We start from the raw sequence: 121896 nt of genomic DNA on the forward strand, positions 1-121896 counted from the left end.
AAGGCTGGCTCCTCTGGGGCCAATGTGCCTTGTGGGTTTTTCATTTCTCACCACTTGGGCAGAAAGCCTCTCCACCTGCTACACTGAGGTCTTGTCTTTAAGAACTGTGACTTGTTTGGAGTGTCCACCAGAGAAGACTGCTCAGACATGGGTTTCAGCCAATAGGAAGTCTTTATTAGCCAGCAGGTGACTGGGATCCTAACATAGCCCCCAAGCCTTTCTCAAGGTGAGCTTTTAAGCACAAAAATCATATCCTGAGACACACAGAATAAATAAAAAGAGAGCAAGAAAAGAAAGAAGAAAAAAAACATATCCTGAGTTGATATACTTCAGTTAACAAAAACAATTAACCAGAAGCAAAACTACAAAAGTCAAAAATCAAGGTTAGTACTTCTAGAGACTGTGGTAGTTTGAATGTAATTGGCCCCCATGATCTCATAAGGAGTGGCACTATTAGGAGCATGGTTTTGTTGGAGTGGGTATGGCCTTGTTAGAGGGAGTATATCCCTGTGGGGGTGGGCTCTAAGGTTTCCTCTGCTCAGGATACCATGCAGTGAGTCAGTCAACTTCCTGTTGCCTACAAGATGTAGAACTCTCAGCTACTCCTCCAGCACCAGGTCTGCCTGCATGCCACCATGGTCCCCACCGTGATAATAATGGACTGGACCTCTGAAACTATAAGCGAGCCACCCCAACTAAATGTTTTCATTTATAAGAGTTGCCATGACCATGGCAGTAGAAATCCTAAGACAGAGACTTCCCAGAACTACAGACTTTGACAGATTAGGCCTTTGTTTTTGTTTTTGGTGGATGATGCTGTTTATGTGCTGAGATTTATGGCCTGAGTGGTACTTCCATCATGGAGTCAGTTGTGCTAAGGTCTGGAGGCCTCTTATAGGCCAGGGAGAAACTCCTCCATGTGTGGCTTTGGGGGGGGCTCCCTATGCAGGATGCTAAATCAAGACACTGAATCAGAGCTCCAGGGAAGGCAGGGAGCCACACTGAGGGGTCAGGGGTGGGAGGGAGCTGGTCTTCTCACTTAGTTTTTGTGAAATACTTATTTCTTCCAGTGGGGCCTCTGGATGAGAAGGATCTAGACATACAGAGGCAGGCCAGGAACTCTCCCTGTAGACTATGAGACCGAGCTCACTGCCCAGGTGTCCACAGTAACACACACTTCAAAATCAGCCCAAGGTCCCTGCCCTAGCCAGCAAATCTCCCACCCACTCACTAAGACTTGGACCAGAATCCAAAGGTGGGAAATGGTTTGCAGAGCTGGATGAATACAGAGCTGCCTGGCCAAAACCAGATCCGTTGCTCAGAGCTGAGAGTCCCAGGCGGTGGCCACATTGGTGTCGTTCCTTTTGCTGTTCTTTCAATTAGTTATTATTTGCTGAGGAAAGTGTTTTGTGAGAATCGGTCCTACAGCCTGGGCTCAAGCCAGCCTGTCGTCAAAAGTTTTCTTCTGTCCTGCCAGGCCCCGTGGTCCCACAGCTGCTTATAAAATAATCAGTCAGAGGCTTATATCAATTACCAATTGCGTGGCAGGCTTCTTGCTAGCTAGCTCTTATAACTTAAATTAACCCATTTCTATTAATTGATGTTTTGCCACATGTTCCACGGCTTCACCAGTCTGCTGCCATCTTGCTCCTTGGGTGGCTGGCTGGTGTCTCTTCCCTTCTTCCTTTCTTCTTCCTGTCCATCTGCTTGTATTTCCTGCCTGCCTCTCATCTGCCTTGCCATAGGCCAAAGCAGTTTATTTATCAGCCAATGGGAACAACACATATTCACAGGGTACAGAAAGACATCCCCCAGCACCAGCCTCTTAGATGCATAATCTCATAAAAGCCCAAATTCCATCTTCTTCTTCTTCTTCTATAATATGGAGTAGTTGTGTGTGTGTGTGTGTGTGTGTGTGTGTGTGTGTGTGTACATGCACCTTTGTGTGCGCACATGTAGAGGACAGAGGACAACCCCAGGTACCAGTCCTCGGGCATCATATCTCCTCCCATTCTTTTCTCTCTTCCTCCTCCTTCTCCTCCTCCCTCCTCCCCTCCCCCTGTCAGATCTGTCATTGGTCTGGAGCTCACCAAGTAGACTAGGCTGGCTGGTCAGTGAGCCTTAGGGACCTGCCTGTCTCTACCTCCCCGCACCGCGATTACAAGCACACACCACCATGCCTGGCCCTTTCTGTGCAGCTTCCAGGAATCAAACTCAGGTCCTCACACTGAGCATTTCACCAACTGAGCCATCCTTATTACCTGACAACACACGAGCCCTTTATTCTATAAACCCTGAGGCACCCACAGACAGATGCCATCTTCCTGTTCAGAAGTGGGGAGTTGCAGGTGTGTCTAGTGACCCCTGGAACCCGAGTCTGATCTGAATGTATCTCAGTGAAGCTGCATTTTTCCATCTCTGCCTCTACTGAGTGACCTTACAGGGCCCTGGGGTGCTGGCCACATGCAGTGCACTCCTGCAGCATGAAACATTCACCCCACTGGGGTTTCCACAAATGGCTGAAAGCTCAATGTGGTCTATGCCTGTGAAGAGCTGACCGTCCACCCAGCTCCACATAGGACCCATGCCTACACCGCACCCCCATCTCCAGCCCCCTCAGCCTAAAGCCGCCCCTTCCAGGAGCACCCACCTCACCTGACATCACTTCTTGTAACAAGGCTGGGAACTCCCAGCAACTCAGTTGAGCTGTGTCACTGGCTAAGGCAGAGAGACGCCCTTGCGGGTCTCTCAGGGAAGGATATCCAAACTATGAATGGTTTGGAGCTCTTCTTCCCAGTCACCCTCCAGCGAAACATAGAAGGGTTCACTGCCCTCAAGGCAGTCTGTCAGTCTCTAGACAGCCCGCACCTCCTTGCTTTCTCTTTGTGGGCTTCTTCCGGGTTTTGTTTTGTTTTCAGACTTTGAACTCCAGATGAAAAGCTCTCTGGCAGCATTTGAAGATTTGCAGGAGCTAGGACAACAAAGGAAGACCTCAGGAAAGAGCCCTCTGTGCCCAGGCACAGCTCTTCCTTGCTGTCTTTGAGAATGGTCGCCTGTGTGTGTGTGTCTTCCTCATGACATAGATATTCCAGAAATAGACACTCGGGGACTAGAAAGCCAGCCACGTCCTTTTGCTTCTATTCCTTCACAATGAAGCAAGTGCTCTGCCTTCCACAATATCCGATGCCTAATCCGCTAAGGTAGCTTGAGTTCTCTTTTCTTAGATTTGGGAGCAGGTCTCAGTGGGGGCCGTAGGAGGCTGACTTCTTCCTCAAGCCCTCTTCCCAAGGGCATGTTCTCTCAACGCTTGTATCACTACCATGTGCGTGTACACACACAGGTGCACTTCCCGTGTGTGTGCCTGCATTTGGAGGCCGGAGGTCCACCACAGGTGCCTTGCTTAGTTGCTCATGATACTCATTTCTTCAGACAGAAGCACTTTTACTTTTTTTTTTTAGTTTTTTTTTAAATTAATTAATTTATTTATTTTTCTATTATCAGCTTGATACAGTATAAATTCTTATCCTAATAGTGAAATGTTTCATTGAGGCTTGCCCAGTAATTGAGTAAAACCAAAACTTATTATAAGCCACAGTCATCCTAGGGTCCCCCCTGCTGTGTAGCCTCCCTGGTTCTGTGGGTTGCAGTCTGATTGTTCTTTGCTTTATATCTAGAATCCACTTATGAGTGAGTACATACCATGTTTGTCCTTCTGGGTTTGAGTTACCTCACTCAGGATGATTTTTTCTAGTTCTATCCATTTGCCTGACAAATTTCATGTTGTCATTGTTTTTCTCTGCTGAGTAGTACTCCATTGTGTATATGTACCACATTTTCTAAATCCATTCTTCAGTTGACGGGCATCTAGGTTGTTTCCAGGTTCTGGCTATTACAAATAGTGCTGCTATGAACATAGTTGAGCATGTATCTTTGTGGTATGATTGAGCATTCCTTGGGTATATGCCCAAGAGTGATATGGCTGGGTCTTGAGGTAGATCGATTCCCAATTTTCTGAGAAACCACCATACTGATTTCCACAGTGGTTGTACAAGTTTGCATTCCCACCAACAGTGAAGGAGTGTTCCCTTTGCTCCACATCCTCTCCAACATTGACTGTCATTAGTGTTTTTGATCACAGCCATTCTGACAGGTGTAAGGTGGTATCTCAGAGTCGAATCACCATCCCTGACCTCAAGTTCTACTATAGAGCTATAATATATATATATATATATATATATATATATATATATATATATATATATATACCAGCCTGGTACTGTATAAAAACCAACATATGGACCAATGGAATCCAATTGAAGACCCTAACATTAATCCATGCACATATGAACACCTGATTTTTGAAAAAGAAGCCAAAACTATACAATGGAAAAAAGAAAGTATCTTCAACAAATGGTGCTGGCATAACTGGATGTCAATATGCAAAAGATTACAAATAGATCCATATCTGTCACCCTGCACAAAACTCAAGTCCAAGTGGATCAAAGACCTCAATATAAATCCAGTTACACTAAACTTAATAGAAGAGAAAGTAGGAAGTACTCTTGAACTCATTGGCACCAGAGATCACTTACTAAATATAACACTAGCAGCACAGACACTGAGCACAACAATTAATAAATGGGACCTCTTGAAACTGAGAAGCTTTTGCAGGGCAAAAGACATGGTCAATAAGACAAAAAGACAGCCTACAGAATGGGAAAAGATCTTCACCACCCCCACATCTGACAGAGGACTGATCTCCAAAGTATATAAAGAACTCAAGAAACTAGACATCAAAATACTGAACAATCCAATTAAAAAATGGGCTACAGAGCTAAACAGAGAATTCCCAAAAGAAGAATCACAAATGGCTGAAAGACATTTAAAGAAATGCTCAACATCCTTAATCATCGGAGAAATGCACTTTTACTTCTAACTCCCCAGTTCAGTGACGCCGGCCAGGTGGCAGGCTGACCTCAGAAATCTCATGTCTTTTCCTCCCTGGAACTGGGATGGCAAACATGAGCTCCCACCCCAGGCTACTTCACACGGCTTTTGGCTGAGACATGGCCTCGCGGTGTGCACAGGACACTCTGACACCCTTACTGTTCACACCCAGCTGAGGCTTTCTCACATCACCGGCAAGCCTCAGTCCATGGTCCTTGGTCTGTGGTCCCCAGGAAAAGTGGTGGATGTGATCTCACACATTCTGATCAGAGCAGCCCCCAAGCCAGGAAGTGTCATCTGAGGCCCTAGATGTCCTGCTTCCGGGGATGAGAAAGGTCCTATAGTATGCAGTGATGATGCAGGCTGCCTTCCTATCCTAGCTACACGTGATGCAGCATTTAACACTTGCATGTTTGAAAGAGCTTTATCAGCTCTCATCTTCCAGGTCAGAAGTCTCTTCCTTGGAGGCTTCCCACATTCCCTGCCCAGTCACCTTGTTCTCCTCATTGCCCACTCCCGACATCTCTTATTGTCCCTCACTCTAATATGTCTACCATCTTAAATGTCTGTATATGGATTTTCCTTGCATGTCAGTTTGGGTGTGAACCCCTCCAGGGATAGGACCAGAGCCTCCCAGTTGTCTCCACCCTTCTGGGGACAGAGGCCTTCTGTTTACCCACACCCACCAGTTCTCTGCACCATCCAGAATCCCACAGTTAGAGATCTCGGTACTGCATCATGATGACCAGCTTGGGTCTAGGTCTCGGAGAAGTGAAACTAGGCAGTGGGGCTCCTTAGGGTTGCCCTGTGTGCTGCCTTGGTCCATGGGGTCTGTTCAACTGTGCCCATGGCCATCTAGGTAGGCTTCCTGGGAACTGAAGCCTCATTCATCACTAGGACTTGTAAGCAGTTACAGGACCGCTAGAGGACCAGTTGTACTGTATCCACCGTGATGGACTCAGCATCTCCACCTCTGCCCCTCGGTCTGCCCACACTGCTCTTTCTGCCTCCTCCCCTCCTTCTCCTTCAAAGTATCTGCCTGCTGCTCCTATGGTTCTCCATTTGGCTCACATTTGGACTGCTGGGGAAGGGTCTGACTAGGTGACCCAGCACCAGTCACACAGAAATCTTCTATTGGCTAAAACTCCACATCTGGCCATCTCAAATGATGCCAGTATTCTTCACAAGTCCATTTAGGGTCAGCAGTCCATCTCTGAGCTAAACATCTATGACCAAAGTAGCAGGGCCACTTGGAGTAAACAGGAGCCTTTAATCCTGGGTGGGAGAATTCCTCTAAAGGGGGACTTCAGGCAATGTGTCCAAGGTCCCAGGAAAACACAGAACATACACCTGCCATCCAGTGTTTCTCCACTTCCCATTGTGTGAAAGACAGGGCTTTGAGGTTGTGGGATTTTAAATAGACTCTTACTTAAACAGCCGTTTTTCCCGTGTTCCCTGAAGATTGATTTAGATTGGTAAAGGAAGAGATCTTAGTACATTCTAGGAGTTTCTATATTGGCCATTTTTAACTGTTCCTAATGCTCCCTTTGAACTGAACACACTCTGTTTACAGGGTGGAAATGCCATTCTATCCTCATTTATTCATTCATTCACCAAGGTTGCAAGAAGGAATTAGAAAACGCCAAGCACTCCACAAACGCCGATGACACAGACCTTAACCAAAGGCCGTGTTACGAGGTGAATGGGTAATACGGCGGGAGGGACAGCTCAGGAGCCAAGGCACTTGTCACACGAGTGTGAGAAGTTGAGCTCAGATCTCCAGAACAGGTGCAAAGCCAGACACAGCAGCCCACGTCTCTGATCCCAGTGTTCTCACAGTGAGCTGGGAAACAGACAGGAGAGTCCCTAAGCTCTCAGCCAGCTCATCTGGATTGCAAAACACAGAAACAAGAGCTCCTGCCTCAAACAAGGAGAAAGGAAGGACCAATACCTCAGATGGCCTCTGGCCTCTACATGAATGTACCTGCCCTTGTGTGCATTCTCTCTCTCTCTCTCTCTCTCTTTCTTTCTCTCTCTCTCTCTCTCTCTCTCTCTCTCTCTCTCTCTCTCTCTCTCTCGTGGAGGACTTCAGGACACTTTATGATACACTCACTGTTCTGCAGCAGTTCCCCTTCTGGTGAGGATTTGCAGGGAAATCTTTTCAAAGAAGTTACAACCAGCAACTAACTGTGAGTGCCCAGTTCCAGAACTGCTCTTTAGTCAGTAACCTCCTGTGCCTCCCTCAAAACCACTACATTTGGAGAGATCCCGCCATTGGAACTGGAGCACCCCTGCACAGTGGGATGCCTGCCAGCCCTGGCCCACCAGAACCGCTCAGCAAGATATCGCTCTCACTTCTCTTCGCACTCAGCAAGTGCAAACAGGATCCAAACACAGGAGTGTCCCGCCTTTGCACCATGATCCCAGGGCGCTCCTAAGTGTTAGTGTGAAAATGGGCACACAATAATAACAGGAAGCCTCCCACTTCTGTCCAGATCTCCTAGGGCCCAACAGGACCACAGGGAGAAGAAGGAACAAGCCTGAGCTCTTAGCAATTCTGCAGGGAGCACCTCGCATGAATTACTAACAAAATGTCCAGTGGTGCAGGACAAGCCACACTGCAGTCCCATGGTGAATTACTTCAGGCTTAAAGAACACCAAGGAGAGATCAGACAATTAGCGACTCCTAGTGAGCTAGAAGGCAATGTTGCTGCATTCTTCTGTGTGTGAGAACTGCTGTCTCCAGCTACTGCTTGAATTTGCTTCAGGTAGCACCCTCCAGAAAAGCTCCTCCTCCAAGCTTACAAGGACATTCTCTCCCTCATCTCACTGGCTTCATTAAAGAGTCCTCATTTAAAAAACAAAACAAAACAAAGCAAAAAAAAAACAGAAACAAACAATTCTCTCATTTCAGAGCTTTGTGGTTAATTTTGTAAATTCCCTTAACTCTAAACATATAACAAGGGCTTCTTTTCAATATGTAAAAAGACAGCAGTATTAGGCAGGCTTCCATTCTTTATGTTTTTAACATTTATTTTTATATTGTGTGTAGGAGTGTTTTGCCTATATGGATGTATGTGTACTGTGTGTGTGCAGTACCTGTGCAGGCCAGAAGAGGGCATCAGAACCTATGGAACTAAAGTTATAGATGGGTATGAGCCACCATATGGGTGCTGGGAACCAAACCGAAGTCCCCTGTGCTCTTAACCGCTGAGCCATCTCTCCATACCCCAGTTTTCCATTCTTACCAAGTTTTAGTTCCTAATAAAAGCATTGCCTTCATGAGGCTTTATACTCTGCTGCCAAAAGAAACAAAGTTTTAAAAATATGCAAATACAAATGTTCTCTTCCATAGATGAAGGTCCAGACCTGTGATTGGTTAGCCTAGTTACGGACTCTCCTAAGACACCGTGGTGCCAGGCACACAAGGCAAGCACAATTAGCACCCATTGACAGTGCCATCACTCTGACACCGTCTCCAAAAGTTCTGTGTCAGCTTTCATTCCACACTACCTCTGGAGATCACTCCCTTGAAGCAGGCTGGTGGAGGTCCTTCTGTCAACTTAAAATAACAGAAGGGCCTTCTCCAAAGAGAATGAGTTTTGAGAGTCAAACTGCAAGGGCCACAGTAAATCCTGTGTATTTTCAAATGGGTTCAGGGAGGCAATGTCCTAAAAGTGAAGTGAAGAGGGCCACAAAGATCCTTCAAAACCATGTCTTCAGCTAGGATCAGTGGCAAAGCTGATGACAGGTTCGTATGACCAATGTCCTGTGTAGAGTGTCCTTTTTTAACCTATGATTACTTTTCCTTTTCCTGATGGGTTTGTAATGGTTAATCTCAGCTATGAACTTGACAAGATCTGGAACCGCCCGGGAAACCTCTCTCAGCAGATCTGTGGGGGATTATCTTGATTAGGTTAATTCTGGAGAAAGAGCTGCCCATGGTGGGAAGCACCATTCCCTAGGCATTCATTATTCCCTGCTTCTGGTTGTGAGTGTGATGTGACTGCCCTACTTCCCCATGATGATAGACTGTAATCTTGAACTCTGGGCCACATGAATTCTTTCTTCTTCAGGTTGCTTTTGCCAGGGTGTTGTATCACAGTAACAGAAAAAAGAACCAAGACAGGGTGTCACACAAGCAACTCTGTTTGATTCATATGGCTTTCCCACTTGAGACTGGGGTTCAAATTTCAACATCTTTCTAATTCAATCCTTTCAACTAATAAACTAGAAATTACTTGGGATCATGACATCTCTAAATCCAAATTTCCTCATTCCTCATTGAAGTTCTTAAAACATAAAACTACATGGTGCTTACACAGGAAGCCTGTTTACACTGGGGGTGTAAACCCTCTTGGAAAATGGTCACAGTGCTGATATATACCCTTAGTCTTCATGCCACAGATTATCCTGAGGTCCTGACTGGTGTCATAGTTTCCTCTCCCACAGGTTAATGGATAGCCCTTTGGAATCCTTGGCAAGGCACCATCCTGCCCACTGGTAAAAGGTACTTCTTCAGGCTATGTTGGCACTTGCCCTGTCTTCCCTGGGCATATTTTTTTCCACTCAACCACTTCCCAAGTAAGTCTGGCCGTGGCTCTGCCTCATACACAAACCCAGTCACTTCAATGTCATGCTACTGCATACTCCAGTTCTTCTCTCTCTTTCTCGAGAAAAGATGCTTCCACAGCCAGCTAGGAAGAAGTGGCATTCCTGCTGATATTACTCTCCCTTCCTCTTGCCACTCACCTAAATTAGTGTCCAGCTATGTACAGAAACACACACACACACACACACACACACACACACACACACACACACGCGCGCGCGCATGTGCTGTCCCTCAATAGCCATAAGAGATTGGTTCCAGAACCCATGGGGAATGCAAAAATCCAGATGTCCTAGGATTTACTGTAGATGACATAGATAAGTAATATGTGATATAGAGCTAGATATATAATGTTATTTGCATATTACTTATGGATGTGAAAGCCATTTGAAGGCACAAGAGCATGAGTACATGAAGTTCACTCTATATCCACAAAGTCACTGAGCCCTTCATCTTCCTTCATACACTCATTGTCTGCAGATTACATATATACATTACAAGCATTAATAATAGCTATTATTAAATCTACCATTTAAGGGAACACTTTTCAGTATTTTTAAGTTGTGGTTGATTGAATCTATAGACACAAGAAACTAACATGTTTGTATATATGCATGTGTATATATATGTGTGTGTGTGTGTGTGTGTGTGTGTGTGTGTGTGTGTGTGTGTGTATGGGTGGTTAAACTCGTCTTCTCACAACTGATTGTCCTTTACACAGTAAAGTATAACAATGCAGAGATGACCTTGGGATGCCTTATGTTCTTTCCGAAGCTTTGTCCCTACACACCTCCCCTGTGACCACAGCTTGGAGATTCAAGTCTTTGGTGGGTGCCTCAGTGAGAGAACTTGGAGTCTATTAGTCTGCTTTGTGTATTTACAAAGCAAGTGTGAATTCATGTCATAAATAAAAAATAAATAAACTTCAGGTTCCTGAAACAATTTTCTAACTTTCCAAGCTTGCTGGGGATTAAGAATCCATGAGAAAAGAAGGCCCCAGGCTCACACTGGAAGAACACGGACCTTTGAAACATGATGCTTCCACCTGGCCCTGTTACCTGCATTACCAATATACTTAATTTTGCCATGTTCCCACTGACCTGGACTAAATGAAAAACACTGCTGAGACTCAGCAATGGATAACCAGTATCTGGCTCTTAAAGTCTCTCCAACACCCGCGAAACCCTCGAGCCCAGTCTCCCCTTTCTGTCCACCCACTCCCTCCCTGAGAAAAACAGAACTGGAAATGGGGTTCTTTGTGCACTTGTTCTGACAAGTGCAATTTTGTAGCAATTAGCATTTCTTTTAGGAAAACTTCAATGATCATAGCAGCTGGGAACCCACTCACCATCCACAGGTGTAAAATCCGTCACAACCCTTAATTGTCCCAGATCCAATTAACTGGCTCTGAGCACCTGCTGTCCAGGTTTGGGGAGTTGTTTTACATCAGCCACTACTGAGAGACACCCTCTCTCCTTCAGGTTGGACCAATGGCCCAAGTGGCTCACTCCACTCCATAGATTGTAGGAAGAGGCTTCTAGACATGGTCTTCCCTCCTAAGTCTACACAATCCATTTGAATGCACTAGACGGTGGATACTTGTTCCCTCCTCTGCACCCACAGAAGCCACTGAGACCTTCACCACATCTCCCAAGGTCTCAACCCTGTGACCTTTCCTCAAGGAATCCCTGTAACACTTTATGCCAATGCCCTAATGCTGGTAGAATAAGTTACATAAACTCAGCAAATAACACAATGTCATCTAGCTATTCTGTAGATTTAACTCTAGCCCAGGTATCACCAGGCTAACTCTGAGCTTTCAGCAGGACTGTGTTACCTCTGCAGGGTTCCAGGTCATAACTGACTTCCTAGTTGTAGAGAAGTTCCCCCCACCATTGTCTCAGCATTTGAGCACTTGGTCCCTAATTTATTACATGGTTGGGGAGGCTCAGGAGGTATGCCCTTGTTGAGGACATACGTCACTGAGGGCTGGCTTCGAGAATTTAAAGACTCTCACACTGTGTCAAGTTTACTCTCTCTGCTTTTTGCTTGCAATTAGAAGCCCTCAGCTCCCTGCTTCTGAAGCCAAGCCTTCATTCTGCTATCATGGACCCTTAGCCTTCTGGAACTGTAAGCCAAATAGACCCTTCTTTGTCTGAGGTACCTTGGTCATGGTGTTTTATCTCAGTGATGTGTAGCTGGAGTTTTCCTGGTCCTGCCTGGCCCACAGTCAGGACAAATCTCTCTCACCCGCCAGTCCTGCAGCTGCTCAGACCCAACCGAGTAAGCACACAGAGACTTCTATTACTTATAAACTGTATGGCCATGGCAGGCTTCTTGCTAACTGTTCTTTTATCTTAAATCAACCCATTTCTATTAACCTATAAGTTGCCATGTGGCTCATGGCTTACCGGTATCTTAACATCTGTTTCTCATCATGGCGGCTGGCAGCATCTCTCTGCCTCAGCCTTCCACTTCCCAGAATTCTCCTCTCTCCTTGTCCCGTCTATACTTCCTGCCTGGCTACTGGCCAATCAGCATTTTATTTATACAGAGTGATATCCACAGCAGTGATAGGAAAGGAATTAAGACACCAGTGTGACCCATCTTTCAGAGAGTACCCACATCCTCATCTCACAGCTCTGAAGTCTTTCTCCCTCTGCCTTTTCTCCCCATTTCCCTCACTCCTTCATCTGTCTCTGTACTCTGCTTATCAGTATTCTTGTGATGATGCTGGGCACCCAATGACCCAGAATCTTCCTGACTGGCAGCCTTGGTGTCACTTGCGATCTCTATTGCCCTTTGTACAGTGTCACATAGCTACAGATTTCAGGGGGTAGGAAATGGGCACCAGTATTAGTCATATTTTTTGTCACTGTAACAAACTATCTAATAAAACAGCTTAAAGGAAGAGGAGTCCATTTTTGTTTACAGCAGTGGTTCTCAACCTGTGGGTCACAACCCCTTTGGGGGTTGAACAACCCTTTCACAGGTATCATATATATCCTGCATATCAGATGTTTACATTATGATTCATAACAGTGGCAAAATTACAGTTATGAAGTGGTAATGAAAATAATTGTATGGCTGGAGGTCACCACAAGATGAGGAACTGAATTAAAGGGCTGCAGCATTGGGAAGGCTGAGAACCACTGGTTTACTGTCTTAGAGGTTTCAGCCGATGGCCAACCATCTGATTTATTTCTGGACAAAACATCCCATGAAGGTGGGAGATAAAGAAAAGAAGAGAGGGGTGGGTGAGGAGAAGAAGATCAAAGAAAAGGAGGAGGGACAGGAAGAAGGCTCATCTTCCCAGGGCGTACCCTACTAAACTTAATTTCTTTGGTCCCATGTCCTACTTTTGACCACTTCCCAACAGTGCTGTCAAGTTTTGAGCCCCTCAGGGGATTAATCCACGGGTGAAGCCAGAACCCTAGTGATCCAATTGCTTTCCCCAAAGCCCCAGCTCTACACACTGCCCCCACTGGGATCCAAGCCTCCAACACAGGAGCCTCTCAGGGTATACAGCCTTTCAGCCAGTCCAAAAGTAATTGATGTCATTATTAGAGGAATCGGGTTAGCTCTCCTAAGATGAGTGTAAACAAGTAGACCTCCCCCACCGGCTGTGGCTTTCTGTCTTGCCATGTATCCCCACCACGTTTTCATCTGCTATGAAGTCCTCACCAGAGCCACAGTGATGCTGGTACCACGCCCTTGGATCCCATAACTGGGATGAGAAAGCCTCTTTCCTTTTTAAGCATTCAGCTTTAGATACTCTATTACAGTAATAACTTATACAGTTGGGTTTTTGTTTTTCATTTGTCTCCACAACCCAAACGGTTCGGTTAAAGAGGCCACAAGGGAAAAGCGTTTAGGAGAAGAAAGCCATGAGAGTGAGCGTATTCACAGTGAAGATGCTGTTGGCTTCTGAGCCGATGCCACCCACAGTCATGCAGAGGGACATGCAAAGTATAAGAGCCTGGACTCAGAGCTTTGCAGACACAGAGAGAAATAGAGGGTGATTAGAAAAGAGATTCTCTGGCAGTGTGAGTAAGGCCAAGGGAGAGCAGCCAGGGACAGCATGCTGGGTAGTTTTTGTCAACTTGACACAAGATGGAATCCTTTGGGAAGAGTGAGCCTCAACTGAGGAATTCCCCCCATCAGAGTAAGCTGTAGGCAAGTCCGTGGGACATTTTCCTGATTGTTGTGAGGAAGCCCAAGCTACCATGGGCATGGAAGTCATAGGCAGGTGGTCCTAGGTTGTATAAGAAGGAAAACTGAGCGACCTAGGAAGAACAGTCCAGTAAGCAGCATCTCTCCATGCCTCCTGCTTGAGTTCCTGTACTGGCTTCCTTGATGATGGGCTGTAAGCTGTAAGAAGAAGTAAATAAACCCTTCCCTCCACAAGTTACCTTTGACTGTAGCGTTCATCACAGAAACAGAAAGCAGTCTAGGACTTACAGACTGGTACCCTGTGGCTGCCACAGCTGGACCCATCACAGCTCTGAGCCAAAAGGAACCAGAGGAGGAAATAGAACTATACAAAGGAGTATCCAGATGGGACCTGGTCATGGGGAGAAGAACTGAGCCCATTTCAATTCAGCTGAAGTCCTAAGAGGACTCATTCTCCTCCTGCTCCACAGTTCCCTACCTGTACCTCCCATGAGCCAAACCCAATAGGAAGACAGAAGAGGAGCCGATGTCCCCATGAAGGTCATTCCCAGGAGGGGCAGAGACTGTGTAAAGGATGCTGGGAGGCACAGACAGCATGGCAATAATGAGAGTCATCTTAAAGTTTTGAGGTTCTTCCTGGAAAGCCAGGTGGCAGTAAAGAAATCAGAAGAAAATACCAAAGTTCCAGGGCTGGATGTGGGAATCACCGCATGTACAATGAGAAGAGACATGGGTTTGGGAGAAACCTGAGAGACAGCAGCATCCAAGGCAGCAGCAGGTAGCACAGAGGAAGGGAAGTCACTGAGAGTTAGTTACATGTCCTGAGAGGAACAGCCAGAGCAGCTATTGAGGTCTTGTATCCTCTACAATTGGGGGCTAGAACGTTCCCCTCAAGAGGCTGTGTGTTCAGTGTTCAGTCCCCAGCTTGGCTCTGTTAAAAAGTGAGGCCTAGGACAGGCCGTAGGTCTTCAGGAGCATGTCCTTGAAGAGGACTGTGGGAGTCTGGGTTTTCCTCTTGCTCTTCTACTGGGCTACGAGGTAGCCAGCTTCCTGTAGCACATGTGCTTACCTTGACATTCTGTGCTCACGTTCTGTGCTGGCTCAGCCCCCAAGCAACAGGGCTGAGCTAACCACGGACGGGCTGAAGACAATATAAAGTGAAACTTTCCCTTTTAAGTTGGTTTTATTTATTTATTATTATCATTACACATGTGTGTGTGTGTGTGTGTGTGTGTGTGTAAAGATGTGTGTGAATGTAGACATGTAAGTGCAACAACACACATGTGGAGGTCACAACTTTCGGGAGTCAGTTCTCTCCTTCCACCTCGTTGTGACAAGGTCCCTCTTGTTTCCGCCATGCTGTGTTCTCCAGGCTAGCTAGCCAATGATCTTGCAGCCCGCACTCATGTCCCGGCCTCCTATCTCACCATAGGAGTGCTGGCTGGGGTTGTAGATGGCCTCCCCACTTCTGGCTTCTTGTGTGGGTCCTGGGACTTGAACTCAGGTCACCAGATTTACACAGCAAGTGCATTTGCCTGCTCGGCTGTCTCGCCAGACTCTCACTTCATTTCAGAGCAAAGAGGGTGGGGTGCTGACAGATGACACTATGTGAGGCCTGACGTTTTGGATTAGATTGGAAAAAAAAGACTAAAATCAAATTCACGGTTCAGAGATTCACGGGTAGGAGATGAGAGGAGAAAGTCATTGTTTGAAATGTACTGTTCACATTTACATGGTTTTTCTTCCAATAGAAGAAACTTGATCCCCATTTGCATCCATTCTGTCTCCAAAACACCAGCAGTGGACCTGACCGAATCCTGGTGGCCTATCAGAACCCCGGTGCTCAGACATGAGGTCAGCCTCACGTGTATCAAATTCTCTAGTATGCATACCTAGAGGGATTGAATGTGGGCTGGAGAGATGGCATGGGGATTAAGAGCACATACTGCTCTCGCAGAGGACCTGAGTTTGATCCTCAGCAGCTTGTACCCTCCTGTCTCTCCTGCCCTGAGGTATCCAACATATCTGCCTCCTCCAAGGACACCAGTACACACATGCACAAGCCCACTCTCAGAAATGCGCAACACAGACACACACACACACACACACACACACACACACACACACACACACACACATTTGTGCACACAATTTAAACTTTTTTAAATCTCTAAAAAGATATTAAATATGAAAACAGCACATGGTGTATTGTCTAACAAGATAAAGCCAGAGCATCATTTGTTCAAACATGTAATCATGTATCACTCTTGAATCCCATGTCCAAGACCCATGTGTAAAATGAATTTTAAAACAGTCTTAATAATAGAAAACCCAGAGCCAGATATTGGGGTGAATGCTAAAAGATCAGAGAAACACAACATGCCATAGCCAACCTCACCTTGCCAACTCCTTAGCCAATCTTGTTTCCTCAAATTGAAAGCCTCTGAGTCCTCATCCAAAAATGTCTCTGCTGAACTGCTGCATAAAAGCCTTTTGTTCCTGGTCCTCATGCCTTATATACCTTTCTGCTTCCTGCCATCACTTCCTGGGATTAAAGGCGTGTGTCCTTCCCAAGCAAAGACATGAGATCTCAAGTGCTGGGATTAAAGATGTGTGCCACCATGCCTGGCTCTGTTCCCAGTGTGGCCTTGAACTCACAGAGATCCGGATGGATCTCTGCCTCCCAAGTGATAGGATTAAAGGCATGTGTACCACCATTTTCTGGCCTCTACATCTAATCTAGTGGCTGTTGTTTTCTGATTCCCCAGATAAGTTTTATTTATTAGAGCACAAATAAAATCTCACCACACTCATGCATGGTGAGGCTGGCTACACCTCTCAATCAAGACCAGACTCATTTCAGGTGCTCAGGAGACACTCATGGCTGGTGGCTGCCATTCTGGTGAGTTCACAAGATGGCAGAACACACTTCCCCTGCTGCCCTCTGGTGACTTCCACAGAGTTCTGTCCACCACCGCTGACCTTTTTCCTCCCAGACAACCTTTACCTGTAGATGCAACCAACCTTCTTATCAAATAAGAAACACAGAACCAATGCAAAGAAGAAAGCCAAAGAGGTCAGAGCTAAGAGCCAAAACCTTACCCTTCCTCCTGCAGTGGTCCTACCTCTCCGAACTCACTACCCCTGTGTTAATGTCTTTATATAGTGTTCCTGTTCTGCCTTCTCATTGGTTGTAAACCCAACCACATGACCGCCTCGTCACGGCCTGTCTGTATAGGCCTCCAGGTTTTCCTTGCTTGGTATTGAGATTAAAGGCATGTGTGTCCAATAATGGCTGTATCCCTGAACACACAGAGACTTACCCAGCTCTGCATACCAAGTGCTGGGATTACAAGTATACACCACCACTGCCCTGCTTTCCTATGGCTTGCTAATAGCTCTGACCCCCGGGCAACTTTATTTATTAACATACAAATAACATTTTAATACAAATAAAATATTACCATATTTACCTTCAGCCCCTCTGTGGAAGAATTTTGCAGATAAAGAGAAGTTTGTGCTTTGGATGCATCAAGAAGCTATTGGAGTCCATGCTGAAGAGCTAGCCGGCTCTTACTCCAGCACACTTTTCCAAGTGTTCAACAGCACCAAGTCAGAGCAGGGCCCATTAAACACCTGCACACAGACAAACCTCTCCTGACCCAGGAGAGAACTTACCTGAAGAGCATTTCTTCAACGTGTCTTTGAGAAGTGTGGAAATAAGGATGTCACAATTCAGGCTGTAATCACCCACATTTCTAAATTTATGTTACAGATCAGAGGTTTAGCAAGCTGAGAGTGACATTTCAAGCGTGTATCTGTGACAGATGTCAAGTCCACGGCCCAGGCAGAGTGCAGACAGGAGCACAGTAGCCTTCCTTCCAAAAGAGCATGTGTGATGGCCCTGGTGTGTGTACTTGTGTTGGGAACTCTATCAAGAAACTTTAAAGAAATCAAACAAGCCTCTGCTGGAGAGCCACGTGGGAGGTGTGATTAAGTGGGAAGCTAGGAGCCGCACACAAGACATGCCAGGGTCCCTGGGGGAGGAGGGCAGAATCGAGGAGAAATGGGATTTTAGGAGTGATCTTATCCCAGCACATGAAGGCCAGACTGCATTGCAGCAAGCCTACCTCCGCAGGGACCCAGAGCTGCTTGCCACCCACAGGCTAGTCACATCAGCCTCCGGAGACAGAAAGCCAAGCAGGCGTGAGAGTCACACCAGGGCTTCTCCAGGAGCAGAGACTCGGAACTACCCACAGCCTCCCTGATTAAAAGGGGCAAGATACGAATACTGAATGGGCACATCCCTTGAAAGAACCTGAAACAACAGCCCTGGAATGATTTCTCCTCCCACGTCTCTGGGAGGGCTGAGCTGGTCCAACACACCCTCCTAGGGGAAGCTCCTTACACTGGAGCCCAGCTCAGCCTTCTCCCACAGTGTCTGCCCTGAGAAGGACATCTCAGCCACAGACCCTTGCAGTTGGCTTAAAATGTTAAATTTGAAGACACGGGACCAGATGGTTCTGGGTACCCAGACAGGACCACTGGAGCCACAAAGCAGGGGTTTTTTGTTTTCGTTTGTTTGGGGAGTTTTTTGCTTTGTTTTTGTTCTTCATTTTCCTGTGAAGAGGCAGGGTGCATAGCTTGATGGCTAAAGAACCAGGTGCTCTTAGTTTTTCAAGGGGAACACCTTGTACCCTGGGAGAAAAAGAAACACACACATCTTCCAGTGTCAGACCAGAGTAGGAGCCACCTCCAGGAGCAAACAAATAACAGGCACCAATCTGGTTCACTGAGGGCCATTCTGAGTGCAAGTGAGAGAGGAAACGGAACGGGGCTCTGGTGACAACGGGTGCTGCACAGCAAGACCTGCGGGGAAGGAACAAGCTGATCTGTCCAAGGAAACTGCAGCTCCCCACGGCCGGTGCAGCAGTCAGCACAGGGAAGGAACACAGCCGTGGTGGGAAAAAAGTCATCGGTATGGAGACTAATCTCCGAGGAACAGTGTCACCTGCCAAGGGCAGCAGCCTCGTGTGGCAACTTAACCGTGCCTCCGGACGGGTGACCGTGAAGTGCCAGGGGCCCTTGGAACTCAGAGGTGTTTATCCACATCTCCTGTTGTTGATGTCACACTAGCTGTGCTGGCCTAGCCTCATGCATGGGCCACAGAGGTGAACAGGGCAGTATCCAGGCTGAGATGGAGGTCACCCTTCCACCTCCCATACAGGAGTGGCCCTGGGCAAGCAACCAACATGCTTTACCTCCCAGCTGCCTGAGCCCACTGTTTGGATCCTCAGGCACAGGCAGGAGGGAAAGCATGGCATTCCAGAGATGCTGAATTTCTAGACACACATCAACCAATGCAATATTTTTATGTGTATAGGCATGCGCCTGTGTGAGTTTATGCACACCACATGGGTGCAAGTGCCTTGGAGGTACCAAAAGAGGGTGTTGGATCTCCTGCAACAGGAAAGTGTGATCTTTCCAGCACGGGTGCTGGGAACCAAGCTAAGGTGCTCTGCAAGAGAGGCAAGACTGTTAGCTCTTGAGCCAGCTCTTCAACCCCCAAAGCTATATTTTAAGGAAAATTTGCACACCACCAAAGGAGCTGTTCTGAAGTCCATATTTCAATGGCATTAGATACTCTGACTGTGTATCTGTGTACTGTGTGACCATCACCATTTCAGGTTCTGGAGCATTCTCTTCACCCTGAAAAGAAATCACACGTGTGTGGAACTACCACTTCCTAACCCAAAACAGCTTTCAAAACAGTACCTCAACCAGCCTCCCATACCCACCGCATGCCACCTCTGATCTCAAATCAGGCCCTAGCCATGAAAACACATGTTCCCTTAGTGTCTGTGCGTTCAAGACCAATCACAGGGCCTGGAAAATGGTAGCTGCCTGTAGAAGTTATGGAGCCAAAATGGTACAGGCAGAGCTCCACACCAACTCATCTATTTTGAGATAACCCCTTATGCTGCACTTTACCATAGACCCTACGTGGTGCTCCTCGTGATTTACTGGTGAATGTGGAGGCAGCTAGGAGGTCATCCTCTAGACCCAATGTGCTTCCAAGAGGGTTCACCCCATAGAAATAACTCCATCACAATCTCTAGCTCCTTTAGAAAACCCAAACGGTAAAATGAATGGATGGCCCATTTGTGCCACTGTCACAAAATTCCTGAGCTGATTTCCTGGTGAAGAGAAGAAATTTGTTTTTCATAGCAATGAAAAGCTGAGGCTCCATGATCAGAGTACCACATTCAGTATCTGGTGAGGGCCCAGACTCTACTTCCAAGACTGTTCCATGCTACATCCCTCGGGGAGCATGTTTGCACGGCAGAAGGGTCAGCTGGGATGAGAAGAGAGAAAGGTAAGGGAAGTGAAATCCTTCACCAAACCCGTTAGTGACGGTATGAATCCCGCCATGAGGCAGAGCTCTCGGCCTGAACAACTCCCAAAGGCCCCACTTCCCATCTCCACTGCACTGGGCATGTAGTTTGCCGGAGACGTGGTCAGGCTGCAATAGACAGGGATCCCCACAACTGGAGACATCCAGGTCCTTCCTGACTGAACCCAGCTCCAGCCCCAGCAGCCCCCACTGCTTTAGAAGTGGGCTAACGTGGGCCTCACTCACAGCAGGTTCCCTCTGTTTTCCCTCAGCTCTGGTGTTCACCAAAATCACAGGTTCTGAGCACCTCTCCCAGCCCACCCATATTGCTCTCTAGAGAGAGTCCGGGACTTGCATCCACCATGAACAGGGGCCAGGCTGGCTCTGCAATCATAATCCCTCACTGAGGAACCATGGCTCACTCAAACCAAGACACTCAGGGAGAAGGAAGGTGATGGATCAAAGCTCTGAAAGGGTCAAGGCCAGGAATGCTGACTTGGGGGTTCCTGCTGCCCTGGAGGCAGCCCCAGCTCACACACAGAACTGTGCCATTTTCAAGCTGGGAGGAGTTGCCAAAAGGGAAGGAGGTAAAAGTACCAAGAGTCTGTGGGAGATCCCAGCCTTGGGCGGCCTTGAGTCTCCTTCTGAGTCTATTTTGGAGTCTGCTTTGTCCTCCCCTCGGAGCCTAACAAAGTCTACCAACCTCCCATTTGTGTCAGAGAATCTCCCACTATTTGGATAATATGCCACTCTTACTTTTGTTCGTTGCTGGTTGACTGAGTCACGTCTCCTCTGCTGAGATGAGGCAAGGGGAGGAAGGGGGGGGGGGTCAGGGTGCACCGAGGAAAAGCGGGGAGCACTGCAGGGAGGCACAGGCTGACAGCTTCGGGCTGTGTCAGAGGGAGAAGAGCGCAGGCTGGACTGGCACTTCACAGTGACGGAGACCAAATAAGGATGCTGACCACCCCCAGCTCCCCATCACTCGCGTCGAGATCCATCAAACCCAAAGACACAGGTTTTCCTACGCTCCAAAGAGCTTGGGGGAGGCTGGGGAGACAAACCGAGCATCCTACATACACAGGATTTCTCAGCACACCTCTTACACTGACATGTTTTAGAACTCTGCAAACAGGGAGGCAGAGCAGGCAGCATTTCCTAACCCCTGATCCCTGTTTCCCTTCTCCTTCACTCCCTACACCCCAGCAGTGCTCAGATAAACAGGCTCCCTCCACCCCTGCTGCTAGGATTTGATCTAGTGCAGTGCAGGAATGAGTGCGGCCAAGCCTGTGACAGCAGACTGTTAAATGTGGAATTTGGAGAGCTGAGAGCCTGAACCATCCCCAGTGGGGCCTTCCCCCGGGCCATTCACCAGCCCTGCCCTCTATCTAGTTCACTTTCTGGAGTGGGCAAGGTTTCCATGGCATCTGAGGATCCCTCCCGTCTCGCCTGCTCCTCTATAGAACTCTTGGAGCAGGCTCCATCCTACGTTCCCTTCTAAGGCCACACAGCTTCCCACTCCCACAGACCCACAGAGGCCTCGGTTCACTCCAGTGGGACCTCTCAAACCACCCCAAAGAGGGCCTCTCACCACTTCCTATTATGTGTGTGTATGTGTTGGGGTGGGGGGTAGCACCTGTGCATGTGTTTGTGGATGGCTGATGCACATGTGTGTGGGGTGCACAGCACAGTAACTCAGGGAATGATGCACATGTAAGAGGCCATTGAGGATGAGACTGGGAGATTAAATATCCTCTGACCCTGTTGGCTCCGGGCAGACTATAGGCCGAGAAAGAGAACAGAGACAGTCCTGCTAGGATTTACAGCATTACCCAGTGGACTGAGGCAGCAAATGAATGAAGGACCCTGTGGAAGCCCTACCCTTGGAGGGCAAGAGCCTCTCCTCTGTGACACACAGGCCCCACAAGACACCATTAGATGGTTCCCAGCACTGCTGAGGACATCACTCAAGACATTGCATTTGCTTTATAGAGAAAATAAAACGCAAGCCATGCCTGGTAACTCAGGCCTGTAATTCAGCTCCTCAGGAAGATGTATAGCAAGAGGTCCAGAAGTGCGAGGTCAGCCTGGGGCTACAGAATGAGTTCAAGAACAGTCCGGGCAGCTTAGCAACACCCTGCCTCAAATTTTCCAAAGTGAAAGAAAGGGCTAGAGGTGAGGCCGAGTGGAGAGAGCCTGTGTAGGGCACGTGAAGCTTAACTCCCATTCCCAATACCAAACACAGGAAGCCTTAACTTAGACCCTCCAGAAATGCATCAAATATCCACTGCAGAGAATCTTATTTAAAGTAGAAGCCACTTGGGTAGGCCACCCTTTAACAGTCACTGGAAGAGGGATACTAGATGCAGAGAAGTTAGACCAAGATCAGTACCCGGTGACAATGTAAAAGTTGGGTTCTCAGCCCCAAGGTGTTCCATCCACATATTTCATCTCTGCTCACCCCAGGCAGAGGATGTGACGGTTCCTGAGAGTTCAAACAAACATGTATGGATTGCTGCGGACATCTTTCACTTGGAGAGACCCTGGCACACCCACAGCAGAGACTTCCAGAGCAACAGGGATTTAATGGAGTGTAAAACGCTAGGCCTTTTGCATTCCAAGCAACTGTCCTCTGGAATTCAAACCACATCGAAGCAAAAGTAATTCTGCTTCACTGATGTAGGGATTCATGTGAGTGTAGAAATCCGTTCAGGGGATTCAGTCCCCCACAGAGGAGGAGGTCAACTTGAATCTGTTCAAAAGTGTGGACACTTGATCTGGGCACCGTACAGTGATAGGGGACACGCTGGGACAGGATGAATTTCTTGTAAAATTAAGCACATTTCATTAGAACAGAGAAGCTACCCCTGAACTGTGTGCCTGGCTCTCTTTTCTGGGCTGTCACAGGCAGAGCCAGGTGCTCAGTCCTGGGCACAGCTTTCTAGAATCCTCCATTACACAGTGGCTGCTCTGAGTGAGTGGCCCAGGGCCCTTTCTTCCCTCTCTGAAACCCAGGTCCCGTCATTAGCAGAAGGCGAACAGCCGAGGAGATGAAATCCAATTTTCCACTTGCTCAGCTGAGTAACTGACAGGGTTCTGTGGGAAGTGGGGCCTTGTCTGAAATGGAATTCTGTCTAACTGCTGTGGTTAGTCTCTGAGTTGAGAATCCAAGGTTTGGTGTGACTGGGCCAAGCCTAAACCAGTCTTGCTGCCAAAACTGCCGAGGTAGCGCCACATACCCGCCTCAGCCATGGAGAGACAAGGTGTCCTGCAATCATCTCCCCACCCTCCGGCCCTGCTTGGAAGGGTTAGCGTCCCACGATTCTAGAGCCTGGGTTAGGGAGTAGCGGCTCCCAGGGAGCATTTCTCCACTCTCATTGCCCTCCTGAAGCTTCTCTTGCCACTGTGACCAAACCGCTGAGAAGTAGGAAGGGCAGTGGTGGCCCTCGGTAGAGGAGACGCAGTCCATCAGGGAAGGAGTGTATGGCAGTGGGTGTATGGAGCAGCTGCGCACGGCACGTGAGTATCACATAAGTAGTCTGGAAGCAGAGCAGACAGGAAGTAACGCCAGACTCAAGGCCTGTCCCCAGAAAATCACTTCCTCCGGTGAGGGCTCCACGGCCCAAAGGTTCCACAACCTTCCAGAAAAGCATCATCAGCAGGGATGGATCCAAGTGTTCCCACACGTGAGTGAGCCTGTGGTAAACGGTTCACATTCGTGCCAGAGCATCCCATCACACTGTGTCTGTGCAGAGTGCAAGGCCTCGGCCCACCAATGGAAAGACACAGGATGGACCAGCTGTCTCCATCTTGGTAAGGGGCTGCGGCACCTTTCTGCAGACAGGGAGGGGCTGCGTGGTGGAAACGCTCCATCGCCGTCATCACTCCATCATTTGGAAAACCAGCTCAGGGTTCACTGTCCGCCACCCCGCCAGCTTCCTCTACTTATACCAAAAAGTCTCCTGAAGCGTCAAGGCACGCTGTCCTTCCCTGACCGTCCTGTGCAGGCCTTCAGGGTTTTCCTGGGTCAGATGCAACCCCGACTCTGTCCTGGACCCGACAGCCAACAGAACCCCATCCTTCTCAGGACCAGTCCTCCTCCTCCACCCCCTCTTGCTCACCCTGAGCCTCTGTGCGGCTCCTCAGCCCCGCACGACCCTTCCCATTCATCTCCGGACAGTCCGTTGTCCCTCTCCACATGCGGGTCCTTCACGTTTCTCTAAGCACACCTGCACTTCGGCTAGGCTAGTTCCTGCTGTGCGCCCCGAGCTGGGCACCAGACAGACCTACCTCAAATTCATGGCGCCACCCTCCACACAGACATATCAAGGATTAGAATAAAATCCAAGAAACTCATAAAGCTGCCAAGTTCAGGGTCCCTCACTTCATGATATAGAAAAAAATCAAGATTCTTCTCATTGTACAGACACATGAGTATGTATGTATGCACACACTTACACTCACAAATACATATATTAATATACATAGGCACATATATGTACATATACACATACATGCACATATGTACACTCACATAATTCTAGCATTCTCAGACATATATACATTCATGCACATATATATATGCCTATATACATGCACATACATATACTCACATATGCTAACATTTATATACATAAACCCTCACATAAACATACATTCTCAAACACACACACACACACACATATATATATATACTCAGGTATGCACACATTCTTGTACATGCAAACACATACACTCAGACATGCACACATTCTCACACATACACTCAGACATGCACACATTCTCACACATACACTCAGATATGCATACATTCTCACACATACACTCAGATATGGACACATTCTCACACATACACCCAGATATGCGCACATTCTCACACATACACCCAGATACGCACACATACACTCACATACACTCAGATATGCACACATTCTCACACATACACACACATACACTCAGATATACACACATTCTCACACATACACTCAGATATGCACACATTCTCACACATACACACTCACATGCACACATGTACAAATGCACTTCCTCTCACCTATCTTCAGTGTCAGAGGGGAAAGAATTTGCACTGTAGAACGAGGCTACATGACCTCAGATCTGCCTCTCGTCCCCACCAGACTTCTGCGTCAGCTCAAGCAAACACCGGACCTCTCCATGCCTCCCTCCTCACATGTAAGGTGCTTTATCACTTCCTGGGCCCATCCGGTACCTGACGTGGATCAGACACGTGGTCAAGGTCGGCTTTCTCTTTCCCTCCTCAAGGCTGGTCACTTCCCACGTCTTTTGTGAAGCCTTCACCAACGCCTTGAGCCATGTGCTAGAACATTCGTGGGCTCTCATCCACGTGTGGAACGCGACCACACAGGACTCTGCCCAAGTTCTGTGTCACCAGGCCCCACTCCGAGCTTCCAGATGGGTCCTTCCCATCTGTGTCTTAGACTGTTTCTGGATTTCACACAATTTCCAGGGCAATGTTGAATTTATAAAAATAGTGACTATTCTACTTACAAACGGTGTCCCTCCTGGGACACAGATTCAGGAGCAATTACCACCACGTACTCAAGTCTGTATTTGCTGGTCCGTTCACGGTCACTCCTCAGTGTAGGACTTTTGTTTTGTTTTGTTTTTTTGAGACAGGGTCTTACATACAACCCACACTGGCCTGGAACTCACTATGTACCCAGATGCCCCTAACGGAAGTCTAATCTACCTCCACCCCCGGGTGCCGGCACTGCAGGAGTGAGCCCGAGAAAGTCCCATGTCAGAGATTCAGAGGTAGAAGTGGTCTGATCAGATATACATGGCTGATGGTTGGTGAACAGGATTCCCTGCAGGTCAGCCTGGCATGCTAGCCTGTGCCTACACACACACACACACACACACACACACACACACACACATCCACAGAAGGAGAGAGACAGACAGACAGACAGGGACAGAGAGGGACAGAGAGGTCAATTCAGCTAGGCTGGCCTTCTTCCTCGGGGAGGAAAGCTACCAACACCACAGTCCCCAGGGAGAGAACAAGCCTGCAGCAGCCACCACTTCTGAAAGCACAGGAAGGTGGCCATGACACACTGGATCCCAGGAAGCTCCACCTCCTGGTTGCCTGGGGCCTCACTTTCTGCGTGCTGGATGGCAGAGAAAGAAGGGAAAGTTAACTGAGGCCCATCTCCCCATCTCATTAGAAAGGCTGCTGGTGCTTCCCCAGCCATGATGAAAATGACCAAAGATGTCCTTCCTCTGAGCGGATCAGGGCCTGTGACCCCCTGACGGGGCCAATAGCTTGACTGGCAAGGTAAACACTGGGTTGGGTCTTCTGGTTCCCCTCCTCCATGACAACTTGAGCAACTGCACATATGATCCCATGAGGCTCCCAGTGGTCCTTAATGAAGTCTGATTTCTGAGGTGACATTCAGAGAGAAATCACCGGGTGTCCATCTCCTGTACCCAAGATGAGGGGTCATTTATCTCCTCCAGGCAATGACACTATGAATTTTGCAAATCCAACATGAGTATTTTAACCTTACAACAGGGTACCAGGCATTCTAAATTTACATTTGCATCCCGGGACCCCCAAGCTGTTTCTAACAAGCTCCTTTGTCCCTTGGTGGCTGTCACAAGTCCCCGCCGCAGGGACAGGACTTCTTTCCTCACACACACCTGTGACTTTAAACTCAGTGTCTGTCTAGACTTCTGATTACAATCGTCTGCAGAGGTCACCCCAGCTCAAGGCGCAGAACACTCTTGAAAGCCATTTCACCTTCACACATCAGACATAAAGGACAAGGGACAAGCATTGTCACCAGACCCTGCAGGGTGAGATCCCAGATAAGGACGCCAAGGGGAGAGCAGCATCGGAGAAGGAGCTGATGACCGCTCAGGCGGTGCCTGCAAACACAGCTCAGAGCAGCCACCTTTCCTGGGTGTCTGGGTCAAGGAGGGGGCGGTCTCTCTCCCTCTCTCCACATGACCCTCTCTGCATCTCCTTTACACTATGAACATTTACTCTCTGCCCAGGAAGATCAGGACCTGGTTAGAAATCAGAAAGTGCAGAGAAGAGTGTAAAGGGAACAAGTCTCCCTTTACCCTCTTTGGTATCACGGTTTTTTACAATCCTTCCCTGGAGTGAGACAGAAACACACCTCCCCAGCGATGCTTGTTTTCTCTATTTGTTTTTGTTTGTTTGTTTGTTTGTTTTGTTTTGTTTCGTTAGCACAGCTTCCCTTGTACAATACAAAACTTACCGCCATGACCATTTTTGTGCATGAGCCTGTTCCTGTGTGTACTTGTGTGTGCAGGTGTGCATGCAATGTGTCCACAGGCCACGTGGACACCAAAGGGCACAGCCAGGTGTGTGCAGGTGTGCATACAATGTGTCCACAGGCCACGTGGACACCAAAGGGCACAGCCAGGTATGTGCAAGTGTGCATACAATGTGTCCACAGGCCACGTGGACACCAAAGGGCACAGCCAGGTGTGTGCAGGTATGCATACAATGTGTCCACAGGCCACGTGGACACCAAAGGGCACAGCCAGGTGTGTGCAAGTGTGCATACAATGTGTCCACAGGCCACGTGGACACCAAAGGGCACAGCCAGGTGTGTGCAGGTGTGCATGCAATGTGTCCACAGTCCATGTGGACACCAAAGGGCACAGCCAGGTGTGTGCAGGTGTGCATGCAATGTGTCCACAGGCCACGTGGACACCAAAGGGCACAGCCAGGTATCCTCCTGATTGCTTTCCACCTTACAACCTGAGGCTCAGTGAACCTGGAGATCACTGACTCAGCTAGGCCACTGGCCAAAGGGATCACTGCCTCCCCAGTGCTGAGAGCTGGGCTTACGGGCAGGCACCACCACGCCCAGTTTTGTTTGGTTTTTCAAAGGGGTGTCAGGGATCTGACCATGGGGTCCTGAACTTCCATGCAAACTCTTTAAGGCTGAGCCATCTCTCCAGCCCCACGTTCACCATTCCTCAGGGAGCCGCTCAAGGTCATTCACACTCTCTATGCCGCCTTCTCCTGAACTTTTCCATTTTCCCAGACAGAACCTCTGTACTCATTGAGACAACAGCTCCCTATCCCCCACCCAACATCTGCCATGCTGCTCTCTGCCTCTGAAGTGAATGTCGCTAGGGACTGTGTCTGGTGTGATGGACTCATTCGTATTTGTTCTCTTCTAACTAACTTCCCTCAGTTTGCATACTATCCGGAAGGCTCGTCCGTGCGTCAGAATGTCCCTCCTCCTGAAGACTGAACGGCACTCTACTGTGTGCTGAACCACACTTGCTAGGTCCGCTCGTCTGTAGATAAACTCCACCTTGGGTTACTGTGATCAGACAATGCTGCTGTGACCCAGTGTGTGGCTAGGCAGGCCATGAAATTCACTCTCTAAACAGAGCCAACATGAGGTTCCTCTAGGATACAAAGCCTGAGGGAAATATTTCCAATGTCCCATTGTCCCACATCTCTGGCCATTGCTGCCTGTCTGGCAGACACTCACTCCTCACTCCTGCTTTCCTGTGTGCTGTGCACTGTTTGATTTTAATATCTATCAATCACCTCTTCTACCAACCAACCCCCTCCCGAATGCCAGCTCTCCCCTTAGGCTCTGTCTCAGCTGGCAAATATACCCAGGCATCTCCTATTCCTAACACTCAGGGCACAAGCTCATGCTTACACACACAAGTCCCTCCTCTGACCAGCTCCCCGTCAGCCTTCTCTGCCTCTCATTACGCCATCTTCTCTGCCCCTCCTTGCCTCAAACTCTCCACTCTGTCACCCACTACAGCCTGGCTCAGACCTCCCACTCCATAGATACCTCCTTGTGTTGGCTTTCTGGGAAGACCACAACAAAAGTGACATGAACTGAGACATCTAAAGACAGAAACCCAGAGTCCTGGGGGCCAGAGTTCAAAGTCAAGGTATAAGCAGAGCCTTTTCTGTCTGCAGGCTGAAAGGAGGAGTCGGATGTTCTTAGTACTGGCTTGTAGTAACATCAGTCTGATTGCTCTCTACCTTCTCATCAAGAAACCAGCTCTGTCCGTCTGGTGTGCTCCATCCCTCATGAGGTGTCTAATCGGGTGTAGGTTCTGACCTCACCCAATACAACCTCAGCTTGTCCCTTGAGCTAATTAATTCCCCAAAGACCCTTTACTGAGCAAGATCACATTTCCAGGCGTAGAGTGGGCATAAATGTGGGGAAGACACTGTTCAACCCACACCAGTGAGTCCCAATTGCCAAATCCAATGAGTTGTCTTGGTATCTTATACAAGACATGTTTGAGACAATAAAATCAGAGCAAACATGATGTTTCCCACTGATATTTTTAAGTGAAACATATTAAGGGAAAGATTTAAATATAGAAAAATTGAAAGAGAAAGTAAAAACACCCACACAAACTTACAGCTCAGAAATGGATCAAAATTCATATTTTGGAGAGCGGTTTTTCTATGTACATACAACACACATTCACAAACACACACGAGCTATTGTAAGCAGGCAACACATGCAAAGTGGGCGCACGTTTTGGGTTCTGCTTTTCGCTCAGCGCTGCGGCATGGACCGTTGGCTAAGCCAATGAACACACGCCCCTCATTCAGGCACAGTGCTGCAGGCCTGCGGCACGAGCCAGGTCCTCCTGCCGAGGCCGAAGGGTCATGTCTCCTGCGCTGGAAGTGGAGAGAACCATGGAAAAGCAAGACTAAGGAACAGTGACAGCATTCTGGGAGGCCGCGGTAGGGACTTTAAATATCGGCCACCTTGGAAAGATGACCAGTCGCAGACCCTAGAAGCCTGCAACGTATGAGTGATATTAGATACAGCCACATAACACTCTGTTGGTGCTGTTGGGAACAGTGCATCTAGTGAGCACTGGTGGCACATTGGGTTGACATACTTACTTACTGTTGATCTTGGTTTGTTTGCTTTTTTTACATTCATTCATTTTTTATGTACTTTGGGGTTTTGCCTGCATATATGTCTGTGTGAGGATGCCAGATCCCCTGGAACTGGAGCTACAGACAGTTGTGAACTGTCGTGCGGGTGCTGGGAATTGAACCCGGGTCCTCTGGAAGAGCAGCCAGTGCTCTTAACCTCTGAGCCATCTCTCCAGCCCTGTGTTTGCTTTTTTAAATGTTATTTCATTTGCATTGCTTTTGCTTCACTGTGGTTGACCAGCACGCCCCGCACTTTCTGACTCTGTATTTCTTCTCTCAGAAACACCTCATCCACCTTTCTGGCAGACTGTCTGTGCCTTCATAGGTGGGAGCATGCATACTGCACTTTGTAGATGTTTTTCTGGATTTGTCCTCTTATATTTTTTAACAGACATTTAAATTTTTATGTTGCCAAAAATATCCGTCTTTTAATGAAGCTCCTGGATTCCTAGCATGGCTTTAAAGGGGCCTTCTCAGCTCCTGGTGCTACTTGGGAAAATAACATATTCTGCACTCACGGCTGTAGTTTTCTATTTTTCATTTGAATCGATCTGTCTAGAACTCACTGTGACATACAAGGGAGGAAGAATCTCTTCTCAGTTCATGTGGGCCATTGCTGTCCCCAGCATGTGCTGGATGAAACTCCTGAACGCTGTTTGCTGGGCAGCACCCGTATGGCAGTACCTACCCTGCTTCCTGCCGAGGCTCTTCTGCCTCTAGCCCTCACCAGCCCGGACTCAGCCACTCCTCTGCGGAGCCATCTCTCCAGCTCCATTGTGTTTATCTTTTTGAGCAACTGACACACTGTCATCCATGATGGCTGCATGCTCTTCCTACCCTATCAGCAATGTATCCAGGCTCATAAATACTCGTATTTTTCCATTTTCTTCCTTTTTTTATGATGGCCTTTGTAGTGTGTATGAATTGGCATCTAATTATGGTTTTGATTTGCATTTTCCTAATGCCTAGCAATGCTGAGTGTAGTTCATGGGCCTGCTGGCCACTGGTGCACTTTCCTTAGGAAACCCTCTCCAGAGTCTGCCTGTCTCTGCTGAGAAGTTCCTCACATCTCCTAGTTACCAATGCCCTGTGGAGCTCGTGGTTGGGACATATCGTCTCCCGTTCTGTGAGGCGTCTATCTTTTCATCTCGCAAGGCATGCTCAACAGAAAAGGAGCCCACATGTCAACAGGCTGAGGTCACTGTCTGAACTTCTGAAACTGGGTCAACTGGATGGGAACAGTGTGCCTGTCCTCTCCCGACACTCACTGTAAGATCCACAGATACACACACACACACACACACACACACACACACACACACACACACACACGCAATCACAGGCACAGCAAGTTCCTGCAGGCCCACCCCTCGGCAGCAGACACTGAGGCTGGCGGTCAGGAAGCAGGTGATCATATTTCATCCACACATAGGAAGCCTAGAGAGAAAAGATGAAGTGAACCAGACTACCCAAACTCCAACTCCACCCTATCCCCAGTCATGTACTTCCTCCAGCAAAACCACGTGTCCTAAAGGCCCCAGCACCTTTGAACTCACAGAGATCCAGACAAATCCCTGCCTCCTGGGTGATAGGATTAAAGGTGTGTGCTACCACTGCCTGACTTCTATGTTTAATATAGTGGCTGGCTTCTTCCTCTGATCCTCAGATAAACTTTATTGGGGGACACAGATAAAATATCACCACAGGCAGGTCCCCACACTGTTTGGGACCCAGGTTCCTTCACCTCTTGACTTCTGTATTACCCCACCCCCCACATAGAAGAGGCAAAGATCTAAGAGGGGGCTTTGCCTACTGTTTAAACCTTGATCCTGAGACTCTAGATGGGGCATGACTCCATCACTGAGGCCACCTTGACAGAATGGCAGGACTCTGTAGTACAGAAATAGAAATGAAGCCAAGCCTCATATGACCAACAAGGCAGAGTGTCTTTATTGGGACCGCAGCGGGAACTGTCTGACTCAAGCCAGAAGGAGGCAGCACTGAGCAGCAGTGACCGGACTGTCCCCACAGGAAGCCTTCCTTGACCTGGGCACGAGGCACCCAATGTTCGTCCTTATCAATGAACTATGGACATGATTTAAACAGTTTTTTTTTTCTCTGACACACAAACATCTTAGCCTTGTTCTTGGTGGGCCTTGAGTTATAGCCTCCGCGAGGACATTTCTCAAATGATGAGCACATCTGTGCACAGGGCACAGTAGAGTCTGGTCAGAGCACACAGAATGATGTCATAGAGAACTCAAGCCTTCTGTCCCACTTCAGTTATCCATTGGGTATCTGCAGCATCTAATGCGGCTTTGAAAGTTCCTGAGAAGACACCCCGGTGACTCTCACCATCATCTAATCACTGAGGTGCTATCAAATGAATGGGGCTAAGTGAAACCTCCCAAGTGAATGGGTTTTAATTTAACCACAAACAACTGAATCTACTGGATGGATTTAGGTCTTCAGTAGCTGTGGCTCCTTATCTTTGCTGGTCATGGTGTTTGTTTGTTAGCTCTCTCAAATCCCATGTGTTTGAGCTTGGTCTAGTCATCAGGGTTCTCACTCTGTAAACACTCTAGTCTATGGTCTAGTGTTTATGACAAAGGTGTTGAGAACACAGTGAGGGGATCGGAAGAAAATGCACACTGAGCTTTCAGTAGGAGTGATCCTTTCAACTTGACAGAATCTAGGACCAGTCAGAAGACAAACCTCTGGGATTTCTGGACTTGGTTAACAAAACACCCATCCTAAATCTAGACAACACCATCTCATGGGCTTGAGTCATAAAAGCAAGAAAGCAGCTAACGTGAGACTCCACGAAAGGGAGAAAGGAACTAACATAATCACTCACCTCTCTGCTTCCTGATGACAGTGCCATCAGTGGCCACGGGCTCCTGCCGCCATGCCTTCCTCCGAGCCAAAACAAAACAAAACAAAACAAAACAAAACCTTCCTCTCTTGAGCTGCTTTTGTGGGGTGTTTTGTCACAGTGATGAGAAAAATGACTAAAACAAAAGGTAAAATCTGAGGACCAGAGTTTGTCTGTCATTGGTCACCTTACTGTGATCTCTATCCTTCTGAGCCTGGGATGCAAAGAGGATGGGAATGTGGTCCTCACCCCAAGGAGTCAGCCGACAACCTCAGAGCATCATCAACTCCCCAGCCTCTCAGAGAGGCCCCTCAGTTCACGATGAGCACCTGGTGCTGGAGCAGAGCCGCCAAATCAAAAACTAGGGGAAAGAGCTTCCAACGGGGGACTCATTCCCTTCATTGTATCAAAGTAGAAATACCCAGAAGGCTGCTGAGAGGTAGCTAACATACAAGCCCTCTCCTTCCACTTCAGGACTCAGAGAAATAGAGGTTCAGAGTGGCCATGCACCACACAGCCTGCCAGAGGTCCAGACTTCAGTATGCTTCCGGCCTGCTGGGGGCCCTCTGAGCTTGCAAAGCCTTCCCTGACTGCCACAGTTTGATCTCAGTAGTCAACCAGATGGAATCCTATTTAGAGGCCACTGAGGAAAGCCGAGCAAAAAGAGCTGAGGGGAACCACCCAGGACCAAAAGCATCCTCCTATATAAAGGCTGTGGCAGGGGACAGGGGCGGGGCCCTCCACCCACATATCTCTCCCACCTGCGGTCCCTCCCTACTTCTCCATTCCAGCCCCTGCATCAATTCTGATGGTGGTCGGGGGAGTAAATTTTCTTGCTTACAAATTGAAGGCTCATTGAGGCCAATGATCTATAGGACAAGGCTCTCAAATCACACAGTACGCTCTATAGATTGCATGCTTCCTTGGGTAGAAACCGAAAAACAGATCCATGCAATCAATTTTAAAGGCGACTCACCAACCACAAGCAAGACTGATTCATAAGTTAAGAGAGTACCTTGAAAGTCCCAGCCCTGTTTTCTTATTTAAATAAGTGATGGTTTCTCCCTAGACCTCACTTCTCCTTGAACCAAGAGGAAAACTCAGCCACCACTGAGCAAATGCCTAGCTCAACTGAAGGACCAGAGTGAAAGCCTGGGGGAAGAAACTGCTCATAAAACTTTCAGCAGCTCTGAAATCACTGGCTAAACAAGTCATTGCAGACAGCGGTTTCTATGCATTTAATAGCAGAGCCCGTTCTAAAATTCCCTTTGCACTCAGCAACTAAGAGAGCTTTCCTAATGCGTTGCTAACTGGTGCATTCTTCACAAAGGCCATCAGAAAGAAATAACTCCACATGCCAAGGTACAGATGCTCAAAGCTGAAGCAGAAAGCAAACCAAATGTGTGAATACACAGAGAGAGAACATTTCTCCACGCTTCTTTTTTAACCTTGGCATTGAATCAACCATTAAAGTATAAGGCATGCACCCTTCTTAGGAAAGTGTTTAAGCCCTGAAACTTGAGCAGTACTTTAAAGAACTTGTTCAAAATTCTTACCCTAAATATAAAGAGTAATAAAGAAGCAGTTTATTACAACGAGGCATTTAATGACATAGCATGTTGGCCGATGTCACCTGTGAGGTTTCATTTTCCCTTGTAATGACCCCACGAGTTGGTCCAATGGGCATTTTGCAAACAGAGAAATTAAAGATGTGAATAGTGTATTTGTCAGTTCAAGTTGGTGTAACAGACAGTAGATATTCATTGTCTTACCATTCTGTTTTGGAGGCTGGAAGTTCAAGCAGGGCTGGTTTTTGGAAATCTCTCTCTCTCCCTCTCTCTCTCTCCCGCCCTCCCTCCCTCCCTCCCTCCTTCTCTCTCTGAGATGGTGTCTTTCACTCTATGTGACCTTCCACTGGTTCCCGTGCGTTCCCGTGTCTCATCTTCTAAAGACATGGGTTGTATTAGATTCGGCCCCGCTCAACCTGTAACCATCTCCTCGAAGGCTTGTATTTGTAACTTTTCTCTCTGCTGTGACACACCAGCTGAGAAAGGCAACATCAGGATGGAAGGGTTTTTTGGCTCAAAGTTTGGAGGCACGGTGGCAGGAATGTGAGGTGGCTGGTGACGTTGACTCCCCCTCAGAAAACAGGGAACAAACGCTGATGCTTGCTTGCTTGCTTGTCCTTTCTCCTTTTCGTTCAGTGTGGGTCTCAGTCCCTGAGAATGGTGCCCACATTCAGGGCAGATCTCTGCTTCTCAGTTGAATCTTTCTGGAAACATTCTTAAAGACATACTCAGAGATGCGTTTCCACGGTAATTAACTAACTACCAGGAGCTTCAGTCCCTAAAGACAGTCATCCTGAAGGTTCAGGCTTCACCTGTGTGTCTGGGAACATCACTGTTTAGTTCATAAAAGCATGTGACATTCATACTGGTGAGTGACAGAGCCAGTATGTCTGAATCCCAAGATGCCTTCTATAAGGAGCCTGCTGACTCTCTCTCTCCCGTGCTTTAACATCTCAGATAGAGTCAGGAGACATCCGGCCATGGGAGCAGGGGCAGTGGAAGCTCCTGGCAGCACTGAGCTTCATCCTGGTGTGCTGGGTGACAAAGGACTTGTGCATGCTAGTTCTCAGCCCACAGCAGTGCAAGTCAACTGAGGACCTGTCCAGATGGAGCTGAGTAAAAATGGTTCTGTCAACCTAGTTCATAAGTGCAAAAGTGGTATTTGAGTTTCCTGCCATAGATTAAGTGTGTGATTTCATTAGCTTTTAAAAAAAAAAAAAAACAGCATTTCATTTGGACTCTCTTTTCTTTTCTTCAAACTGCCAGCAAATGTCCTGGAAGGCGATTCCATGGACCAGGATGTGGAAAGCCCAGTGGCCATTCACCAGCCAAAGTTGCCTAAGCAAGCCAGGGATGACCTGCCAAGGCACATTAGCCGAGACAGGACCAAAAGGAAAATCCAGAGGTATGTGAGGAAGGATGGGAAGTGCAACGTCCACCACGGCAACGTGAGGGAGACCTACCGATACCTGACGGATATCTTCACCACCCTCGTGGACCTAAAGTGGAGATTCAACCTGTTAATCTTTGTCATGGTCTACACAGTGACGTGGCTCTTCTTTGGGATGATCTGGTGGCTAATTGCATACATCCGGGGAGATATGGACCACATGGAGGACCCCTCCTGGACTCCCTGTGTTACCAACCTCAATGGGTTTGTCTCTGCTTTTTTATTCTCAATAGAGACAGAAACCACCATTGGTTATGGCTACCGGGTCATCACGGACAAGTGCCCCGAGGGAATTATTCTCCTCTTAATCCAATCTGTGTTGGGGTCCATCGTCAACGCATTCATGGTAGGATGTATGTTTGTGAAAATATCCCAACCCAAGAAGAGGGCAGAGACCCTGGTCTTCTCCACCCACGCGGTGATCTCCATGCGGGACGGGAAACTCTGCCTGATGTTCCGGGTAGGTGACCTGAGGAATTCCCACATCGTGGAGGCTTCCATCAGAGCCAAGTTGATCAAGTCCAAACAGACTTCAGAGGGGGAGTTCATCCCCCTCAACCAGACAGACATCAACGTAGGGTACTACACTGGGGATGACCGACTCTTTCTAGTGTCACCACTGATCATTAGCCATGAAATTAACCAACAGAGTCCCTTCTGGGAGATCTCCAAAGCCCAGCTACCTAAAGAGGAACTGGAGATTGTGGTCATCCTGGAAGGAATGGTGGAAGCCACAGGTAAGACCAGTTCCATCCTGTTAGAAATGCATTCAGTTGAAATTCTCTGATGTGAAATGCTATGCCTATGTGTCCTATAACCTTAAGTACATGCTCTGAGACCTCTAGCCATTTCAGTTTTCAATTTTATGATTTGTTTCTTTTATTTTATGTGTATGAGTGTTTTGCCTGCATGTATGTATGTGCACCATGTACATGCCTGGTGCCCACGGAGGCCAGAAGAGGGCATCGAATTCCCTATAACCAGAGTTACAAAGCAGTTGTGAGGCACCATGTAGGTGCTGGGAAACCTAACCAGGCTCCTCTGCAAGGGCAGCCAGTGCTCTAAACTGCTGAGCACCTCTCCAGCCCCCATTTGCTTTTTTAAAAGCCATTTTAAAAGCAAATTAATGATGATTTTTAATGCACTTTAAATTTCCAAATACTTAATGAAATTAGATTTCGATCTGTGTCCAAAGTTTATTTTGAATGATTTTAGAGCATTTCTCCTTTAAATATTTGCAGTTTTGTGTTGGCAAGACAAAGGAGGAGAGTTAGGCTTTTCAAAAAATAAGAAAAAAAATAGCTTAATAAACTGCTATTTTTGCCCCTTCTTTGGCCGTCCTTCCTAAAACCCCTAGAAGTGTTAAGTGTCTCTCCACACTTGACCCACCTAGCGCTCAGCATACATCACACTAAAGAACTAAAGACTGGTTCCTCGTAATCCTACAGACCTTTTGTCATCAGCACTAGTCATGAATATGTTGGTGGCCTGTTCTCAGGGTTTAAGAACCTAAATTTCACACATGCTTCACATTCTGAGAGCAAAGTCGGTTCTGTCCACACATACTGACAGTATGCTGCAAGTCAAAAGCCTGAGCAGAGCTGCAGGCCTCCCAGGAAGTGTATAACTCCAATCCCATTCACCAACTCTTCATAGTTCTGAGTTGTTGCTACACAGTCCGGGTCCCTTCCCCCCGACCACCACAATCTGTCCTGTGTTTGGAAGCCTCCAGCTTGAAACTCTAGGTTGGTCGGTGTCATGTGGAAATGTATACTCTGTGAACTGGTCTCTGTCTTTCTTAACCTGGTACCCTTTTCCAAAGGGAAGTCCCTGGTCCCTTGCATCTGTCTCCCTGTCTCCTTGCACCAACAGGAGGCAAAGTCAGGATTCCTACCAAGTCGTCCTTATGGGGGAGAGGGAAACTTTTCCAGTAAGCTTTTACATTTCAGCAAACTGAGAATGTGAGTCTCTGTGGTCCATCACTTCTCTTTCCACAGAACAAAAGGATTTTTAAAGAATAACAATATCCACTTGGCCGTCCGTGTCTAAGGAACCCACATTCATGAATTCCACCAGTCATGGATCCGACACATTTGTAAAGCATCTGTTATTGAATGCTTTCCTGTTTCTTGCCATTATTTCCTAAATAATACAGTATAAATATTTATACAACATTTGCACTGTATTAGGTATTATAAGCAATCTAAAGCATGTGGATGAGTGTAGTATCTATGCAAACACAACTATTTTGTAAGAGGGACTTCAGCATCTGAAGATCTGGCATCTTTAGGAGTCCTGGAATCGATGCCCTCTGGATATGAGACAGCTTTGCGTTTATCTCACATCTCGGGAGCCAGGCACAGGCCTAGAAGTTTGGTCTGCAGAAAGAAGTGAGAAATTGACTCTCTCGGGGGAGCAGCTCTCCAGCACTGGGATGGGAAAGACTATTGCTGACTTCTGAGTCACAAGCTCTTGGTTCCTAAAAGACTTCAGACTGTATTTTGAACTGGAACATTGGCTGGCTGGTGTGAAACTCTAAATAGGAACTGCAGAGAGCAGCGGGGCTACCGGCTCCTCGATGTTCTTCTGGGGTAATAATCGATTGGAGCAGAGGGGAAAGGGAGAGGAGGAAGGGGAGGAGGGAAAGGAGAGGAAAAGGAAAGAAGGGGAGGAGGAGGGGGAGGAGGGGGAGAAGAGGAAAGGGAAGAAAGACGAGGAATGGAAGGAGGAAGGGGAGGAGGGACCAGATGAGGAGAAGAGGAGGAAGAGAATGAGGTAGAAGAGGAGAGGGAAGTAACAAGGACGGTGAGGAGAGAAATGAGAGAGCATGGTGCCCTTGAATAGGGAACTCTGGCACTTTCAGACAGACCTGAGCCTCTCCACCCTGGCAGAACCCCGACTCAGAATCCCCCTAGTGGTGTCTGCAGAGACAGCTCCCACAGCATGTGCTGACTGACCATCCCAGTGTTCCTTCCCTCTGGGCAGACTTGGGGATGGTCCCAGGGGAATATTCCTTTTCCTGGTCTGTGTACACAAGAATCCAAGCCTCTAGCTCCCAGTGCAAACCCCATCTCCAGCAACAGCAGCCGAGCTCCACACTCCCTCCAACCTCAAAATATAAATGAATCTGAGCAAGAAAATCATTTTTGCACTGTCCCCAGGGCAGACCTTGTCTTTCTGATGACAGCTTGTGTGGAACAAGACTATCTGCAGTGAGAAACATCCTTTTTAGGATAATTAACAGTGATAGTTGCCTAGGAGCACTCTTGCCTTTCTGAGAGTTCTTAGCCACACCTGGGTGGTTGCCAGCAAAAAGAATCAAACTCTCTACCACTCCTGAGAAAACACAACACTACTGATTTTCTTTTTAAATATATATTTTAATATATCATATTATAATACATTGTGGATATGCTATTTAGTATATTTTAAATATATCATATAATATATTGCAAATATATTCTATTATATAGTGTAGATATATTATATAATATATTATAGATATTTTATAAGATAGATAGATAGATAGATAGATAGATAGAATTTCCTAATTTCTGGTTAGTAGAGGAAGGGTGTTCTAGAACATTCTAGGGGTGTTTGGAAGCTGGACATACATGTCTTGGTCCTTTCCACACGGGTTTCATACAGTTCTGTATCCCCCACAACTCCCGCCCCATAAGTGATTTCTGAAACTTCAGCGGGACATAGTCTTTGAAAATGAAGACCACATTGGGATTCACAGGCAATAGAAGACAGGGGAAATTTTAAGGAAGGAGAAAAAAAGGTTTCAATGTCTCAAAGCCACAGAAAAAGAAAACTGTGCAAACTGGAGGAAAGCGAATTGAGGTAAGGATCTGATTATCTGCTGAACAGCAGGGCTGCAATCCAGGAGCCTGAGTGACGTCTCTCAAAACTGTCCCCACTGGGCCAGGGAGGCCCAGCGGTTAAGAGCACTGGCTGCTCTTCCATACGACCCAAGTTCAATTCCCAATACCCACATAGTAGCTCACAACCATCTGTAACTCCAGTTCCAGGGAATCCAATGTCCTCTTCTGGCCTCCAAGTACACTCTACACACGTGATGCACAGACATACATGCAGGGAAAAAAATAATAATTTTGAAAATTTTATAAAAGCCTGTCTTCATTGACAGTGAACGGTTGTGTCCAGGGGTCTACATTAATGAGTCTGCATTAGCAGAATCACACTCCATCAGGGCTCAACGTGCCTGTCTTTTTTCTTATTTTTCCCTTGGAATTTCATGCATGCATATGATATATTTCAATCATAGCTAATGCCCACTCTCCTGCTCCAACTCCTGGATCAGCCCCTACCACAACCTCCTCCTCCTAACATTTTGTCTAGTCAGTGCTCTATCCACTGAAGCATGAAAGAGTCCACAGCCCTGGAAAAAAAAGAAAAAGAAAAAGAAAACAAAAGAACAACAACAACAGAAACAGGCTGTGTCTGCCCCAGGCACCATCAATTGCCAACAGCTCCTTAACTGGAGAAGGCGCTTGTGAGCCCCCCCCCCCCATCTGTGCTGGACTGCTGGCTGGCTTGATCCTGCACAGGTCTTGTGCAGGCAACCACAGCAGCTGTGAGTTCATGGCTGTAACAGTGCTGTCATGTCCAGAAGACAGTTTCACAGCTGTCCTTCCTGACTTCTGGCTCCTACAATCTTTCCACCCCCTCTTCCAGAATATCCCACACACCCCCCCCGGGGGGGTGATATGGATGTCCCGTTTGTGGCAGAGCATGCCACAGTCACTTATTCTCTGCACTCGGACCATCCACATGCCCTTTCCATCATGCACATCATAGGCTCCTGGCGACCCTGACAACAGCATATTCCAGAGACCTGAGTCGTCTTGCAGTGATGTGAGCACTGAGGTCTGGGGTCTGCTGGGAGCTCAGCTAGTGGGACAGGCAACAGGGAGCAGCACAGGCCGTGGTTACTCTAATTCCATCGTAGAAAATGAAATCAAGGGTCATGGGTTGTGGCCCACTTGCCCGTCACACTAGAGACTCTGGGCTGGATCCTCAGCATCACAGAAAACTGGGAGTTGTGTCACATGCCTATGATCCCAACTCTCCATCAGTGGAGACAGAAAGATCAGATGTTCAAGGTCATCCACAGAGACTGAGTTAATCCCAGGCCAGCATGGAATACAGGAGAACCTGCCTTAAAAGAGAGGTTCAGTGTGAGTTCGAGGCCAGCCTGGGCTACCAAGTGAGTTCCAGGAAAGGCGCAAAACTACACAGAGAAACCCTGCCTCGAAAAACCGGAAAAAAAAAAAAAAAAAAAAAAAAGAGAGGTTCAGAAAGAAAGAAAGAAAGAAAGAAAGAAAGAAAGAAAGAAAGAAAGAAAGAAAGAAGGAAGGAAGGAAGGAAGGAAGGAAGGAAGGAAGGAAGGAGAGAGAGAGAGAGAGAGAGAGAGAGAGAGAGAGAGAGAGAAAGAAAGAAAGAAAGAAAGAAAGAAAGAAAGAAAGAAAGAAAGAAAGAAAGAAAGAAAGGCTCCTGGAGGCAGGAAGCAAGCCTTGTCTATCCTCAGCACCTTGAAGGGATCCCATTAGTCAGACTGACACCATAAAGCACAGGCACACATTCTCCAAGGACTGTTGTGTCCTGGTCCTGCCTTCAGTCAGAGGGGTGACTGTGGCGACCTCTCGGGAACCTTCCAGTCATGTGATTCTATTTTTGAACATAAATCAAACCCTGGAAAATTCTGGCATCAGCCACCCAGACACCCCAGAGCTGGCTGTATGTCATCTGCAAATGTATTTTTGAAGGGGCCTTTATGTCCCCGACACATGGGCAATTTTGAGGTAGTGATGTTTACAGAAGGTTTCTTAGCTACGTAAACAAACACGCTGAGCAGCTGTGGTAAATGTGCATTAAAATAGTAGAGCATTCATCCAGACTGTTATTTATAGAGGGCAAATGGGCCTCGCAGCTAGATGACAGCCACCCAGCGCTGGGCCCCGGGCCAGCCAATGCCTCACTGTAGCCTTCTGATTGAACTTCCATATTTACCCCCAGTGATTATGCAGCTATGACATGCAGCCTGCCCCACCACCACCACTGTGTACCTCTGTGGCACAAACATCCACTAAGCCTCTTTGGGTTTAGGTTTTATACTTTTTATTCTGAAAACCGTACAACTGATAGAAAAATAAATAAATAAACCAATCATGAATCCCTGGGTACCTGTCATTTGGTTCTGATACTTGTCAATTCAGAACCAAACACGTTCCTTCACTTTAATATTCCCCAATGTTGCAGGATTTCAACTACAAACAGCTGAGTCCTTTTCTACAAAAGATAAAGACTCTTAGTTTTTCAAAAACAAATGTATTATGTTTTTGATTGATTGACGATTGATTGATTGGGAGGGGCCGTGTGTATGCCACAGCCTAAGCGTAGAGATGAGAGGACAACTTGTAGGTGTTACTGCTCTCCTTCTGCTGTATAGGTCCCAGAGCATAGGACTCAGGGTATCAAGCTTGGTAGCGGACACCTTTCCCACTAAGCAATCTCTCTGGAACAGGAGTCTTTCTAATAGAGCTATGAGCACCATGGCTCAGGGTGGTGAAGTGTTTCCATGCGAGTGTGAGGACCTGAGTTCAGATCTTCAGAAAATACACAAAGCAGGCTGTGGGGTATGCATTGTTAATCCCAGTGCTCCTAAAGCCACGTGGGAGATGAGAGGAGAATTCCCTGACTCTCTCGGACTAGCTAGCCTAGCGCACACAGCAGAAAAACAACAAAGAGACCTTGTCTCAAACAAGATAGACGATAAGGACAAGCACCAGAGGTTGTTCCACATCTGTGCCATGAATGCCGGGGCACGCACAGGCACGCACGGGCACACACGCGCACACACACATACACACGCATGCACACACACACGCACACGCACACACACATGTGCACACACGCACACGCACGCACACATATGCACGCACACACATGCACGCACACACGCACACACACGCACGCACAGGCACACACGCACACACACGCACGCACACACACATGCACGCACACACACATGCATGCACACACACACACACACACACACACACACACGCACACATTCAAACAAGGTTAACTCTGCGCAGTTGGTAAGATCTCTTTTCAGCCCTTCAGTCTTTCGCTTCTCTTTCCGTCTGTGATTTTTTTTTTCCCCAGCAAAGACAGCTCACAGGAGGTTTAAACACTGCACGGAGAACTGGAGAAAATGGAGCACAGGAAGGAGCTAACTAGAAACCACCCCACGTCAGCCCTTCCATGTCCGCAGGTCCTGCAATCTAACGAGTCAACACACAGTGACTAAAAATATTTGAGGAGAAAAAATTGCATCTGTCCTGAATCTATAGAAACTAATTTTTGGCATTATTACACACGATACAGTACAGATGCTATTTCTGTGCCATTGGCATTATGGGAGATATTATAAGCAGTTTAGAGAATATTTAACATATGGCAAGATATGTATAGGGTTCTATGCAAATTCTATACCAAAATATGTTTGTATGTTGTCTTAGGGTTTCTATTGCTGCGAAGAGAAACCATGACCACAGCAACTCTTATAAAGGAGAACATTTAATTGAGGGGGCTCGCCTAAAGTTTCATTGGTTCAGTCCATTATCATCATGACAGGGTGGCGTACAGGCAGGGGGTACTGGAGCCGAGAGTCCTACATCTTGATAGGCAGCCAACAGGAAGTCCACTATGACACTGAGTGAAGCTTAAGCAAAAGACCTCAAAGCCCGCCTCTACAGTGACACACTTCCTCCAACAAGACCACACCTACTCCAACAAAGCCACACCTCCCAATAGTGCCACTCCCTTTGGGGGCCATTTTCTTTCTAACCACCACATGTGTTAATATATTTATGAGGACTTGAATACCTATGGTTATAGGTAGCCCCAAGGCCTCCAGGAGCAGTTCCTCATGGGTAGCAAAGGGCAATGTGTACACCAGGAAACAGAAATTGCTGTTTGGGTTACCAGGGAGGCTGGCAAGCTCTGGAGATGGGCGAAGAGCGCTGTTCCACCCCCTCTTGATGTACTCATGTGGAAAGACTGTGTGTAAGCAAAACTCACACCACCACAGAGCTTGAGAGTTTTGAGATAAAGTCTGCCCCGGCTCCTGATTTAAGGCTGAGGAAGAGAAGAGAGGTTTCAAGGCCAAGATGACGCTGCTGAGGTCAAGTCGCCTCTTGCAAGGCAGGTCTCTGGGGCCCAAGAGGCTGATGCTGATGCTAACTCCCTCAGCTCGTTTCTGGGTACCATCAGTGCTGTGGAGAAATGTGTCCAGAACAACGAACTAGTATTTAAATGTGTAAAGTTCAGGCATCAATCAATATGCACTCATCTTTTCTCCCTTAAAGTTTTCCTTTAAGGTTCCTTTGTTGGTTTCCCTACCTAATCAATTCCCTTCAAAATCCCTGATGAGATTTGGAACAACCATATATTAAAACAAGATGTGTTGCTGTATGGCAGTTCTGAAATCGAAATTAAATATTGTCTATAAGAACATCCTGGGAGACCCTGATGCTCCGGATCTCAGTTCCAAGAACCGTTTTTATTTGCTGTAATCAAAATGCCAGTCTGCTCTGATAGGAGAGGATATGAGATTCAGAGTCTGGAGGATAACAAGGTTGACGGCTGATACAGCAGCTCTCACAGGCTCTTCCTGGTGCTCCGGCAGAGCCCTCACAGTGCCCAAGTCTCAGTTCTCCCTTTTGTTTTGATAATCTACATTTATTCCATCCTGGGAAGGCCATTATTATCCAGTTGTTTAGTTCTTTTTAAGAGCTGTAAGCCCAGTTACCTAATCTTGGGGAAAAGTTAAATGGTAAGATCTGAAATGCTAAGCACTTGGCTGAAAAGCTCTGCAGGGATACACACTCTGGTGAGTCTCTAGAGACTCTAGGAAAGTCTCGAAGGTCAGAATCTCTCTTCTGTACATAGAGGAGTCCGCCTCTCCTTGTTCTTTCAGAGTGAGTCTCAACCCACCTATCTATCCAAGATATTTACTTGGTATCAGCTATCCCAGGAGTAGCGTTGGTGGGGGATTAACCCATGGCACTGCCCCAGGATGGGGTAAAGTCTGCAGTCTTCAACCCCTGGAGAGCCTGTGGTCTCACTCCTGTGTGGGGCTCACACTGTGGAGTGTCCACACCAGGACTCAGGATTGTCCCACCTCCTCTGCCAAAAGCAAAACACTGCAAGAGATGAACATGACCTCTGTAAACATGAGGAAGGGCTGGGAGAGAGGCCTGGTCCATGAAGACCTGCCCTGGAGCTCCAGTGTGATGTAAGAAGCCAGGGGTCATCATCCATGCTTGTCAGCTCAGAGCTGGGAAGTTGGACAGTAGGCTCTTCGGGATCACCAGCTCAGCGTAACGGCTAGGTCCCAAGGAGAGGCCCTGTCTACAAAGGAAAAGTGAATGGCTCCTGACAAAAGACACCCAGGGTTGACCTCATGCCTCTATACACACCACACACACACACACACACACACACACACACACACACACACACACACAAGCACCTGCACACATGAACACACACACACATTCCCATATATAAACAAAACAAATTCTCAAATTTCAGAAGGTGCTGAGAGAATTCCATAATTCAAAAAGGTATCAGTAATTTTGGTTGAAAAATTAAAATACTGGATAGAATATTTTACTATTAAAACACACTTTCCTGAAAACTGTTGCTTTTCTTTCCCCCAAATGGACCATGGGGAGATCCACAAATAAATGCCCAGAAGCCATTAGTGATGGTCACACAATACACACACCATGGATTCAAACTCAAGGGCACATGGGACCAGGGAGTTGAGTCTGCCCCAGCCACGGACTATGCTTATCTTACACAGAAACAGCAGTGTCCATTAGGACATGCTGTCAACTGCTGCAGTGACTCTAATGACCACAGCCTGAAGTCAGGGGAGTTTCGTTACTTCCTGTGAGTGCTGACAGCAGATCGCCAGGGAAGCAATCTAACCTGACAATTTCTAACCACCCAGAAGAGGGTCGCTGGGGGAAAGCGCGTGAATTATTTCTGTGTGTACATGTGTGCACACTCCTGTACAACGGCTAACAGCCAGGAGTTAGCCATGCCCTTGCATCCATTTATGATCTTGTCTGTTATATCAATTACTTATCCAGCTTATTTCTCAAAAATGGTATCTCTCAGTCATAGACCTACTCATCCGTACCCTCTCAATTTCGACCCACAATTGCATCATTCACTGGCTTGCCTCAGTTTCTTCAACTCTAAAATGGGAATGGGAATGCTACTTCCCACACAGTGACCTTCCTATTTACCAAATCCCTCCAGGGCAGATCATTTCCTTCTCAGAGGCCACCCCAGTGAAACAGTAAGAGGCAAAGCTTTGTCAGGGAGGCAAAGGAGAAGACCAGTCTCACAAGCGGCTCCATTGTTTCCAGGGACTTTGAAGTTTGCACAGAATGTCAAATGATCCCCTTTGAAGGTGCTTTGAATAGTCCACGTGGAAAATATTGACTGATGGGTGCCTGTGCGCAAGCCAGAGTGGCCTCTGCCCTGGTCACCTACTGTGAATTATAAATTGATGATATTTGAAATAATGAGGAATACTGGAGCCAGTAAGAAAGGACTCTGCATTCCCATAAATAGCAACATTCATCACTACAGTGTCTGCTATGAGTGTAGATTATCCTCACCCCTTCTGAGGCCACTGATGACAGGATGAACAGTATGCATCCGAAAACAATACTTCACTGTTCCCAAGCCCTCTTGTAGATGTTTCATGAGATTTTGAGGTACCTGCCATGTTCCCATTTGAAAGATTCACCTCTGTGCTGTTAACTCAACCCAACCAAATCATTTTGACTTCCAGAAACCTCTAAAGTATAGAGTTAATTCTACAACGTGGACAACAGACATGACTTTCTCCTGAGAAAGAGTGATAACCATACTGTATCTGTCTGCCTTGACTATGTTCTACCGCAATAACAAACATACCTGAGGTCTTTAAACCTCAAGGGTTTATTTCCCATTCATAAGACATGTCCTCTGCAGCTCTGCCTGTATCCTGCTCACTGCAAGAGGCAGGCTGAATGAATAGTCACACGTGGGACTTGCCATTCTCCTATGGGGGAAAAAGGGAAATGGAAAAACATCTTACTTCTGCTCTCAAGTTGTTAGCCATAGAAAGTCATGTGTCAGAGCCTGATGTCAGCAGAATGGTTCGATATAATTCTCTCGTGGGGGTTTGGAATGAATAATAGAGATCAATGATTTAATCCATCATCGATCCCCTCAGAGTTTGAAAAAAAAAACGTACATAGTTGAAAACTTTGTGTGAGAAACAGTTTAAGATGCATAGTGGTCGTTAGCTCATCCCACACAACCACCCAGCCCTCAGAGGAGGATCCAGGCTTGTTTTCCGGTTGAACTGAGGCCACGGGAATCAGACCTATCAGCAGAAGCAGAGCGGTGAACACCAGGCTATCAGAAAACCTACAAGCCAGATGTGGCAGTATTACCTGCTCTGGGTTCTCACGGCACAGTGACCCCTCTGCCAGTCTGAATCCTGGCTGGCTCAGTATACTAGACCCCTTGCCAAGTCACCGAGGACGCGAAGCATGACTGAGCATCGGCATGACGCTGAGCAGAGCACCAGGGACACTGGTTGTTTGTTACCATGGCAAAACCCACCCTGCCTCGCCTGATGCAAAATGTCACACCGACACTTTGACAAGTGGGCTATCGCACACGCCAAGCACACCACACTCGCCAGGGAGTGAGTTTGCAGCTAGTGTCTTTGCAGAATGTCTTCGTCCTGCTGTAAGTTCTCTCTTCCCTGGGTGAGACTTTATTTAACACCAAACAAGCTGATTTTTAACTGTCTCCGTTCTTGCATGTTGGTGTGTCTGGACATACCACACTCCGTAACTTTATCATAGCATATATATATATGTATATATATATATATATATATATGGGAGGGGATATATATTTATATAAATATGTATATTTATCCTATGAGATCACACATGCAACCCTTTATGATGGGGCCCGGTACACAGTAACTGCTCCATATATATAGACAACTATGTGGTTCTACATATTTTCCCATCCTTATCACCGTCAAGCATTTGGCAACTCCTGGCTGACAATTTTTACATTTATTTATTTACTTATGTAGAGTGTGTGTGTGTGCATGTGTATGCATACACAGTGGCTCATGTGTAGAAGTCAAAGCACAACTTATAGGAGTCAGTTCTCTCCTCCCAAGTGGATCCTGAGAATCAAACTCAGGTCACTAGGCCTGGTGGCACACACTTGACCTGAAGTGTCTGCTCACTGGCCCACTAAAATTATTTCAAAAAATGTCTTTCATGGTTTATTTTCAGACCTTAAAAACAATTTGAAAGGTTAAGACCATTCTTATTTGACAAATAGTAAAGGTTGGCTCTTGGATGAGGAGTTGGGATGGAAATGACTTACCCAGAGTCACACAGCTGAAATGGTGACATCAAGATCAAACCTCAGGGCTGTCCAGCTCCCAGGCACCTGCCCATCTGCCTCTGAGGAGAAGCCTAGTCCCTAAGGCACGCTTGAGGATCACAACCATAATGACACTGACCGCAAGTCACTCCTGAGCCTGCAACAGTGCCTGATGCTGTGTTATCTCTGAGCTATTAACTTTCCCACCCTACCTAACCTGACCGAGGGAGGCAAGCAGGGCAGAGCCACAGGGCTGGAAAGATTGCTCAGCATGTCAAGTGCTCGCCTTGTAAGCATGAGGGCCTGGGACTGATCCGCCAGAACCCATGTTTTAAAAAGCATGGTGGCATGTGTTCATGAGATCCCAAAATCTGGCAAGTAGAGCAAGGTGGCTTCCTGGGACTGACCGGCCAGCCAGCCTAGCCTGGGTAGCAAGTTACAGGCCATGATAGGCCTTGTTTAAAAAAAAAAAAAACTGGTGATAAGCTCATGAGGAACCCCTAAGGTTGGTCTCAAAGTCCATGCTCATGCACATGGGAGCGCGCGCGCGCGCGCGCGCGCGCGCGCACACACACACACACACACACACATACACACACACACACACACACACACATATACAGAGAGGCACACACACATACAGAAAATAAAGAAATAAACTTAAAAACATAAAGTAAGGGCAGTCCACTGTCCTTTTCTCTCCAGTCTAACAGAATAACCTCAGCAGGTAACTGTTCCAGCAGCAGCTCTGGGCCAGCCTGATCCAATGTGGCCCAGTGCAGTGCCAAGTATAACCCACGACGCAATCAAGAGGCCAGCTGACAAACTGTAGGGGAGGGAAAATGAAAATCCAGGGTTAACAAAGAAGACTCAGTTGGAAGAAGAATCAATGTTAAGTCTGGACTCCCTGCCAGAAAGCACAATAGTGAAGACATCAATTCAGGCCAGCCTAGCTCGGCTTGGCTGAGGTTCCCACTTCTCTGTGAAATCCCTGCAAGAGCCCTGTGTGGGAAGATGAAGAGGATGGTGGTCGTGGTGGTGCTGAATTGGTGATGATGATGAGGATGGGATGAAGATGATGATGAGGGCGATGATGGTGGTGATGGTAATTCCCCAGTCACAATGCCATCCTTAGAAGACTTTAATTAATTAATTAAGTATTTAATTAAGTATCTATTAATTAAATGCATTTACTTTTATATTTTCTCAAATATTTTTACATAACATATTTATAATAGGAGGTCTGTGGATAATGACATACAGAATAACACATAAAACACTGAGGAGACAGGACCACAAAAACTGATTCTAATATAGGCCAATGTTACATTTCCATTGGCCCAAAATTAAGTAGGTTTAATACAACTTGGAAAAGTAAAGTGATAATAAAGATTATATCTGCCCATGATACTTGATCCTAAGCTCAGGAGAAGCAAGGGGCCACACTCACTGAGGCACTACAGATGGGCGTGACCATGCGTGAGGTCAACAAGTCCAGCACAAGCTTGGCAGATTACGGTAAGTTCCAAGAGCAGCCCCGGTCTCCACCTCATCATGAGTCGGGCACAGATGTACTCCAGCTTTTGGTGGAGAAGCCAGAAAAAGAGTCACCTTGACTGGACACACTCATCCCTGGTAGGAAAGAGATTCGCTGTGGATATTTTATGTCCCCATTTGTCAAAGCGGAGCCTTCAGTACCATCACATAAGCAGATAGGATGACACAGTGGCATCAGATAGAATGAATACAATCTAGCAAAATGTTAGACAAGGCTCAATGGGACATCTTAGGAACAGTGGCTACCCACAGCCCAGGCCAGGGTTTCTTGTCATATGTCTCATCCTAGATCTCTTCCTATGAAGAAAGAAACCTGAGACAAATCTGAGTACACATTTAAATTTTTCGTCTTCTCATCTTCCCACCTACCAAACTCACAATTTTTACTCTTTTCTCCCATTAGCCTTCCAGCACCATCTACCCTTAGAGAGCAACTTGGTCTTGTACTTAGTTGGGAAAAATCAGACTGGATGATACACACCTTCCTGAAGCTGTGCGGTCCTCCCGTGTTGGTTCTTAGCCACTTCTGGTCACATCTCCTCCAACATCAAGCGCTAGCTCTAACTCCTACACTCTGATACTCGAGACTCCTAAGGTAGCCAGCCGCCCCTCCTTTTCCTCTAGTGCAATAATCACCCCTCCAATATTTCCATTAACATTAGACATTGGTCATTTCTGTCATCCTAAAACCATTCAAGCTTAGAATGTTGCACATGCCTGTGATGCTGGCATTTGGGAGACCCTGGCAGGAAGATCACCTCAAGTTCAAGGGCAGCCTGGTCTACACAGTAAGTTATAAACCAGCCTAGAGCTACATGGGAGACCCTACCCCCACCTTCAAAGTAACCTATGCTTTTCATGGTTCCACATCCCTTTCCAGCCCCCATCTGCTTCTCAGCTCTCCTCCCACATGACCTCAGAAAGAGCTACCCCTGGCTCCCATTGCTGCTGACAGCTACCTCCTCTCCAACATGGCTCCCTGACAGCCCCTCTAATCCCACTCTCCTCTGCAAGCTCTTCCTCCTCTTCCCAAAGCCCTCAGCGCCTGCTCTGTCTGAAGTTCTACTCTTCCTGTCCTTGTTACTCCAGGCAGGCCCTGGGATTTCATTCCTAACTTCTGCCTGTGACCATAAGTTTCTCCCTTGGGCCACAGCATCTCTCCCAACCGCAGTGCTCAGAGATCCACCTGCATACTTGGCATACTCCTCACTTAGGTGCCTAACAAGCTCACACAGCCTATGGCACCCAGGGCAGGGGTGAGACTGCTCAGTTCACCAGTCCACTTCTCTCCCCATGAGCATCAGTGACGTCATCAATACAGCGACACAGACCAGAAAGACAACAACCTCCTGGGTCTACCTCTTTCCCGACACGGAGAACACGTCCACTTTCACCCTCCACAGCCAGCACGCCAGGTCAAGTTGTCAGGGTGAGGGGCCAGAGTATTCACCTGGTCCCTCTGTGAATGACCACTTACAGAAGCCAAGGCACTCCTAACAAAATACTAATGAGAGTCAATCACATCCCCTGCTTGAAAGTCACCAGCAGGCTGGGTGTGGTGGGGCACGCCTTTAATCCCAACACTCCAGAAGAGAGCCCAGTGGACTTCTGTGAGTCTGAGAGCAGGCCAGTCAGGGCTGAGCTGTGAGACCTTGTCTCAAAAACAAGTCATTAAAAAATGTAAAAGCTCCCAGAGAATCCACTGCCTCGGGAAACTCTAGATACCTCATGAGAGCCTCCGAGTCCTTGTGGCCAGCCTTGGCCTCCACCCTGTGTGCCCTGCTCCTGTCTCCAGCCACTTGCTTGTCTGACTCACACTGAGCCACATGAGTTTCCATTTCTTCCTCAGGGAAACCTTCTCAGAAAGCCCATAGGAGCCACTTCCTGCACACTGGACATGGCACAGGCTGTGTGCTCAGGACTGGTGGTGAACGTCCCTCATTCATTCAATTATTAGCAGTTGGGCTGTATATTCCACAAGCTTGGTACTTTGCCTTGCTCAGTGCTGTACTCCCAGAGCCCAGGACTGAGTAAATTATAAACAGATGAAAGATTCTGTATGGTCACAAACCAGTTTGGCTCCTTCAGCACACAGAAAAAAAAAAAAGTTTAAAGTCTTTTAAAATTGCCAAAAGTCAACAAAGATCAGGTCAAAGCCTCTGTCTTCCATGGGGCTCCCTGCTGAGAACTGGAAGGGTCAGGTGACTCCCACTGAGCTGTAGACAAGATGAGTGTCCTTGATGTCGCTCTCCATCAGGATGGTTTTGGTCCCATCACTACACCCAGTCCAAAGCTCCCACCCACTCCTCTGATATTCTACACCTCCGTGAAGGGACTCTGGTCTCTCAGTTGCCTAGGTCACACATCTGGCTGTCATCCCTCCCTCTGTCCTTCCCTCCCTGAATGCTTTGAGGACCAGCAACTCCTCAAGCCCTGAGCTGTGGGTAGTTCATGGGGCTTCTTGATGCTTCCTCTGGACCCTCCACTGCCACCTGCTGGAGAATTCATGTCATAAACCCACAAATCTCTTAGATGTGAGGTGTGCCATAAACAACGTGCACCACCGTATGTGGTGGCCCTGGGTGAGCTTGTCCATTCACACCCCATTCTTTATCCCCTAACCAAGCATCCCTGGTCACTTCAATGAAGCTAAAGCATAAAAACAGACCACTTTGGCATGTCGCAGTGTGCGACCTGTCCGAAAACACCCTGTCCTCCCCGCGGCCACAGACAAGAGCATGAGCCCTGGGCTCATGGTGAGCGAGCTCACATCTGGCCTCACACCTCCTGTGGCACTAGGCTGCCTGAGATGCCCTCTCTTCCTCCAGGGGAGCCCTTTGGAGGGCTTGGCAGACTCAGAAGCTCTCTGTGTGCCTCTGATGCTTTTCCATAGAGGTGACAGACCACTCGTGGGTGGCTCCATCTGACAACAATTTTTAGGATGAAAGTTGCCTTTTGTTTTCTATTTTCAGCAAGAACTACAATCTGGCCTATGATTGGTGCTTGATAAAAGAGATGAAATCCATGATTTCCTATAAACAAGGTCTGGCCTTTTCTTCCTAAATGTGTCTCAGGCCTGTGGTACCTCCTCCTCACTGTATTGTGCACCCAGAGTCAGGCAACACCCAGTGTTCCTCTGGAGATGCCATGTTGCTTATGGTCGTTGTGGTTTAACTATGGCCCGATAGGCTCATGTGTCGAATACTTGGTGTCTATAGTTTGTGGTTCTGTTTGGGAAGTTTGGGGGACCTTAGCTGGAATAAATGAGTCACTGGAGGACAGACCATAAGAGGTATAGTCTGGCCTTGCTTCCGGTCCAAGTCCTTTGCTTCCTTGATCTGCCCAGATGCGAGGTGTCTCAGCCACTCAATTCTGCAGCCACAGACTTAGCCATGCCTCCCTGTCTAGGATGGACTGCACCTCTCACTGTGATGCAGAATAAAGCCTTCTCTCTTAGTCTACTGCTGTCCAGCACCCCTACAGTGACAAGAAAGGCATGTAATGTTTTACTGGAAGTCTGCCCGCTGTTCTGTATGGCCCTTTCCCCACCCAGGAGCCGCCATGCGTTCATAAACTCCATCTGACATGACAGATTGTTCAAAGCAGAAGTCCAAAAGGCACACTTGTCCCCAGCACTCAGTCTCAGAATTCCACACAAGGTTCTGCAGATCAGAAGTGTGGCCCGATCCTGTTTGAAGAAGGCCTCATTGTCACCAAAGGCTGGGAGGCCAGGAAGCTGGACTGTGGGAGCCACGGTCACTGGGAGTTCATCCCGCCTAACCCCCACGCACTAAGAGGCCCTTGATGCCATTGAAATTCACCACCAAGTCCCAACAAGTAAGCCTATCAGGAAACAAGGTGTGCAAAGGGGGTCTGGACATCATAAGTTTCTAACCTAACGTCAAAGGTGGTCTCCACTCAGCCCGCCCACTGCGGCAGTGACAGCAGAGAACATAAAGTCGGGACACATAGCAGCGCCTCCACCACCTCGTAAAAAGTTTACTTTTAACTGACAAAGGAAAGTCACATTTATTATGTGTAATGTAATATTTTAAACACACACATATGATATGCTAACAACACAACAAATCTTTATCTTCCAATTCCTTCCTCAGATTTGCTTTGTGCTTTTACTTCTGACAGTTTTATACGTGCACATGAGGACGTTTCACTCGTTTTACCCCCCGTGACACTCCTCCCCATTCCTCACTTTGAAACCCTTCTTTCCCACCAAGTCCCTCTCCTACTTCCAAGTCTGGTTTTTTGAGTGATGCACTGAGTTTCGTTGGGGTGCCTTCACGGGCGTGGATGGAGGTTGCTCACAGAAGCACAGGAAACTTGTCAGTGGCTACACCACTGAAGAAAATAATGTGGCTGTGGGTTTATAAGTCTTCCTGCCGAGGATGTGGCATGGACCACCGCACCTACTTCATAGAAGCTGGGAGTCAAACCAGGGCTTCATGCATGCTAGGCAGGCACTCTACAAATAGAGCTTCATCCCCAACCCCCTAACAAGACCATTTTGAAGGTTTAAAAAAAAAGGCCACATGTGTCAGGCTCAGTGATGCTTGGTCCTCAGCAACGATCTCTCCGTGTAAAGACCCAGCCCTACCTTTGAGAGACTAGCAGCTCAGAGGAGGGCTTTGACAAACACTCTCTCTAACAGGCCAGGGCGTAAATATTCCCTGGGGACAGCCTATACCATAACCACTCAGCTTTGTTACCCAATGTGGAAGCAGCCTCGGGCAGTAAGGGAGAAAAAATCAACAGGGCTGTGTCCTGATGGCAATTTTATTTATGGACACATTATCATTTTCATGCGTCATAAAATATTGTTCTTTTTTTCAACCCTTTTAAAGGTATCAAAACCATATTTAGCTCTCCCCTATTCCCTATTCTGTAAAACAGAGGACCATACAGTGCAGAGTAGGGTCACACATGTAGGGGTGCCTGGGAAGATCAGGAGCTCCCCTCCCTCTCCCAGAACACCCCACTTCAGTCTGGATCAGTGCTGAGACCCAGGAGGCAGAGTGGCTGGAGAAGGACCCTTCCTGAGCCTGGCGAGCCTGATCATTTGCATTGGTACTTCTCCTTTGAGTGGAAAACTAACAGGAAGCAGAGGTTTCTGACCTTTTGCAGAGCTCTGATTTAACTTGTATGCAGAAGCAGGACTCCATCAGTAAACAGTGCTGTTATTAATATTGCATTTTCAAAGAAAAAGATTAAAGAACATGAGCCTTTCGTTTTAATGGATTTTTACACTGACACAATCCCTTTCTGACTTGCTTTTGTTTCTTTGGACAAAAACTGCTCCCCCAACTTCAGTCTCCCCAGCTCTTCTCCAAGGAGCATTTATTCTGAGCCTTGGTTCATTTGGAGTCCAAAAGCCTCAACTCCATCCCTCCCCAAGAGATCCTTTCTTTGTCCAACCCCTCTCTGCCAGCGCTCCAGGGTGTGCAAGGAGGCTGAGGATTCTCCAGTCATTTTCCATCAATGATGACACACGCCACCTTGCCTACAAATGACATGTCCTGTGGGTTTGAGAGAGGTGGCTCAGCAGTTAAGAGCATTTGTTGTTCTTGCAGAGGACCCAGGTTCAGTTCCCAGAGACCACATGGTGGTTCACAACCATCCACAACTCAAATTCCAGGGGATCCAGTGTTCTCTTCTGTCCTCCAAGGACACCAGGCATGCATGCATGTGGTATGCAGATAAAACACTCATACACATAAAATAAATAAATCTACAACATAAGAGTAAAAAGTAAAATAATGAATTCCATATCCATACTGCAAACCTTGATCCCTATCAGGCCAGCACAGGAACTGTGCAGAGAGCCATCCCCTACTAATGCATTGGCAATATCTCTCATCATTCAAAACAGCTACTGCCAGCACAGCATCCAAATGACATTATTCAAACGTTCTAGCCACTAACTGTGCTGGCCAGTTTTAGGTCAACTTGACACAAGCCAGAGTCATTTCGGAAGCAGGAGCCTCAGTAGAGAAATCGCTCCCTCAGGAATGGCCTGTGAGCAAGCCAATAAGCAGCACTCCTCCACGGCCTCTGGGTCAGTTCCTGCCTTGAGTTCCTGCCCTGACTTCGCTCGGTGATGGACTATGACCTGAGTGGTGTAAACTGTAATACCCTTTCCTCCCTTTTGCTTTGGTCATGGCGTTTTATTACAGCAATAGAAACACTAAGACACCAGCAAGACCAAAAATGGCAGGTAGGAAGTTCACAAGGACCCAGGATCTTGGGTGACAGTAATTGTGACAAGCTCTTATTTAATACAATACATCTGGACTTGCCTGGGAAAAAAAATCAATTTTCCCTATTGGGGATGTTGGTTGGAAAACACACCATCTGGTTCTCTGCTATTGGTTGTCCTGTCTTTCCATGGTGCTTTCTTTGGCCTTGGCCAGTTTTCTTGACAGTTTCTCTTACAGGCTATGGACCTCTTGGCATTCTCTGTGCTCCATCATCTATGGAGTTCCTCTCTTTCTTCTTCTTTCATGCTGTTGGCTTTCCCTCAGGGCACAGGTTGATTGTTTGGTAGAATGTTCCTTCTGTGTTTTTCTGTTTCCTCTTGTTTGGGGAGGAACTCAATGGAAAGGGTGCTGTGCTCATGTCTGACACTGTACCTGGAGGCACAGGGTACTGGTTGCTCTCAGCTGGAGCCATGGTGAAGGGTTTCTCAGCCAAATTATTGTCTCTTACCTTGTAAAGGCCACCATCTGAGTAAATACTTTGAGATTGAGGCAATATCCTGGGTAACATTATGCTTCCCCTAGAACCTTCTTTGAGCAGTCACTGGTGGTTCATAGAGCTTGCATTGGCTATGCCCCCCATGGTTACCAAGTGGTAGTCTTCAACTGACTATATACCTGTCCTGGCTTTAGCTGTAAAAATGGCCCTCTCCCACTTTGGACTTCTATCAATACGACTCTTCTCAGTGGTTCTACTCTTTGACTTCCTTTATTTACTTGTGATACTCAAGTTAGCCCAGCATTTCCCCACCATCAGATTTCCCCATCCCCTTTGAGGACTTGCCTTGAGCTTCCCCAGCAGCTCTCTGGACAGACATGGAGAGTCCTTGCACCTCTAAGTCATAACTGTTCTTTAAAAGCCAAGATCCGACACAATCCATGCTGAGCAAGCCTTCCCATCAGGTCCCTCAGACTACAACAGCCAAATGTATTTTAGAAGAAGCCCAGCTTCTGCCAAGTGAACTAAACTGGGAGATCTAGATTAGCTCCCTCCTGCTCTGGGTCATATAGATCAGTAATAGAGCACGTGCTTAGAATATGTGAGGCCCTGATGTCAATCCCCACCATTCCTAGTCATCATCGTCGTCGTCGTCGTCGTCATCGTCATCATCATCATCATCATCATCATCACGGCCCTCTAGAAACTCTTCGTAGGGAAATCCCAAGCCGATCACCTCCAGTATCTGTGAGAACAGCAGGAGACAGCCAGCAGTCCCAGCCTCTCCATCCTTCCAGAGGGTGACCACCCAGCTTTGTATCCAAAGAAGAGCAAACCCTAGTCCAACAGTGGTCAGACAAGCAAGCAATGGAAATACAACGGGGAAGATCTTCACTGAGCTGCCTGATACAGGGGAACTGAGCCTTCCTCTGCTAGGAAACTCCGACCCCCCCTCCACCTCCCCTGCTGCCTCATGTCACAGACCTGATGATGGCAGTTGACTCCCCCAGTGGCAGTAGACACTGTCGGCTCCTTGTACTCAGAGCTAACCTAGCATAGCATCAGATTCATGGGCAGCAATCTGGGGTCAGCATGCTGTGTGTCCTCATGATGTTTCAGTTCCCGTTGCTTTTCAGGACCTTATCCTGAGAGTTTTCTCTCCTAAGCAACACCTTCATTTTGACGTTTGCTAATCTATATGCTGTGTGAACGTGCTGACTTGGGCTGCCATCACAAAATAGTACCAACTGGGCGGTGTCAACAACAACATTTATGTCCTCAAAGTCTGGAGACTGGAAGTGTCAGATTGAGGCACAGTTGATTTTGTTCCTGGTGAGAGCTCCCTTCCCAGCTCGGGGACAACGCCTCCTCTCTGTGTCCTCACACAGCCCTTCCTCTGCATAGGCAGAGATGGAGATTTCCATTGACTTTCTCTTCCTATAAAGACATCAGTCCTGTTGGACCAGCTCCCTCTGCTGCCCTAGAACCACACTCAACCTTAATTACTCATATAGTCCCCATCCCCAAACAATCAAGGCCTGGGGCTTGAATGTATGGATTTAGGGGAGACACCGTTAGTCCATGATACTTTAGAAGCTGCTTACGTTCTTTCTGAATCAAGTCAGGATAATAGTAAAGGGACCCATGTTTTCATTGTCGCTAGGGGTCCTGAGCCTCAACATCAGTTCCCCAAACTCCACTGAAACCAAGCCAGCCAACCCGACACCTGCAGCTGAGCTGTGCTGTGTCTATAACTTGGTAAACTCCTCAAGTAAATTCTGACTACATCATATTGTCTCTTTATCCCATCCGGCAGTCCTAAGAATATTAAAAGCCCTGTTGCCTGCTTCAGAGATATCCACTTTTCCCTCTGTATTTGAATATGTGCACTTTCCATTGATAAAAGAGGCATCTAGAAGCAGGATACAGAGATGCACACCAGCAATCCCAGAATTTGGGAGGTAGAAGCAGGAAAATCAGGAGTTCAAGGTCATCCTCAGCAACATTGCAAGTTCAAGGCCACTCTAAACTATTAGAGACCCTGTCTCAAAAAGCTTGCAAAATAGCAAGCAAAATCAACCAGGGCAAGGTAGGTAGAAGAGGTCTGTGTATGGATGATGAGAACTCCTGAAGAGAGCCAACAAGATAAATACAGCAGGGCACAGACTCAGAGCAGTCGTCCTCACCTTGCAGCAGCATCCAGGAAGACTCACAGGACATAGTCACTGGCAAGAAGGACACTGCCCAGTGGCTGTAACAGCACTCAGCACTGTTGTCCACAGGTCTGAAGAGCACTATTCAGATTCATGCAGAGGTATTTGCACTTCTGTCCTAACATCAAATACGGGGTCATTCTGAACTATCCATCTTGTTGGGAGACACACGTCTCCCACGGCCCCGTCCTGACACCAATGTCTAAGAGGCCACAGACCCCCTAGAGGCAAGCACTCACCTACTACAAAGATCTGGGGGGAACATAGACAGTCAGTGGGCATGGACCAGATCCACGAGGCCCATCTTGCCCATTTGGTTCATAGTTTTTATTTCCCAGCATTCCTAAGGATTCTGTCTATGAACTCATCTGTCACAGCCGGTCCTATATGCTCCTTTGTTTTTTAGCTCAAACCAACCATGATTTTTTTTTATCAAAGATGACACTGAGCTCCCATCTTCTGAATATGATATTAATCAAAAGCAAGAGTATAGACTCTTCCTACAACACTGAACTTTGTCATTGGTTGGGTAACAAACTACGCTAGTCAACTTTCTGTCACTATGATGAAATACCTGATGTGATCAGTTTATAGAGAAATAAGGTTTGTTTTGGGTCACAGCTTTGGAAATTTAGGCCAATGACCGCTTGTCCCTGATGCTTTGGATGTTGTAGAGTGGCTCGGTATGGCAGAGTAGAGTTGCTTTTACTGCATAAACCACAACGCGAAGAAGGGAGGCAGAGACCACACATCACAAACACACACACACACACACACACACACCACTCAAGGACACACCTCAATGATCTAGCCACTTTCCATAATGTCCCATCTTTCATAAACACCCATCACAGCCTCCCTATATGTATTGGTATCAGGAACCAAGCATTTACCATATGAGCCTTTGGGAACAGCACTCCTAAAACATCATTTTGTCTGAAGGTGGCAAGAACACAGCCATAACACAGCACCTGGTATGATCTCTGAGAGGAAATGTGACATTTAAAGACTTTTATTTTATGTGTATGTCTTCATGCATGTGTGCATGTCGTATGTGTACAGTGTCCATGGAGGCCGGAACTAGAGTTACAGGCAGTCATGAGCCACCACATGGGCACTGGGAACTGAACCCAGGTCCTTATCAAGCACTCCCAACTGCTGGGTCACCTCTCCAGCCCCACAGGTAACATTTAACTAACTGATGGGTTCAAATGGGGCTTGTGTGGGTCATCTCCCTCTAACGTTAAGACAGAGCATACGCCATTAGCGGTCGGCCCTGCTCCCATTAGCCTTTTCTTCACCACTAAACACAAAGATGGAGTATAACAACAGTGCCTCGAGGCATTAGCAAGGCCGCCACGGGAGCTTGCCTACACAGCTCTGGACGGCTGTTACAGCCCAGATGAAGACCTGCACAAAATGTCACCACTCTTTGTGCCTATTTACCGTTTCCAACCCAACCCTTCCACACCAACTTTAACTAAGTAGTGGTTACCTGAGGCAAGTGACTTTAGAATTTAGCTAAGTAGGTGGGGTTTTTGACTCAGCAATTTATGGATCTCAGGAAGAAATATTTGCTTCTTGGAGAATATAAAATTGCCATTGCCCTACAGTAGACCTACCTATCCCTGGTTTTTCTGCCCTTGGCCTCAGTTACCGATGCTCTGCTGAAACTCAAACACTCAACAATTCAAAATATGTTTAAAAATAATAATAATAACCCCTAAGTTTTAATTACACGGCATTTGTAGAGCTGTGATCTGATCTCTCACTTTTAGAAATCTAAATCATTCTTTGCCTGTCAGTCACACAGACATCTCAGTTATTAGATTTACTATGGTGGTATGTTCTGACCAACAGTGCCCAAAGTACAAGCGTGGCGGAGGTCATGATTCTATTAGAATGCTGTCTTACTTGCCACATTTTATTACTGGTCATTGTTATTAAACTCTTACTTGCATAATTAATAAATAAACTTTATAAAAATAAATGAACTTTTTTTTTTTTTTTTGGTTTTTCGAGACAGGGTTTCTCTGTGTAGCTTTGCGCCTTTCCTGGAACTCGCTTTGGAGACCAGGCTGGCCTCGAACTCACAGAGATCCGCCTGGCTCTGCCTCCCGAGTGCTGGGATTAAAGGCGTGCGCCACCACCGCCCGGCAATAAATGAACTATTAATATAAGATCTGGTACTACATGTGGTTCAAGCATCCATGGAGTGTTTCAGACACTCCAATCTCCTAAGGATCGGAAGCATGGTTCATCACTTTGAAAGATAATTTCAAATGATTTCCCATTCTCTTGATTCACTGCAAGAAGATGGTCTAAACTTACTCATGAAAGGGAGGAGCTATTGAGCATTGGACCAAAGTCCTGTCAGAACCAAAAAAATTGCAGTGTCCAGTCAGCACACCATTCAGATTGGTCCTCACCTGTCCATCACTTCCCAGAATTTTCTGACCAACTGGGCTCAGGGTGAGTAAGTACTATTCTTGAAAATTGAGACTGTGGTTCTGAGGAGTATTAGAGCCAGAGGTTACGCTGATGGGTCAGTCCATATTTAACCAACAAGAGTAAACAAGACTCACACCCTTGATGTTGCTTCTTTAAAATCACTCTAAGAGGGGGAAATGTATATATTGTTCAGGTAGAGAGCCAATTGAAATACAACATGAGATTGAATATGGGAATCACTCAATGCTTTCTAACCATGGGTGTGGACACCCATATCAAATTTGACCACAGCAAACCCAAGTAACTTCTCAGAGTGTGCTGGTGTCTACCAACATCAGGATTTCCCTGCAATCAATCAGCAATTAGAGAAATAGTTTTAATTATATGACAAAGCGTATCGAGGAAGGCCTGTGACCCAGAGAAGCAGACCATCGCTGAAGCACATAGATTGAATCCACCACCGTTTAACCTGTTTAAATCAATGGGGCATTCAGGGCCCAGGACGCTTTAATACAGCGGTTCTCAATCTTCCCAATGCTGCGACCCTTTTACACAGTTCTTCATGTTGTGGTGACTCCCAACCATAAAATTATTTTTGTTGCTATCTTGTAACTGTAATTTTGCTACTGTTAGGAATCATAATGTAAATATCTGTTTTCTGATGGTCTTAGGCGCCCCCTTTAAAGGGTTGTTAGACACCTTCCCCCTCCAGTGGGGTCACAGCCCACAGATTGAGAATCACTGCTTTAATATTTGTTCTTTCCTGCAAGCACAGATGTGCTGGTAACTACACCAATCCAACCCCTGCCAAATGGCCTCCAGCTATGTCCCACTACACCCTCTTGGCATTACTGGGGTTCCGTTCATGCCAGAAAACTGAGCAACGTTAAAGCAGAGACTAACCGCTGAGCAGTAGGCTCACACTGTTCCTGGGGCTTGTCCAAGCCAGAGGCTAAACGATGAATCAGAGCAGAACAGAATGCCTGAGGGAGCACTTCAGAAGTCATTTTCTGTGATGCTCCATCCCTATAAGGCCATGCTTCCCACCTTCCCCAGGAGCTCCCAGGGGCCATGTAGCCTTCAGAAAGCAAGTTTCAGGACTCAGTTTGGTGACACACCAAATTCACCACCCACATAGGCCTCACATCATCTTAACACTAAGACTAGAGAGTGTGGTTTTGGGCCATCACAGCCCCCAGGGTGGGGGACATCTCTCTCTCTCTTCAAGCCAGTGCATGAAGCCCTTGCAGAAATCCTCAAAGGTCCTGTCATGCACACAGTGGAGCCTGAGGATCCCAGGGAACTATTTCTGAGCCATAGCTAGCCAGTGGCCCCACAGGGGCTCTCTAGTCTGGCTCACCTGCACTGTCAGTACCACACACAATCCCCATCTCATCGTTCCTCCTCAAAGGTGTCGGCTTCAGCTTCCTTGGCTAGAAATTGAAAAGTAAAATGAAATCTCATCCAGGGACACATTACCTTGGTTGATTTCTGCTTGTGTTGGTAACTATTTTGTGCAAGGTTTAGCTCGCGTTCCTCACCTGACTGTAACTGTCGGTTGCCTGGGCCACTGACATTGTTCAGTCCCTAGACTTCAGGAAGATCCTCTCAGGCCTCTGGCAAGTTCAAACATCTTGCAGTTTCCTGAGACAAGCTCCTTTTGCCCTAGCACAGCCCACTACAGACAACTGCTAACTACAGGCACTCACCTCACACAGCGTTCGTTCATTTCCACGCAAACGGTAGAGGTCTTATGAAAGGCCATCCTTGAGCTCAAACACACAGGGGAGCAGTCGGCCTTGGTAAACACGTCCACCTTTGGCCGTTCAAGCAATCACAGACGGAAAATAGAAAAGAACTGGGTCTGAGCTGAACATACACAGACCTTTTCTCTTATCATTCCCTAATCAATACCATATAACTATTTACGTAGGATTTATCTTGCATTGGGTATTATAAGTAATCTATAATATAAAGTATACAGAAATAAATGCATCACTTATATGAAAATACTCTGCCAATTTACACAAGGGGCTTGTGCATCTGCAGAGTTTGGTGCCCTCAGGAGGACCAGGACCGGCCACCCACGGATGTCAAGGGACTTTAAGTCACTATCAAGTTTATGTAGAGCAGGAAAATGAGGTGGGAAGAAAGACGGGGGCATCTTTGTGTGCTGACAGTTCATAATGACAGCACAGAATCACAGTAGTAGATAATTTATCACATGTATGGATATTTCACAACAATTCTATCATGCATTGATTAAACTTAATTTGAACCACACCACCCTGTACCAGAAATGAAAGGCCTCTTATTGAGGTAGCACTAGTAGGCTGTAGTGGAATGTCTTCCACTTTCTAAAATGACTAATTAGTTAATTAAGGAGTCTCTTAGGGGTTCAGCTGCATGGCCATTGGTGAGGATCTGTGACATTGGGCTCCTGGTGTCTGAGACCCACTCTGTGACTCCTGCGAGCTAAGCTGCCCTGCTGGTGGAGAGCAGCCACGGGTTTCCCAGACACAAAGAGGTGGGTGAGATGTAGGGTCTTTCTTCTCATTCCCACCTTTCAGTGGGTTCTACTTGTGTAGGCATGCATGTAGATGCCAGCTCAGGTCATGTCAGGTTCATGATGTAGAATAGGAAAATGTTAAAAAAAAAAAAGAAAGAAAGAAAGAAGGAGGCAGAGGAAGGAAGAGGAGAAGAGGAAAGAAAAAGAGAAAGGAGGAGAGAAGAGTAAAAGAGAACTGATGAATCTTCAGACACTGAATAGTTCGTGATGACATCATAAAGAATCACAGTAGAGAACAATTCATCCTACATGTAGATGTTACAAAATAATTGTATCATGCATTGGTTAAACCAAGCCAGAAAGTCTGGATTCCAGACAGATATCTTTATGGACAAATCTTATTAGCAAATAATCGCAGGTACTTCTCTGACTCCTGTACCCACATTCCCGACCATATGTATGGCCACCAGAAATCAAGACCACAGACCAGCCTGGCAAGCAGTGGCAATGTCCCCAGGGCACTGTGCTGGGAAATAATGGTGACATTGCTAGGAAGAGCCCGAGGCCCAGGACCCTCACACCACGGTCTTGACGCCTTGCTCATTAGCTGCATGTCTTGGTGTCATCTGATTTTCCTGGACCTCAGGTCCTGTATCTGATATCTGCTCAGCTTGGCCTCGGGATTCTCAAATGAAGAAACATTTTTTTAAAAAGACTACCTTGGAATATGAAATGAAGTAGACAATTAAAAGGAGACTGAATTTTAAATAGCGGCTCATCTGGAGCACTCGGAGTCCCCACACACCTATGAAATGGCAGCTGGTTCAAACATCTAAAACTGTCAACTTATCAAAAGTGGTTATCCTCCTTATTAGCTGGGAACTCTCCTGGAGGAGCCTTTCATAAGAAGAGCTGTGACCCACGTATGTAGAATTCAAAGATGTTAGAACACTTGAGCTTGGAAATTATCCCCATAAGAGAAAAAAAAAAAAAAAAGGAAGAAACAGACAACTAATCCCAAGATTGAAAGGTTCCCGTGTCTCATTCATGCATTTTATACCTAAAACAAGTCAGGTCAAAGGGCCACCCCTCATCTTAGATGGCAGGACCCAGCGAACAATCCATCACCTAAAACTGTATGTCACAACAGGACAAAGAAACTTTTCAACAACTGGGCACTTGGTCTGCCAACTTTATCCATCAAAGATCTGTGACTAAAAACCCCCAAAATGAGAGGACAGATGCAATCACAAAGCTGCAATGTTGGCGGAAGGGCGGGGGTGGCCCAGTCTGCCTTACGTGCAGGAGGATGTGAGTGAAATTCCCAGGACACGTGGTTTTAAAAAGCCAGGCAGAGTGGTGAACACTTGTAATCTCAATGCTGGGGAAACAGAGAGGAGGATCCCTGGGCTCCCTAACCAGCCAGCCCAGGCTACTTGGTGAGTTCTAAGCCAGTGAGAGACCCTGTCTCAAAAGAAAGGTGTGTGGTGCCTTAGGAATGACACCCAAGGTTGTCCTCTGACCCCCACCATGTAAACGGGGGGGGGGGGGGGGGGGGGAGAGAGAGAGAGAGAGAGAGACGGTGATGCATACATGTAATCATAGCACTTGCAGGTTGAGGGCAGAAGGGCCAAGGCAGGCTTCATGAGGCTGTCTCCAACCCCCTCCCCAAGAAGAAAAGTAGTGTCCATGCACTAAAGTCTGTAACATCAGACTGATAAGTTGTAACATGAATCTTAAAAGGTCTTATTAATAAAAACAAACCTGAAGCCAGGTATGGGGGTGAACGCTGGAAGATCAGAGAAGCAAAACAAGCCACAGCTTCCTCGCCTCACCAAATCCTCAGCTGGCCGGGCGGTGGTGGCGCACGCCTTTAATCCCAGCACTCGGGAGGCAGAGCCAGGCGGATCTCTGTGAGTTCAAGGCCAGCCTGGTCTCCAAAGTGAGTTCCAGGAAAGGCGCAAAGCTACACAGAGAAACCCTGTCTCGAAAAACCAAAAAAAAAAAAAAAAAAACAAAAAAAAAAAAAAAAAAAAAAACCAAATCCTCAGCTGATCCTGTTTCCTCAGCTTGGAAGCCTCTGAGTCCTCATTCGGAATGGATCTCAGCTGAACCGCTGCTAAAAGCCTAAAAGCTTAACCAGCTCTAGTTCCTGGTCCTCACACCTTATATACCTTTCTGCTTTCTGCCATCACTCCCTGGAATTAAAGGCCCTTGTTACCACGCCTGGCTGTTTCCATTGTGGCTTTGAACTCACAGAGATACAGATGGATCTCTGCCTCCAGAATGCTAGAATTAAAGGTGTGTGTGCCACCATTTTCTGGCCTCTATATCTGGTGGCTGTTCTGTTCTCTGACCCCAGATAAGTTTATTAGGGTGCACAATATATTGGGGAACACAATATCACGGCAAGAAGCAGCAAGTAGAGAGAAGGAGGTTTGCACTGAGAGAGGCAAGAAGCACTTCCAACAGTGAGAAGCCAGAGCTGTGAAGCGAAGGGGAAGGTCCAGAGAAGCCGCCGTCTGGAACCGCTGGTGAGACCCCAGTGTTCCTGTCCCACTTCCAACCTCCTGCAGCCTCATCTGTTCTGAGTAAGAAGCAATAGTTGATGTTTCCACCCCGTGGAACCGGACAAGCTCATGCTACCTGCATCATCTGCTTATAAAAAAGGAGTGTTCGCCACCCTTGCAAGGTGGCTGGCTTCAGCTGGGGTGTGGGTACCTATTTACGTTGCAATTCAAAGGATGAACCTCCCCTGTCATCGGGAACATCCACCCTGGGGCACAGACCCAACCACGTGGCTGAGATACTAGCTGAGGCATACACACTCCTCTTCACTCCTCCTAGCAGGGCTGTCCCCAGCCCAGGCATTCCAAGTTATGAAGCCCCTGCCATGCTGTCCTAACCCAGGTCAGCTCTGGGAGCAACTGTCAGGGCCTGAAGCCATTGTCCTAGAAGTAGCCAGCCCTCAGCCTTAGGGGTCCTTGCAGGATGCTGGGTACAGGCCTCCACTGGCAGCCATGGGCCTTGAGGTCAGAAGACTGGGGCAGGAAGGAGAGAGGCTCCCGGGTCTGAGGAGGGGGTCCTGTCACCAGCTGTAAACAGCTGGGCTTCCTACCCAGGTCCCCACTCTTCTTGGAAAACAAGCTGTAGCGTTAATCAGGAGTTGTCTGTGCCTTAGGGAAGAGCTGCAGGTTCTCTCCCCAGGGAGCCATCATCCAGTGTTCATGTTCAAATACTTCTCTTCCCTCTGTCAAATCTGTGTCCTGGAACCTGGGGCACGAGCTGAGTCCATGAGCAATGCACATGCCTCTGTCTGTGCATCCTGCTTAGCACCTCCCATGGGAGAGTGAACATGTGGGGTCACAGGTCAAAATCACAGGAGTCCTTCCCCCTCCAGCACAGCACCCTTCACTCGTATGGGATGAGTCTCTCCTCGTTTGTCTCAGTCAGAAGCAACTGGTTTTCCCGTCACTGTCCTCAACTACCTGTGAAGGGACACGTAAGATGCCCCAGAGCAAAACCTGTGCTGACAGCAGGACCGACTGCCTTGTTCTCATTCTTTGACTTTTAACTGTGACATTTTTATAGAAAAAGTCATACTTGGGCCGGGCGGTGGTGGTGCATGCCTTTAACCCCAGCACTCGGGAGGCAGAGGCAGGCGGATCTCTGTGAGTTCAAGGCCAGCCTGGTCTACAGAGCGAGATCCAGGACAGGCACCAAAGCTACACAGAGAAACTCTGTCTCAAAAAACAAAAAAACAAAACAAAAAAGTCATACTTTCACATGCCAACCTGTTCTAAGAGCACAAATGAATATATAATGGAAATCCCAGCCCCTCTAGGCACATTCCTCCACGCAGACAGAACTCCTGCACACAGTGGCTTGAACATGTCATCCAAAATGTTCTTTTCTTGTTCAAAATGCATAACATTGCATCAGTGCATATTCCTGTATTCCCTGCACAGGAGCATGCGTCTGCCCTCAATTCATTGCTTCAAACATTACATGTGCAGTAGATTTTCATTAACACACTGATGAGCTATTTATTAGTTTTAGTTTTCAGAAAGAAATAGATGTGGTTTGTTTTTATCAGTCAACTTATAAAATAATGGGTTTATTATGGCATTTTAAATAAATTTTTAAGATATTTTTTAATTTATGTATATGGATGTGTACCCTGTGTGCAGTTGCCAGGGAGGCTGGAAGAGAACATCAGATCCCCAGAGCTGGAGTTACAAGCTGCTGTGAGCTGCCATGTGGATGCTGGCAACTGAACCCAGGTCCTCTGCAAGAGCAGCAAGTGTTCCTAATAGCTGAGCCTCTCTCCAGCCCCTCATCGTGACATTTACACACACACCCATACACACACACACACACACACACACACACACACGCACACGCACACGCACACGCACACACACGCACACACACTTGTCCTTTGCTCATATTTGCCCCGTTACCAGCCCATGCCCCCTTCCTCCTCTCTCACTGACCCTACTGTCCCCTCCACATAGCCCCACTTCTGCTGGAATATGTACACACAAACAGCTCGGTCTTAGACAGTAGACATCCTCTTCACACGGCCCCACAGCCTTAGGAGATGTGAGCAGTGATGAAATAAAACAACTTGCCCTGCGAAGGAGTCGCTGCCTCACCAAACCCCGGTCTGGTTCCTCTTTAGTGACGGCCCAGCGTGGCCCCAATGTGGTCATGCCCCTGTGGGAAGGACCGGCATCTGCCTGCCTTCTCCAGGGGCGATCTGCCTTCACCAGGGGCGATCTGCCTTCACCAGGGACCTCTTGTTTACCTTTTCAGTGACTTCTGTCCTGCAGCCCCACCCCCACCAGGGAGCCACAGGGGCCTGCTCTGCCCCACCTTCTCCCTGTGTTATTTCTTGCCTTCTTCCCATCTTGTCTCTCAGTCTGCTCTCTGCTCCCCTCTGTCTTCTCCTCATCTCAGGAGGCAGCTTCTCACCCACCATCCCAGGCTCGTTTTGGATGCCTGCACTAGTTGCTTTTCAACTGTAAAACACTTCCATTCCGAGGGTATCACTCGTTTATGATGCGCTGCTCTGTGGAAGGCTAGAGAGCCGCCTTCCTGTTGTACAAATACAACCGGCCGTGGGCCTCTTTGGCTTTGGTGGGGCGGGCTTGAGAGGATTGACGGGATTAAAAAGGGCTTGCACGTACTGGTTTTAAAGATTTCTGAGTTATAGAGCATTGTGATAGTTTACAGTCTCTCTCCAGAGGCGAGCAAATGAACAAGGCATTCATCTTTGCCAATAAGACAGTGAAGCTGGGTATCATCCGTATTTCTCAGAGTGTAATTGGGAATATATTGATATATGTCTTTTGCTCATGTTTGTATGTTTTTCTTGGGGATTTTTATCTCATCTAATTGACATGCTATAAAGCCAATCAGCCCCCTGCCGGCTCCAAGTTCTGCAAACATCTTTCACAGGCTCCCCTTCACCTCACAGATTTCTTTATTGATTTTTAGTTCTTATCTCTTTTGATTATAGAAAACTTTCTTTCATGGGGTTAATTTTGTTGACATCTTTCTTCACGTGCTCACCTTTCATGAGACACCCAGACAGCCTCCTCTGTTCCTCCCAGCTTATTACCACAAGATGACTCTGTCACATTTCCTTACGGTGCTTTTATTGGAGTGTGTGTGCATATATGTGTGTGTGTGTGTGTGTGTGTGTGTGTGTGTGTGTGTGTGTGTGTTCTGTTTGGGGGGGTTGTTTGTTTTCATTTTTTGTTTTTTCTGGCTGAGATTTTTGATCCAGCTGATTCAGCAAGGCAACCCAGCTTGCGTTTTTTTCCTAAGTGACGTCTAATTGTCCTAACCCACTCACTAAGACAACTCAGCTCCCTTCAGAGCGGTCCTTGGCTTTGTGCTTCCTCCTGCCTGACCCTCTTCAGCCAAAGAAAGGTGTCAAACAATCCCACTGCGGAGACTCCACTGTGTCAGCATGAGTCTCGGCTCCCAGAAGCTGGCCATGCCTACGGAACAGCCCGTAACTGCTGCTGCCGACATACACCCTCCCAACTCCCAAGGCCTAAAAATGGGACATTGCTTGGAAATTGAATCGTTGCAAATGTGATTAGTTCAGACGAAGACATGCCCTAGAGTCACCAATCTCAAATGGCTGGAGTCCTTATGAAAAGGGACCGTTTAGACTCAAACACACACACAGGGAGAATGCCGTGTGAGCGTGAGGGCACAGATCAGGGTATCACACCACACCACACCACACCCAAGCTCACCAGTGACCCATCAGAAACCAGGAGGAAGGCCTGTCTCAGGCCTCTCCCTCACAGGCACAGCAGTGAGGCCACACCTTTTCTGTTGTTTAAGCTACTCCATTTGTGGCACTCAAGAAACTGAGTCTGGGGAGTTTCATTGTAGCAACTCCCTTGTCCTGCACAGTTTTGCTTCCCCTGGTTTGGGTTATGGTCAACCACATTTTAAAAATATTAAATAGAATATTCTCTAAATAAGCAATTCCTAAGGTTAAACTACACGCCATTTTGAGTAGCACAATGCAATCTTTTACCATTTTACTTATAATCATCTCTCGTCCAAAGTATCCACACACTATATATGTTATTCTCCCACCAAGCAGCTATTGACGATCAGACCAAATGTCAAAGTAACGCAGTGCTTATGTCCCAATCACCCTCATATCACTTAATAATAATGGCACCAAGGGCTAGGGATGTGGCTCAGTTGGTAGTGCCTGTCTAGCCTTCATGAGGCTCTAGGTTCAATTCCCAGTACCACATAAACTGGGTGGTGGCACAGTCCTGCACCCTCAGCGCTGGGAAGGCAGGAATTTAAGGTGGCTGCTCACAGGACGCCATAGTCAAAAGCGAAGAGACATAAAGATCTGTGCTTGCTTTCAGCTACCTTTCCTCACTCTCACCCAGTCCAAGGCCCAGCCCAAGAAATGGTACCATCCACACTCGGGTGAGTCCTCCCCTCCCACCTGAATTAACAGTCAAGACCACCACCTACAGACAGACGTCGTCCAACCCGAGACAGATACTCCCTCACCGAGACTCTCTCCCCAGATGACTCTAAGATGCATAAGGTTGGCAACAAAAGCTAGCTGCACAGAGACTTATGTGTTGAGGTTGCTCAGATGTGTGGTGAATTGGTATCAATCTCAGCCTGTGCTAAATTTACAAGCTAAACAGTGTGATTGGCGTGTGTGACTCAGTATCCGTGTGATTCAGTGTCACCTGTGACTTCCGGCACCCGCTGGGGGGTCTTGGAACAGCCTCCCTGCAGACAGACACTTCTTAGGTGTCTGGAGCCAGGTCGATGCATACATTTCTCCTCTGTCATCCTCCCCTCTGAGAACACAGTCACTGGGCAGCTCGGGCAGCCTCATGTGCACATCAGCTCAGCAGACACAGCAAGCAGCCAGCTCCTCACGGGCTGCAAAAGCCGCCCTCCAGCCCTCTGACCACTCCGGCCATTGCTCCTTCTCTGAGACACATCAGAAGAGGCCATGGCCCGAGGTCCAGACCGTCAGTCCAGCGCTAGACGACTTTACACTAGACCCACCACTTCCTCGAAGCTACCTAGGTCCTGTCCTCCTGTCTGCATCCCGCCAGGGTTCCGTCCTCCCTTGTCCTGTGACCCTTGAGGAGACAGTGCCCCTGAAGACCTGCTTGACAGGATTCTCCTTGGTGTGTGAAAGAAAACTGTTAGAAGCCAACGGACCAGGAAGAGGAAGAGAAAAGGGGAGTGGAGATAGAGAAAAGACGAGATTTCAGGGAACCCTCTGGACTGAGTCAAAGCCATCCCTCTCTAAATGTGTTGTTTCAAAGGCAGGAACTTTGAAATCCTCCAGGAAGGAAGTTTGCCCTGCCAGAGAAGCTGTACCCAAAGCCACTGCCATGGAGAGGAAGCCACATGGTGCACGAGCGCCTTCTTCCTGGAAAATAGGACTTTCCTCCAGGCTTGCCATGTGTGGATTTTTGATGAGGTTCCAAAGCCAATTTCCTCCCCTGGGAACACATGGCTGAGGGAACTATAATGTAAGTGATGGGACTCCGAACACAAGTTTTTCCAGGACCGCCTCCCTAGCTTTGTCGCCAAAGACTGGAACCATGGACCCGGGCAGGCTGTGTTTACTTAGAAAAGTGAAGTCAAGCTTGAACACTCAAGTTCTAATCTGACCAGAGCTTGCTCCCCAAGAGCTGGTATGGATGATCTTACTGCTCCCCAAGATAGGGATGACCCTGATGATCCCCAAGGTAGGGATGACTCTGCTGCTCCCTGATGGTGCCCTGTCTGCCCTCCCCCATGGGCTCACAGCAGCTTCCTACCAGGTTTTAGGGACAGGTGGCCCCAGGGCAGGAGGTGGGACCAGCTCTGCAGCCACCCCAAGGAATACACTTCATTTGTTCTTGGGTAGACAGAAAATTACTCTGGTGATGCTACCTGAACACTACCCCACCTGTAGCAGGCTGACTGGTGGCCACCAAAAAGATACGAATACACTATAAGCTCCATACCTGTCCAGAAACATGTCTTTGCATATTCACTTAGCTTAAAGATCTCACGATGGGGTTATCCTGGATGACAGGTAGCCGAAAGCCTGATGTGTGTCCTTAGAGACACACAGAGGGATGAGGCCACGTGAAGGTAGAGTGATACAGCCAACAAGGACTGCCTGGTGCCACCTGGGAGCCAGACAAGGAAGGAAGAGTCCTAAGAGCCTTCATGGGGAACACAGTCCTGCCACACCGTGAGGTCACACCTATCTTGACCTTTGTGAGGTGTTCCCACTCTGGTTGGTTCTCCAGCCATCAGCAATCACAGGAAACGGATTGTCTCTACTGAGACTGGCCCCTCACCTGGTGACTGTGTGAGGAAGGGGTGCAGTGAAGTGAGAAACCCACAGGACAGGAGAGCATCGGGCAGGGCAGCCCCTAGGGTTCGGGCGAGCCCCAGACCCTCCCATTGGTGAAAGAAGAAACGAGGCCCCAAGCATTCGACGTGTCCAACACTCGTCAAAGAGGACAGGCGCCATGTTCTATACCTCAAAGTCACAGACGATGCAGGAAGGGGGGAAGGGGAGAGGGAAGAAGAAAAGAGGGAAGAGAAGGAAGGGGGAGGAAAGGAAGAGAGGGGAGAGGAAGAGAGGGATGGAGGGAGGGAGGGAGGGGGAGGAGTTCACTGTAGCCAGTGCTTGCCTGAGCCCTGGCTAGTCAGACTTGGTTCGGAAACAGTTCAGGGACCCCGTCTCCGCTCCACACACTGGTCTCCACCTGTCACCCTGGGTTGTCTTAAGAAAGCTTGCTTTCTCAAAAATTTTTTCTCTGGTTGGAATTTCATAGCTTTTTTTCCCTTCTAGAAGGAAAAAGAAAGAGTAAATGGCAGTTTAAGTATTTCCCTGGCCAATGGGGGAAACCAGCTGAGAATGATCAAGATTCGTGAATTGAACTTTTGATCAAAGTTTTCTCTCTATTACACATGAATGTCTTACTGTGTCAAATGTGAATCACAGCAGTGGCTGCCCTCCTACTGACTGGGGCCTCCCTGAGCACCATGGTCTGTGATGCTCTTGTCTGCCTCACACTTGAGGAGTGCAGAAGTTTGGCAGACCTCTGCTGGGTCATGCAGGCATGTCTACAGAACCATGGGCATGTGGGACGCTGCAGATGGCAGCCAGGAGAAATCAGAGATCAGAAGGGTTTCCGGCTTTCCGAAATCCTTGCTGTACACAGAATGTCCCTCCCAGTGAGGCTCCATGCCCTCAGCCCCTGTTGCCCTCAGTCTTAGTCTGTCAGGATGGGCAGCACTTGCCAGGTGGTCACCTATTGATTCCTATCCTCCACTCCTTCGGCAGGACCTTGATCTCTGTCCCACTCTTCCTGTCTTTGCCTGAGATTTACGGAGCACTGGCTATGTGTTCTGAGCGCTTCACATCTGTTCATTCACAAAATCCTCACTGCTCCTCTATGATGGAGAGTCCACTTTGAGCACCCTAGACAGGTAAGGACACAGAGGCACAGGAGACCTAATCGTCTTGCCCCAAGGCACAGACCACATCATCAGTCTGCTACACAACAACCTTCCCCAAAACCTGGTAGCTGAAAGCAGCCAATGCCATCTCGCAGTTTCATCCATCAAGACTTAAGAGCTGCTGGGCTGAGTCACTGTAGCTCAGGAGCTCCTCGTGAAGTTTCTATCCAGAGGTTTGATCAGACTGGAGGATCTGTGCTGAGCTAACTCTCTCCCAGGGTATTAGCTGGAGGTCTCCGTTTCTCCATAAAGGCTGTTGAGTGTACCCCCAATATACCAGCTAATGTTCCCCAAAGCAGGAAGTTCAAACGACCACAGGAAAAGCCACAATGCCTTTTCCAATCTGCTCTCTGAAACTGCACACCATCACTTCATCAGAGTGAAGTGCTAAGTCGCCCACACACAAGGAGAGGGGAGCTAGGCTCTGCCTCTTGACAGTGGATCACCAGAGAACTTGGGGACACATTTTAATAAACCTCGGCATATAAGCAGTAGAATGTGGCCTACTCAGTCTGACTCCAGAGGCCAACACCTCACCATTGTGGGAGGTCCCCCCTGCACTTCCCGGGTAACTTGCTCTGATAGTTACATGCACAAACTATATACCCTCTGTACTTGTTTTCTGCCTTCTAGGCTCTTCCCCCAGAGCTGCAAGCCAGGCGCCCCAGCCTGTCATGGAGCTTCCCTGGGTGTTTCTTAGGAATTGTGCAACAAACCTAGGAACCCGGAGCAGAGGTCTCCAGACCTAACAGAGAAATTTAAGACAATGTATTTATGGTTTTGCTTTGGTGCCATAGTTCTGGGTGGTAACCCCTGCTCCCAGGCTACTCATCAATAGCACCTCATTGTGGGAGGCTTAAAAAAAAAAAAAAAAAAAAAAAACCTTGTATGTTCCCAAAGGCCTATCACTACGTAGTCCTGACTCACCTGTCTACATTACCTCCTGCCTACATCACTCGAGACCTGCACTCTCAGAGGACCGTTGGGCCCTGCCCTGTGCTTATCCTCCACAGCTGTCTTGAGAAACCCAGCCTCTTGAACAGCTTTCTGAATGGATGGATGGATGGATGGATGGATGGTTGGATGGATGGTTGGATGGATAGACGGATGGATGGATGGGTGGGTGGATGGATGGATGGATGGATGGATGGATGGGTGGGTGGGTGGATGGGTGAATGGATGGATGGGTGGATGGGTGGGTGGGTGGGTGGATGGGTGGATGGGTGGATGGGTGAATGGGTGGATGGATGGATGGTGAGTGGATGAACAGTTTGATGAGTAGGCTGATGATGAGTGGGTGGGGTGGATGGATGGATCAATGGCAGATGTATGGATGCACTGGTGTAGGAACAGATGGGTGAATATATGAGTCAGCAAGTAGAGAGACAGGAAGACAAAGGGAGAGGTTCTAATCTCATGGACCATGCAGGAGTCAAGTAAAAATGATATTAGCTACATTCTGGAGCCATTTGCTAAGGAAGATGTTATGGGAAATAGCTGATCAGGACAAACTTATATGGAAAAGAGGCTAAAATTTAAATACAGATGCAAAAAGAAAGAGGAAAGATGGAGATGGGAGGGGGAGCAGGAAAGGCAAATAAAAGAATAATTTGAAATTCCCAGAATTTTTTCCTTTCAAGCCGAGTAAGGTTATTTGGGGTTGTTTTCTTGTTTTTCCTCTAAAGAATTGAAAACCAATCCTTTTACCCAATTTGCCTCTGAGTGGGATGCAGGGAACACCTGCCCATACCTATCACACCATGGAAAAGCCTTCAGCTCAGGGCTGTGTACTGAATCCTTCCCCAACCCTCCCCCATTCCAGCTAGCACACTGCAGCAGGCTGCCTGGAGCTTATCCTGAGCCTCTGGAGGGACCAGCCTCTGCAGCCAGAAGCAATAGTCACCATCCACTGCTGGAGGGGCAGCGGGCACCATAGCATCCCTGGAATCTGGGGAAAGAACTGGAAGCGATTACCAGTTTCTGCCCAGGTCAGTGTGACTGCTGAGCACCGCATCCGCCTGGCTGGGAGCCCTGTTCCTACAGTCATCCGGGACCAGAGCTGCAGGCACTCCCCCTAAGGTCTCAGACCTTCGCTCTGAGGACAGAGGCTGGGAAGCAACTGGGCCTGCAGCTTCCTCTCCTGTCCTCGAGCTCAGCACTAATGACATTGGGGCTTGACTGTTCTGGTTATAGGGGTGTCCTCTGTATGCTGGGGCTTGATTGTTCTGGTTATAGGGATGTCCTCTGTATGCTGGGGCTTGACTGTTCTGGTTATAGGGGTGTCCTCTGTATGCTGGGGCTTGATTGTTCTGGTTATAGGGGTGTCCTCTGTATGCTGGGGTCCTTGCAGGTCCCTGACTTCTGTCTCCTAAACCCAGTAACGTTCCCCACCCCTGGGTTGTGACCATCACAAATGTCCCTGAATGGCTGATTTTTTCAAGTGGGTAATCACCCCCCATCTAGAATATCTGCTGTGACCTGAATGTCACCCCCCTTTCTGACCCCTGGTTTGTTCTTTTGTTTTGTTTTTCCTCTGCAACACTGAGGATGAATGAGAGTTCTTGCTAGGCAAGGGCTCTGCCACGAGTTTATCAACCCATCTCCCAGGTCTTGCTCACTTGCCACCCTTTCAAGACACTGGCCCTGGGCAGAGTTTAAAGGTGGATAAAGTCTGTCTTGCATGCAGCCTTTGTGCCAAGGTACCAGCATCCACACACATGGCAAGCCCGGCTTTGGGGGCACCCTATACACACCCACACACCCTCCTGGATTCTCTGTGGCATTGGGATTCTCTGCACACTTGCACAGTATTTCTCAGCTGCCTAGCATCATCTGGCTGCAGAGCTCAGTGGCGAGCAAAGTGCAGGGCTTCCCGTATTAGCTCAGCATCCGCTTTGCCTTGGTAAGCATTTGTTCCTTGTGACACCAGAACCTTCTGGAAGGGCTCCTGTGCTTTCCCTCAGTCTTGGCCCAGGGGTCATTGCCCTAGACTACAGACCCCAAGTGACTCTCCACAGCGATCTGCAGCTGTGCAGAGCCCCAAGTCACCAAGAGTCTGACTGAAAGGCTGGTTCCGGCTCAGCCATCCGAGACACCACATTTCCCTCCATGTAGCAGTACAACTGGGACCTCCTGTGAGGAGAGCGGTGCAAAGCCATGGCTAGAAACTTTACCAGCGAGTTTCTTCACTGCCTTCTGAAGACATAGTACCTTAAAGAGGGTTCTAGAAATATAAATTTGGGAGTCAGGGGAACCGACGGACCTCCAATCCTGTGAGGAAGAAAAGTTATGCAGGAGTGAGCTTGTTGGTATGCTGCTACCTACAGAAGAATCCAAAGGTCCCTAGGGACAATCTTTGGAGTTTAGAGTTCAGCTCCTTGGGTGTCCCCATCTTCTGCAATTAGAAAAGTCTCTGCCTAAGCAAGGCAAAACTGGCTACATCCAGGGACTGGGGTGTCAGTGCACCCCTGGAGCCATAGGCACTACAACCGCCCCTCCCAAAGGTGCAGGGACCCCGAGGAGCAAAGACACAGCCTGCAGCTCCAGGCTCTCCAACTCCCCCAGCAGTGGTTAGCCAAGCAGCAACCTGGAGCTTAAGACCAGGGACGGACGATGTGTAGGCGCCAGCGCCACCTGGTGGCGCAGTAGCCACACAGCCGGCCCTGTGACCGAAGAGAGCATTTGACATCAAAAGCAGTCACTCCTAGAAGGGGCCTAACATTTCCCCTCCACTGGGGCTCGGTCCGGGAGGCAGTCACATTTCTGAAAGGTAGCCACCTAACATTTCCCCTCCGCTGAGGTTTGATCTGTGAGGCAGTCACATCTCTGAAAGGTAGCCACCACCCTTGAAACTCCAGAGGCAAGGGAAGACTTTGGGTTTTCAGCGGCCATCAGTTCAAAGTGAGCAACAGACGCTGGGATACAATTAGAAAATACAGTCCACTCTTAGCTCCAGGCCTGGCCCAGGAGGCACTTAGGAAGATGTGCAAGAGGGATGTCAAGAAGTTTCCATAGTTAAGAGCACTTGTTGCTCTTTCAAAGGACCAGTTCAGTTCCCAGTATGCACAGCAAGCAGCCCACAAATGTGTGAAACAAGAGAGAGACAGACAGACAGACATAGACACACACACCACACACAATAACTGACATTGGGTAGTTTCAGAGTGACAGAGCAATGCTGAGCATACCACAGGCATCGTCTCCATGTACACACACACACACACACACACACACACACACACACACACAATTTAGAGAAAGAAAGAAGAAAAAGAAAGAAAAAGGTGGAGGAGAGAGAGAAGGAAGGAAGGAAGGAAGGAAGGAAGGAAGGAAGGAAGGAAGGAAGGAAGAAAGAAAGAAAGAAAGAAAGAAAGAAAGAAAGAAAGAAAGAAAGAAAAGAGGATCATCTGGGCTAAGCATCCATCTACAGGGTTTCCTGGATGTACCTAAAAGGCTGGGGGACAGGACAGGATGGGGAGCTCTCTGGGACGATTACCCCTTGCCTCCCCTTAGCCACTCTGAAGCTGTCCAGATTTCTTGCATTTGTTCATTGATTTCCCACCCTCTGCTCCATGCCGTGTGTTAGGAAGTCGTCGTCCAGCAGGGAGCACAGGAAGGCTGAGCAGGAAGTACACAGGGAAAGAGGAGAGATCTGTGGGATGCAGACAGTTGGACAGCGTCCCTCAGGAGGCAGTGCTAAAGCAGACCCAGGAGAAGCCCTGTAGGCTTCCGTGAGTGTTCTGAGCAGATAGCACATGTGCAGAGGCCTGGGACTGAAAGGCAGCTTTGAAGAAGTTCAGGATGCCCGTGATGCTGGAACCCCGGGCCTGGGAAAGGGACTGAGCAGCCCATAGGCGAATAAAGTCATTAGCTCCAGACTGCGGGTCTGCAGCCTTCCATAGCTTTCCATGGCTTTGGCTCTGAGAGGGTCACTGTGAAGGTGTCCAGAAGGAACTGGAGTGAGTTTGCTCATATTCTGTGCTGGTGTGTGACCTATGGCTGACAAGCATCCTGGTTTGTGGAGACTCGGGTTTGGGGGTCATGGGATGCTCAAGGCTAAGCTTGGGGTAGTCCTGGGCTACCAGGACACGTGGATCACTGTGTGAGTGAGCGGCATGAGAGGCAAATGAACGTGATTCCAGGAAGCCCCGAGGTCTCACCTAGGGTGTATCAAGGGGGTGACAGGTTCTTCCTAGCTGCAGACCCAGAGTAGTCCTGCTATCTCAGTGACCTCCAGCCAGAGGGGAAGAGACTGCATGTTGGGGTGGGGGGTGACCATGAGGGGAACCACAGGCTGTGAGTTACACCATGAAAGCAACCAGGTGAGCCCTGCGGGACAGGGAAGTTCCCCTGAGTTTTCTTAAGCCCTCTTCAGGTATCACCAGTGCCACAGAACCTCTCTTTGCCTTTCCCTGGTCTGCCTAACAAACTCCAGTTCATTCTTCAAAGCCCAGCCCATCTCTTGTAAGAACTCCCTCGCTGTCACCTCGCGAGTCCTCCCTTCTTGTCCCCTCTCACTTAGAGGCGTCTCTAAAGTTACTGAATGTACCCTCTGCTTACTGTGTGCTTCCTGTCCTGGGACTGCCTGGTGTGGGGGATGAGCCAGATTTAACACGCCAGCTATAGCTCCAGGAGTGAAGATGAGTGAGACCCGAGGAGCCACTCCCCAGAGAGAAGCAGGACTGAAGAAGAAGGCTGCTACCCTAGCACCCCTCTTGACCTCCAGTGGGACAGGAATGCCTGGCCTTTGGGAGCTGTGGGGCAGTCCGTCTGAGGGCACAGGGATCGCAGGCTGACAACCCCAGCCTGGCATCAGCCCGCCATAGGGTGGGGGGTAGTGCAGGCAGTTCCCACCCCTTCCTGTCTTCGCTCGGTGTCTCCCCTCACCCCAACCCTTTTGTGTGTTATTCTTATTTCATATTCGATAATGACCACAAGTCATTTTAAATGTCTAGAGAAAATTATATTATAAAGGTAATTTAACAGAAAGAAAGAGCATTCACCTCATTTAAAAGACCTTACACACACACACCCCTTCTTCATTGTCTTTTGATTAAATAAAAAGTCTACAGGAAACAATCTGGGGCAGTAAATTTAAACTAAGCTAAGGATAGAGCATGTATCTTGGAACTTTAAGAAAAATGTTTTTAATCAAAAAGCAATAGCAGAGAAACCAAGCCAATGTCTGCAAGAGAAAAAAAAGGGGGAATAATGAAGGGCCTTGTGGCCTACATAACCAAAACACGGCAGCAGGAAGGTATATTCGTCAGTCAGCTTTCCACTGCTGTGACAAAAGCCTGAGGAAGTCACCTCAAGTTAGAAGAAGTGCAAGTAGATTCAGAGTTTCTGAGGCTTCAGTCCATGGTTACTCGGCCTCGTTGCTTTAGGCCTGAGGTGAGGTAGAAAAATAACAGCTCATTGAAATTTCATGTGTTTTCGTGTGTGTGCATTGGCTATCCAGGTGGTTTGGTTATTTTAAAGTGAATTATTATTATTTTTGAGTGTGTGTATGTGTATGTCTGTGGGTATGTGCACATGAGTGCAGTTGCCCATGGAGGCCAGAAGAGGGCATTAGATCCCCTGGAGCTGGGGTCACAGGCAGTTATGATCCACCAGACATGGTTACTGGGGACTGAATTCAGGTCCTCTGGAACAGCAGCCAGTGTTCTTAACTGCTGAGCCATCTCCCCAGCCCCAGAGAATTAATTTTTTTTTTCATTGTGAGCATTTTGCATATGTCCTAGACACTATACCCTTGGCTGATAATTTCAACAACTTTCTCCATTCCCTGATGTTTTTCCACTTTCTTCATACTGACCTTTGATGCATAGAACTATTAGTGAAATTATTAAGGCCACTCCACGTAGTTAAAAGGGAGGTTTATTTAGTGGTGTAACTTACAAATGAAAGGATAGGTAGGTTGCAGGGTCTGGGAAAGATGCAGCACAGTCCGGCAGTGTTCTCTGGAGAACTCTGCTCCATCTACCTCCAGCATCCAGGGTCCAGGAACTAAGAGAGACGGCGTATCTAGATCTCGGGTCTTCAGGGTCCTCTCTTGACCCCACCTTGTAGGTGTGACAGTTACTGAAGCCTCAATGGGGGTTGGAACTTCCAGATCAAGGTTGGAATGGCTACCCACTACATAGAACTTTATTTTGATGAGGTCATATCTACGCGTGGTGTCAGAGCGAGGCACCATCACAAACCCAGTCATGATGGCTGATTGCTGTTTTCTTCTGAGTTTTGTCTTCAGCTCTCATGAAGAGATGCCTTTTTATATAGGGTAAGATAGGGGGTGATTGTTTATTTTTTTATTTATTTATTTTTTGGCATGTAGATTCCCAGTTGTTCCAGGGGCACTTGCAAAAAGGCTGTTATTTCCCATTAAATGATTGGGACATCCTCGTTAAAAATTGAATGGCCATGGGTGATTGTCTCTGTTTCCAGACTCTCAACTTTATTATGTTGCTTCATGTGTTGAAAGCCAGAGAGTGGCCACTGTGGTTTTGATCAGGCTGTGACATCCTCTCATGTCTGCTCTTCCTTTTCAGGGTTACTTTAGCCATGTGGGGTTCCCTACGATCCCTTCTTGCCTTGACCATGTGGGTTTCCTGTGATCCCTTCCTGCTTTAGTATGTGGGGTTCCCTATGACCCCTTCTTGCTTTGGCATGTGGGATTCCTTACGATCCCTTCTTGCTTTGGCATGTGGGGTTCCCTATGACCCCTTCCTGCTTTGGCATGTGGGTTTCCTGTGATCCCTTCCTGCTTTGGCATGTGGGGTTCCCTATGATCCCTTCTTGCTTTGGCATGTGGGGTTCCTGTGATCCCCTCTGAACTGGCTATTGGAATTTTCACAAGGATTACATTAAAGCTGTAGACCCTTTGGGTAGTGTTGCCATCTGAGCAGTATGGAGTCTTCCCGTCTGTGAACACAGAATGCCATTCCTCTTATTTAGATCTTTATTTTTTTTTTAACAATTGCCTTGTAGTTTTCTGTGTAGGAATCTTTCATTTCCTTAGTTAAGCTTATTTTAGCCTTTAGGAGTCTTTTTTAAAAATACTATTTTTATCTATTGTCTGAGAATTTCATAAATGCATACAGTGTATTTTGATCATATCCACCCTCCATCCCCTCTGCACTCCTCCTGGGCCCCTCCCCAACATAGCATTCTCTCAACTTCACATCACTTTTTAACCTACTGAACCAGTAAGTGCTGCCCATCTGTATATGGGGTGAGACAAGCCACTGGAACGTGGGACAACCCACTGATGGTCACACCACTGGAGATTTTAGTTATATATATTGATTATGGGACAATCTTACATGATCTAAAATCTGATGCATGGATTACACCCTACTTAAGTTTAGTAGAAAACTGATTTGCCACTCAGCTTACAGAAGGGCTTGCTGATCTCGAAGTCACCTTCTCATCCCAAGGAGTTTAAACCAAGGGGTAGGCAAGGGGCGGGGCTTGACCATGACTTAACAAACAACTACTAACTCACATCACTCCTTTTAATATATTTCTGTTTATTCTTGGAGTTCATACATGTATACAGTATATTTTGGTAATATCCACGCTTACTCTCCCCTCCAACTCCTCTCAGACACTTCCATCATGGCCTGCTCCCAATCTCACAGCCTCTGTTTTCAACCCTCCGAATTAGTGTTGCCCATATGCACATGGGTGCAGGATGGGGCCGCACACCAAGGCATGGATCCCAGGAGCCACACCCCTGCAGAAAACTGCCTCTCCCTCTCTGAACACCACCAAAGAACTCCTGAGCTAGAGATAGAGCCTTGAGAGCCAGTCCCTAGCCATGGAGAAATTCTGACCACCACGGTCCTGGGCAGGTTTTGTGCAGGTAGCCATGCTGGGAGTTCATGAGGGCAATAGTCCTGCCGTGTCAGAAAGACAGCATATTGTGGCAGTCTTCCCCAACCTCTGGCTCTCACAACTTTTCCATCTCCTCTTCTATGATGCTCCCTGCACCTTTAGGGAGAAGTATGATGCAGATGTCCCTTTGGAGGGGGGGCTGTCAATCTGCTACATGTGACCATCACTCATTCTCATACTTAAAACTGTAAAGATGGCCCAACCTATGGACCGACTGGAGCCCCAGAGAACAGCAGGACACACTAAGATTGGTGGGCTTCATTAAGGCAAACCGTGTGACATTGTGCCCGTCCCCACCCCACAGTGAGGTGACTCACACCGGACTCCTAAGGACGGCAACAGGGGCAAAGGCAAGTCCAAAGCCCACGGCATTTCCCAGCAAGTCTTGGCCCAACCCTTAACATTCCCAATGTAGGAAGCCAGACGAGGCTCGGAGCCTGAGCGGCGGCTGGCACCCAAGAGGCTTTGCTGTGTCCTGGTGGGAGCATGTTCTCAGACCAAGGAGGACCATGGGAGAGACAAGGTGCTGAGAGGGCCGTGGCAAGCCATCTACTGGCCCTCTCTGTACCAGATGCAATTAAAAGAGTGTCCACGGCTCAGCAGGATGGCTCAGTGGGAAGAGTGCTCACCACACAAACCTGGCAACCTGAGTTCAAGGACCAGAGTCTACATAAAGTAAAAAGAGAGAACCAGCTCCACAAAGTTGTCCTCTGACCTCTACATACATGCTGTCACACATACACACACACACACACAATAATAATAATAATAATAATAATAATAATAATAAATATTTCCTTTAAAGGGGACACCCCAATCTCTCTTATGTGTCCCCTGTTGTCTGGGGTTCAGGAGGCTCCTGCACTCTTGGCAGTTGGTTCTCTGCTTGTGACCATCCTCGGTCACGTAGAAAAAGATAAACCGTGGCAGAAAGGGAGGGACACGTGTCGGGTACATAGCATGTCTGGGAAAGGCTACCTGGAGGAAGAGCTTTGTAGACGAGTCCCGCCTCCGTGCCCCCTGAGTCAGTACACCGAGCCCCAGGAAGCAGGCCCCCCGTGCCTTGCAGGAATCCTGAGGCTGCTCAGCGGCCCTGCCCAGCATCCCTGGAGCTTTCTGTACCCTGCCTGCTCCCATCTCCTCCCTGGACTTCCGGGAACGTCCCTCTCTGTCCAGTGTCACTATGTTTTAACGTCTACATCTTTATAAGAGGACCAGAATGTTCACACTGCTATGACACTTCCAGATAATAAAATGCTTCAACGGCTTCAGAAAACATTTCAAGTCAGTGTCCATCAAAGAGGACAGGAAGAAGCCAAAAGTGACAAGGCTGAGCCCTGAATCGCAAACCTCAGGAAGAGTGCTCATCTCCACGGCAGCTCTGATGCCTTCCAGACGACAACAGCCCAGGCATAGTCAAGTCCGTAAAGAGGTCACCTCCTTTGAGTCCAGCGACAGATAGGAATGGGAGGCAGCAGGCCTGTGTCCACCCAGCCTCCCCAGACTCCGCAGCTGGCCCCGAGGCAGTGGTGGAACATGCCAGCAGCCTCCCCAGACTCCGCACCTGGCCCCGAGGCAGTGGTGGAACATGCCAGCAGCCTCCCCAGACTCCGCAGCTGGCCCCGAGGCAGTGGTGGAACACGCCAGCATCCTCCCCAGACTCCGCACCTGGCCCCGAGGCAGTGGCTAGAACATGCCAGCAGCCTCCCCAGACTCCGCAGCTGGCCCCGAGGCAGTGGTGGAACACGCCAGCAGCCTGCCAGCCATTCTCCTCAGTCCCTTCTCCTGTCACCTGTCACTCCTTCCTTGAACCTCTTTCTTTCTCCACACTCGTACCCTGTCTTCAGTCACCTCCTAGCCGGCCTGTACACCTCACAGGAGGATACCATCTACAGCATGTGGGGTCGCAAACTACCCGCCATGGAGTAGGAGCAGCCACTGTCCCCTGACTCACCAAGCACAAGAGCTTTGTGCGGCCACGCAGCTGTCCCAAAAGCACCTCTGGGTCCCGTCCCCACCCCATCCCCCTGTCTCGCACCCTTTCATCCCCGTTGGTGACTTCGATGGTGCTCAGCCATGGTTGGGAACAGCCCCAGCTGTTGGGGACACTATCCTTTCGGAATGATGTAGTCCAGTCTTGGATGCTGTTGCTAGGATTCCTGGGGGGCGGGGGATGGAAAGTCAGGTCTGCTCTGACAACTATGAGGGGCCCCGTGGAGGCCCTGATGGCAGCATTTTGATGTAGCTGAAGTAAGTTCGGAGCAAACTCATCTCAGACAGATCGGCTAAGCAGCCTATGCTGGGAAACTATTAAAAAATATCTCATTTGAAAAATGAGTTAGGAGTATTCCCTGCTTGGCTTCTGGCTAATGTAAACACTGAAAACAAACTGATCCTGTGGGGAGAGGGGAGGAATTTCAGGCTCTGAATGTGGGCGCCAACACTTCCAGGCAGAGACTTCGTGTCTGGGGAACAGAAGGGAAGGGAGGGAGGTCTGGGCAGTGGAAGTTCTGAGCACGTACTGCACCCTGCTCCTAGGCAGCTGAAGGACTCGGCCCACGTGGCTGCTGCCTCTGTTTCCTCGTTTCTGCCAGAAGTGGCCTCTGAAGGAAAGCTATGTGGGGCTGGCCACCTTTGGCCCTGACATGCTTCCTCTACCCATGGGTCCTGTCTCAGATGCTTACCTTCCCCCACCCCCAGTGTGCTGAGGAGGGTACAGTAACCAAGTATGTGTTCTTGTTTTACCCATGCCACAGACAAGCCAAAAAAAGAAAAAAGAAAAATCTCTCTGCCGTCACCACCCACTTCTGCAGGGCTTTCTAAATCCATCGAAAGTCGCACACAAACAGCCCTTCTGCCTGCTGCAGTGTCCCAGCAAATGAGAAACCGTTCTCAATGTTCTGCACTGCAGATATTTAGGACGGGTTTTAAATGGCTGTGACTGCGCAGTAACAGAAACTTCAGGGAGAGAGCCGGCGGACATGGGTCAGTGTTTCCAAGAGGCGTCAGTCAGTTTTCTCATCACTACTAAATTGCAATGTCATGCTTGTCTTCGGGGACCAAACGCTCCCCTCTCTCCATTTAATCCACTGTGCACTCCTCTCAGACACTTGCAGTGCCCCAATCTTGCTTTTATCTTCCACTTAATCTCCAAAATGAGTGTTTCAGTCACGCTGTGGCCGCTATGAAAGCAGTTAATTCGGCCCTGACTGCAGATGACCATTGCCCCTGCTCCGAAGGCATGGCCGCAGTTCTGGCCCACTGTGGTAGTCATGGACGCACACTCACAGAAACTAGAGCCTTGTCCCAAGGAAAATACCCATGTTTCAAAAACGTGCTCCACACGTAAGCTGTCTCAGCACGGTGAGATGAGCTTCCGGGGTCTACAGATCTGAGTACAAATCCTGGCCCACCACCCTAGCAGCTTGCAATCACCACAGGAAAAATACAACCATACCACTGTCAAATACAGGCTTCAGAAGATACCATTTGCCCCCAAAAGAACTTGGCATCCCAGAGACCTTCCTAAACCGGGTTTAAGTATACATGGGTCAATTAAGAAAAAAATAGAGCTTGGCTTCACTGCCTTGTAAGTCCTGCTTCAGTTAACTAGCTTTTCCCCCAGAGTAAGATTCAAACTTAGATGAGTGTGATTTTTCACCAAGTCCAGAATGTTAGGGTCACCCCATTATTCAGCCTGATAGCTCCTCGATTCATCCTGGATTAAAATGAGGGAGAAGAGGAGGAGAAAGGAGTGTTCATATCCACGTCCAGCTTGAGCAGATGCCTAACTCTCCTGCCCTTCACACAGAGCTGAGCTGCTCCCTGGTGACAAAATCCCACTTGCCTCAGAATCATTCTTCCCCACGTGAAGTCGGAGCTTTCTACCCAGAACCCCTTGCATGAACCTCATTAAAGGCTGCCCTAAAGCACACAGGGACAGAACATGAACATCAGTAGAGCCCCAGACAGGCCTCCTTCCTCTCTGCTACCCTTCCTTCCCATCTTGTCCACAAAGGGTCCTCAGGAGGCAGGTATCAGCCATCCCTAGTAGGGAAGCCAGAAATCCTTCCACAACTGCTGTACCCCAGAGGTACCCCGTTAAGCCCAGGAGTTCCCACACAACCAACCCTGCGATTCCAAACTGCAGATCCCAGTTTGGGGCCATTGGAAACCAAGGTGCCTGGGGATCGGTCAGGCCAGGGCATGGGTTCTGAATGCTCTGGCCTTCTGAGGCCTTCAGCTCATCTGATTGGGGTGGGGGGAGAGAACCCCAGTTATTCCCAGTCTCTTCCAGCAGGGAGAAGAAAGCAAGAACAAAAGCCACCCTACCTCCCCAAAGCAGAGAGATGGGAGACCAAGGTGGCATGAAGTACCTAGCTCTTCTCCCATCTCAGCTCTGAGGACAGTGGCCCAACCCAAGACCAGCCAGGCCTTGTCTACTCTACAGGCCACCATCTGGTAGAGCACATTGGGATGCAAACAAGATTCTTGGGTCCAAACCTGGCCCTGCCACATTTTCCCCTACAAAGAGCAAGAAGGCAAGGGGCTGCCTTTGGTTAAAGAGATGGGGCCTGACACTAGGCAGGGTAGAAGGCCAAAGGCATGACAGCTGGTTGGGATACCAAGGTAGGCTGCTTATGTTCATGAGGAGTCTGAAGGTAGTAGCACAAGGAGGTAGCGTGCAGATCTCATGGACCTTGAAGGCAACATGGTGGGACCACAACAGTCAGATGAGCTGCTAGTGGCTGAGAGTATGCACCCTTTCGTGGGGCATGGGCACGGAAAGGGATGGCAGCTGGGGACAGCATGGGTGAACCATCTGGGAATGGCACAGCCATGTTACTCTGCATCTAGTCACCATCGTCTGCAGCCACTGATGTATCGTGTCCTTGCCACATCCGACTCATCCCTTAGGAATACTCCCCACATGCCATGAGAACCCAAAGGGAGAAACTGAGATCATGAGCTTGTGGTCTGGTCCGCTGCCATGTTCCGGGGATCAGGGTACCTATGTGAGTGGGAGAGCACCATCCCTGTGCTGTGCACTGAAGTCAGTCAGTCTTCTCTTGTGACCAGGGCTGACCAGGGCTGACCAGGAATTGCTCAGCTTCCGTTGATAACTAGGGAAGTCCCTGGAGTAAACCAGGATTCTCGGAGACCAATGTAACCCGAACCTAAGATTATGTGTACAAATAAGACTTTCTACTTTGCAAATACTTTTCACATCATTCCTCTTCCCATTCTCTCTCTCTAATGCTCAGCATCACTAACACACACTATACATACATATACCACACATACACACTTACGCACGCGCGCGCGCACACACACACACATATACTACACATGCACATACTACACATATAATACTCTCACACACAAAAAACAATATATGTGATTTTTTTTAATAACAGCTAGTGTGTTCACTTAGCTTCTGTATAAACAAATAGCCTTGATTTTCATGTCATGTTATTATTTCAGAAAGTAATCTGGATTCCACTGTGGAAGATGTTGGTGTTGGCTCACATTATTATTGGAAATGTATGTGTATGGTGTGTCTGTTCTCTCTCTCTCTCTCTCTCTTTCTCTCTCTCTCTTTCTCTCTCTCTCTCTCTCTCTCACACACACACACACACACACACACACACACACACACACACCCCTTCATGAGGAGCTTACAGCTAATGGGTAGGATCTCATAGAACTCAAATACAGAAGAATGGTAGAATCCAACAATTGAATGAAGTGCTAATGGCCGGGGGCGGGGGTAGGGGGAGCTTCAAGAGGAAAGTGTCATTTATAACTTCTAATTTGTTATTTTTTTATTTTTTAAAACAGTTATTTTGAGCATGTGTACATGTACATGTGTGTATGCATGCATGTGCGTGTGTGTACATGTATGTGTGGTGTGGTGTGTGTGTGTGTGTGTGTGTGTGTGTGTGTGTGTGTGTGTGTATGTGTGAATGCATGCATGTGAGCTCAGATGTCTATGGAGGCCAGGGCTCCTGGAGCTGGAGTTACAGGTGCTTGTACATCACCCTTTGTGGTTCCTGGGACCCACACTCCAGTCCTCTGCAAGAGCAGCAAGTGTTCCTAACCACATTGCCGTCTATTTTGCCCCTTAATTTGTTCATTCTTTTGTCCCCAGATCAACACAGTACCTGACTCAGATGCCAAGTGTGAATACTTACCAAATTACAGACTTCGGGTACATAGACATGTATATATCAGAAAATATATCTCTCACCTGATTTCTGAGACATTTCAAAATAAGCAAGATTCACAGTGCTGTAGAATCCGTGATGTTTTCCACGTTTGAGTTGCTGTCAAGTATTATAATCTAGTGGCTACCATTAATTACTATTGAGTTCTGTATGCAGACGATATAACATCCTATTGAAGTAACCTTGTTAGGGAACAAACTGGCTCACAAAAAAGTACAAAGCCAAGAGATTTACTAAACTCCAGGGACTTACAACCTGGTTGAGAAGGTAGAACTTCCATCAAAACTGGGTTGATAACGGTAGTGAGTCAAACAAAAGACACCATCAGGTGGAAAGCAGCAGGCAGGCTATGTGCCGGCCAACAGCAGTTTGCATAGTTCACAGGCGGGTTAGGGTTGCAGACCGAGACAATGACCAGGATGCTCAGATGCCACCTAGAATTTCCACAGCCAGGGACAGCAAGGTCCTTTGGGGAGAAGGAGGTGAGAATGGAAGTGTGGGGCTGCTGCTCTCTTTCCTGGAAGCCGTGGGTCTGGTAAGACACCCCAGGTCTTCTGTGGTGCACATCACAGAAACATAGAAAACACATCACTCCCCTTCACACCTAATCTTACAGTTCATTCCCTGCACTGGGGGTCAGGGCAATGAATTAACCTTTTACAAGGCACACAGCAAGTGAGTCAGAACTAGAACTCAACACAGGGGTGCCTACAGCCTAAGCCTCAGATTCTCACCTCCTTCCTGCCCAGACCCACCTGGTCTCAGCAGAAAGCTCTGGAAATGCCCAGAGGGAGTGGCCACCAGACATTCCACATTTCACACAAATCTTGGCAACGTGATTTCTGTATTACCTAGTAGATGGCGACACTCAGTCCTTCCCCACAGTCCTTTGCTAACTCAGTCTCTAGGGACATGGGAGGAGGGTCAATAGATTTTCCTCTTCCTGTCACAGTAACTGTCACTTTTGAAAAATTCAAACTCCTTCTGAGAGCCTGGGTCAGCAAGATCGGGGGCTCCCCAGTTAGTAGCATGGCAGAATTACATTTGAAAGACTGGCAGCCCCGGTGTGAGGTCCATGACTGGAGACCATGGGTCACAGCTCGTAGTCGATTAAATGCTCAATTTTTTTTTTAAGTTTTTTTTTCTAACATCTATCCTGGGGAAACTATTGTTAGGTGAAAAGTGACGTCTCTTCTCCCTCAGAAGCAAAACTAGAAACAAGTGGATGAGTGTCGAAGGTCCAACAACATCCAGCTAAATGCTCCAAACCCCAGCAGATCTGCACAGACCACAGCTGTCCCACAAGGAGCGGAGAAAACCTTTGTGTAAACAAATATATTTAATCAGATGTTGGCAGGAATTTTTTTGTTTTGTTTTTGTTTTTTTGAGACAGGATTTTTCCGTGTAGTTTTGGTGCCTGTCCTGGAACTCACTCTGTAGAACAGGCTGGCCTCGAACTCACAGAGATCCGCCTGGCTCTGCCTCCTGAGTGCTGGAATTAAAGGCATGTGCCACTGCCGCCCGGCTCTTGGCAGGAATTTGATGTACCTTGCAGGGCCAGAATATGCAGGCACTGGTGGAGTAAATCAGTGAAATTTGAGGTGCACTGTGATCAATGTATCAGAATAGGTTGTTTAAAAGAGTTGTGACTCAGAGTTCCCCACCCTGGGGGCAGGCATCAGATCATTCAGAAGGCAGAAAAGAAGAGAGCCTTCAGTTTCCATGAGAAGGCATCGGTGGCTTTCCTGGCTTAGGATTGTCTCAGGAGACTCTGAGCAAAACTGTCTCCCCAGGCTGTCTGACACTTGGGCCTGGGGTGACCAGAGCAGGTATATGGTGACCCAGACTATGAGAACCCATAACGGAGATGGTTGTAGAAATGTAGGCTCTGGGCTGGTCCGTCTGCATTTGAAAACCAACCCCGTGAATAAGTTCTTTGCCGCCTCTTGCAACAGGGTCAGCAAAAGTCTAGAGGTAAAAACAAAGTATTGTCTTAGTCCAGTGTCCGAGCATCAAGTTCCGCTGGTTTGCATGAGCTGTCCCTCATAGTCTGGGGCATTTGAATACTTGGGCCCCACTGGGGGTGCTGTTTGTGGGGGTTAGGAGGCATGATCGTGTTGCAGGACTCTGAGAGTTAAAGACGCGTGTCTCAGCTGTGTTCTTCCAGTGTTGAGTCCTCAGCCTCTGCCTGGCTGGCATGCCCGCTGCTTCCCGCCACGATGGACTCTTGTCCCTCGTGAACTGTAAACCAAATAAACTCTTCCTTCTACAGGTTACCTTGGTCATGGTGCTTTTTCACAGCAACAGAGAAGTAACTAGTACACAAACTTACTCTGAAACACTGCTCCCCTGTCCTATACACACAAATGCAAGCACAGGCACACACATTCACACATGCACACACACACACACACACACACACACACATATACATACACGCGCACACACGCACCTCAACCAAGTCTTTAGAAAGACCAAAAAGAGTCTTTATGAGATCAAAAAGAAGTGAGTTAAAAACCAAGGCTCGAATCAGCACCATCAAGCTATAATAAGCATCATGATAACAGCCTGTGCTTCATAAACACATCCTGAAGATGCTAAATGCTCTGTGTGTATGAGACACTCGTGTATGACACCATCTTCTCTACAACTTACCATCAAGGAGAGATGGAAAGGTCCACCCTCCCCTCTCATCTGATTCACGCTGCCACAGAAGCGCCACGGTGAAAACTAAGCGAAGTGCAGAAGTACCGGTCCTGCTCTCCGGTATCTTCTCTCGTTACACTGGCTACAGCAGTTGGGACGTGGTGAATCTTGCTCCCAGGAGGAAAGGACATGCGAAAAGACAGAGATTGGTCCAAACAGGAGCACAGTGTGTTTGTTGTCCAGTTCTACCTTGTCTTAAAACCAGAGGCAAATAAATGACCAAGCTCTGCATCCTCCTGGGATGCTAACACGTTTGGAAGGTGAAAATAAAGTGAAAGGCAACTACAGTTAGCACTAGAACCCAGCGGTCTGGGTAGCACTTGGTCCCCTGGTGGTGAGATGTGGCGGGGGCTGGGGCAGGTGCTGTCATATCAGGTGTTCATTTGTGCCTGGAAGTACCTGGTTCTCACTAAACATCCCAAGTCTGTACTTGGTACTCTCAGAGTCTCCGCCGTACTTCAGTTGCTATTTTTTTTTTTTTTTGAGATAGGGTTTCTCTGTGTAGTTTTGGTGCCTTTTCCTGGATCTCACTCTGTAGACCAGGTTGGCCTCCAACTCACAGAGATCTGCCTGGCTCTGCCTCCCAAGTGCTGGGATTAAAGGCGTGCGCCACCTCCGCCTGGCTACATGGGTTGGTATAAGGAATGTGGAGATTAGATGGTATGTATGTTTTAGACAAATACTTCAACAAAACGATGTAGACTAAGAGACTCATCCTGACTTCCTTACATAGGTGTTTACGAGGATGTCCTGATTCAGAGTGCTTGCCTTATAGTCTGTAAACAAAACCAAGTTCTGGCAACCTGGGAAATATTCCAAGTGTGACGAGAACATGAAGGCTCCTGAGCGGAGCCATAAGCAGACTCTCCCTCAACGTCCCTGACCACCCACTGTTAGCTGAAGACCCGGGCTCCCTCCTGTACATGACAAGAAAAACCAGAGGCTGTGCTCAGCCTGCGGATGTCATGAGACATTTCTGGGAGCGGAAATAATCAGGTTAGTGAGGAAGGGCTAAAGATGTGCCCTGGGGCACTGCTCTGGACCTTCCCCAAGGAAGCTTACTTTCTGAACATGGCTCATCCAGCACACTGTCACCAATTTCCAGGGACTTTGTAAAAATATAGAATACAAACTGATTCCCAAACACTGCCTAGTATTTTAGTTTAAGACTGTACTTGTTAGATGGACCATTTTATAAATGGCTCCTTATCTCACCTTTTTGGTTGCTGTGGCTTCAGTATGCCCTCCATGGATTCATGAGTGGACTCTCCATCCCACAGCACAGCAGTGTGGGAAGGCAGGACATTGTGGGAGGCACTTAGTTCACGAGGGCAGAGCCCTCACACAGGAACTCATGACTCCCTAGGAGATAGATGGATTAGCTACCTGGGTAGTTCGCCCCACCCTGCCTGCCCCTACTTCCTTCCTGCCCACCAGCCTCCCTTCCACTCTCTGACCTGAGTTACAGCAATGGCAGACCCCAGTAGACAATGTGCAGATGGGCGGCCCCTTGCTTTTGGACCACCCAGCCTCCAGAACCATAAACTACAGAACGCATTCTTCATTGTAGACTGCTTTGTCTCAGGCATGTCAATGCAACAGAAACTGGGCTAAGACACTGGCAGAGGATTTCAGAATCACTCTGTAAATGCCATATTCATTTTCAAAATCCATTGGGTTTTTTTTTTCATTAAAAATCCTTTAAAGTCTGTTTTGCTTAAGAAAATCACTTGTTTTCTTTACTCAAAATTCTCTCACTTGCTGCCTGCTCAGACCCGATTCTCCCCACTGAGAAGGGCCTCAGACTCATCTTAAAAATGAAACAGTGGAGAAGGAGGATGGGAAATTGGATCGTGGCTCACCCCTGTGCCTGCAAACATGCTTGAGGCATCTTCTTTAACAGGTTGTTAACAAGGCAGAGGACAAGCGGGTCCTCAGAGAACAAGGAAAGTTTGTTGCTCAGCAGAAGGCGTCAAAATTCAGCCCCAAGATGCAGAATGAGCTAAAAAGGAAACAATCCTGGAAAGGCAAGAGTCGGGAAGGGGAGGAGCCAGGCCTAAGCCCAGCTTCCTGAGCATCCCCAGGCTCTCTCCTCCTCATACCCAATTCACAGTGCTCAGAGGATGTCCAGGCTGAGGCTGGCGCATTCTGGTCTTTTCCACAAGTAAAATATCCAGTTACTAACTTGATCCATGGACACAAGCGTCTCAGGCAGCAGAGATGCATCTTGGTTCTGGGAGCTGCATGTTGTTTTAATGGGTGCTAATGAATTTCTATTTTTTGGCAAATTAATGTAACTCAGTTAACACTTTTACTCTCTGGTAGCTTGCTGACTTCGGGAGTCCCTTCTACACCTTGAACCTTTCCAGATAACAGCCTAGGCTCGTACACGGCGCGGCAACAGATGAGTTAGCAGAGGAGTTCTCGGGGTAAGGGGCGGGTAGCAGAAGTCTCCATAAACTGCCAAATCTTTTTTGTTTGTTTGTTTGTTTAAGACAGGGTTTCTCTGTGCAGCTTTGGAGCCTTTCCTGGAGCTCATTCTGTAGTCTAGGCTGGCCTCGAACTCACAGAGATCCACCCGCCTCTGCCTCCCAAGTGCTGGGATTACAGGAGTGCGTCACCACTTCCTGGCAGTGCCAAACCTTAAAGTGTTTTAAATAACATAACCCTAGTCCAGAGCTTTCTTGCAAGTGACTGGTGGAGATTCCAACACAAAGGCTGGCTCTGCTAGCCCCCTCTACCATCCCATCCCCGGCCAGCGGCGTGGTTCTACCTCCTTTGCGGCTAGCCCTGACCCAGGGCAAACCAGAAGGTCCTTGACCCGCAAGTTTCCCATTGTAGCCTCGTCCATCCACAGCTGCTCACGATGTTCCATTTTTCATGGGTAAATACATCAGATGGATTTATGTCAATGGGAAGGGCTATTAGTATAAGAAACACTGGTTACACTGGGACTCTCATGCCCTAAATCTTTACCACAAGATGTACTCAGTCCCCATTGTCAATCCTGTTCTATCAGAGAAGAGTCATTCCATCAAGGATTACAAATGTCCCCATGAGGGGACAAGCTGAGTGTGATGGATGTGCCAGCAGCAAAGCCCTGATCCAGTGTGAGCATCAACAAAGGCCCGTTGGAGGAGGAACCCTGGTTCCCTGCAGGGACACAATCATCAGCCAGTAGAAAGAATATGGTCAGACAGAGGGAGGATATCATCACACTTAGGGGGGGTAGAGATGTCAAAAAAAAATGCTGTAGGAACTTCAGATTCCAGCCTAGGAGCGTGTGGTAGTAAATTCTGATTATCAGTTTGATTGCATTTAAAAATGCCCAGATTAGTAAAGCGTGCCTCAACGGTGTCTGTAACGGGATTTCCAGGATTCTGACCCAATGAATGCGTTCATCTCTTAGTGGGTTCTTTATATGTTGGCATTATTGGGGTGTGTGAAAGGAGGTGTCAGTCACTGGGGCTGTCTCCTTGGGACTGGTCTCTTTCCCTGATCCCTTCGGGACTGGTCTCTTTCCCTGATCCCTTCGGGACTGGTCTCTTTCCCTGATCCCTTCATGTACTGCTCTCTCCATTTCCTGTCTGCCATAAAGGAGCTCTTCTTCCACATGCTCACACCATGATAGCTGCCCAGGAACTCAGAGAACTCAGGAACACTGCAGACTGGAGTCTCTGAGACTGTGGGCCAAAACAAGCCATTCTCTCTGGTGTCTTATGTGCTCTGACAAACACCTAACTAACACAGGGCCTCTCTGCCTGCCCTGGGGTCACTCCTGAATCACACCAGGGGCTGATTACCAAGCAGAGTGCAGAGGCTTGTGTGGGGCTGCTGTGGTGGAATGGAGATGGGGTGGCATGGGGCAGCCACAGCAGGGAAGAAGAGCCGCAGGGTCCAGGAAGATGCCAAATGTTGCGTCAGCCGTGTGCATTAAGGGACTGAATGCTGAGACCAGGGAAAGAATTAGGTCCAAGTAACAGTGAATTGGCTGAATTCCAGACTGAGGGTGAGGACCGGGTCTGAAGGGGAAGTGTCACCCATGGAGGCTCCAGGGTGTTTACTAGGTCCTCTAGAAGAAGAGATCTAACAGAGGCAGAATAAAGCGATCCAGAGATCAGGAATGAGGTCAGGACTAGAGATGTGCATTTAAAGGTCAGCCACATATAAAAATCATCTGGAAAGAGTATTGTAGGTGGGACAGGAGGCCAAAGAGCCCCAGGGGGAGAATCCTGAAAGCCCTGGAAGAAGAAATAGCAGTCAGGGATGGTGCAGGGTCATTCAACAGCCAATCACAGAGGAGAAACTCCAGAACTACTCAACTGACACCTACAGGCCGTTAGTTAAGGAAGTTAAGGTATCGAGAGCTTGTCTCTTCTACCTTCAGCCCTCGATTGCTAGAGAAGCAACGGTATTCTCACAGGCACAAAACCTGCCTCTAGAACCATTCACTGGTACACTAGGTGAAAACCCACAGGCCCGTCACACGGGCCTGTGAGAACGTCCTATCTCCGGTAAACCTCACCTCTTAATCTCTTCATTGATCTAATTATCAAACGTAAACTTAGAGGTCTGTTTGACATATATATGAGTGTGTGTGTGTGTGTGTGTGTGTGTGTGTGTGTGTGTGTAAAATCTTAAAGTCTGTTGAAAAAAGACAGCAGGGTCTACATGCCTCACCAGACCTTTGTCAACTGGCCAGAGACAGTCAGGATCTCAGGTTCCTCTTCAATGAAGGTGTTCTCATTATATTTTTGAGTCTTATTTGCAAAGGAAGGCTTTTAAGAATTCCAAGCCAAATTTTTTAAATTTGCTTCAAGAGAATTTATGATTTATAGACAACACTTGAGATAAGTAAATGGAACTGACTTCATTTCTCTGGAATAGAAATTAACTGCTCTTAAATGCCTTATTTCCCAAGAGAAGAAACTTAAAGTTTCCCATTAATGATAACTCACCTTCTTTGGGAGGGGTGTGTGTGTGTGTGTGTGTGTGTGTGTGTGTGTGTGTGTGTGTATGTGTATGTGCATGCGTGTGGGTCTGCGTGTGATGTATGCATGTGTGCTTGTGTGTATGTGGTGCCTGTGCATGCATGAATGTGATGTGTGTGTGTGTGTGTGTGCATGCATGTGGGTCTGTGTGTGATGTATGCATGTGTGCTTGTGTGTATGTGGCGTGTGTGCATGCATGAGTGCGATGTGTGTGTGCATGCATGAGTGTGATGTGTATGTGCCTGCATGTGTGTGTGCATGTGTGTGTGTGTGTATATTATATGCACACAGGGCATGTGCCTGTGCATGTGCATTGAAGCCAGAGGAAGACATTAGCTGTCCTTCTCTACCACTCCTTACTTACTCCCTTGAGACAGTCTCTTGCTGACCGTGGACTAGTCTTGCAGCCAGCGAGCCCCAGCAACCCAGCTTTTTCCATCTCCCACTGGAGTTACAGATGCATGTGTGTCCAGGCCTGGCCTTTTACATGGGTGCTGGGATCTGAACTCAGGTCCCCATGATTACATGGCAACTGTGATGCTGTTCTTGGTTGTCAACTGCCTACATCTGGAATTAACTAAAACCCAAGTGGCTAGGGTTTTAGTTAACCTGTGAGGGATTTTTTCTTAATTAAATCATTGAAGTGGGAAGATCACTTTTTTTTTTTTTCCGAGACAGGGTTTCTCTGTGTAGCTTTGTGCCTTTCCTGGAACTTGCTTTGTAGCCCAAGCTGGCCTCGAACTCACAGAGATTCATCTGCCTCTGCCTCCCGAATGCTGGGATTAAAGGCGTGCGCCACCACCGCCAGCTAAAATCCACTTTTAATTCTGGTATTTTGAGGTATGAAGATACACCTTTAATCTGAGCCACACCTTCTGCTGGCAGCCTATATAAAGGACATAGGAGAGGGAAGGTCGCTCTCTCTTTGCCGGCTTGCTCTCACTCTCTTTTTTTTTTTTTTTTTTTTTTTGGAGCTGAGGATCGAACCCAGGGCTTTACGCTTGCTAGGCAAGCGCTCTACCACTGAGCTAAATCCCCAACCCCTTGCTCTCACTCTCTATGACGTCTTTTTCTTCAATAGTATTAGAGCCTCCTTCTACTGAAGACCAGTGGAGACATCCAGGCTTGAGACTGTGGATTCTTGGACCTTCCATTGGTGCACAGCTAGTGTTGGACTAGCTGGACCACAGCATGCAAGCCATTCTAATAGATAGATAGATAGATAGATAGATAGATAGATAGATAGATAGATAGACAGACAGATAGATTCACTCTGTAAGGTCTGTTCCTCTATAGAGAACCCTGACTAATACAGCAAACATTCCTATCCATTGAAACATCTCCTCAGCCCAACTCTTTTTATTTTCAAACAGTTAATTTGGACAAGCTGCTGTTCACCATGTCCCCTACCCTAAGAGATCTGAATTCAGGCGGCATGCTGTTATTTTGCCATAGAGGGTCTAGCCCAGATGAATCCCTGTCCCTTGAGGCTCCCCAAACCAGGGATATCACTTGGGACACTGCTCATTCTCAGAGCCTCATCCACAAGTCCTCTCAATAGAGGACTTGAGAAAGTACCAGCCTTTCAAATGCATATGAGTGGATGCACAAAAATGCATGCCTACACAAGCTTGTGCACACACAGACATATATACATGCATGCCCACATACATACACATATTTGTGCACTAGCATTCACTCACATGTGAATACACTGGGCTTACACACATGTATACACACACACACACACACACACACACACACACACACACACACACACTGGGGAACCCACTCTTCAACACCAACTTCCCCAGGCCCCTGCTGGAAAGCCCCAGTGGTGAGGTTTCTCGAGGCCCAGACTGCTCTGAGATGCCTGGAATCTTCCAGAATGCCTCCAGACTAGACCTTGAATCCCTAACATTCTCTAATTCTCCCTCCAATCTCAGATTTCCCACTTTGACCTTGTTACTGTATGTAGACCAAGCCCAGGGCTGGGGGCTCTGAGCCGCTTCTTAGAAACTTTAGTGGCGCCAGCATGCTGCCACCAGGAAACCTGTTCTCACGCATGTGGCTTCTGGAATTCCCAAATCCTTTGTTTTCTCTCAAGAAAGCTTTATTTCTGCTAACAGAAGCTCAGCTTTCAAAGCCACCACGGTAACTTCGGGGTTAAAGTGTGTACCACACAGTGTGTCATAGTTGATATGACCCCTGGTCCCCTTCTTTCTTCACCATTCCATGAAGCATAGATCCAGACCTCCAGAAACACAAGTCAGCAAGAATAGCAGTGGACATGGGCAAAATTCAAAACTTCCCTCCACATCCATTCCTCCAGGAAAATCCAGACTCCAGGAAAAATCTACAACGTGGTATTTCCATGGCCAACAGTCAGAGCAGTGAACACCCAGGGGTTCTCTCCTTCAGACCTAACCTTGGGGTCTCTGATGTCATCTCTAGTGTATCGTTAACTTCCTGCTTATTCCCTCTGAATCTTTCTACCATTCCTTCCTCCCAGGTGTTTCCCTTCTACAGCTTGAGTGACACTTTCTTTGGGAATTGAGCTCCTCCATCTTGTCCTACACACGCTCGTTTCTGGGGTGTCCCAGGGCTCCTCCTTCAATAGCTCCTCTGTCTACTGGTGGTCATTCCGCTCACACAGGCCTTACTCCTGCTCCATCTCCCCCTCCCCGCCCCCCCCCACACTTGTCTTCAAGTCTCACCTCAAATATTATACCCTTGGGGACATTTTTATTAATTCTCACATCTCAGTACAAGTGGCCTTTTTTGTGGTCATATGAAAAAATCTACTTTCCATTCTTACGTTTACCACAGTTGCAGTTTACATTCATCTGAGTGTCTACTTCATCCTCAGCAGAATGTGAGTCTGATGAACCTGGGGACCATGATCTTTCTACCCACAGAGTCCATCCGAGAGCCTGATACAACACAGGTCTTCAATTAATTTAAGATGAATGAGTAAATCATTGCCATCTGTGTTCTTTCGTCTATTTAGTCATTTCCAAAAATTAATTGTGTATATTATCAAACTTGATACTGAGGTAAGGAGGCAAAGTGGGGCCCAGACAGAGTTCCTGCCCTCAGGACCCCTGCTAAGGCCTGCGACCAGCGCTGACCTTTGCAGTGTAGTGAGAAACGTGCACCCGCTAAGCATGGATGATGACTTCCCTCCCCAGTTCTTCCCAACTTACACACTTCCAGCCCTTCATGAGGCCATGTACAATTGGGGCAGAACTGAACCCAACTGGTTGAGAAGAGGCTAGATAATCAGGGTCCTCCCCGTCCCTCCTTCTGTGAGCGTCATACAAACCCAGTCAACAAAGCCAGCTGACCTTGAAGTCACGCACGTGGTGGCAGTTTGGCTCTTAAAACAGCACGTGTTTGTAAGAGACAAGGATCTGTGCATCTCCTCAGATCCCTACAGGGTCCTGGAGTAAAGTGGTCAGAGCTGCAGTCTGAAAAAACTAAATTCCAGGAGACAGTGGAGATGATTTTGACAATCAAGCACTAGAGAGAAGAGACGTTCAGAGAAGGATGTATTCAGTAAGCCTGACATCAACAGCGAGGAGAAACACCAGAGTGCCAGGTCGCTGCCCACTGGGCTTCTGTTCCCTATGAACCAGTCAGCAAACAGCAAGACACTGTTTGAGGAACAAGCACTCTTGATCAGCACTGCTCAGTCTACAGTGAGTGCTGTTGCTCTCACAGGCCACCAGGGAGAGGGGAGGGGACAAAGGAGTCCTCAGGCAGAGACCTGTGCTGGCCAGTAAATAAACAGAACTCTGAAATAATAAATAGTTTATGCAAAGCCGAAACACAAACGCTATATCCTCTAGAAACACAAACTCCAGACACTCAAAGTGACATGGGTCCTTAAGAGTGTGGTTCTCCTGTGAAATTATACAAGCTCCTATAATCACAAAAGAACTTGGTGGAATCCTAAGTAGGGAGGCAAGATTGTGAGGAAATCTCCCATGAGATTCAGGTTCTGTCTTCAGCAAGGCAGGAACTCCCCTCCAGGATTCAGTGCCAACTTATCCCCAGCCTGAGGCTGACAGAGGCCAGAGGACCACCAGCCTGGCCTACAGTTTACTACGCTACCCAGAAACTACAAAAACGCCAGACACAGGCCAACAACAAACAGCTCCAGAGAGGGACCAAAGACAGCTTAATCCAACCTTGGCTTCTAGATCTACAATATTCCATCTCTCCACAAAGTCAAAGATGCCTCAGTCAGCACAACTCAAACATCCTGCAAACTCTTTGATGTTGTTTTTGAGACGGTATCTCATGTCACTCAGGTTGACTTCAAAGTACAATGTAGCCAAGACTCACCTTAAACTCCTGACACTCCCGCCTTCACCTTCAAGTCCTGGGATTACAGGCGTAAGACCCTGCACCTGGCAATCTGAAAGCTCTTTAAACACACACTCACCTCTTTAGGGATCCACAGTTCACACCTGTACCAAGAGCTTCGGGTGTGAAATTCCACCTTGCACCTCTAGCCTGGGCATTATTTCTCAGCAACTGAGCAAGGGCATCCTTTGCCACCTGCCAAGATCACATAGCCACTCTGTGGTCTGTCTCCATCTCTCTCGGTGTGCTCCCTTCCCATGCCCAGGTGCCCACTTTTGGTAAAGGGAGATGAGCACACTCAGTGATTTCAGATGAGCAAAAGGGACCTGTCAGCCATCCCTCCATCACAGGGCAAGAACAAGGAATAAGAACACTGGTGGGGAGAAAACGGGGCAGAAAGGGATGGGAATGAGGCTTCGCTGGACAAATCATTTGGGGCTGACCAAGTTTTTTAATCATTCAAGTGATTTAGAACTTTAAAAAAAAAAAAACAGAAATAACTAAAGTAAACCCCGAAAGAGGAATATGAACAGGAACAAATGAACCCAGTTGGTTGTCTAATGGGCAACGGGACCACAAACAAAAGAGAAGGTGCTGGAATAACTTTCGGGTGTAAGACTGATTGCATGACCTCAGTGGGAACGGTCTGAGGTTAGAAAGAAAACTCACTTTCACCACCGTTTGTGGAGTGGTGTCAAAGAAACAGCACAGAGAGAATTCACAAACGGCTGTTGGCCTGGAGCGGACAGGGCCGTCAGCTCCCATCACTTTTCCTCTGTAGAATGAAGGATTTGGAGGAACCACTTTAATACCGTGAAGGGGAGGACTAAGACTGTTTCGACTGGTGGACATTCTGTTAGGGGAGAACTTTTGAAAGCAGGGAAAGCTTCTGATTGACTTCCAGGTGCGTGGCAGGGCTCCGGTTCACACCAGGTGGTGTGTACTAGGGACTTTCCAGTCTGAATGAGGGCGCGTGGATTTTCCTGTTTTAATTGGAAGAATGCCGGGTCCTTGTTTTGGTATGTGAGCCTTGCATAAGCAGTCACTCAGCAGAATTATTGATTCCAACACTTTTCCCTGCTTTGTAGGCTAGGGTAAATGGTAAATGTGCAGTCTGGGGCCTCAGGCTCTCGATGTTGAAGAAGAACAGACAAGATGAAGCCAATGCAGATGAATGGCGGCTTGAGGTCTGAGCTGAGGGCATTTCATGACCTCTTTGCACGCATGTGTGTGTTTTCAGGACTTGAACTTTTAAAGATTCTTTTTCCTTTTTTTATTAGTTCTTTGAGAATTTCATTCACTGTGTTTGATCATATTCACCCTCTCTTCCATCTCCTCCCAGATCCACCACCCTTCCCTACCCACACAACTTTGTGTCTTTTTTTAACCTATCAGGCCCAGTGTGTGTTGTCCACGTACACTGGGACATTTGGTTGACTTAGCAGGGGCTACACTCTTAGAAAACTTGACCCTCCCGGCAGCTAACAAGTGCCAATAGCCCCTCTTCATGTCCATTTCCCACCTCCCCCTCTGCATGCTGGGATTTGGTTCGGCTTGAGCTTGTACAGGTCTTGCACATGCTGTCATAACTACTGTGAATTCATACGTGAAGTTACCCTGCTGTGTCCCGAGGACACTGTTTCCTTATAGTCACCCTCTGCCTCTGGCTCTTACAGTTTTTCCACCACCTCCTCCCGCTTATGCAACGGTCCCTGAGTCTTTGGACGGGGAGTGTGATGCAGATGTTCCACTGGGGCCTGATCATCCTGCAGTCTCTTATTCTCTGCACCTCAGCCAGTTGCAGGTCTCTGGGTTAATAACCATCTACTGCAAATAAAAGTATCTCTGATGAGGGCTGAGAGAGGCATTGACCTCTAGGTATAATGAAAAGCCATTAGAAGTCAGATTAATACTATACCTATTTAGTAGAATAATGGTTGTAGGTTCTAGAGCCTATGGCCCATCCAGCCACAGGTTCTTGCCAGATGATGGTGCTGGGTGTGGGTTTTACTGTGGGGGGTGGGCCTTCATTGCATCAGAAAGTGGTTGGTTACTCCCACGGCATTTGTGCCGCTATTACACCGGTGGGCGTGTCCTGCCGGGTCAGTCCTTACTGTATCCTCCAGGGTCCACAGCTGGTTAAGGTCAATGATTGCTTTTCTCCCCCGGTAATATGCATAGCTTCTTCTATCATAAGAGTGCTAGCCAGTAGGGAAATGCCTCCAAGTGAGTGCCTACTTGATTTCTCCATGTTCTATGATTCATCTGTGTGGTATCTTCAGCAACAGGGCCTTACTGTCAAGTTCTGGAGGATAACCAAACACATTGTCAGTTGCCTGTGATGTCTGAAGGTCTATGAGACCTCACTGACCAATAACTTCAAATGAGGTAACCCATTCTTGGCTCGAGGCTCTTTGTTAGCCTATGGTGTCTAGTAAGGGCACTGTCACCCCATTATAGGGTAACTCCATTTTAACTCTCTCATGTGTGACACCCTAAAGATCCCATGAGAACACTCCTACATCATACAAATACATTCATCAAAGTAGTAGGATATAAAATCAAGTCACAAAAATCAGGGGCCTTCCTATATATAAATGAAAAACACATTCAGAAGAAATCAAAGAAACAATACCATTCATAATAGCATTTACCATCCAAATGTGAAGACCAGAGTTCAGATACCCAACACCCAGTAAAAAGCCCAGGAGGACATGGTAGCCAGACTATAGCCCCAGAACCTGGAATTCGGTGAAAGGGGGTCCCCAGGGTAGGCTGTCTCAAGAGACTAGCCAAATCCAGGACCTCTAGGGTGAAGTGAGAGACCCTGCTTCATTAATAAAGTTGAGGCAATCAAAGAAGAGGCCTGACATTGATCTCTGAACACACACACACACACACATACACACACACACACACACACACACACACACACACACACACACTATCAAGCAATAAGTAAATAAATATTGCTTTAGTGTTTCCAAGCAATTTCCTGAAGATACAGAATTTGTGTGGAAGACAAGGGAGGCATAGAGAGGATGAAGGACATCTGGTAGAGGAAAAAATAGGCAGATGGGAGAAGCACAGTGGAGTAGACAGTGGGCAGGGGTAGGCTGGCTGCAGAGTTACCACCCATGAGAGCATTCCTACACAACTCATACACACTCTACTTTATTTCATATAATACACACTGTTTTGACTGTTACATTACAAACCTTGAAGTGTACGATGCTCTATGAGTTACACAGACCAAAATTAGCACATGGTCCCTGTCCTCAAAAATTGAAAAATATTATGGAAATACCACAGGCTTTGGAGCCAGCTTCCCAGATGAGAGTCCCCTCACTGAGGTTCCTTCCCAGGTTCCTCTCACTGTGGTGGTCATGTGGCCAGAGCAAAGCACCACAGCCAGGGAGACTCCGTGGCAGGCTCTTCTCTTCTTAGCTCTGGAGGCCAGAAGCCTGAGAGTTGAGCCCTAGCAGCAGCAGCCCCTGGGAAGGCTCTGTCCCTGGCTGTGGACAGTGTTCTTCTGGGTAGGTCCTCACACAGTCTCTTCTCTGTATGTCTGGGGCAGGAAGAGGATGCCCACCTTCTGGTGTCTCTTCCCCTTCTTTTTTTCCCTCAGTTAATTTTCTAAACAGGGTCTCATCTCATATAGCCCAGGCTGACCTTGAACTCCTGATCCTCCTACCCCCACCTCCCAATGGACACTGCCTTTTCCTGTACTAAAGAGGCGATAAGGGTAGTCGACCAATCCTGTGAGACCCAATCACCGTAGACACCCAGGGTTTCAAGACAGGACGTTTGGAATCACACCACTGAGTCCACAGCACGGCACCGCCCAGGGTTCGTTCACCTCTCTCTCTTTAGTCTGCTCACCTGCAGACTAAAGATGGCGGCAGCATCACTCAGGGGGCTGTTGCAAGGATGAGACGACTCTTGCATACAAAACGGGGCTCATCTTCAAAGGGATGAAGCCACAGTTTACCTGAGTGACTACGGCGCAGGAATCTGGATTTAAGTTTCCGTGAACGGTATGTTCCACCATGGAGGTGGCTACAGAAACTTTAAAGAATGGAAGACAGTCATAAAGCAAAGCTCAGCCAATCACACTGCGGGGGACAGTGGCCGGATGAGCACCAGCCAAACAGGGAAACCTCTCAGTCCTCAGATGCCACCTGATAATGCTCTTAGCCTTTGAGTCAGTAGACTAGTGGCCTGCTGAGTGAATACATCCCCAAAGTTTTAACCTGATAACCACAAAGTTGTCAGGTCACCAAAGAGGCTGGCAATAACTGGCTATTATGGGGACCGAGATAGCCTGAGATAATTTGGGTTTTTAATTTGCAATATTCCAACTCTCCGCAATCATGCAGTTCTAGCCAGGTGATCCTTCTCTAGCATCTGCAGCCCAGACGTGGTGCCAGGAAGCATCAGCTCACAGCATCCGGTTCCTGGCACACAGCAACATTCAGTAAACAACATTATTACTTAATTCTGTATTTAAATTATGAATGCACCAATTTCTTTCTCAAGAGTAGAGTACAGACGTAGAATGTCTTTCCTCGGGTCATTTTTTAAGATATGCATTTCAATCTGTTTCTGCATAGTGTAAGCCAGCCAGCACAGACCCCAGGTTAGAAAAAGCATGGTGTGCTTTGAAGGCATTGAGAGAGCACAGTGTGCATTGAAGGCACTGTGAAAGCTTGATGTGTGTAGCAGGGACTCTGAGCCTGACCGTAACGCAGGAGTGGCTGTAGTTCATGACCAGGTTCAGCTGTGTTCACCTTGTGTTAAATTAGACTGCACTGCCCTGCTTCCAGCTGACACTGGGCTCAGTGGGTCACCAGTACCGTTCTCCCACAGCTGGCAGCCCAATGCTGGGACTCCAGCACAGTCATGCACAGCATCATAGACTATGCTGATTGAGAACAGCTCTTCCTGAGATGGGCAGGAGGGTGGAAGGAAAGGAAAACAGCCTGTCACATAGCCTGGTCTTTGAAGTGAAATGGCAAAGCATCTGTAACGGAGTCCCTCTTCGTTCTGGGGTGTCGGCAATGTGGGTCTGTTTTACATTATTCAGAAGTGGAGTGGTTTACTTTACTGCGATCTTATTCTCTAGGCAGATTTGATGCATTATTTGTCTGCTGCTGACACCTCTGGCTGAGCCCCAAGGGGCTCTCTCAGGATGGCTTTCATCATGTCACTATTCTACACACAGACCTCTCCCATTGTAACTTGTCACTGAATCTAAAATTAGAGCTTTGCCTGCTAAATTTAAATTATGCAGGGTCTGTCTCAGTGTTTTGCTACACGTTCCTTAGCTACATGCCTGTGTGTTTTTGTGGCTCCGAGATGGAGTGAGCTTACACTGCTTACCTTGTGGTTTTATCTAGAAGTAAGTGGATACCCAAAGAGGAGCTGTTTCCATGTATTTCTCTGGAACACTTGGGAAACCCACTAGAGACTCAGAGACGTTCTCTGCAAAGAAATTGTAAGATTAAATAATTTTTAGAAAAATGAGGCTGGAGAGTTGGCTCAGTCAGTAAAGTGTTTCTTGCACAGGCATGAGGAACTGAACTCAATCCCCAGAAGTCATACAAAAAATAAAATAAAAAGTCAGGCATGGCAGTGCATGCCTGTTATCCCAATGTGGAAGAAGTAGAGACAGGAAGATCCCTGTGGATTGCTGGCCAGCCAGTCTAGCAAAGTGAACTCCAGGCTCGGTGAGAAACCCTGCCTCAAAAGGTAAGAGGGAAATGTGGTACTTATGTTATTTCAACACTTCCCTCTCCCCTGAAACTCCTAGCATGCTCCCACTCCGTCTCAAATTCTAACCTCTTTAATTGTTGTTGACATACATATATATACACACACATACATGGACTTCTCTTGTTGACTGTACATCTGATGTAAGAGTCCAGCCTGCCTCTGCTGTACATCTGATGTAAGAGTACAGCCTACCTCTGCTGAGGGGAAGTTTGGTTCTCTTTTTGTTGTTTTCCCATCTTCATTGATTTCCAATCAGGTACAAAGAGTTGATAGGCAGTACTGCTGACCCTCTGTTAGTTTTTGAATGCAGGGACAGGATGATCCAAATTCAATGATAATGAAGAAAGCCTGTGAAATGTGACTGGGTCTGCCTGGGCAGGTGTGAAAGGTGCACTCTCAGGGCTAAGCCTTCCCAGGCTGTGAGGATGGCACAGACCACACACTTTTGAATTACTTTGTTTTATTTGGTAAATAAACCATGATGTATTATAGAACGTAACATAATTGTTACCATAAAATGTACTCAGCACAAAATTATACTGTAGAAAAAAATGTATTTTCTTTCATAGTTCTCTATACCAGCATCTATTTCTTCACGTGGATTTATCACCCAGATTCCTTTTGTTTCCCTGGAGGACTCTCTTCCTGATCCCATGCAGTGCAAAACTGCTAGCAATGACACTTCTCCATTTCCCTTCACTGAATGTCTTCATTTCTCCTTCATTTTGTGAAGGACAGTTTTGCTGGGTATAGAATTCTTGGTTGACAATCTTTTTCTTTCAGTATTTTGAAAACTGTCTTCTCATTGCCTGTTGTAGAGTATCCATCAGAGAAGAATGCTCAGACATGGGTTTAAGCCAATAGAACATCTTTATTAGCCTACTGCTCACTACACTGGGTGTTCAGGATTCTAGTGTAGCACCAAGCCTTTCATAGGGTGAGCTTTTGAACACAGAAACTATATCTTGAGTTGACATACTTCACATGAACCGTTAGCCAGAAGAAGAACTACAGAAGCCAAAAAGCAAGGTTAGTACGTTTAGACTTTCCCAGAACTATAAATTTTGATGGATTAGGCCTTTGTTTTCATTCAGCAGGAGGTACTATCTAAGTGCTGCGTTTTACAGCCTGAATGGCGCTTCCATCTTGGCATCAGCTGTGCTAAGATCTGGGGGCCTGTTACATGTCTTTTGCTTTTATTTTGTTCATGGTTTTGCAAGAAATGTTTTTATTAATTCTTTGAGAATGTCATACAATGTACTTAGATCATTTTCAGCACCAACTCCCCTCCTTACCTTCTCCCAGACCCTCCCTACCCACCACCAACTCATGTCCTCTTTTTTTTTAATAACCCATCAACTCAATTTATTATGTCCATTGCTTCTGCTTGTGCCGTCATCCACTAGAATGTGATCAAACCACCAGGGGCAACTCCCTGGGAAAAAAACTAACTCTCCCTCACCCCAAAGCCATCAACTACCCAGAATCCTTTAGTCAGAGGTGGGAGCCCATGAACCCCTTTCCATCTCAAGCTAGGACATTAACCAGCTTGGTCTTGTGCAGTCAGCCACAGCTGTTGGGAGTTCATAGGTTTGACAGTCCTGTGATGTCCAGAAGATTCTGTCCCAGTCTTTCCTGAACCTCTGGCTCTTACAATCTTTCTGTCCTCTCTTCTGTAACCGTCTCTGAGCCTTTGGGGGGGGGGGGTGAGGAGGTACGACACAGATGTCCCTTTGGTGGCTGAACACTCTATGGTCACCTATTCTCTGCACTTTAACAAGTTATAAGTGTTTTAATTTGTTTTATTGATTAATGTCTGTATGCATGTGTGGATAGATTTGTGGGGGGAGGATGCGCATGATACCATGTATGGGAGGCGGTCAAGAGACAACTTGATGGGGACAGTAACCTCCCACGTGTCCATGAGGTTTGGGGGCTTGAACTCAGTTTGCCAGTTTCAGAAAGTCCTGGAATTTCATGGCATATGTCCACACGGCGAAAGATACTCCATAGCCATCATCCTCCTATACAGGTCACAATACAGTATAAATGTCTGCACATAACAGCTATGGTCAGGTCCCTGAGTCTCCTTGGCCTTGGAAAGCCCAAACTCCTGTATCCTAAAGCCCCTTTTCTCCTCTCCACAGGAATGACGTGCCAAGCTCGAAGCTCCTACATCACCAGTGAGATCTTGTGGGGTTACCGGTTCACTCCCGTCCTAACGCTGGAAGATGGGTTCTACGAAGTCGACTACAACAGCTTCCACGAGACCTATGAGACCAGCACCCCATCCCTTAGTGCCAAGGAGCTGGCCGAGCTGGAGAACAGGGCAGAGCTGCCCCTGAGTTGGTCTGTGTCCAGCAAACTGAACCAACATGCAGAACTGGAGACAGAGGAGGAAGAGAAGAACCCAGAAGAACAAACGGAGAGGAACGGTGATGTGGCAAACCTAGAGAATGAATCCAAAGTGTAGGCCCTGCCGGGTCAGCCTTTCCCTCCCACTCAGACAGGGCCTTGGCTCTCTCATTCCCCTCTTTTTCTGTCTCTCTTACTTTGATCTTGATTGGTTTATATTTAATTTTGGCATTTCCAGAAAACAAATCTTCAAGGTGTAAAATGCGTACCTGCCCTCTCTCAGATGTTCAGACGGACAAGCAGACAGGGATTTGGTTACGGTACAGGCCCCTTCATTTGTGGCCCGAGCCTGGTCCCCACCCACAGGAGAGACTTAGCCACTTCCCCACTTCATTGTCCAACACAAACCACTCAAAAGAGCTGTCAGGGGTTTTACCCAGAGTCACAAAGGTCACCTGCTTACCATGGCCATAGGTCACACAGAATAGTCTCTTTGGTTTTATAGGGCCCAACCAGCACAGGGCAGGCTCTTGCCCACACAGACACTGAGGGTACAGGACCCAGGTGAGCTAAGGATAGACCACTGTACATAGATCTGCCCTATGGAATTATTTTCTTTTGGCAATTAGTAACAAAACTCAGCATGCACAAAAGTACTGTGGAGCAGAACTCCTGGTAATGTACATAGATGTATCATTCATGTAGCTTTAGACATATAACTTTAGAAATTAGAAAAAAAGATTCCCAATGTACAGTGGGTATTTCTGTTTTGTTACCTTGTCTTTTGATTATTTTGATCTCCTTGACTGCTGGCCCCCTAAATGCATGGCCTTTGTTCCAGGCCCCAGGCTGACAGTTGCTAGGGTGCCATTCTGTCCCCTTGTGATCCTTCTGTTGAATCTAATAAGCCATAGGTCTGGGAACAGTCCAGAGGTCTAATAGATGGCACGATCCACCATCCAAAATGCTGATATACTGTGACACATTTACCAAATGGATGCCATTTGTTTATAGACAACAAAGGTCTCTCTGACTAGCCTGGGGGACTAGGAACAGAACTCTAGCACGGCCCCACATGTCCCTTCCTATGAACTCTAGCCCTTTGGAGTACAGCAGTTTAAGAACTTTTCTGTAAAACATTGATTGCTCTTCTATGTCGTCTTCTATGAGAAACTGCAGGCTTTTCATGTGGGCCATGGCAAGTCAGCAGACGAGGACTTGGGTGTGAAGCCGTGGCTTTCGGGAAGGCATGCAGCGGGTGAGATGACAGTATTCATCACCAGCTCCCTGCCCTCCGACTTCAGCCGGCATGCCTGTCCCTGGGACCTGGCCTAACCATTTCTTACACTGTTTTTTTTTTTTAATCTTCTATCATCATGGTTGTTGTTATTATTATGAAATGACCAGAATTTGGCATACAAAAAGTAGATAACCATCGTTGTGGCAAATCCCTCCAGAGTGTGAGAGCATTCCACTATTTGAAATCTAATCCAAGCGTCTCTCAACCAAAAGAGCACAGACATCAACAACAATCAAACCTCATTTTGATGTTCAAAGAAGAAAGGAATGAACGAACAAAGGAAGGCAGGCAACGTGTGTAATAATCTAAATTCAAAAGGAAATGAAAAATAAGCCTGGAAAGAGAATCTTGAACGAGACGTCAGGCAGGCAGAGATTTTGCACAGTAACCGATCTTTCTCGTTGATTTTGCATTTATAAACTGTTTGTCTTGAACACCATCGCCCACCACAAATATGCATCGAAGGAATCTAAACTGACTTCAGCTCCTACAGATAGATGTGCTCAGTGTGAGACTTTGCACCATGGAGGTCAAAGAGGTCAAACTAGCTGTTCCCCTGTCTCCCTGGCCACCCCTGACCAGACTGCACAGGGCTTTGCTGTAGTCTCGGTTCCTTGTCTATAAGAGAGATGCCCCAGGAATTATGGGAAGTGGTTCCTCCATCCGACATCTGGATTGCTCCTCTCCCTCTGCAGGAATCTTGCCACCCAAACAACCATTTCCTGGCGCTGACTCTGGAACACAAAGCTATTGGCTGTGGCCCTTCTCTGCCTGCCAGCACTTCCTTTTGGCATTGGTTATTTATCAGACGAGCCAAGATTCACTCTGCACAGTCTAAGCAGGAGATGGTGGAGGAGAGAGCCTGACACAATCCCCAAGAGGCTGTGGGAGGTCCCACAGCCTGACCTTGTTTTAGCCTTATGAAAGATGCTCTGCTTCGGGGCACCAATCTGCAGCAGCCCAGGGCAGGGCCTGTGTAGCACAAAGAAGATGGTGAAAACCTGCCAAATGTCTACTGACTTAGCTCTTGAAGACTCACTGGGCCTTTTTAAATCTGTTACTGAGGTTTGAAGGACAAAAGATTCACTATCGACGGGTTGAAAGAGCCGCTTTGAAGCTGATGGCTTCTTGCCTGCTCTTCGGCACACCTGGACAGTAGGCCTGTGTGACCTCTGCAGGGCGCTCTGATGGGAGGTCTCTCTCTGCCTCTCATGGTCTTGATGTCACTGTGGTTGGTGACGGAAGTGGAAGAAAATCCTGTGTGTAACACGAGCTCAGACTCTTAAGAGGCGGGCGCTCTGAAGGACCTTTTATTAGAATGTCCTTATCAAACGTGTCTATTTTTCTACAGTCACTGAGAAAATGGTTTAACAGTGTATTTTGTGTCTACTGTTAAAATTTGAAAGAAGGTCATTAGGACTGAATTTTCTAAGCAGCAAGTAGTCAATGGGGTTTTTCATTAAGATAATTCAACAAAAGGGACCCCCAACGCCTCCCCTTTCTAGTCCACAATCCCAGTCCCTCTCTCCACCAACAGACCAAGTGCTAGGAAAATACATAAGCCTATTAATGCATCAATTGATCCATAACCAGTAGATCTCTCTCTCTCTCTCTCTCTCTCTCTCTCTCTCTCTCTCTCTCTCTCTCTCTCTCTCTCTTCCTCCTTCCCTCCCTCACTCCACCCTTCTTAGCCCTTGATATTTTTGGCTACTTAGTTGGTGTCTCCAAGTCATTTTTTCCCATAAAGCACAGTGAGACCCATGGGCTGGATAAGATCCTGGAACTCAGAGGCAACAGTTGCCGTAGTTGACCCCAATCTGACAGAGTAAATGAGCTCCCTGGGGTTTGTCTGGAAGGGAGGTGCTGGAGAGATCCTGGAAGTCCTCGCTCTGCTGACCACGCCCCTCCCCATTAACTTTGCACTAGGAAGAGTGTCTGTTCATTTACAGATTGACTTTATTAACAAACAGCTGTTTCCAGCGGTCCCCAGGGCACACAGCATGAGAACACATTAGAATCAGTTCATCCTGTTCAGGTCCTTCTGAACATCATGTTGGCATGTGGTCGTGACTCCATGTCCATGAGGCAGAACCCTCTCTTTTGTTCTGTCTCTATTCCAGACCTACTGATTTAATTTAGTATCTAAGTTTCCTAACAGAAATCTAGCTACTGTATCAAAATGTCGACCTATTTCTTAAGCACAACTTTTCTCTTACAGGTTTAACCAAAATAGGACTCGGACATGCCTTTTTTTGTTTTTTTTTTTCATTATACTCTAATTTAAATTTAAGTGTGGCTTCATTTTGAAGCCTAGATGTTCACAATTCTTGCTTTCTTCCCCAACCTGTTGGCTTTTCTGTCTGAATTTAAGATGGTATCTTTGGAGTGTTTGGAGACTGTTAGACCGAGGCGTGCAACAGGGAGAGCAGGAATGCTTTGGAAGATTCCGTGAGCATGCTGAAAAAACACCAGATCCTTTAGCTGAGAGAAACCATGAAAACATACAGAGTCAATCACTACTGAGACAACTTGCTGAGAGTCCGCTTTGCATTTCTTTCCCTGACTTCAGAAATGCTCCAAACATCACAAAAGCCAGGAAGGCAGCTCCAAATGAAATGACCCCCACACACACGTGACCAGCATTACTATGACACTCATTTCTATGACTTCAACTCAATGGATAGCTGTGAAGCTGGAAAACATAAGCAAAATTGACATAATAGATTAATTGAAATTACAACACAGCTAAAAAACATTATCTTGAGTTAGAGTTTACGTCCAACCTATATTTAAGAAAATGTCACCTTGTAATTCAGAGTAGAGGGAAATATTCCTCTTCCCAATATGTCTACCCTCAATGTCTCAGAGGAGACTTTTGATTCAAAATGTCATGTAGAAGTCAAGACTGTTGGAAGGTTGCTAAGGGACTTGGACAATGTGTACAGTTTTGACAGTGCATACCTAACAACAAAACAATATTTTACCTGACATTACAGTAAATTCAGAACACTCCCACAAATCATCTCATGGAACTCTAATGCACAAGAGGCTGAGCACTATAATCACCATAATTGGTGATGTAGAGTTTGGGCAAACTGAGTAATTTCACCAAAGCTCCAGGACAGTAAATGATAGATCCTGGTCTCAAACCCAAGTCACGAGGCTATAAGCATGGGATGTTTTTATTATGAAAAGGTTTGGCACACCAATATGCTGAGAGTCTAACCTATTATACTCTTTCAAGTTAACACTTACAAGTATAATGTTTATACTTACAAATGGTTGGGAGAAAAACCAAAAATACTTGGGGGACATATAAAATTCAAATCTCAGGGGCCAGGGATGTAACTTGACTGGTGAAGGGCTTCCCTAGTTTGCACAAAGCCCCAGGTTTGGTCCCTAGTACTGCATAAGGAGAGCATGTTAGCACACACCTATTATAGCATTTTGGAAGCAGAGGCAGGAAGATCAGAAGATCAAGGTCATACTCACTACATAGAGAGTTTGGGACTAGCCTGAACTACATGAGACCTTGTCTCAAAAGAAAACGATAATTCAAATCTTGGTCCATATGTAGTTTCATTGGAACACAGCATATCCTTGGTGCATGCATTGCCTGTGGCTGCTCTGACTTGTGAGGAGAGCTGAGTAACTGCAAGAGAGATTGTATGGCTGGCAAACATCTGTGCTATTACTAAATAATACTAGTCATTTGGGATGTAGCAGTACTTTTGAGAATTATACTGTTCACATAGGTTTGGGGGAACATCAGAGAATGATCTCCTTTCCCAGCCCAAACCTCCCGGAGTCACTTACAGATCTGTACCAGGAAAACATGTTGTGGTTTTTGAGAGTAGGTCATATAGTCAGGGTGCTCAGAGAGAAGGCTTCCTTTTCCTACGTAGGCTTCTGGGATTCAGCATCCATGTAGGAAATGGCAGAGTAGAACCACTCATTAATGAACAATAAAGAAATGAAAGTTCCTGGCCCATCGGTGGAATTATGACTTCTCTGGTGCCATGGGCCTTAAACTCTGCAGACTGTTCAGCCCACTGGTGTCTGCTCAGGTGCAGGTGCCAGCTTGGAGAAGGACTGGCTGCTGAGGGGCCTCGTGCTCTTGCTGGTCCCAGTAGTCTGGAACTCAGGATGGCTCGGTGTGGTGAAAAGGATCCTGGGACCACTGCCAGTCAGTATTTCTCTACTCTGGCCCTGGCCTTCTCTGGCCCCTTGGCTAGAAGTTCAACATGCAGATGACCACCTGTCCTTCTCTGGGAACTCAGGAGGTCTCTGCAAGCCTGAGGGGAGCAGAAGGGTGGGACAAGGTTATCAGATCACCAGTAATTGCAAAGCAGAAGAATCCCAGTGATGGGAATTTTAGATATGGCAATATTAAATGGCATTGTTTGGAGTCACAAATTTGATCTACTTTAGTTTTAAGGAAATATTTCTCATACCAATCAGCCAAATTTGGTTCTTTATCGTATCAGTTCTATTAAAAAAAAAAAAAAAAAAAAAGACAGAGAGAGAGCATACATATCAAGTTCTCTTATGAATGCTTCCTAGGAAATTAGATGGGAAAGAAACTATTTTGTGACAAATCATTGTATGTTGTGTTTTTGACAGACAAATGATAGATGTGTTCCCACATGCCAAACTAAGTAGGTAATGGTATCTGCCACAGAGACCATGCAGAACTCTTTAATTCTTCAACCAATTGGAAGAAATGACCAGGTCACACAGTCTCAAAGTCCAACATCATGAAACTTAAATAAATGTAAAAGGAGCCACACTTCTACTTGGCCTCATTGCCTTAGCAAAAGTTAGCTTCATGCACCCACCCAATTCATGTGGGGCAGACCAAGGAGAAGGAAGGTGATGCTTTTGAGATATACAAGATTAGTTCACGGGTGGACTCCTCAGGCAGAAAAGGGCGGGTTGGCCGTTGATGAAATGTATCTATCTTGTTCTTTTAGACCCTCTTCCCCCAGACTTGGATCCAGGTGTGTGTGTGGTTGGCAGATAACAATGGCCACAGAGTCAACAGGTATCAGCTTCAGAGGTAGACAGATCCCCTCCTATCCACGTGTAACTGACCACCTCAAGATCAAGGCTCAGCACCCATCATGAAAACTGTGATATCAATGTACCAATCTTTATAGGAATATGAAGGGCTGTTTTTCTCAGGCAATGTAAATATCTGCTACCAACAAGCACTAGTGAAATAAACATGCCAACCATCAGAGCTTATAAAATTTAAACAGCACTCATAGTACGTTCACCCAAAGGAATGAGAGGCTCCCAACATATCCCAGGAGTCTAAGAGCAGACCCAAGTTGAGGCTGAAAGCCCTTCAGAGCCAGCCAGTGCTAGATTTACGGTCATGAAATACAAATAGCATATCAACTGGAGCTAGGGCCTCAGATCCCAGCCAGTGTGCACCATCTAAACCTCTGAGTCTTCAATCAGAGTTTTCAAAGAAGGAAGGACACTGTCTTCAGATCCACCCTCTCTTAGTACCTCTGCCTGTAAGAGTGACAATGAACACCCTCCCCTGCTCAACTTGGACAGGCCACGAGACTCACCGTGCCCACCTGCTGAGGCCCCTCAGAATGAGTGTCTGCACAAAGGAGTTGCTTCTTGCACATCTAGACAATGACCCCATAGAAGTGTCTTCTGAGGACACTTGGAGATTTTAAGGATACCTGGGAGGCATTCTTGACTCCATAGAGCACCTCCTGAGTCAGGAATGAACTTAGACCTTTGGAATCTGCCAGGTGCCAGGGAACCCTGCCCATATGTAAATCCAGTAAAGCAAAAATGAAGTAAGCAAGGGGAAGGAAATCCCCAGAAGTTCTGATTTCACCATAATGATTATCTCCATGATATTTTGACTTTCTTCTTTCATTAGGTATCCAATTCTTCATACTTGAGAAAATCTCACATTGGGGCCTCACAATGCAGTGAGGACAGGAAGTCAGTCACTTAGGACATTACAGTTAACTTTCTGAGTAGTGGAACCTGTCCCGTCTTTCTAAGCAAGTCTCAGAGATGTCCCACTAGAACCCGCCTTACAACCAATATGAATCCCATTCATGTCAAAGAATTCACAACCCTTTCTCTAACAGCTGCCAAAGGAAGACAGTTGTTTAATTTAATGCTTGAGCAGCCCCCACGTATAGCTTGTCATCTGGCCGGCCTACCTCTTACCAACAACTCTCCACTGCCGGCTGTATTGGAGTCTGACCTCCAAGATAAAGTATTTAGAATAGTTTGCTTCTATCATTAGATACCCTGAGCTTACTACTGGTGTCTGCACATCTTTGATCCCAGACCAGCAAATGACCAGAGTAGGGTCAAGTGAGGTCTCGTGCTGAAGGGACAGATGTGCTCACCTGGTTGGGTCTTTCGGTCTTTCCATCATTTGCAGCATATGATTATCTAGACAGCTTTCCCAAGAAAGTCCTGGGTATCTTTATTCAGCCCAGCATGCCTCCTCTAAAATCAGAGGCATGCCATGACAACAGCATTCACAGGCACAGGTTCTGAAGTGACCCAAAAATGTGCCTGGATTGGCAAAGTGGTCTTTTCTCTGCCCACAGTCTGTACAAACTGTGCTCTAGGGGAAACACCCAGCACTCTGGGATGACTGCTGCTCAGGAGGTGTCGTTCAGCCGCTGCCATGGCAACCCTCCATCTGTGAGCATGGACCACTCTTGTGCAGGCTGGAGGAGGCTTGGAGGAGGTCCCAGGGGCTGAAACTCTGAGGGCTGATCCACCTGCAGATAGCCTTGGGGGAGCCCAGAGAAATGAGAGTCGGGCCCGATAAATGTGTACTCACTCAGCACACAAGTGTGGGGTGGTCTTGTTGCATCTTACCACAGTGTGCACATAGTGGCTGTGTGTGTGTGTGTGTGTGTATACTGTAGGAAGGAATGCACACACACACACACACACACACACACACACACACACACACACCACTTACCTTTTTAAAATTCCAGAAACTACATTCCCAGTATCCAATGTAACAGATGTCCAAAGAATTGTCATTCTCTTAATCAATAAGTAAACATTGTCTGCCAAATTAATACTGGCCCAAAACAAATAATGTTTCAATAGTAAGCCCAAGTACAAACAAAAGCAATAGAAAACCTTATTCAGATTTGCTGGGTGTAGTGGGGCATGTTTGTCATCTCAGCACTTAGGAGACAGGGGGAGGAAGAGCAGGGGTGGAAGGTCATCCGTAACTACACAGGGAGTTCAAGGCCAGCCTGAGCTACGTGAGACCTAACCTAAATAAATACATAGACATAGTTTGTTGTTGAAAATCTTATTTCAAGTTAAAGAGACTCATTTTTATCCAGAATTCCGAGCTCTCAGAATACTATTTCCTCTTGCGCTTACCGTTTCCATCTGGCTTTGAACCCGGCTCCTGCATATTGACATGCAAAAGTAGACCTGAGCGCCGAAGCGTTCAGCACGAGAGTCAGTCTGGCCCCTAGAGCAGGCTGAAAGAAAGTCAGCGGGGTGAGGACGATTCCACAACAATCTCAGAGGGCAAGGAAAGAAGACTGGGATGTGGCAGTGCTTAAGATGAGGGAGGTGTGGAGTGACAAATTTGTCTTCAGATCTCTGACCTCAGCACCCAGGGCTCTCCTAGTGAGCTGCTGTATCCTCAGGGACAGTAGAGGATAAATGAGAATCTCCACAACCCAGACCATCACACACAGGACTTGCTCCCATCTGGTTTTCTAACTCCGTTACAATAGGCATCAAGGCTCGTTAACACACGATCCCTCCTATTTACAACTCTCCCTGTGTCTGCCCCTGTTCTAAAGGAATGAAGAACCCTCTGGATGCTACACAGTGTGGTGAGACCTTCATAACTAACACTCAAACTGGAAAATATATAACAGCCACTCCTAAACACATGTGCAGGAATGCATGCACACACATAGACCCCAGTCTTATACCTCCCAATCAGCTATGACCAAGTCCACCTAAGTTTCCAGAAGATGGGGCTGAAGATACAGCTCATCAGCTAAGAGTACTTACTGCTCTTGTGGAGGAGGCCAAGTTTGGTCCAGGACCATATCAGGCACCTCACAACTACCTGTAACTCCAGCTCCAGGAGAATGTAACACCTCTGACCTCTGCAGGCAACTGTACCCATGTTCTCAGACACACACACACACACACACTTTAAAATAATAAAAGTAAAATCTAAAAGAAAAAGTTTCTGGAAGTCGAAACATGAATGAGGGCCACCCTCTCAAGTCATCACAGTGGCGTTAGCTTTTAAATAATCTTACACATCGCTGACCCACACATAGGCAATGGGCCATAAGAACCCATCATCAGTGTTCTGTTGGAGATTGGGAGCCTGGTCCTGGGTCTGCCCCTGCCCCCCCCCCCCCCCCCGTCATGAGCTATGTGGTCTTAGATAAATCCCTGAACCTCTCCCAATGTTTTTTAAGTGATAAGTTATAACTTTTAAGGACATTTTAAGTTCACAGAAAAATTAAGTAGAAAGCACAAAGCCCCCATATGTCCCATCCCCTCCTATCCTCCTTCATTACTGACAAGACACACCACTGTGTATTTGTCACTGTTTATGAATTTATCCCGATGCACCATTATCACCTACATTTGGAGGTGAAGTTAGGGCTCACTCTTGTCCATGGAATATGTGATCAACTGTGTAAGGACAGGCTCCCACCGTTGTGGTACCATACAGAGCAGGTTGGCCACCCCATAATTCTCTGTAGCCCTCACCCCTTCCTAATGCCTTCGGCTCCTTCTCAGTCCGGGCAGCTTGGCCTCTTCCGTAGACTGTGGCTGTGGTCGCCCAGTGAAAAGCCTACCGAGGCTATATTCTTTCACTTGGTAGTACGCTCTTAAAGTTCCTCCCGTGGCTCCTCATGGCTTCATAGCTCTTCATTCTTCAGCACTGAGCAATATTCCATTTTCTGGACACACCAGAATCCATTTGACCATTTGCCTTTTTAGAGATAAAACTTCTAGAAGCATCTGTGTGTGGTTTTTATATGGAAATAAAGGTCATTTGTGCAAACATCAGGAATTATGATTGCTGTGTTACATGGTGAGACATTTCCCTTGTAAACTGGTATGCTGTCTTCCTTCCCTGGTGGCTGTACTTTTTTTTTTCATTCTTCTTCTTCTAGGAGTGAGTGAGCACTCTGGTTGCTCCTGCTGGTGTTTGATGGTGTCAGTGATTTGGATTTGTGTCCTTGTTACAGGTGTGTCACGGTATCTTATGGCTGTGTACCATGCCGGTCACGATGGCATCAACACCTTCTCAGATACTTCTGTCTGTAGATTGTCACATTGGAGCATCTCTGCTCAGGTCTTTTGTCCACTCTGTAGGTGGGCGTTCATTTTCCTATTCTTGAACTGCAAAGGCTCTTTGTATATTTAGGATCCTTGTTCTTCGTTAGCTGGGACTTTTGCAAATACTTCCTCCCTGCTGGCCATTCTCTGAGAGTGTCTTTTGCTCTGCAGAAGTTTCTTATTTCAGTGAAGTCCAGCCTGGCAATCATCTCTCATGGATGTACCTTTGGAGCTGTATCTAGGAAGCTGTCATCACCCCCAAATTCATCCAGACTATCTCTCCTATCTCCTGGGAGCTTTGTTATTTTATCTTTTCCCCAGATTTATGACGGCTGTGAAGTGATGTTTGGTGACTGATGTGAAGCTTGTGTTCAGGTTCTTTTTTATCTTGTTTTAGTGTGTCTAGTACCTCTAGTATCATTTGCTGAAACAGCATCCTTTGTTCCTCTGTCAAAAGCAGTCTGTGTTCTGTACAGGCCGATCACTGTGATTTGTGTGGACTGCTTCTGGGCTCTCTAATCAGGTCCTTCATCTGCCCACCAACTCTTTGACCAATACCACACCATCTCTAGTGATGGAACTGGTTGACTACTGTCTTAGCATTTGGTAGCATCAGTCCTCTGTCTTTGCATTGTTTCTTCGGTATCGAATGATCCATTTGTCTATTCTGGGTCTTTTGTTTCTCATATAAACTTTAGAGCACTGATCCACAGAGTAATCTGCTTGACTTTGGATTGGTATCGTATTGACTCTAAAGATGAAGATGGAGAGAAAACACCTTGACAGTGCTGGTTTTGTTCACTTACCTATGTCTTCAGTATCTTCACCCCTTATATCTTCCTCACACAGATCTTATACATAGCCTATGAGACTTATACCCAAGTATTTCATTTCAAGGGTGCTAATTTAGATGCTCATATTTTTTTATTCCAGATTCTAATTGCTCATTGCTGGTATATAAGAAAGCAGTTGGCTTTTGTATACTAATTTGTGTCCAAAATCTTTATGTAATTAATTTTTTAAATCTTGGTTTTGCTGGGGGAGGGATGCATGCCTTTAATCCCAGCACTTGGGAGGCAGAGGCAGGTGGATCTCTGTGAGTTCGAGGACAGCCTGGTTTACAAGGCAGTTCCAGGACAGCCAGGGCTACACAGAGAAACCCTGTCTTGAAAAGAACAGAAAAAACAATCTTGGTTTTGCTGTCAGTTATAGATTTTCTAGAGGTGAGCTATCATCTATAAATGATAACTACTTCTTCCCTTCCAACCTGACATCTTTTATTAACTTTTCTTGTCTTATTGCACCATCTGACATCTAGAATCATGTTAAAAAGCAATGGTGCCTGTTCTGGGTCTGAACAGAAAACAAGTTTCTGTCAGTTAAGTGAAATGAACCAAAGGGAAGTTTTAAATACTGCTCCTCTAGTTCAAGAAATGTCAAAAATAAACAAATAGTTAAAAATAAAAAATAAATGTCCCTCTAGCCATACTTTACAGAGAACCTTTTGTTATTTACAACAGTTTTATTAATAACTGCAAAAGGCTTAGAGGCCAAGATGTACTCTTGGGATAAGCGAATAAACAAGCATCTATCTAAACAATGAATCATTCCAAAATTGAAAAAACAATCCACAAAATCATGGAACAACATAGAATAGCTTAAGTGCAAATTATTAAGTTAAAACAATCTAAAAAGACCACGATACTGTGTGATTTCAGATATCTGATACTTACTAAGGACTTTCATAGTGGATCACAGTTTGGGTTTGATCAAATTCTCCCTCTGCGTCTACCAATAGTAGCACATATAATTTGTATTACTCTGCCCACTAATGTGGATTACAGGCATTTATTTTTCAATGTTGAACTACTTTTCTTATCTGGCATAAATCCCACTTGGTCATAGTACATAATTCTTTTTATGCATTGTTTGATTCAATTT

The 121896-nt window shown here is 47.3% G+C and overlaps 1 protein-coding gene across 1 annotated transcript; it reads left to right on the forward strand.

The window, feature by feature from the left end:
- The first annotated feature begins 33079 nt into the window (after positions 1-33079).
- Positions 33080-109422, forward strand: Kcnj6 (potassium inwardly rectifying channel subfamily J member 6). The gene is made up of 3 exons (XM_059277567.1): positions 33080-33104; positions 35791-36711; positions 109097-109422. Exons 1-3 carry the CDS (start codon positions 33080-33082, stop codon positions 109420-109422), a joined length of 1272 nt encoding a protein of 423 aa, XP_059133550.1.
- The last annotated feature ends 12474 nt before the right edge of the window (positions 109423-121896 follow it).

This window comes from Peromyscus eremicus, chromosome 12 (assembly GCF_949786415.1).
Source record: "Peromyscus eremicus chromosome 12, PerEre_H2_v1, whole genome shotgun sequence".
NCBI classification, from domain to species: domain Eukaryota; kingdom Metazoa; phylum Chordata; class Mammalia; order Rodentia; family Cricetidae; genus Peromyscus; species Peromyscus eremicus.

Excerpts from the sequence above, each read along its gene's own strand:
- Kcnj6 (XM_059277567.1), top strand. The coding sequence starts at position 33,080 with ATGAGAAAAATGACTAAAACAAAAG. Across the intron at positions 33,105-35,790 it reads AAAAATGACTAAAACAAAAG|CAAATGTCCTGGAAGGCGAT; the intron begins GTAAAATCTGAG and ends TCAAACTGCCAG. Across the intron at positions 36,712-109,096 it reads AGGAATGGTGGAAGCCACAG|GAATGACGTGCCAAGCTCGA; the intron begins GTAAGACCAGTT and ends TCCTCTCCACAG.